This window comes from Limanda limanda, chromosome 7 (assembly GCF_963576545.1).
Source record: "Limanda limanda chromosome 7, fLimLim1.1, whole genome shotgun sequence".
Taxonomy (NCBI): Eukaryota; Metazoa; Chordata; class Actinopteri; order Pleuronectiformes; family Pleuronectidae; genus Limanda; species Limanda limanda.
The window spans coordinates 14,575,782-14,718,516 of NC_083642.1; the positions used below are offsets into that span (position 1 = coordinate 14,575,782).

At 42.5% G+C, this 142,735-nt stretch overlaps 9 protein-coding genes across 12 annotated transcripts; 5 read left to right on the top strand and 4 right to left on the bottom strand.

The window, feature by feature from the left end:
• Nucleotides 1–5,937: 5,937 nt before the first annotated feature.
• birc5b (baculoviral IAP repeat containing 5b) lies at nt 5,938–8,305 on the top strand. The gene is made up of 4 exons (XM_061074610.1): nt 5,938–6,063; nt 6,803–6,912; nt 8,000–8,117; nt 8,213–8,305. The coding sequence occupies exons 1-4, from the start codon at nt 5,938–5,940 to the stop codon at nt 8,303–8,305; spliced, it is 447 nt and encodes a 148-aa protein (XP_060930593.1).
• A 7,262-nt stretch (nt 8,306–15,567) lies between these two features.
• neurod4 (neuronal differentiation 4) lies at nt 15,568–16,647 on the bottom strand. The gene has a single exon (XM_061074866.1). The coding sequence runs from the start codon at nt 16,645–16,647 to the stop codon at nt 15,568–15,570; it is 1,080 nt and encodes a 359-aa protein (XP_060930849.1).
• Nucleotides 16,648–29,077: 12,430 nt separating this feature from the next.
• Nucleotides 29,078–38,992, top strand: zgc:153867 (uncharacterized protein LOC337226 homolog). Of its 4 annotated transcripts, XM_061074872.1 has the most exons (7): nt 33,139–33,245; nt 33,649–33,676; nt 35,863–36,006; nt 36,121–36,294; nt 36,625–36,702; nt 37,641–37,675; nt 38,739–38,992. In XM_061074872.1, the coding sequence occupies exons 1-6, from the start codon at nt 33,243–33,245 to the stop codon at nt 37,667–37,669; spliced, it is 456 nt and encodes a 151-aa protein (XP_060930855.1). In that variant the 5' UTR covers nt 33,139–33,242; the 3' UTR covers nt 37,670–37,675; nt 38,739–38,992. The 4 variants fall into 4 exon arrangements, with proteins under 4 accessions (XP_060930852.1, XP_060930853.1, XP_060930855.1 ...); XM_061074869.1 differs by lacking the exons at nt 33,139–33,245; nt 37,641–37,675 and adding an exon at nt 29,078–29,254; XM_061074870.1 differs by lacking the exons at nt 33,139–33,245; nt 33,649–33,676; nt 37,641–37,675 and adding exons at nt 29,078–29,254; nt 33,922–33,949.
• A 3,034-nt stretch (nt 38,993–42,026) lies between these two features.
• c1ql4a (complement component 1, q subcomponent-like 4) lies at nt 42,027–50,482 on the bottom strand. The gene is made up of 2 exons (XM_061074876.1): nt 49,931–50,482; nt 42,027–42,206 (listed from the first exon to the last, which is right to left on the bottom strand). Exons 1-2 carry the CDS (start codon nt 50,474–50,476, stop codon nt 42,027–42,029), a joined length of 726 nt encoding a protein of 241 aa, XP_060930859.1. The 5' UTR covers nt 50,477–50,482.
• A 23,125-nt stretch (nt 50,483–73,607) lies between these two features.
• tmem9 (transmembrane protein 9) lies at nt 73,608–76,680 on the top strand. The gene is made up of 6 exons (XM_061074874.1): nt 73,608–73,688; nt 73,806–73,935; nt 74,822–74,913; nt 75,186–75,294; nt 75,653–75,784; nt 76,016–76,680. The coding sequence occupies exons 2-6, from the start codon at nt 73,843–73,845 to the stop codon at nt 76,154–76,156; spliced, it is 567 nt and encodes a 188-aa protein (XP_060930857.1). The 5' UTR covers nt 73,608–73,688; nt 73,806–73,842; the 3' UTR covers nt 76,157–76,680.
• Nucleotides 76,681–78,190: 1,510 nt separating this feature from the next.
• On the top strand, nt 78,191–96,917 carry LOC133005238 (dihydropyridine-sensitive L-type skeletal muscle calcium channel subunit alpha-1-like). Its single transcript, XM_061074858.1, has 45 exons — nt 78,191–78,375; nt 79,950–80,055; nt 83,072–83,211; nt 83,357–83,490; nt 83,575–83,727; nt 83,806–84,011; nt 84,413–84,516; nt 84,628–84,773; nt 84,859–84,940; nt 85,034–85,194; nt 85,279–85,504; nt 85,591–85,798; nt 85,902–86,022; nt 86,131–86,245; nt 86,338–86,437; nt 86,573–86,642; nt 87,022–87,154; nt 87,243–87,372; nt 87,465–87,524; nt 87,994–88,100; nt 88,223–88,310; nt 88,773–88,880; nt 89,004–89,056; nt 89,143–89,289; nt 89,518–89,719; nt 89,856–90,014; nt 90,496–90,606; nt 90,696–90,779; nt 91,416–91,463; nt 92,013–92,039; nt 92,127–92,252; nt 92,423–92,488; nt 92,598–92,689; nt 92,783–92,942; nt 93,065–93,192; nt 93,314–93,410; nt 93,760–93,862; nt 94,005–94,106; nt 94,192–94,325; nt 94,666–94,791; nt 95,135–95,328; nt 95,421–95,485; nt 95,975–96,021; nt 96,114–96,188; nt 96,606–96,917. The coding sequence occupies exons 1-45, from the start codon at nt 78,191–78,193 to the stop codon at nt 96,915–96,917; spliced, it is 5,541 nt and encodes a 1,846-aa protein (XP_060930841.1).
• A 1,620-nt stretch (nt 96,918–98,537) lies between these two features.
• On the bottom strand, nt 98,538–108,423 carry smc1a (structural maintenance of chromosomes 1A). The gene is made up of 27 exons (XM_061074859.1): nt 108,323–108,423; nt 108,043–108,170; nt 107,336–107,524; nt 106,842–106,954; nt 106,252–106,455; nt 105,702–105,940; nt 105,344–105,602; nt 104,898–105,038; nt 104,730–104,812; nt 104,535–104,634; nt 104,080–104,187; nt 103,791–103,976; nt 103,384–103,563; nt 103,104–103,250; nt 102,742–102,879; nt 102,541–102,657; nt 102,341–102,447; nt 102,087–102,228; nt 101,675–101,820; nt 101,407–101,560; nt 101,212–101,319; nt 100,840–100,996; nt 100,584–100,738; nt 100,334–100,485; nt 100,145–100,214; nt 99,912–100,022; nt 98,538–99,366 (listed from the first exon to the last, which is right to left on the bottom strand). The coding sequence occupies exons 2-27, from the start codon at nt 108,149–108,151 to the stop codon at nt 99,286–99,288; spliced, it is 3,696 nt and encodes a 1,231-aa protein (XP_060930842.1). The 5' UTR covers nt 108,152–108,170; nt 108,323–108,423; the 3' UTR covers nt 98,538–99,285.
• Nucleotides 108,424–109,872: 1,449 nt separating this feature from the next.
• ribc1 (RIB43A domain with coiled-coils 1) lies at nt 109,873–113,214 on the top strand. Its single transcript, XM_061074867.1, has 7 exons — nt 109,873–110,071; nt 110,179–110,396; nt 110,497–110,611; nt 110,914–111,032; nt 111,656–111,892; nt 112,562–112,728; nt 113,133–113,214. Exons 1-7 carry the CDS (start codon nt 109,873–109,875, stop codon nt 113,212–113,214), a joined length of 1,137 nt encoding a protein of 378 aa, XP_060930850.1.
• Nucleotides 113,215–116,029: 2,815 nt separating this feature from the next.
• On the bottom strand, nt 116,030–134,638 carry l1cama (L1 cell adhesion molecule, paralog a). Its single transcript, XM_061074860.1, has 28 exons — nt 134,512–134,638; nt 132,586–132,600; nt 130,881–130,983; nt 130,169–130,371; nt 129,077–129,199; nt 128,569–128,739; nt 126,732–126,846; nt 125,793–125,977; nt 124,976–125,107; nt 124,727–124,870; nt 124,521–124,632; nt 124,101–124,258; nt 123,713–123,872; nt 123,262–123,386; nt 123,021–123,122; nt 122,151–122,348; nt 121,995–122,065; nt 121,683–121,908; nt 121,435–121,550; nt 120,796–121,012; nt 120,318–120,437; nt 119,665–119,841; nt 119,455–119,568; nt 119,201–119,350; nt 118,670–118,801; nt 116,917–116,989; nt 116,736–116,747; nt 116,030–116,291 (listed from the first exon to the last, which is right to left on the bottom strand). The coding sequence occupies exons 1-28, from the start codon at nt 134,636–134,638 to the stop codon at nt 116,030–116,032; spliced, it is 3,843 nt and encodes a 1,280-aa protein (XP_060930843.1).
• Between the last annotated feature and the right edge of the window lie 8,097 nt (nt 134,639–142,735).

Genomic DNA, 142,735 nt, shown 5'->3' on the forward strand with positions numbered 1-142,735 from the left:
GGCAGCTGGTGTGGTATTAATGGCCTGTCAGACTTAATCAGAAACGCCTTACTCAAGCAGGAAGCTGTGTAGTCCACACAACAAAGTTTAAAAAAGCTGCCGTTGCCAATATTGTTACTGGAAATGTTATTTATCTGCAGAATTGCGAATTAGGCAAAGTGCACACAGCCCGAGTGCAGCAGGTCAAATGTGAAGGGACTTGTAAAGACGATATGCGGTAATACTGTGTCAGGGTTTATCACACCTGAGGGAGCGACTACATCAGATTCCACCAATCATATAATGCTATAATCTGTCTTTTTCATTCAATCCTGCAGGGAGGGAAACACACAATAAATCTTCACACAGTGACAAATGCCAGACAGACTCTAACTCACGTCGCTTCAGCAGCTCAAAGGCAAGTGTCAGAATGCAGCTTTGGTTGATCATAAATTCTGCTCATATTTCATTTCGGGGTCCATGGCCTGCAGGACGTTCTAGAAATTTTGTTCACTCTTTTTGGATTCTTCTAGAGTCTGCATGCACGATGTAATGAAAAGGATTTGTGTTGATTCAGAGTCCGCACCGAGGTCACGTATCATGCTTTGGGTGTGTGCTGACACTGTGCTGGTGAATTTAGAGACTGCCTTCGAAGGTCAAAGGTGAGGGGGCCAGGCAACTGTCAGGCAGCATACTCGTTCCTCCTCTCACAACGTGGCAAAGCATTTGCTGAAGCTTCTTAGACTGTCAAATATGATTCAAATATACTGTGTTACTTGAAGGAGAGCTTAAAATAGTCCCCTTGTGAAACCACATTTAAACTCACTAAATACAGACTTTTATTTGAAACCAATTTGCTCATAAATACCAGTCCCTTAAACATGCCCAATTTTGCAATGTTAAAAAAAATAGGGAAAAGAAAATGTCCTACTACCTTCAGTTGTTTTTGCGTTAACCTTGCTCACTGAATAAATAAACCAACAAGCAAACAGACAGGGGTGAAAGTATATATAATCCTTGGTGAAGCTAATAATCAATTATATATGATAATGACACACATCCCATTTACTGGCTTCATTAAGAACATTCAGGTAGCGCAGAAGTCAACCAAGTACGAACAGAAAGACCTTTGCATTCCCCTTGAACCTGCCTGAGCCTGCAAGTCTCATGGTTCAGCATATCAGTTTGCAAATGTGAGGGATAATCATCTCACTAAATTTAGATTATTGATCAGGTGAGGATATGTGCAGGAAATGTAACCAAGCTGAACAGTACATATCCTGTGCATTGGTTGTTCCCGAGGAAAGACTTAACAATATGAGGATACCCACAGGCCTTTAGTGTTATAAACTGCTTTGTTGCTTAGTAGAGGCTATGGACAATCAGAAACAGAGAGAGAGAGAGAGGAGAACAGAAGTCGATTTTCCTATAAAAGACCTAAGATAAAATATAAAAAGATAAATATATTTTTTATGAGATTTACCTTCCACTTTCTTTACCTGTTTTTCTTTCTATTCAGAAGAGCTTACTCAAATTGTTAATCAGACAGAGCTTTAACATGTAATTGCTTGATGTAAATAATGACAAGAAATCAAGGAGGACTTTTTTCTTTATGGTAATAAACTGTAAAACAAATAGTTTTTTTTCAATTTTCTTTTCCAGATACTGAGTGTTTTTCTCCTAAATTGTCAGCAGCCAGTAGTTCGATTACCTCCACCAGAGACGTAATGTTTGTTGGTTTGTAAGAAAGATTATGCAAAAAATAATTTTACTGTGTTGCAGACCAGATCACAGAACGGATCAGCATTTAGTTTTTTCCACTTTCTTTATTTTGCGAGACAAGGGCATTCCTTAAAAGCTTCCTTGATGTCTTATATAGTATAAATAACGGACATAGATAAAAACAAATCAGACACATTAAGGGGACTGATATTTATCAGTCCCCTGAGTGTGTGAAATTTGGTGTAGATCAAAATAAAAATCAAGATCTAGTGATTTCAAAAGTGGTTTTGTAAGGGAGACTGTAATAGAGCCTTAGCAAAGGTTCTACTGAGTGCCATTCTAGTTTCATATGTTTACGTTCATGCTTGGGCAACACAATTTTCGAGCTACACAGTTTTTGAGCCAAACTGAATTCGAGGAGAGCTACAGACGAAAATTCGGATGTGTGTCTTTGAGGAGTGTGTACTCAGGTGGGTGTGCCTGTCCTGTGAATCCACGCCTCCTACAGAGACGGAGAATGTGGATGTTGACTGTCACATTCTCACACATCCCTGACATTTTTACACCAGCGCTGAAGGAGAGGACATCTTCTTTCCAACGGCACTAAAATCACACACCGAGCTCTAAAATTGAAGCATCGCTTCAGTAATTTCCGTTGTGCTGCGACTACTAGACTATATACTTTAGGCTGACACGTTGCAAGTTGTCATTACATTATGATGTGTGCATGTTATAGCAATTTGAGCTGATTATATTCTCCATAGATTATAGTGTATTTCTTAAACTCAGCTTACATTTATGTGGCGGATGGATGAAATGAAAAAGGATCTATCACAAACAGCGTCTAATTTTCTATCTTATTTTGAACAAACAACTAAAAAGGGCACACACACCAACATGACCAGCTCTCAGTCAAACAGCTACACATGGACACATACACTTAGAGGCTCTGCTTAAAAGTGTGTATGTTCAGTCTAGATGAGATGGCAGTAGAGGACAGGTGGAGCTGTCAGGACCGTCCTCAGCTCCACAGACTCATGTCGTGTACATATTCAAGCAGAGAGTTGAGATCAGTCACTTGCATACATGCACCTACATGCATTTATCTAATCATTCATTGAAATAAAGTTGTTTGTGCTGCGCCGAGGCATATTTATAACATCAAGAAATCAAGCAATCACCTCAAAAATTGAAGTAGAGGTATTTCTTTCTCCCCAGACAGGACAATGCCAGATCATTTTGAAATAGAAGCCGACAGACACAGTAGCATTAGATAGGTTTGATTTCTTACCTGTGTTCCACATTGACTGCTCTTCTAGTCCTGTTACTTGAACTGAGTGAGTCTAAACTCTGAACCTCTGCGGGCAAACTGAGTCAAGACAGTTTCTTGTGTCAACTCCTTCCTGCAGCATGAAAGTGGCAAGAACTCTTCACATGCAATAAAACCAAAAATGACCCCAACAATCCTCGGTTGTTCTCATGAGTCCGAAAAGATTCCAGTGGCTGCGTAGGCAAACAACATACCCTTACAGCCATAAGCCAATGCGAAGGACATGGCGGAAATAGAGACCACAAACACATTGCTTCTATCACCTACCCTCCTCTACATCCTCCTATCTCCTCCCGCCCTCTCTCCCTCACACTCTCAGCCCTGTGTGAAAACAAAGCTGGAGCAGGAGATTCCAGCAGCTGATCGTGGCAGACCTTAATAAGTGAGGGCAGGGGAAGGAGAGAGCAGGGAGTGAAGGAAAGGGAGTCATATGTCAATGAAGGAATAAGGAATGAAAGTGAGGTGCAGTGAAAGAGAGAAGAGAAAAACGCTGACCTGTGAAGAGGTGATTTGTGGGTGTAGGACCACCCATTAGGAGATGGAAACCAACAAAGCAAACACTCTAGAATGTGTCAATAACTGTTATGGGCCTTTATTTTTTACGAAAGGCTCAACGCCACAAAAGGTCTCCGCTGGTGCAACAGGCTCGACGGCCACGGTCTGCACCAGCAAATGAAGCAGGGCCAACAGATAAACCTCACACCTATGGTGCAGCAATGTTGAGAGAAACATCAGAAGCTGAGAAAAACAGAGCAATGTATGGAAAAATGTCAAGAGACAACAGTGACAGGCACATGCAGAAATTCAGAAGTAGATGTTAGACTGCGTGTGTCTGCACAGAGCAGCCACCCACCACACAGGCCACCTGGAGCCTATGTAAAATTATGTCAACACATGTCCAGTCAATTCAGGCACAGGGCTGCAGACTATTTGGTTTCATACACATCGAATAAAAAAAATCCTCCACGCAGACGCACTGTGTCTCAGCGCTCCCAAAGGCACAAGGTTAGATGGGGAAAAGGACACCGGTTTACAGTTGTTAGCACATTTCAGCACCGAGGGGCCTGAGGGGTAGAGTTACACGGGCACACTGAGGACCAAGGCTGTCTCTCCCACTCATAAACACACTGGTGAAGTTCACACCACAAGCCATTAAAGTGAACAACTGGATTTCTGGATTTCTTCATTACTTTTATATTCTCTCAGCTAGAAAATGTGATTCATTTAAACGAGAGCACTAATCTTACTTTTTTATCCATCCGTTAATATCTTCACTGTGAGTTTTTGTCCAGTTTGACTTTTATTTATTCTATATATTGTACTTTTGAAATTTGTTATAATATAATTTATCATAGCTTTCGAAATGTGTATGTTATTTGTCAGCATTTTATTCGTTTTGTCTATTCTTGGCTCACCAGTCAATTGTGAAGCACTTTGAACTGCATCTGCCTGTATGGAAGGTGCAATACAAATAAAGTTTTATTGATTTATTGATTATCTGTCACTGTGGGAACAATATGTACTTTTTTGTGTTGTATTTTTTGGTTTCAGGTGCAGTTTAAAAGAGATTTCAGGATCACAGGATCACAGGATTAAACTCAAATGTGCATCGATAGAAAGGATCAGAGCATCGTCATTAAATTTCTCTCCATTGCCAGCAGAGGGAGATAAAGTTCACATAACATTTAATGTGACTTTAATTTTTAATAGATAGATGTTATATAATCCTAAAGTGTTAACTAAAATAATTAATTAAAACGTCTAAGGATCAGATGTTTGATTAATATGATAGTGAGTGTTTAAGTATGTTCCTGCATGAGGTAATTAAGAAAATCCAGGTTTGGATTGTATATAATTCACTACAAAAATAGTTTTGTTAAACAGAACACATTTCCAAAACGAAATAATTATTTTTAATGAAACTACCTTTGAGATCAGTTACTTGTGAACTTTTCTCATATTTATTCTCTTTTTCCATTAGAAATGAATGCTGGAAGAAGAAACCTTAACGGGAACTTTATGTTCTTATGTGGAGTTTTTCATGTTGTGTTGTTAATAGTTTAAAGATCATTTAAATCTCGGCAAGTGTTGCCAAATTAAACTCAGACTTTCAAAGTTGTCCCTGTTACTCCTCAAAGTAGCAGTAAAAAAAATAAGAATTAGAATTGACTGTGCAATGCTGCTGAATTGAAAAAGGAGTTGAAAAATCTTGACTGGAGTTAAAATTCAAGTAGAAATCTCCTAAACATCTGAGAGCATTTAGAAATAAATCCTGATGTGTGCAGTGTAATGAAATTCATTTTGTAACCTCTGCCAAGGAGGTTATGTTTTCACCCCTCAAGCAAGGTTAAGCAAAAACTACAAAACTAGGTTGAAGGACGTGATATGTGTGAGGGAAGATCCATTAAACTGGAGGAGATGCAGGAATTCTTTCTCACTGTGTTTAACATTTTGATATTTTTGTAAATTTCTTGAGAAATAATGTAACGATCTTGATAAATAGAAATCAGACAAATGCGTAGAGTTCTACTGATGTGAAATCTGGTGTGGATCTGGAGGATGATTTGGATTTTGTGAATCAAAATAATAATTATTAGGAGGGTGATGTAAGGTTATAAATATTCCATTCTGTTTTATGTTTTAAATCTATCATCTAAATGATGATAATCAAATAAAAATAAAATATTTTAAACGGTCAAATAGTGAAAACCATGGCTACTTCCTGATCAGACCTCTTCTAGATGAGTCTGGTGACCTCCCTTCCCCCTTCCCAGCCCGGCCCACCTCCAACCTGAGCAGGCCTCCATCAGTGGAAAACTGAAATCACCTGTGTTGGTGTGCAGGGCCAGGGTGGAGCCATTGTGACTTTAGACACACGTTGGGTTGAGCCCGTTCCCGCTGAAGATATGGCCAGCATAGACGTCCTGAGCACCAGGTTTCGCTTTTATGACAACATGTACAGTCAGGATTTACGAGAACAAAGCTTTGCTGACTGGCCGTTTAGGGAGGAATGTAACTGCACTCCAGAGAAGGTGAGGAGGACACTTGCTTTGCTGTGGAAGAGATCATGACACTTCTTGACACCTCTGAACATTTGTTGATTTATTTTTGAAAATCTATTTGTGATTGATGGTTAGTTTTGACAGTGCAGTAGGACAACGTGTGTTTTATCCAGAGGAAAACATGTCTGCAGGGAAGACGTTAAAGTTCAGGTCTGTGTGAAGTCAGACTCGTATCTCAGATGTTTCCTTTCATTTCAGACAGGATGTGTCAGACAGCTCTTCAGAATACAGCCCCATTATACATAAACCTGCACATTACATTACTGTGGGTTTTATGAGAATAATTATTAAAAGCTATTAAACCTCAACCTTGTGTTCACAGCCATCTTACACCGCAGCCTTTTTATCCAAGGCTGTGACAGGCTGTGATTTACTGTTAAGCAGGTGCCAGATTCAGTTTCACGGACCCTCCCTCTGTCACCCCCCCACCCACCCTCCCCCCTTGCTCTTGCCATGACGGACGAGCTGCTGACACCTCACTTGATGAGCAACACTATACCCCATGTTACCAGATCATAACTTCCCCACCAGTTAAAAGGAGATCAACCGCACTGACACGTCTCCTCCTTTAGCTCTGACCTTTTTGTTTCGTATCACACTTGTTATCTTTGTCATTGAGTTATCAGCACGTATCATTCCTTCAGTTAGTGCTTGGCTTTTTATCTGATAAGACATTAAGGCCTTTGTTTCTGTTTGTTTGCTTCATCAGATGGCCAGGGCCGGGTTCATCCACTGCCCCAGTGAGAATGAGCCTGATGTCGCCTCTTGTTTCTTCTGTCTGATTGAGCTCGAAGGTTGGGAGCCAGATGATGATCCCTGGTAAGAAAAGCATGTCAAGCTGTTCAGGCCCCATCCTTTACCTTATCTACCTTCATATAGGCACTGAAGAATATTATGCCAAAGCTGTAGATTCAGAACTGAGTCCTCTTTGCTGCAGGTCGTGTTCCGACCCAGACCTTTGCTCCGTGTGTTGACCACTAGCTCTCAACATGTCATGCTAAGAATCTGTCCTGTCAATAAAAGCCACACTTCCCTAAATTATATTTAAAATGTTTGTTACAGGGTAAATGTCAGATGAATGAATTATTATGGAATTCATTTTTGTAACTAGGATAGCATTCAGAAGAGGGCAGAGCTCTGCCAAGACCAAAACAGTCCCATTAAAGTCAAGCTGAATTTCCCAATTTCACACACATCGATTATTCCTTGAGGAAAATGATGAAAATGTATAAAAAAAATAAATGAAAAAAAGATTCCCCATCTCACAAAGTTAAAGAAAGTTTTAAAAAGTCTGGCTCCACCCCTTGATCTGGATCAGCACCAACATCTAATGGGTTCTTCCCTGATAAATACCACATCCTCCCACCAGGGTCGTGGTTGGAGGATGTTCAGTATTTTTTGTGTGATGCGGCTATCTAGGACATTAATAAATGAACAGTGTCTTCGCAGGCAACAGCTTACACACACTCTGCATCATCTGAACTCTTGCAGTTTTTAATAAAAAAAGTATTGCACTTTTTTGGCATTTATAATATTGCACTTAAATGTATATTACTGCATTTGTCTTCTACCATATGACTGGTCTTTTACTATGGTAGTTTTTATTGTGTCATTTAAAGTGTCTGCATCGTGTCTTTGAGGATGACATTATATTTATATGCATTATTGTTCAATTGTTTATGTATTAATGACAATAATGTAACCTTGAACCATAATTCCAACTTGATGCAGCTGTTTCTCAGTCTTGATCAGCTTACCACATTACGCATATTTTAGTTTTGTGGTTTTTGCTTTTACAGAGGATTATATGTTGAGTGAAACTGCATTATATTAAAAGACCATGACCTCTTTATGTGCCACTCTCAGTTAAATATAATCGTCTTTGTATATTTTTTCTCCTGCCCAGGACTGAACATGTAAAACGCTCTCCTAACTGTGGATTCTTAACCCTGAAGAAAGACTTCACTGAGCTCACTGCGGCGGAATACTATGTCATCGAGAAAAAGAGGCTAAAGGTCTTCCTTGTAAGTGTCTGTGTAGATTATATGACATCAAGTGAGGGTTGAATACTTGTGCTGCACTTTCTCATCACATTCTGCTGCTTTTTATGTTTTTCCAGAGGAAAGTCTGTCATAAGAAGATGGCATATTTACGGGACGAAATCGACAAAACTCTTGAGAGGCTTAAATCTGAGTTTGACTCTGAGATTTAAGGAAACTGCCCATTCTCTGCTTCGCTCATCTTGAGGGTGTTACAGGAGCCTGTGGTCTTCACTCAGTAGTTTGATGCAATACCAGTTTATATCAATAAAGTTTTGAGGAATATGATGCTTTGGTTGTAGTAGTTTGTTGAACCACAAGATGGTGCTTTTGCACTAAAAGCTCCACAGTTTCCCCCTGTCCCAGACAATTTGTGGAGTTCCCTAATCTTACACTCACAACCCTCACAAAGGCAGCGTGAAATGAAAGCGCACATTGAGCTGTATTACAATGCTTGCTATATTCCCCCTTTTACAACCAAATACTTACCATTTTCCTGAACGTGCCACCATCTCGACCAGGCCTTTTCAAACCTTGACCCTGGACAGATGGCCTGAAGCCCCTCCCTCTCAATACCAACTGTTGCCCCAGTAACATCTGTTACATCTAGAGGGACAGTGAGCACTGGGGGCTCACCAGGGCACTCGCCTTGCCCAGTGAGGAGGCCTGAGATTCAGGAAACACTGAAGGATGCTGCGGCTGACAATGGAAAGTGCAGAGAAAAGGTGCTCATGCAGTAAACACTCCTAGAAAGCCCTTCCACTCTGTAATGCTCCACTGGTCTTGTTGAGCCTCTAAAGACCAAAGGGTTACCATTCAATTATTTGCAAGAGTTGGTGTAAAGTTTTGAGATTTACACGCTTATTTGTATGAAGCAGGAGCAGGATGTCGGGCTCAGCGTGAGTGAGTCGCTCCTGTGTGCGATGAAAGGGTTGGCTTGGATGGAACGTGGGATTAAAAGATGCTATTCCCTTCTCCAACCTTCCACTGTTCTGGATTAATGTCTTATCCGCTCGCTGTGGAGCAAATTGAAGAGAGAATATTTTTAGCCCCACAAAAGTCAAATACCCATAGGTGATGTAAGGTTTCTAATAACTGTTGCAGGACTTTATTTTCTTCTTTAATGAAAACTATTAAATACTAATATTTCTGCAAAAGTATACCTCTGACATGCATGGGGCTTTTGCGTGCTAAGAGGAGCATCAGCTTAATGAACCACTTACCAAAATTGAGTTACTGATGAGATGGTGAGTTTTGACATTTAGGTAAGTGGTGTGATATTTACACAGATCATGAGGGGCATTTTTACATCAATTGCTAATATAACTGTAATCAGGGCTCATACCCACATACCATGTCATCCACTTACTTCTGTGTGCTCCAGAAAATGAACAAAGAGAATGGCATGGCGTGACTCCTGTCCCAGAGTAGCACAGATGTGATAAATACGCTTATCTGTGGGAATGGTGCAACACTGTGGATTTGATTGGATCCCAAAATGAGTAGGGGGGGAAGTTTTTGCTTCATGTGTTTCCTCCCAACCCAGATTTTTTTGCAATTATAATTATAAACCCATTAAATTGCATTTAAAATGATTCATTAGGCTAATAGGAATTTGCATTTCACCAGTGCACGTATTCGGTTCTTTTCCGTATCTAATTAATAAACTGTGACAAAAGGTTTGCACCAGTGGCCTCTCGTGCATTTTTCTAATTAATGAGTTTCTGCTAAACAAACTGTAAACAGAGAGTGTAGCAGATGGACAAATGGACAGATGTTACCAACAGAAAGTTTACAACCTGAGCTTTAGGCCCCATCTGTTGCTCCTGCGACTGGTACCTCCCTCTACCCTCCTCCAATGCTTCTCCTCACTCCTCATCAGCATCTATCATGGAACCGTCGCCCTTCATGCTCCACACACTGCATTACCCTAAGTGAATGACTTCAGTATTCAGCCCCAACAGCCTGACCTGGTGTAACCTTTGATATACAAAGGCTAAATGAACAGAATTTCCTCACATCGCAAATATTTAGCACCCTTCCCACTGTAAATCTTTTCTCTGCTTCACTCTGAAAAGTTCTACCTGAGGCAGGGTAAATGATTATACAGGCCAGATGACCAAACGGCCACGACCCCACAGTGGTCCTGATCTGGAGCCACGTGAATTTGTCTTTATCGTGCTGCATTCACAGATAACAAAAGGACACGCCAAGTTACTTTCTTCCTTGCATCACAATTGGCAAGAAATTAAAATCCCTTTTCAGCTCTTCCGCCTCTTTAATGTTCTCCCACGTCTCTAGCAGCGAGGCGTGCTGGCTGCTCGCTCTCAGACACCATCGGCCCTCCTACCTCGGCTGTGTTTTTTTGTGCCCTCTTCCAAAGGGACCTCCATCTGTCCCTGCACTCAGCCCATTGTGGTGTCCCAAAGCCCAGCAACTTCTACAATACAGTGGGCGTGCATAGAGGGGGGGGCCAGAGTAAACACGACAGCATCCAGATCCCATTAGAAGCTCTTTAACTCCAACACCCTAATACTCTCAGAGAACTCTGCAAGGAGAGGGTGCACCCCGTACCCTCGTGCACACAATATCACCTTTTTACACCCCTCTCCCTTAGGTAATGAGTCTGAAAGTAGCCTTCATCCCTCCCCATCCATCTCCTTTTTCCTTTTTCTCTTGTAACAAGCTGTCAATCAATTTTGTTATCGTTCTCTGACAAAACTGACATAGTTATTTGAATTTTACTCAAAGTTTTAAAGGGGGCAGGGTAGTGGTGTTCTTGTTCAAGATGTTGATGTAGAGAACTCTCCTCGGTTTTGGTATTACCTCTGAAAAGGAAGTTTTAAAGGAGGTTGCATTTTTATTAATTTTTTTTTTCTTTTAACCAAGATTACACAAAAGCTACAGGATGGATTTCCGTTAAACTTGGTGGAGGGATGTGGTTTCGGTCAAGGAAGAAGACGTTAAATTGCGATGTGGAAACAGATCAAGGGGCGGATCAGGAGATTCTGTTTTCCTGTTTGCGAGATAGGGTGTTTTTTTTTTACATTATCACTGTCCTTGCCCTAAAAATAATTCAAACAGATTTAGAGAACTGATTTCTATGAGCATGTGCAACTTGGTGCAACTTGATTCAATTTAAAGTGGACTAGTGGGCGGAGTGCCACTCAAGTTTAAAGCTGCAATTCATTTTGTTCATGTCTCAAGAGAGTTTAGTTTATAAATGATTAAGCTGATGAAGTTGGATTTGATGTGGTAATAAAAGGCAATATTTTATATATATTTATGTACATCTAATTGCTTGTCAGTGTTGACAAACCCAAGCCTCGTCATTTGAATTCTCTACATCTTCTCATGATGCCAACCTCACCATCTCTCATTGTTTTCATTGGTCTTTGCCCACAACTCTGTTTCCATCTATTTGGTCTTTCTTCTACCAGCTGCTTGTCTAAGTCTTGGGCGTCTCTGTTTCAGAGTGCATGCTCCACCTCTCAATTCGGGCGCTCATATGTTCCCCACAGAGTTCTGCTTGTGTGTGTGTGCGTACTGTGGCACAGGAGGAGGAGGAGGAGGGGGTGGGAGTCACTGTGTTCGCCCCAGCTTAAAGGCAGAGGGATTACCGGCACACAGACACTGATTAAAGCCTTCCAGCCTCCTATGGCCCCATTAATACTATCTTAATCACAATGCTTTATCCCTCCATCTCGCTCCTATGGATCAGGACCTTTTCATTTTAGTGGGAGCAACTCTTGTTTGGCCAGTGGATTAAGTGTGCTGCACGTAGAGACTAGAATATGAGCACGAGACAGAAAGAGAGTCTAAGCCTCATACAACACTTCAAAAACTCTGTTGGGTCAAAGTCTGTTTTAACTATATCCTCTTTATTTTCTGCGTCTTCAACTTCCCCTGTCAAAGTGAATTATCATCAAATCCTAATATTTGAAATTGTAAAAAGGGATCATGTTTATAATGTGCAGTATGTAAAACTAAAATCCACAAAGATCACACAAATGTTATGATCAGTAGTTTGAGTGCAGCTGCATTGATTATCTATGGGCTGATATCTGACATGACCTCACGCTCCCAGGGGGACGGAGCCACAGGTCGTGCTCTGCACCTCGGCCAAGATGGCATTACAGAGCATGTGTTCTCTTACATCCCTCATGGCCCGTGTCATAGATATGATGCACTTCAGTCTGTGTGCACTGTCTGTAATACAAAGTACAGCCAGGTCACACACACCTCAATCAATAAACTTTAATGGGACCGAATTTTCTTGCTTGCACCGATAAAATATCAAATTGAATACCAAATCCTAAGATTGTATCTTTTTCTATATCTTTTTTAAATTGTTCAAACTATTTTTTTTCTCCAATCTCAAGTGACAGTCGTGCATCTCTGGTTTCTGTAATCTTGTATCCAAAGTTAATTTACGTGGATTATTTCCATATCCACCCACTCATGTATTTGGATTCTGGAGGATAATCCACGCACCCTGCCCCCCGCCGCTTGCGCAGAAACAAAACAGCCACGGCACAAAGAGGGTGCACGCCAGCAGCTAACTCTGCCAGTACTTTCTCACAGGCCAAGTGTCTGCCTGTGTGTAAAGCTATGTGTCATTCTTATGCCAAGACTGACACACAAGAGCAGAGAGCACAAACTCGTGAATGAGGAGCAAGGACCTCGTTCACCTCCCCTGCCCTTTCCTCCTCTTTCCTCTTCCCCTTTTACCCCTTCAACACACTGAGTCTCCTCTTCCTCTCTCATCCCGCTCTCTCTCTCTCTCATGCTCTCACTCGCTCTCTCTATCCCTGCAAATTGGCCCAGCTGTCCATCAGCCCCCCCGCGGTTCCCCCAGCTGTCTGCCCTCCCCGAACGAGAAACCCCACAACAATACAGGTCACAGGTCAAGAGAAAGAACAGGCTGCATTCACAATGGACCAGTGGCGCCCAGTAAAACAATCGCTCCATTTTTCTCCTGCAGCCTCTCTGAACTGTTGCCTGGACTGGAAAAGACAAACCTTTGGAGAGGTAGCTGAAGAGGGGGAAAGTCCTCTTGGACAACAGCCTCCCGGGCACACTGCCGTCCTCACAATTGCCTGAAGGAGCACAATGATAAACACACTCGCTCACATTGGCGCTTGCACTCACCACTCCATCTTTGCACCACGTTGTTTGTTAATGTCAAGAGCCATCACGTCCTTCAGCGCGGTCATTAAAGTCAAAACGAAGACTTTTGTCATTCGTTTTGACTTTAATGTGATATAAATGTGTTAGGAACCTTGCCACTTGGAGTTAATCTGAGATATAGGTATTGGAATACAGTGCATTTTACTGCCTTGGTGCTAAAGTTTGAATTAAAGTGCTTCGATCTGAATTGTATATTGAGATCAGATTAATTCTCAAAGTAAATTTAAAAAAGTGTCTGATTGCTTATAGCCCCAGCTCCTCATATCCATATGTCGTGTCTCTGAACAGGAATCTGATGCTTTTCTCTCTTTTGACTTAATGTGAATGAGTTCTTTGAGAATGAGTTCTTGCCCTACAGTGTTTTGGCATGAACTGGATGGGAAAGTGGGACATGTGCTAGAGAAAGCCAACGATAGGGACTCAGAAAGGCCTCTGTGACACGTTCACCTGTTCCCTAGAGCTGTTTTCCCATGGCCCACAACAGCCTCCTGCCTGACCTGGTAGAAGCCCTGGAGCAAGCCTCTGAATGACATCACACACACACACACTTGCATACACACGCACCCACACACCCCCCACACACACATCCTGCAATAGATCTCTTCTGCCTGGCAACAAAGTGTGTCTTTATTCCATCAACTGAAACTTGAGTTTCATTGGATTTTATATTAGTGTGTCCATTTGAGCAATTGTGAAGTAAAGAGCCTCAGGGATTAAAATTCTCTTTAATCTGAGATTCTCCAGCTTTATATTGAAACACTACTGTGCATTGAATTGAAGGACTGCAAAGCTGCATAATCACTATACTGTTGCCTGTGAGTTCAGCAAGACAGATGAAAGTGACTGACACAACTCTCAGGGTCAGAATGATGGATGAGGAGCCGTTGATTCACTTAAAAGACTCAAATACTGATAATAATTATTATTATTATAATAATTGATGATGATGATGATACTTATTATTATTAATAATAATAATAATTTGAGCTTGATTGTGTTAAATGATCCAGATTCCTATATTGCCTTGTATCCTTTTATGCACGTATAGGTACAGCAGCAAAACTTACATCTGCAAAATCTGTGTGAAAATGCAAAATTAAGTCTATTTCAGTTATTTGTAAGTGCTATATGAAGGAACTGGACCTCTTTAATGTTCTTTAGGAAATATAAGGTCTCATCTGAAAGGTTTCCTCAGTTCAGGCTGAACAATGAAGAGTCTCAGTTTTGAAGAAGTCTTTGAAACGAGAGGTCAAATTTCTTGAAGAACCTCAAACAAGCCCAAATGCTTTCGTATCACATTTAGAAATACCAGAACCTGCAGAATGTTCACCGACATCTATCTAAATTACCATTTTGTTGTACGAAATGTCACTATATTACAGAATTAATATTCAAGTGTCCCTCTTCATTGATGCATCCACTCGTATACACTGGGAGGTGTAGACTTTCTATTAAGTCCAGCATAACACAAGAAAACACATGGAAAGCATTGTTACTATGGAAATAGCATATAATATAAGAATATTTATTCAATTAAGTGCGAAACAGCAAAATATTTACAACAGTACATTATGACAAACGTTGTGACACCAAGTTCCTGAAAAAGCTCAAATAAATAATTTAAATACAGTACAGCTGCCTGTGACTGACAATAAACCATGAAGACAGTGAAACAAAAAAAACTGTGCTGAGAATATAAAAAGGACAAGACCATGTCAAAATAAATATTAAATACAGATATAAATAAATGCATTGCTTTTCTTATGACAAGAGGGACATTGGCAGTAGGCCTCAGTGCACAATTTAGGATGGATGGCTATTCAATCTTTTTTTTTTTTTTATATGTAGACATACAGAAGTTTTCATGTTTTTGTTCAAACCCTGCACACGAATCACATGTGTGCTGCTCAGGGTGATTTGGTAAAACTAATCTTTAGCTCAACTCCGCAACAACTGAGGGGGAAACTTAAATAGAAATATTGAAATCCAAATAACAACATATAAAAAAAAGAATAAATAAAATATTAAAAAGTTATGGGTGCATGTTTGTATCAGGTAGATTGAGTTGAGGTGACGAGTCTCTCTCTCTCTCTGAGCATTCAGTGCTCTCCCAGAGTCCTAACGTAAATGGAAACCGTTATTTTCTGTACAGTTACGTTGGCCATTGTTCTTTCAGCAGTTTTGTTCAGGGGCAGTGCGTCTCCCCTGGCAAGATTTCAGTCACACGCCCTTCACTTGTCTCATTTCAGATGTTACCCATGTGAGTGGGGATCAGGTGAGAGGGAGCGAAGGAGTCAAAGCCCACATCCAGGGGCAGCTCATAGCGGGAAGCCTGAAACAGCGGGTGACCCTGAGGCCCACCTGGTAGGACACCTGTCGTGGAGGTGGGGTAGTGGTGCGACATGAGGTAGTGGGCATGGTGGCCGGGGTGGGGCGCGTAGTTCCTCTCTGACTCGTGGGGAGAGGGCTCATGCTTCAGGGCGAAGTTGCCACTGATGCTGAGGGGAGGGGTGAGGGGCCCGTCGTATGGCGGAGTGCCACTGCTGCACTCGTTTGAGGAGGGGTTGTCGTACACAGGCCCTTTGAATCCCTTCATGTGGAGGAGGTGGGATGCCTCCAGGGAGCCATAGGGGGGGCTGGGAAGGCCTGGGGACGGGTAGCTGAGGGGATGGCCAGCCTGACCCCCCACACCGCCCTGCCCGGGGCCGCCACACTTGTCCTCCAGCTTGGTGAGCATCATCGGAGTGGGTGCCAGCTGCAGGCAGCCGGCCACGAGGTTACTGGTGGGCTGAGACAAACCTTTGCACAGCATCTCCATGAAGCCGTTGCTCTCTGTGGATTGGCCACTCTCCAGCACCTCGGACAGGGCCCAGATGTAGTTGCGTGCCAGGCGTAGAGTTTCAATTTTGGACAGCTTCTGTGTCTTGGAGTAGCAGGGCATGACTCTGCGGAGACAATCCAGGGCATCGTTCAGCCCGTGCATGCGGGAGCGTTCTCTGGCATTGGCCTTGACCCGCCGGACACGAAACCTCTCCTGTCGTGCTTTGGTCATCTTCTTCTTCTTGGGGCCTCTCCTTTTGGGACCCTGCTCTCCATTTTGTCCATTCTCGCCATTCTCATCCTCTTCCTCCTCCTCCATATCTTCACTGCCCAGCTCTGTGCAGGAGCGGACATTCAGACCAAGGCGGGTCCTCATGTCTGGGTACTCGTCTCCGTCCTGTGAGCTGCCGTCGTCATCCTCCTCCTCCTCCTCATCCTCGAGCCAGCTGAGGGAGCTCACCAGCTCACTCACGTCCCCGCTCTTCACAAATGGTTTGGTCATCATTTTTGATCTGAGGAAAAAACAACATGAAAACGTTAAATCATTTGATACAACATATCCAGTTTTTAATATCTGTTGTTCCTTTTTAGTAACTGGCAACTTGTGTTCCATAAGCTACGGAATGAGTGCTTCATATCTCAGCATCCACTCACAGAGCTGCTCCCTCTGTCCAACTAATATTTGGCAGAAACCATGAAATTATTCAAAGCATATCATGGTGTGGTATTCTGACATTAATGAATAGATGGCTGTTTTTAGAATGAAGTGACCCCTGCTGTTTACGCTGTAGTCTTCTCCGAGACCCTGTTAATCTGGGACATGACGGGATTTACTCAGCATACAAAATTAAAAGATTAAATAGGCAACCTCAAGACCAACGTGGATATGTCGCTCCCACACAGTTTATAACTTTAAAAAGAATTCAGTTCATTTCAATAAAACTTTTAACATTTTACAAAATAAACTCACAACTAGAGCCTACACATTAAAGGCTGTATTGTTAGTCAAGAGAAATTAGGACCTGGGACATGAGCATGTGCTATTGTTTTGAAAAACACTGTCCCAATTAATTATTGTGCACTAAAGCGTATAAGTGGGACAGATTAGGCAACTGCAATTATAAATTCAGAAGTTAAGACGGAATTATGTCTGGACTGTGTGCTAGTGGATATAATTAAACATAATTAGAACAGTACAAATATAAGCTTTGTAATCTATATTTTATAACTCAGCATTCTTAAATGAACCATTTCAGGGTTAAAATATAAGTACGTCCATATAGTGCCTGTGCTGAAATTTAATATGATTTAATATGATTTTAATAAATAACAATTTCTCACCTGTTTGGATTTGCTCTCTGTGAAAAAAAAACCGGTCTGATTCAAAAAGACTTGCAGCAACTGAGTGATGAATCCAGAGAGTCTGACGTGTTTCTCTCTTCGTGCGTGTGCGTGTGTCCTGAGCTGCTCTTCTCTCTCACACATCCATGGGCGTGCATGGAACTTTCATATCCAAGTGGTCCAGACCCGGCTCGTTCTTCTTCGCTTTAAACCGGGTGAAGCCCCTCCCCTCGTGGCGGCCCCGCCCACCATCAACTCATCCTAACGCGCGTGGCGGGCTCGTGGCCAGAAGTTTTCAACCGCATGCAAATGAGTGAGGGACAAGAGGAGGAGGAGGAGGAGGAGGAAGAGAAGCGCGACCGGGTGCACTTACGGGAGGTCCAGTAAATGTAAATGTCCGCATATTGGGAAACACCATTAAATATGTAAATCAGGGATGTTGAGACAACCTCTTCGCAGTATAAGGCCCATGATGTCACAATAGGGTGAAGATGCTCATAAACACCCATTGGACATATACACTTCCATTGGTCACAGTCTATTTGCTTATTGCTGCAGTGCTTGTAATGTGCAAAAAACGAATATATTCTCTGAAGCCAAGTTCCCTGTATCCCACAATAGATAGATAGAATCCTTTATTAGTCCCACAGTGGGGAAATTTGAGGGTTTTACATCAGCAGCGCAGGCACAGTGCAACAAGAACAAACAAAAGAGCAAAACAACAAAGTTAGAAACAAAAAACAACAATGAGCAAAAAGAAAAAGTAAACAGTCAAATAAGCAAATAAATAGTAAGTAGTAGAACAACTGACCAATACAATTAAATAATTAGATAATTAAATTAAATAATTAAATAAATTAAATTGCAAATATTGTGTTGTGTGTTAATGGGGTCACAGCTGGTTATACAGTCTGACAGCAGCGGGAAGGAAGGACCTGCGATACCTCTCCCTCACACACCGGGGGTGAATCAGCCGGTGGCTGAAGGAGCTGTTTAGGGCTGCCAGGGTGTCCCGCATGGGGTGGGAGGAGTTGGCCATCAGGGAGGATAGCTTAGCAACTATCCTCCTGTCTCCTACCACCTCCACCGTATCCAGTGGACACCCCAGCACACTGCTGGCCTTTCTGATGAGTTTATTAAGTCTCTTCCCGTCTGCTGTCGAGATGCTGCTGCCCCAGCAGACCACTCCAAAGAAGATGGCTGATGCCACCACAGAGTCGAAGAAGGTCTTCAGGAGTGCTCCCTGCACCCCAAAAGACCTCAGACTCCTCAGCAGATAGAGTCTGCTCTGTCCCTTCTTGTAGATAGCCTGTGTGTGATCAGTCCAGTCCAGTTTATTGTTTAGGTGAAGACCCAGGTATTTATATGATCTCACTATGTCAATGTCCATTCCCTGAATGTTCACTGGTGTCGGAGGAGAGTGTTTACTCCGGCGGAAGTCCACCACCAGCTCCTTGGTTTTTCCAGAGTTGATCTGGAGGAAGTTCCGCTGGCACCATGTAATGAAGTCCTGGTTCAGTTCTCTGTATTCCCTGTCATCACCGGCGGAAATGAGGCCGATGATTGCAGAGTCATCAGAGAATTTTTGCAGGTAGCAGTTTGTAGAGTTGTATGAGAAGTCCGATGTGTAGATGGTGAAGAGGACTGGAGCTAGTACGGTTCCTTGTGGGGCCCCTGTGCTGCAGGACACCAGGTCAGACTCACACCCCCGTATACGCACATACTGTGGACGGTTGGTGAGGTAGTCCAGGATCCATGCTGTGAGGTGGTGGTCCACTCCGGTCTGCTCCAGCAATAGTTTTACACTTTACCAACATGAAAGAGGTTATGCATGCATCACAAAATTCAAATATCAGATGTTAATGTATCCCATCATGTCAAAATTCCAGTGACTATAACATATAATATAATGTTGTTTTTTCTTCTCACTTAGTTGATTTAGTTTCACAGGATCTGATCTGGATTCACCCTCTGAAATGAAGTTTTGCATCCACAGGCTTCCCCTGATTTATTCTTCACACTTGTAAATGTAGGACACGGGAAATAAGAAAACCAAAACACCATTCTGTTTTTGATGTCCTGTGTTAACTATCTTAATCGATTGTCTATCTCTTCATTAGTCGGTTGGATTAGAAATTTTCCACTTAATTAAACACAGCGTAGGCCCGGTCATCGCTGCGTAAAGAGACGCTCCTCCGTGTGCGCGCATGTAAGTGATGTTGACAGCTTGGTGCTTGGAGAGCAGGTGTGCCTGGTTCATCCGCTCATTCAATTGTTTTCTTGCATTTTTAGCGTCATATTCCGCCCCCGAGGACTGGTCCGTTTATTGAAATGATCGGTGCAGTTATGAAGAGACTGCAGGTACTTGCACACAGTAAACAACAACTCAACTTTTATTTATAACTAATGCACATTCCCCATGTGGCCTACAGTGCTCACACTGCAACACGAAACAATAAAGTAGGAACCAAATTAAAGGGATTATAATAATATTAAGGGATGAGAATAAATGAGCCAATAAAACAAACCTAAGTCGTTAAAATTCAAAGACTTATCACACAGTATTACTCCGAATTGAAACGTTATCAGTTTTTCATTAGGAAGTCATAGTAAAATGTCAACAATGCGACATGGTCATTTTATTTTATTGTTTACTAATAAAGGTTAATAAACTCATTAACACTGACAGGCCCCAGAAGACTTGACTCTTCCTCTCATCAGACCCCGTGGATACCCTTTAAACGACGCTATGGCCGTTTATTGTTTATAATCGTATCTCAATATTGAGCATTTTCCCACTTTGGACCATAAATACCACCATGGTGCATAATGAGCGCCCCGCCAGTCCGCGTGCTCGGCGGGCCGCGGCGCAGTGGGGGGGCTGGGGGGGGCTATTGTTCTCACCGGCCATTGACTACCGGGGTCTCGCGAGTCGCACGTGCCCCCGCATTGATCCCATTGTGCACGCGACTGCGCACAGCTGTGCTCGAGACCAAAACTTTGCCAACATGCACCGTGCGTGGACCGAACCCCCCCATCCCCATCCAGGGTCCAGGGTCCGGGGGGGGGCATGGGTGGTCACGTGTCCCAATCGGCAACATCGCCTAAAAAAACCAACGATTTATTGAACAGAGCCGAACAGATGGTGCTGATAGGAAGCGTGAGGAGGGGTGTGTGAGTGTGTGTGTGTGAGTGTGTGTGTGTGTGTGGGGAGGGGTGTGGGGGGAGGAGGGGGGGGGGGGGTGCATCTGTTGCTTGGATGCTCACGCGTCACTCGCTCGCACAAGAGGATGTCTCGTGCTGAAACAGCGTTTACGCACCTCCCTAACGGACTAATCACTGCTGGGCACCGGCCATGAAGGCATCTGTAGAGAGAGAAGCCAAGTGTTTTGTGTGTGTGTGTGTGTGTGTGTGTGTGTGTGTGTGTGTGTGTGTGTGTGTGTGTGTGTGTGTGTGTGTGTGTGTGTGTGTGTGTGTGTGTGTGTGTGTGTGTGTGTGTGTGTGGGTGGGTGTGGGTGGGTGTGTGTGTGTGTGTGTGTGTGGGTGGTGAAGCCTACTTGTACTTCTATCTTTGTGTAAGTTATAAACTTCACAGAGGATGGTTAACTCTAGGGTATGGGGGTATAAAGACTCTTGTCTCAGTGAGTGCCCTAACAAAGATATAACTGTGTGGCCATGGTTAACTTTAGAGTACAAGGGGCTATAGGGTCGCAAAGCCCCTTTTCTACTGGGGAAAAAACTTGCCTCCAATAATTTTGTCTGAAAAGGGAATGGATATAATCGGCATTCCCTCCCAGGTCAGATGACTCTGAAGTACACACAGAGATTTTTAATGGCAAATTTCTTCTTCTTCTTTATTTTGGGCAGTCTAGACGCTGACGCTGCACTTTTTCAGTGCGATGCTTTGAAGCACAATTAAATTCTCATCTTTGGCGCCTAAATAGCCATGAAGGTAAGTATACTTACTGTTTATTTCACATCTTGAAAACGACATCTTCTTGTCTTTGTATGATGCAAAATGCATCACCGGCAAGCAGTGATGCAGGGAATGCGCTACTTAGTAACGCGTTACTCTAATCTGACCACTTTTTTCAGTAACGAGTAATCTAACGCGTTACTATTTCCAAACCAGTCATCAGATTAAAGTTACTCGTCCAAGTCACTGTGCGTTACTATTTTGTCTACTAATCGCCCTCGTTTCGTGCCATAATAAACAAGATCCCTACTACTGTCAATGCCGCACTGCCTCACAGAACAGCTTTTTGTAAAACCACTCCTTGCTTCTCTAATGCTGTGAACAACAGGTACAATGTTCATAAAACATGTTGAAAATAATTTAATAGTTACATTTATAAACAATGTAGATCATAAGTAGTAAGTTTTTCCATTACAGTGTTAACAGTTAAATATGTCAGGTCAAGAAAGACTGTCTTTATTTTATTTTAGAAAAACAAGTATTTATGTTAAGTGAAGTCAAGAAAGACTGTCTTTATTTTATTTTTATTTTTTTTATAAAAAGAAACAAGTATTTATGTTAAGTGAATTCAAGAAAGACTGTCATTCTTTTATTTTTTTATAAAAACAAGTATGTATGTTAAGTGAATTGAAGGAAGACTGTCATTCTTTTATTTTTTATAAAAACAAGTATTTATGTTAAGTGAAGTCAAGAAAGACTGTCTTTATTTTATTTTTATAAAAACATTTTTTTTTTCAGGAAATAGTTTTTAAGTTCAACTCAAAATGTCAGGAGATACATTATACGTTGTTGTTGTGTACATTACTGTTAAAAATGCACTTCTAATAAAGTGAGTGTTGGCAAAACCGGTTGTCATTTTTATGTTGAGGCGGCGGGGGTGTTGTCGGCAGCTGCTGAATGTAACTAATAAAGTAACTTGTAATATAACTTAGTTACTTTTAAAATCAAATAATCTGTAAAGTAACTAAGTTACTTTTAAAATCAAGTAATCTGTAAAGTATCTAGGTTACTTTTTCAAAGTTACTGTGGCAACACTGCCAGCAAGGCAGCGTGGTAAGAGAGCTTCTCAGTTTCTGGCACATTCATGATGTCAATCATCGTCGACAAGAATAATATACAGAGAGGCAAACTCCTCTAATGGCAATTGGAAGGGAGTCAATTGCGTTGTAGTGAGTTTACCAGCATTTAAAAAATACCAGTTAATTTTGATGTAAAAGAGTTAGAAGTCTTGTTGTGCATCACAAAGATGGACGAATTGGTCCTGGTTAAGGTTTGGGATAAGGAATATGGTTTTGGGGTTAGACTGTGTGTGTGTGTGTGTGTGTGTGTGTGTGTGTGTGTGTGTGTGTGTGTGTGTGTGTGTGTGTGTGTGTGTGTGTTGCTGCTTGTGAACCAGACATGTGTACGGCCACAACTCTAGACTAATGTGACGTGCTCAATGCTCCCCAGGTACACCCCCCTCCTACCTCCAAACACACTACTGCCCTTCTGTCCCATGAGTGAGTGTGTGGCCTCCACCACACCTGCAGCCTGCATGGGGAATTGGAGTCTCGCTGTCTCCCACAATCCCCATCGGTTTCCCAAATGACTGACTGACTAGCAGATAGGGAATTGCCCTGCTCCCATTTCAGCAATAACATAACCCAATCTTCTGGAAGAGGTCATGATGGGCACATCTGATCTGATCCAACTTTTGAGGAGTTTGCATTATTGTGACCTGGGTACTTCGAAATAAATTAATTATAATACAAAATTATGCATTTCGTTGCCGTCTTAACCTGTTTCTATAAGATATTTGAAATGTAGATGAAGAAATACTCAGATGGGGATTTTGGGGGGATTTATCTTTAGGGCTTGTGTTGAAGAATGGTTAATAAATGCATAGTCATGAACTGTCCACAAGAAGTTTCTCTGTACAGATTTGTCCAAAGGAGTACCAGCTCAGGTCTTGCAGGAGCTTTTTAAGTGCTGTTGTTTCTAGTAATGGGGTAACCCCCTTCCTTACAAAAAACACTGCCACAAGTGAGTTGTCTCTCGCTCTTCTCCCCTGGGACTCGGAGTGGAATGGGAGGGATTGGTGCACTGCAGTGTTGACAGATGGGTCCTTGTTCCTGTCTTTTTTCTTCATCTCTATCTCCCTCTCCCTCTTTTGCAAAAAAACACAGACACACTCACACACACACACACACACACACACACCAAAGACTGCTGGAACACAATAGGAATTAAAGCTCTACACACATGCGCCCGGCTCTGCTCCTGAAAGCTGAGCCCCTTGCACTGATCATAAAAGATATTGAGAGCCAGGATTTGTGAGGGGTTGGGGTGATGTGGCACAGGGTGGTGAGACTAGAGAGATTAAATTGTATTGTTGTAAAACATGAATAAAAAAAAGTTTGATATCATCTAGTTCTACTTAATTATATACATGTTCAAGTTTTATCTTGATCATGCTAAAGAGATATCCAAAAGTTTCAGCAAATATTTCCTGTTTGCATGCAGCTTATCTGTCTGTGTATGTTTAATGCTTTACAGTTATATTGAGTGTGTGTGCGTGTGCGTGTCAGAGCTCCTTTGCTGCTCATAGAGGCTGAATATAGTTACACAGCAGACTTAGACTCTGCACACTGAGAAACATCACACACACACAGACAGACACACGTTTCTATCTTTACACTCACAATAAATTGCATAAACCCTAAACCTGCACCTTAATATCAAGTCTTAACCCTCAAACAGCTTTTTGAAGTTGTGAGGACCAACAGACACAGAACTGTGATTCGTAGACTTTAAACCTCAGTTAAATCTCTCAATGAAAATTGACTCTACACCATTGGTTAATTTTTCAGTCTGAAAAACATATTTTTATTTGGATGGCACTAACACTTTAGAGTCAAGGCTCAATCGTCCTCTTAGCTCAAGCTGCACAAAAAAATTCAGATTTAGTCAAGATTCATTTCAAAAGTCATGGATTATTTCCTATATGGAAAACAGTGGAAATGATGAAAAGATCTGCCCCTTGTTGCAGATCCACACCAAAAATGTAATTATCCCTTCCCTGACCCATTCCACATCTGCAGACCAGGGTTCAAGGTAAATCCATCTGGTAGTGTTTGTGTAATTTTGCTCTAAAAAGCAACCTACCAACACACTCGTACACAGGCTGAAAACACAACTTCCTTGGTGGAGGAAAGAAGACATTTAAAATAAAATCAGCTTAAGTGCTTTTTTCTATTTCTCAGACTAGTGCCTTCATAGATGATGCATGTTCTCACACTGTGCCAGCTGCAGCCTACTCATTGTATCAGTGCAATTAAGACACATGAGCTGTAGACTTAAAAAAAAAAGAAGGTGTGTTTGAACTTTTAACCCAGTTATCTTCATCTGTTTATGGGAATATAATCCCATGTTTGTCTTTGAATTGCACGTGCCTTTCTGGAGCAAGGGTTGTCATATCCATACAATTATACTGGCAACAACTTAAGAGTGTCCTTGATCACAAAGTTAAATTTGATAAGATCTATCGCCGCATTTCATCCAGGCAACATGAGCAGATTGGTTGCAGCTTATTCGTCTTCCTTTGGGCTAATGTATTTGGAACACATTCCAATCGGCCAGAAATATAGCTACAGAATGGGAATCAGGCCTGGGGGCAATTCTCACTAAGTGGGGAGAGAGCCATTAAACAAAGGTGCCTGTGGTTTCATATTCAGGATACTTTACAACCGCCGTCCCAGGACATCAACAGTGTTTTTGGGTGAGCTGTTAGAGGGGGCAGGAGAGGGGGAGGAGGATCCATCTGCCACGCTGCCGGTCCTCAGGGAGACGGGCATATCCCAGGGGTGTTTTGGAGAGAGAGGGGCTGAAAGGATTACACCCAACCACTAATCAACGACGGTAATCTGTGGGCCCCCATACAAAATCCCCTTCGATCCAAACAACAATTTGGAACACAGGATAAAACCTCAGAGTACAGGGACATTTACCTGATCTTGAACAAACCGATAAAATAAAAATGATAAATGCAGGTGATTTTTTTAATTGGAAGTATCGAGTGCAGAGGTGTGATTGGCAAAAAGCCATAGTGTGTCTGTGATCAGGTGCAAGTGTCCCACAAGTGGCCTAGCCTGATTCCCAGTGTGACCATTATGCTAATAGAGCAACTAGACAAGCCTCCAACGTAAATGAGACTAACGGATAAAAGCACTTTTCTAATCAATTCAGAATGCAAAAGGTTTTTTTTTTCTTCTTAAATTGCATTTTCTGGAATACGACCCCAAATAACAAAATGTTTCTTTAACTGCATGGACACTTTTTTATCCCAAACAACGTTTTTATATTTCTTGAACATGAATTTCATTAGCCAACGTTCTGCTGTCACCACATGAACTTTCCAGTGCAGTTGTCCCTGCGTCTTATCCGAGGACTGTGTGTCACAGCGGGAACCTACACAAGGTGCAGCTGCTGAGGTGTCGTCCTGGCAGGTTTTCCCATCCGGCCAAAGAATGGAAGCGAATCAAGTTGCCACTACTTTCACGGTCCCTTGTCACTAGGGTTTTGATGTCTGGGGCCTGGGTGGGGTTTGGATCTGGTATTTGTGGGTTTAAAGCTCCACAGGACTGTAGGAGAAGCCGCCTAATGATGGCACCAGTCCTCCGGGGCATAGGGAACTGGAGCATCCTGGCCTGCATCTCCTCTACCTCCTGCAGTATGCCCATTGGCGAGGCAGCCTCTAAGCTCCCTATCCCAGTAGCCTCATTGTTTAGTAGGCCCGGCACTGTCAATATTAAGCCCAGCTAATGTGATCTAGAGGCAGCTGGAGCACCCCGATTATTACCATGACACAGCCGACTGAGGGGTGTAATATCATTAAAAATAAATCAGGTGGTTTGGAGATTTGCTGTGGTGGGTGGGGGGGTGTGGGACTCTGAATGGCATTACGTGGGAGAACTGCCATAATTTCATTAGTCAATTGGGGCACCTCAGAGGATCTGTTGAAACATTTCCTTTAAGTTGCCGTAATTTAATTTGCTTTCACAACACCAAACACAAAATGAAAGATGGGGAAAAATGATGTGGGTAATTTTTTTCCAATTAAGTGTCTAATAATTTTGAAAATCAATTTCAGACCTGCAAAGAACAATGTAGACACCAGAGTAGGATAGTGTTTCAATTTAAAAATGAAAATTTGAAAGCAGACATGTAGGATATTGCTGTTTTTTATTATTAGCTTCTTGCGGAGGATTATCGTCTCAAACGATGAGGAAAACGTGAGGCGCTGCTAATCTTCTTAACGTGTTTGACACCGAGCTGTCTGCTCGGCAGACTCATCAGCAATCAGCTGCTCGGTGAATAGGCTGGAGGCTGGGCTGAATCTATTAGCACAACAAATCAGCCCAATCAAAATCTATTCTATATTGTCCCATGTTGTTGGATCATATTTATTGTCGTTTCAACAATAGGTTTGTTCTTGCTGACTTTGATGGGAGGTGTGTTTGTCCTCCACTTATTTGACATGTTCGATCGGCCGATGACGCTCACAGCGTCATCAGGGCCGTTGGTCTCACAGCGAGGGTCTCGTGTCCCTATTGTTTTGAGGCTCGAGCCGCATAAACGGTGATTTCAAGGCCCATTTAGCGCGCGATGGATGTGCCCGATATCCACGGACCAATGGAGAGCATCGATTATTGGAGGAGCGGGTGGAGTGACGCCAGGAGTTGTAAAGCGGATGGATAGATGGATGGATGGATGGATAGATGGATGAATGGATAAATGGATAAATGGATAAATGGATAAATGGATAGGTAGATAAATAGACAGACAGACAGACAGACAGACAGACAGACAGACAGACAGACAGACAGACAGACAGACAGACAGACAGACAGACAGATAAATACCACTTTTATTCGAGACAGATCTGCGAGTCAATTCTTTTTACAGAAATGAGTCCTCAGGCTCTCTGGGGCTTCCTGTTATGCAACAGTGACATCTAGTGGCACCCTTCAGAATTACGATCTCTCTGTGGTTTTGATTTGATTTTACCAATGCATGTAAACACTACCACAACATAAAATCAATATCATATTAGCACAAGTATGATAAATGGTTATTGTTTTTAACACTGTTATTTGTGAACAGTTATGGTGGAGCTTTATATACAGTTGGCTTGTGTTTAATATATATTAAGTTACGTCAATTGTATTTATACAGCCCAAAATAACAAATCACTTTTTTTTAAGTAACAACTTTACAATCTGGGCATACAGCAGCATCTTAGACCCGGGGATAAGGGCATTGCATAGGCTTATTTAGCAATATATGTAAAATATGGCTAGGCATTATGGCAACATTTTTAGATAGACACAAAATGTCATATCAGTTGAGGTTTGTGGTTTCAAACTCTTCGAAATGAGCAGAGAAGGGAAAATTCTTCATAAACAAATCTGAGGTTCAACATTAAAACCAATTGTGTGTTATCCTCCTCACTGTGCTTGTACAATGCATTGAATCAATGATATTGATTTAAACATTTGTTATATTGCTATTGATGATGCAGGATTGTTATAATTTTATCGTCAAGCCCTACTGTAAAGTTTCTGAAAAGAATACTGCTGACTATCTATAGTTGATAAATAAATACATTGGAGTGAAACATTTTTTTTCCCCAGGGACCACAATATACAAAAAAAATCTATAAAATATAAAAATATACAAAAACACCGTTATTTTGGAAACATTATCTTCAAATTCAAATTGTTGTGTCCCTGCCAACCTCAAAGCAAAAATGAATGGTAACCAATATCATATGGCAAAACAAACAAAATAATATACAAGCAACATAATATCCAGTTATGCACAACAGACGTCACAGGCTCCTTGTGCATTGTGCGGTCCAAAATCGTGTGGAAGGATCACAGAGCCCTCACAGAGCAAAACACGTTGTGGAGTCTAAATCTCACGGTGATCTGTTTGGCACCTTAGCGTTCCCTCCTCTGTTTCTGGGCAAGTAGCACCGGTGCCGCCCACTCTGCAGGAAACAAGAGCAAGTGAGTATCTCGGGAGCAAGATAAATAAAACATCTATTTCATCATCCAAACCAGAAGAACCTATTAGCTGCACGTCAGGTTGTTAATGCATTTGTACGTCAGATCACAACACATCTTTTCACAAACATAAGAGACTGGTATGATTTGGTCTATCATCTGTGCGTGAAGCTTGACACAGAAACCCAGCTTGGTGCCGCTTTACTGCTGCTTGAGTTTCTGACCCAAATAAAAGCATGTGCTTAGCGTCATTCAGCTGAGCCTGGTTCTTTCTATATATATCCCCCTGTTTATCCTACTCCCAAGCTTTCACCGCCACCCCTACGCTCTCCTTTATAAATTTGCTCCCACGCTATTCCATGCATCCACCTCTGCCTCTTCCACCTGCCAGTCCCAGAGCATCATCGGCATCATCAAGCTGCCTCCCCTCAACCCCCTCCTGTGCAGAGGACACACACAGCTGACACACTTTACTTCACAGCTCGAACACTCCTCTCGGCAGACCTACCGGCAGCGGGTGCAGAGATTTCAGACAACATTTACGTTTAGGGCTTTTTCCAGGGTGTAAGGGAATGGCTCCGAAAAGAGAATCCTCAATTAAGAAATCACCTTCACCAGTGACCCAACCGAGACTGGGTCCCCCTTACCCCTGCCTGCCTGCGACTGCTGCGGAACCGAAAGCGTCTCTAGAGCAGAAACCAAGGATGCTGCGTCCCTCAGATTCACCGTTTGACCCCAGTACTTTGGAGGTGAGTGGGGTTGCTGCAGTATCATTTTGTGACAAAGCTAATGTGGGGCATAAAATATGTCTATTGGAATCATTTGTTCATGTCATTCGCAAAATATTGTTTCACAACCTTAGCCAACAGAGTAAATCTCAGCCAGAAACACAAAATAGTGCTGCTGTCAGTAGTGTGGAAGTGTAAAAACATCTTATGCGGATTATTTGCTGTAGCTTTCTGTGACTCGGAAGCTATGATGGACCAAATGGTCTTCATCAATTTACAATGAGAGACTGCAAAGAAGTGGGGCAGTGAGGGTGAGACTGTCAGTCGGTGGCCTCCTTAGAGAGAAAGAGGCTGCTTCCTGCCTCAGTATGTTCTACTTCTTCCATCAGGCAGGTGATTGGAATAAAATCAGGAGCTTTCCCGTGATGAGCTGCAAACTCACAACTGTTGCAAAAAAAACAAAATGTCTAACGCCTCTATTTCATGACTCAAAATATTAACTGAGAGTGTGGACTTCCCTTTATCCCTCTACCATTTCAGACCTCACACATTGACTTTTCACAGCAGTAAATGTTACTGATGATATAAAAAAGGACTACATTGAGTTATTTTGAAGGTTCTGGTTTTATGCATGCTGGCCCATTGACCTGGTTTACAAGGACACTTAGTGGAACTGAGCCTTTCACTTCATCTGTTCTTGTCCCTGCTAAGTCAGAATGGCCGCTGTGAAAACGCTTCTGTCCAGGGGCTCAGACAGAAGCCTCTGACCTCTGGATAAACCGTGTCACAGACCTCTTTCGCACCAGACACATTTACTTGTCATGGCAGGAAAAGCAAAGACGCTACGAATAACATTAGCCATCCAGTCTATTCAACAGTCCCATTGAACATGACAGCGTGACAGTGATGCAGCAGGCACAATACCAGGACCATGAAGCCAAAACAGCAGAGAGAATTGAGCGTTATGTTGGATTATCACTAATATACTGGTAGTAGCATCTCCTGGCTGCCCCCATGCAATGCAGTAAATTAGTTATCAAGTAATCAAGAAAGATTATTAATCAACTGAGTATTTTTATATTTATCCAGCAGGAAATTATGGATTATACTCTATGTGATACATCACAACTGAATAGATGCAGATTCTGTTAAGAAGTTTACTTTAATTTACTTGTTTTTCACCTCTAAAATAGTCTGTCTATGCATAGTCTATATGCATACATATTATATACAGTCTATGATATATAATAATATATTCAAACAAATGCATAAACATACTGGGGCTGGACAGTTAACATAAAATGGATCAAAACCGACATTTATAATCTCTAACTGACGTAATTTTGCTCATGTCAGTTAATTTGGTTAATATTTGGGTTTCCGCTACGTGTCCTATGTCCTCCGTCGCTGACCTGTGCTCACGTTACACTTTAACAATAAACTCTAACAAGATGTTATTAGAACAGATACAGCACTTGACGTTTACGACTGATGTAAATATAAAACATTTGATTATAAAGGGCCCATTCAGGAGTAAAGAAAACAACAATTTGTACAATTAAGATAATTAAAAACTTGTGAAAAGCTCTCAATGATTTTTTTATATTCAATGTCTGCCACCTACATCTTACACACTGGACCTTTAAAGAAATGTGATCGTAAGTTGGTCTGTACCGCGACGCACAAAATCGAGCTACAAGTTTGAAATAATCACAAAATTGATTTAAAGTCATATCGCCCAGCCCTAATACTATTATGAAATCTATATTTTACTCCAATTTCATCAGCTGTTTAACTGTAAACAAAGTAGGCTCTTGGACCACACTGTTAAATGAAAATATTTTAACATTACACATACAGTGTACTTAGGTCAAAGCAGGCATAGTTCAACCAGACAATTTTTTTAACAGTATGTAAAAGAGAAACTGAATATCTCATGATATATCTGATGCCCACATTAGACTTTGCATGAACATGCTTTAGCTCTGCTGGTGCTTTAGCTTTGCTGCCACCCTCATGCTTTCAGTGTGCACGGCATGATTTGTCCCATTTCGCCTGTGAGGATATGTGGGACATGTTAGATACCAGCGCTTCGGCTCCCAGTGGGATCACAGACATGACAAGAGGCCAGTGCTCCTGCTGGGCAAAGACAGCACTTTAGCCGGGCTGTCGAGAGATGTGGCTGCAGTCCATGATCTTACTGGCCTAAAGTAATCCATCATTCCTGCATGGCCAGACACTCACATCCTTAATGCAAAGCCGAGCAAAATCATTCACTGCAGTCATGCATTAATTTACTCAAGTGGGGTCAAAACCAACAAAGTCAAAAAAACACCACAAAGTGACGCACAATGTCACCATCAGGTCTAATAATTCTCCGATTACTTTACAAGGTCTAGGGCGTGATGATTATCCTTGGGTTTTATACATTTTAGGACATGCTACACCCCTTAATTACCATGTCAAATATTCTTAATATCAACTCTAGGTCAACTTTATCAAACGATTCTAAATCCTAAAGTAGGCAAATATTGTTAATTTCAAACGTTTAATGAATTGACACATGTCCCCTACTTCACTGAAAGCTCTGCAGATTGGCCAAGGTTGAATCTAAATTGGTTTTCATGTTTGTTGTCATTTTTATTTCAAATAAAATGAGAGCACAGAGAAATGTTCCACCTACAGCAGATAAATATGAAAACAGACAGTTGCAATAGTTTTGCAAGTGTCTATGTGTGTGCACTCAGATTTATGAATCTGCAAATGTGTATTCAGATCTGAATGTGTATAGACACTAATCCATAAATTGTACCGAGATTGGCAAATGTTAACACATTGTCTGGACTCAAGGCAAAGCAAGGTAAGAGAGCCCCCCTCAAGCTGATGACAGATTGCCACACACTCTAGGATGTCAGGCATGGCAGATAGTGGTAAAATCCCATCTAGAAAAAAAAAGAGAGGCATACCTGAGGTGGGAAGACAGCATGAAGCCGAATACTCCTTTGAGGGTCGAGGTAAGGCTGTGTCCAGCAGCTGAGAACAAGAGGCGGGGTAGATCCTGGACAGGTCAACGGCATATCGCATGAGGCTGACAAACTGTAAAAATACAAACAACCATTCAACCAGTTCCCAAGTGCACATTATTGTGTTACAAGTGCACTTTTTCAAATCTATATATATGTGTTAATATTTTCAGATCCCAGTAAACATTTACACAATCCCGAGCACATTTAAATCTGAGCACGGTTGCAGATTAATTTACACATTCACAAATAAGACAGTAACATTCACATATCTAGGTACACAGATACTTTCACAACTCTCCACAAAGATTGCAAATAAGATACTGTCGCTATTATAATATCGTCATATTCAGATGTCAAATCCATTATGAACATGTCGGATGGTCAGACAGCTCAGAAAAAATAAATAAGCAACACAACAATATGAATGAAAGGCAACTTCAAGTGTTTAAATCCCTTCATCTTTTCATGTGAGAGCAAACTGAGCAACACAGTTTTTAATGTTGAGGCCTTCTTGACCTCTTGCTTGGGTTAAATTAAACTCTGTAAATTCAGATTGAACCCATAGATTATACAACAGTCATCTCACTTATGGAGTGGAACGTTAAGAGAGTAATAATATACACATGTAAGGTAACAGTGAACAACACACTACACCTTGATGTTTGTTTCTATATATGGAGCGTGGATGCCCGGTCTTCCCTCCTTCGCTATTTCCCCCACCCGAGGTGAGCAAAAAGCCATAGCACGTCTCTGATTGGCTTACCTTGTTATTACCCACCACGTCTAACCAATCGTTACGCTCACAACCTACAACTAAACCAATCACAGGCAGGAAATGGGCGGGTCTTCGCTCAGCTCGGGTAGGATAGCTTCTATGACGCAGACGGTGCTGCTGGGGTTTTGTCACCCTGCTCTGCCCCGACTCTCCGTCACATTCTTCCTTCTTGCCTACGCCCGGGACACACCTCAGCCTCCACAGGAAAATGGTGGGTTTGTTTCCAGACCACTCACTCTTTCCACTTCGTTTACCTCTTGTGTGTATTCGGGTCGTGTGGTTCGTTGTTTTCGGGAGAGAACGGTTCTATCTTTGCAGAGTCGTTCGTTTGTTCCTCAGTCGTCTCGCTCTTCGCTAGCGGAAGTGCAACTTTTCGAGAAGCTAACGTGTTAGCTTGCACGGTGGAACAAACTTAGCGATCACACGGCGAGCTTCGTTATGTCACTGAAAAACCGCCATGTACTTTAATCGGGACTGAATGTGGGATGGTTGGATAATGTTTGTTTTGGGGGGGGTAAATGTAAATGTAAGTAAAATGTGCTCAAAGGGCCTGTGAGGTTCCCCTGAGCTAGCTTTGCCACAGCCTTCATGTAGCCTGATTTCTCTTTGAACAGTCTGACTTCTCGGAAGATCAAATCCTCGGTGAGTTGTGAATTTGTGTTTTGACTTCTCCCCCCTCCCCCTTGAATCCAGCTTGTTTTGCATGCCTTCATTCTCGCTTGGTATCCAAAGACACTTTGCCCTGTATATCTCCACTATCACCCTGCTCTCTCTCTCTGTACCTGCCTGTCACAGTAGTAGTCGTGGTTAGGCTGTAGGTTTGTTTCCTCCTTTATTTCCGTGCTGTTTTCAATCACTTTCCACTTGCAACTGCTTGTCCTTTCCAGATTGAGTTTAACCTGGATCAGATTCATGGTAAGTCAGTGAAGCGGTGGGGGGGGTCGCCTTGACAGAGAAAGTCTGGTGCCCACCTCGGCTGTGTCCAGGGTGTGATCTGCATGTTGGTTTTGGTTCAAGCAAATCGTCCTACGTGTGAATGAGAGTCGCTTTGCACTGTCGTGTGGTTCGTCAAAGTCATACTGTGCACATAACGTTATAACCCTGACCAGCTTCGACCATGTGTTGCAGTGTTTTTGTATTGTTGGGGTCCCCCAAGTGTAAGACCACTGGAAAGTGGACCCCACCGTATGTGGCCGGTCATGCATTCGGATCTGTCCCCATAAGTCTTGTCCTGTTTGGATCCTAGTCATTCCAGGCTGTGTCAGTTTCCCCAGGAGCTGTGTCTGTTATCTCTCAAGCTGCTCATCTTCACACGCCTGCCCTTTTTTGGTGCGGTATACAGTGGTGGATGGTTTTTGCACCAGGGGTTGGGTTGTTTAATCACTGTTGACATAATAGGCCAAACTCTCACTCTCCTCCTACTTTCCTCCACTCCTCTAATACCAAATATGGTGCTGGGAAAAGTGCTCACACGCCAGAAGGGAAGAGGCACATTCCTCAGAACAGGAAGAACTCCACAACAGTGCCTGAGCTTTTTTTTGAGGAGGAATTGCCTGGCCCATAAAATTGGGAACAGCTTGCCAACCCGGATATTGTGCAACACAACTTTGTGTCTCCCTGATCGCTAGATGATAGCAGAGCTTTGTGTTTTGTTATCAGGCTTAACTAGACTGCCTGGTGTGGATCAAAGCTAAGTTAAGCAACCCTTTGATCAACAACACGATTGCTTCATTGCTGACTGTCGATCAAGCCTCTGTAACTCCACTTAAACAACAACACAGATTCTCATTACGTGTTGTTGTGACTGCCCACAGTCGTATTGACTAGACAGCAGTGCTGTAAAATACTCTAATAATAGGTCCGATGAGGTCAGATGAAACTTAAATGGTTTGAGAAGAAACTGCCCCAAGCCATCGCAAAGATCAGTCTGCCAGATCTATTCTTGTTGAAACAGGTCAAACATTGAAGCAAAGTAGTGACGTCTCTGTTGATGTTTACAACACATGCGCATTGAAATACCTTGTTAGGAGGGATATGAATCAAACTGTAGCTTAAAAATCGATGTCTGAACAACCACATTTTGTACTATTATTGTAAATTAATAAGTATTATATCCACATCTGTTTGTTCCATTGCTAGTTATTTTAGTCACAGTTTATTTATTTACTGCTGCATTGTTGGCACATTTCATTGTAGTTCAGACATTTTATGTTTAGAAAAGTAACCGATTAGTGTTTGCGTGTTCATTCTGCAGAAAAACGTACAAGGAGCATGTAGTGTTGCATTGAAATAGTTTAACCTTGTTGGTGTGAAGTGAAAAAGTCAGACTGACAAGTTGACTAACACACTTTTACTTGCTATTTTGAGGAAGTAAGAGTGTTTTTTGCAGTGAGAACCAGCAGAGTTTTTAACATTTGAACCACACTCTTCCAGAGTGAAGTAGTGATGAAATAATGTATTGCGTGCATCATTATTTTTAGTTTTCTTCTATGATGTAGCATTTATCTATACATTATTATCCTGAATAAATTGCCTAGAGTTATCCTATCAAGAGTGGGAGAGGAAACCTGAGCAGGCTTGTCCATGTGGTGCTTTGATCCCTGTCTTTTCATTTATCTTTTAGATTTAAGCCTCCCCTGAGAAATCGTGATCATTTTAACTAATTTTTCATAACCTGTGCTCTCTGTCTGCTTGTTCTCATTTTGTTCACGCTCTGATTTCTGTTTTCTGATTTCACCTTTTTTGCAAATTTCTCCCTATCCCTATTAATCCTCCATACCTGTCTGCTTATCTCCACAGTATTTTTCACATGTCTTTGTAACCCGCAGAGTTCAAGGAGGCATTCCTGCTCTTCGACAAGACCGGAGATGGGAAGATCAACTTCAGCCAGTGTGGGGACGTCATGCGGGCCCTGGGACAGAACCCTGTCAACGCTGAGGTGCTCAAGGTCCTGGGCAACCCCAAGGCTGAGGGTGAGGGTAAAGAGATATTTTGCTTGGAGTGGTCTATGATGAATGAAAATAATGAAATAGTCTCTAGAGGCTCATACTGAAAATAGCCTTAATTATTCTTGTCTTTTTTTGCAGAGATGAACAGCAAGATGCTCGACTTTGAGCAGTTCCTGCCCATGTTCCAGGCCATCGCTAAGAATAAAGACCAGGGCTCCATGGAGGATTTCGTGGAGGGACTGCGTGTCTTTGACAAGGAGGGCAACGGCACAGTAATGGGAGCAGAGCTACGTCACGTCCTCACCACGCTAGGCAAGTCCCTTTTTTTTTTCATCCTTAAATAGATGGCTGCTACTTTTTATTACAGGGGAAATACTGCAATCCTCAGAATGAAAAGCTCACTGCACATCTGTCGTAATGAAATCTGAATGTTCATAGCATCAAAAGTAAACGGGTTACATTTCTGAGAATTCATTTTGCATTAAAAAAAATCTGATGTTTAAATTCGATAGTGACACTCTTGGTATTTGATACATTTTCTATTGCATGTATTTAATTTGTCTAGTGTATTTTGTAATTTTTAAAAATAATTGTTTAGTCACTTATATAATATGAATAAACATATTCATGTTTCGTTTTCAGGCGAGAAAATGTCAGAGGAGGAAGTGGAGACGCTGTTGGCAGGACACGAAGATGCAAATGGGTGCATCAATTATGAAGGTGAGATTAGCAAAATGTGATGTCGGCTTTTATTAGGATGATGGTGTGTGACAGTGACCTTACAATGAATCGTCAAACTAACCATTGAACCCATTATCAGAGATGTCACTGATAGCTGACAGTCTTCATGACATGAAAGGTATGATATCGTGTGTTACTTAAATGTTGATTGAATAGCCTGTGTATCTGACACCTTCAAATAAATCCGATGTAGACTGGTTAACCTCAAAGACCTTGTTCAATTATGAGCTTATTGATCCAAGTAATGAAGGTCTTAAGTCTGTAAACTAAATGTTTTGATATATAAATTAAAACTTTATTTAGGAAAATCCCAAATTGGTCGAAATTGCAGAGGTTGTACAGTCCTGTTGCAGAATGGTGTTTTTTTTCCTCAAGCAAACTAACTTTGACAACATAGCAGACTGCAGATAAACTGACAACAGCCATGTTTCTTTTAGTCCTGAGATCCAGGTCATTAGTAAGAGCTGATATGAAACACCACCAGCACATGTGTTACTTTAACTGGTGACAGTGGCCCTCAGCACCAGCTCAAAGCGAGAAGCTGCAGCTGAATGTTTCTTATCCTGCAGTGGGCTAATGATGATTAGCGCTGGAGCTTATTAAACCTGTGTATGTCATCTGGAAATGTGAGATTGAAACTTGGGTTATATGTTACTCTGAATGTTTGACTGAATGTGACTTAAACAATTGTGTAACTTTTATTTTGAGTTTGTGTAAATTCACATATTTAGTTTTCAATCATTAGAAGTACTTATAATACTAAACAGGGATGTATGATCGATCTAATTATGGAATGTTGTTCGTGTTGAACGCTACTGTCTAATATGTGTTTCTTTACACTCATTGTATATTGACCTCTCTAAGACCCCGTATACATGTCATCTGCTGACAGTTTGTTAACTCTTCTTCCTCCACAGCGTTTGTTCGCCACATCATGTCAGGCTGAGGGCCGGTACGGGCATTGGGTATACATGAGATGGCACCCCCAGGCTTTCCTGCATTTTATGTCTTTAATAATACCCATCAGGCCATTCCAACACTAATCAGCTGTAGTTATCACTTTCTATATTGCAAAAAACGAGCTTTCACAAAAGTAGATTTGACCTGTAGGTGCCCCGTGGGAAACCCTGGTGGGTCCTACTCATCTTTTAGTCCTGAGGCTTTGACCAATGCGCAGCCTCCTGCTGCTCTGTCTCTGTCTCTCCTGCAGCCCTCTGTCTTGGCCCCTGGCTGCAGCATGCCCCACTGCATGAGTCTGAGACCCCCCCCCCCCCATCCATTTGTATGGGGATATGGTGGACACAGGGAAGAGACTGGTCTCAATCAGGCAAAACCTGGTGGCCACCGTTGAGTCGTTTGAGCTGATTGGTGTTGTGGCCCTGAAGCAGCTCTTCTAATCTCATTTGCATGTTATCGGTGCTATTAAAATAGGCCCTTTCTTCTGTTGGTGTCAGAGGTGCTGCTCCTTTTCATAGACACTGAATTAGATGTTTCAGTTCATTACATTGTTTTACATTCAAGCATAGCCACCAGCTGCAGGAGAGCGAAGCAATCCCCTTTTCTACTAACCAGAGAATTGCGATGAGTTGCTAATGTGCTGATTGTTTTCTCCTCTGTACTGACGGAAGCTGAATTTGTAGCTGCCCCCTCTGACTGGACTGTAGCTGCCTTGATCTTCTCCCCTTTTCTGTGCTTCTCAACTAGAGGAAAGCATACAGCGATGATGGCTTCTTTAACCAGCTCTTCTTGGATCATAGACATGGCCTTAATACTTTGGCTGAATTGGAGATAGAGATGATTTCCTCACCTCTTTCTCTTAGTGCCCAGTTCAAACCCTCTTTCCACTGGGTGAGCGGAAATGGGGATCTGCCCCCACATGCAGCATGTCCCACCCAGGTTCACTACTAACCTGGTTGAGGAGGGCAGCCATAGCTCCAGTTGCTGCAGTTGGAGTAGATCTCTGTAAATATCTAGACCATGACACTCACATTTTCTTTGTCTCATGTCTTTTACAGAACTGGTCAGGATGGTGATGAACGGGTGAAGAAACAAAGATCATCCTCCAGTTTTTTTTATTTTTACCCTGTCACATAAACCCTCTTTTTGCAGTTGGCCTCTACATTCCTGCCCCCTCCTCATTCCATGGATTAGTTTTCCACATTTAATTTAAGAAGTGCCTTTACATTCCCATCAAAAGACCACAAATAATCTGGCTGTTGCTCCCAATTATGTTGTTTGCATTTAAATAAATGTTTTCCCTGAAAACTTATCTTGGTTCCTTTGAGTGAATTTGTTTGATTCAGTAGAATAATGCACATGAGGCTTTTATTGGACTTTTGCACAGTGCATGTATGTGTACTTTATTTCACTGACACAAGAGGGCAGTGTTGCAGCTGTAACCTGTTAAATTGGCCAATTTTTCAAAAAAAACTACACTGAGATATAAGAGGACTAATACTTTTTGTGTTTCAATGAGCCAATTGAAGATTTTAAAACAAACCACGTGTCTAGAATAGAATGTGGTCCTCCTGTAATTGCAGACAAAATGTGTTTCTCTCTTGTTGCAAATCTTAAGGAACATAATAAAATTCTACTCTTATATAAACAAATGATTGATTTTATTGCTTCTGTCGCAATGTCATAGATTTTCCAAGACATCATCGGTGGCAAACACTAGAGCTGCAGAAGGATGTTTGCTTTCTGACCTTTTCTTCATTTTCCTCACTAGCAGCCACAACTATTTCCCCTCATTAGGCACCACAGTTATCGGAGTGTGGAGCTTATGTGTGTGGGGTGAGGTTCAGGGGGGTGGCGTAGTCCACCGCTGAATAGATTGTCCACTAATTACGCTGTGTGTGTGGTCGATGGAAGTCAAGGCTATTGATTATTTTAATCCTCCCTATTTGTGAGTCTGTGATCCTCATGGCTCTGCATTCGACAGGGGAATCGCTAATGGGCCTCAGTGCAGCCTGTCTCAGACCTCTCCCCGTCCAATTAACTTTCAGCTGGAATCTGGCAGGAACGAGAGCCGGGGGCTGGGCCCAGGCTTGGCACAGCTGCATCCCACTTTCTCAGCTCAGGAGCAACAGATTCACCAAATCCTTTAAGTCCAGAACGCCATCGACTCTCCGCTCTAATTACATGTTTTCCCAATAATATAAGAGGTAGTTGAGATTCATTCTCCTAATGCTAGGATGATGTCTCTCTTTCTTACCTGGTTTAAGATTGGCCCTTGAATAAAACGGTGAAATTCACTATTGAAAACACAATAGTATAAATAATTATCAACGTACTGTTTTTTATCAATTTTTGACAGCAATTTTAAATGTTATAGTTCAGAACATATATCCCATAGTATATAACTTGCAAAAAACATCCACAGTTTCAATACACATAGGTTTTTATGTCAGTTAGCAACTAGATTATTGATAAATCATAAACATGTTCTTTTCAGACAAATAATTGTTCTAAACTGTCAGTTGTCTACTTACTAATTCAACACTTAAATTCCAATTAGTTTCAATATCTTTTTTTACAACTAAAAGGAAACTTAATAATACCTAAATACCTTTAATTTTGTATTTGATAACAGACTTAATCATGAGTGATAAACTGTGGTGGGAAATGTTTTTTATACATCACTGTATAAATATCAATAAATGCAGAGACGTGTATTGATATAATTTCAGAAATAATTCCCTGGATCTATTTCTTGTAACTGGTGCTTTTCAACAAATGGGCCTGGATTCAAACCCCTGATCAGCGAGAGCAACCGTTGATCCAACACTGATCCACTTTGGTGTGTTTGTACAATTGATCACTATATTGCTCCATTTAAAATGTACATCAGCTGAATTTTGTAGATCCTGGGTGTATTATAAGCTGGGATCAATATAGCAGGTATTAATGTCTGTGTCTTAGACAGTGTCTTAAGACATATTGGAAATCCATGTTGTAGCAGGCGGTGGCTGTGGTCAGCTGCTGTGGCTTCGATCTCAGCTGTGAGTCCACGCGGCCATGTTGTATATCTAACTCTCCACGGTGGTCCCTGCAAATTAAACTGAACAATTGTTTTCCTGTGCGTGTGACTGTTGAACGTGCACGCTTTTTTTCAGCCTCGATTTTCCACGACTTCAGAATACACGTAAGAACCGAGACAGGGTAGGTATAGATACTTTTAATAGCAATATTGTCTGCTCCACCTGCTCGACATACCAGACAGCCAGTCCCAGGATTACTGTGTTTATACATATGATGGTACATTTACAGGGTCTCTCAAAAATAAAGTACTGAATAAGTATGGCAGTGTAATTACAGCAACAATCTGTAAAGTATTGTACAACAATTAATGTCAGGAAAACACTGCAGCTGTCCCATTTTTGGCGCCATTGTATCTCACAGTATCTGTAATATATTTCCACTCTCACATGCACACACACACACACACATACTATTGTCAATAATGCACTTGTCAATTCAAACTTCATCACACTCATGTGCCATACTTAAAATATGATTTGCTTTTTTTTTAACTTGGAATATTAATATTTCTTGTTTTTTCTTTAAATCCTGTGAATCGTCTTAGGAACAGGAATTGTAGATCCAACATCTGTATTTTATTCAGCTTGCCTCATTTTGAACAGCACTCTCCCAAATAATCACAACACGGGCTCGGTTAATTTCAACTGGTGTAATTCCCTCTGAAGCACAGGGGGCAGAAAAAATATTTATAAAGACGATTTGCAAAATATAGACAGGCCATTCGACTAGAGGTCATTAAAATGGAGAGCGGAGATGTGTGAGTGAAGTCTGGAATAAAGTGTGCATTTGTCCGCTTTGTCATCTCAGTGAATGACACCCTTGATACCCTTATTGCATTGTAAAAACAATCACACTGATGGTGTTTGTTACATTCTAGTTATCACAATGTCAGTTAATATGGAACACATTATAATATTTTGGATATTTCCGAGCCACAACGTGCAATTTCCATGTGCACTCATACTGTACATATTCTGAAAGTCGTGTTTGCACACAATGGGCGCCAACAAATTCAGTTGCTTGTCATGATGACTGACATTTTGGATTTTCACTTAATTTACCTTTCTGTCTGTTGGAATCTCAGCGTGTCTGTATGTAGAAATGGTGTTGACGTGTGTGTTTGTCTGTGTGCGTGTGTGTGTGTGTGTGCATGTCTGAGCAGCTGCATGAATTTGCATACATACGTGTCTGTGTATGTGTGAGTTTGTGTGTGTTGATGTTCCTCTAACCACTCCTCTCCCCTGCATGGGTAACAACTAGATTCAGTCTGGGTAGACGAGGAAGCCGGAGAAGGTGCTGTACTTGTTTGTGTTCCCTCCGTGGACCTTGCCTCCGTCCAGCTGCACGCACACCTCGTCGCCCACGTCCAGATGCAGGATCACACTGTTGGAGGCGTAGTCGTAATTCTGATCAGCGTCCTGAGCGATGGCGCTGGCTTTCACCTGTCACCCACGGGGGACATGCGGATTGACAATTAGAACACGGAGCAAACTGAGCAAACAATTCGCAAATGTCACCATCACTTCCTCGGCCGCTCTTTCAAACCCACAACTACCACATCTCACTCTCTTCTTTCATTACATCTCGCTGTTTTTGTTTACCTTCTCCAGGCTTGGGTTGTAATTAATTATTTACAACCTTCAAATGAGACAATCACGAGTATGACATCACGGATGGATGGGAGTGCGACCTGTGACCCCAGATGTGGACTGGAACACGAGCAGCTCTGCGTCTTATCGATCGACTGTAGCCCGGCTCGGTGTAAAGGAGCAAAGGATGGTGATCTGATTGGGTTGTGGAGATAAGCGGACTCAGTGGGGACAACAGGTTGTCTATGGGGAAACCGGCTCAGCCAAGAAAGAGCAGCTATTGACCTGTTGCTTACAGTGCTGGCCCAGCTCAATATGCATGATATCGAGTGGCTATGCCGGAGCCAGACAGTTTTACATTTGCATGCTGTGTGTAAGTTCGGTCCTATTGACCCAAACGCAGTGGATCTTTACTTGTTTGTTAACACATTTAATTAGGTTTACTCTTTGTGGACATTTAAATACACATGCTCACATCTAGTTACAGTTGCAGAGGAAACAGGATTTGTTCATTTATTCTTTGTCCATTCTAATTTGAATAGGGTGCATAACAAGAATTATGTTTGTTTAACTGTTTGGGGCTTAAAGGGACTCTTACCTTTGTTGCATTTGAGAATTACAGCACATTCAAATCATCCCGCCTTCCTCCAATGCCCCACCCCCTCGTTCCCATCCGCGGTGTTTTTTTGAAGAAACTTTATTTACAAGCAGACTTACAATCTACTGCCTCCGCGCACGCACGTGAGTTTTTGTTTACCAAAGCAATGGATTCGGATTTAGAAGCACCGGTAAGTTATATACATTCGGGCCGGCGCCTTGATGACGCGGGCCCGAATGCGCCACAAGAAGCAGACGGAAAACCTGCATGTCCATGCAGCAAACAGACAGGTCTGTCAGCCAATAAGGTCCTTCGGTCCGAAGAATTTTATTGGTTGAAGTTTTCACTAAATATTATGAGAGTGAAATAATTGTTTGTTTTTACTCCTGGTGGGTCTGTCTTGCATTTTAGAGTGTCATTACCTTATTAATACCAATTTAACCTTATCCAAAAAAAGTGTAAAAATGCAACAAAGGTAAGAGTCCCTTTACTGTAAGGACTATGTTCCCAAGCAAAATATTAAATATTATCAAGCCCCTTTATTTAATCTGATTAATCAATAATTAAAAGTCTCAAATGAGGCTTTATTGCAGTAAAACCCTTTAAGGTTCTATTTAAAGTGTTGCTCAAACAATTAAAGTGTTTCTGACAAATGCACTCAGAAACCTCCTTAGAGGGATGCATCAATAATTCTGGTGTAGCAGCTCCCATCATCAGACATATGTCAGCCATCAGTGGCCCTGTGTCTGACTCAGTGTCCATCTATGGCGGGAGCACTCAATCTATGTCAGCAGCGAGACGAGCCACGCACACCTCCGTGACAGCCACAGAATATGATCTGCAACTCAACTACCATCATGTCATCCCCATCACCCGTTCTCCCCAATGAGCACGCATCAATTTGAAAACAGTCAATCACTCAGCGACAGAGCCAGCCTGAATTACTGTAACTTAAAAAAACAAAAACAGAAGCTATTTTCCCCAGCACTCAAACATTAGGCTCTCGTCTGAGCCCACTGTTCATCATCTATCAACCCCTCCGGAGTTGTGCTCTATTACCTGGAAACTATCTGCGGGTCTCCTCAAATGAGATTCAGGTCATGGATGCTACAATCCAACCTAGAGCATGTTGGCCACCAGTGGTTAAGCATGTCCCTGTCCTTTCTAAACCAGATTGATTAAGGGGGCAGAGGAGTCGCTCTCCCGGGGCTCCACAGCTCAACAACTGCACAATAAAACCATCCACAGTTATTGTTCCACTGTAACAATGGTCTTGTTCTATTAGATTTCATATTGTGTTAGTCCACAGGGGTGTCCTTATATCTAAATAAGCAAGGGCAACCAGATCTAGCTTTTCTGACCGGGTGTTGTGAGTTTTGGAAAAGGTGGGACTGTCAGGAAGTGTAAGTTTGATACCCTCTTCCTCAGTATGTCTCAAACATGCCTGCACTCGCCTGACAACCAGAAAATTATTATTAGAATTCTATAATTTTTTCTACAGCATTACAAGGTATTGTAGTGTAAATAGTGCATTGATCATTTCCATGCCATACCTTCAATTTCTATAATTAATTTTTTTATTATTTAAAATCAATTTCATTTCTTTTTTTTCCTCCTGGTCTTTCTCTGCTGTTGTAACATGGGATTTTCTCTCCATAGATCTCTAAAGTCTTATCCTAAAAGGAGCTGAAGAGCCAGGCTACTGTGTTTCATGTAAACATCTCGTTCTGAATATTATTTTAGATATAACACTACCAGCCTGGTATATAAAGCAAACATGTTTGTTTGTTTTTCATGAAGTTTAGCACTAAATCATCTTAAATATATATTTGACCTAAGGAGCCCTTATCTAAATAAGAGCCAAAAAGTGACCAAAGACAGTCATGCCTGTTGACACCATGCAGCACTTTACATAGCTCTGTCACTCTTTAAAAAAAACCGAAAAAAAACAAACTTGTCCGTAGATCCGGTTTTGACCCTATTTTCTATAAAATTTAAATTGTAATGCTATGAAAAGAACGCCTCAACAATGACTTTCTCTTAAGACGAGCTAAATGTTTCCGAAATTACACTCTGCGCTGTGTGTGTGGGGGTTGGAGAGTTCGTCAGCTTGAATTGGCGAACTCTCCAACTCCCTAAATTGACTAATAAACAAGCAAACAAAATGATTTACTCCCCTCATTAAAACAGCATATCAAAACGTATACATTTAAAGGGATTTTAGAGTAACCTGACATATGTTTTCATCTGCGTTTTTTGTGTGTTATTTAACAGGATTACTCAAAATCTACCTCACACTTATTGGAAGACTGCAGAATATATGATCAGGGGGCGGAACCAGGAATCTTTTCACTTTCTTTAACCTTGTGAGATTATGTTTTTGATTTTTTTACATTTTCGTAAATTTGTCAGAGAATAATTCAGGGATCTTGATTTAAAAAAAAAATTGGCATGTTAAGGAGACTGATATTTATGTGTGTGCGCAATGTGATGTAGATCCAAATAAAAATCCTGATCTAGTGAATTTAAATGTGGTTTCATGACGACAGTGTTGGGCCTTGGCAGCAGTACGCACATTACTGAGTGTTATTCTAGTTTTATCTGTCTTGAAATTATCCACAGCATTAATTTAGGACCCTTGACCTTTTGAACCTTTCCATGGGTGTGATGAAACATTGAGCATTATTCATAAGCCATGTCCCCCCCCCATAAGACCACCTCTTAAAATAATGACACCAATCTATTGTCAAGTGTAAAGGTTATATTGTTGTTCTACTTGACATATGTAGTGACAGTCAATATCACATTTGCATCTTCGGCCTCTTCTGACAGTGATGCTGCTGCTGTGACTTCCTATTGACACCAGGCATATGTCATCCTGCTCATTATTTTTGGTCAAACAGTGTAATGGAGGGAGAAGTGGGGAGACCCATGATCCCACGCCGGCCTTCTCAGATTCTCATGACTTAATCCCTGACATGTTATGTCTGTAAAACAGAATGATTTACATAGCTCAGTGTAGAGATCCTTTTGTCAATATAAGATATATGAATTGCTGCTTCAGCTGCAGGAACAACACAGGGCATCCATTAATGTAGACACCAGACAGAGAGCCGTGGTGGGATTAGGAAGGGAAGCCGACGGAGGAGATGGATACGGCCAGAGGACACAAACTGATCCATGTGAACCAAGGCTGCACGCTGTGCTGATTCTGGAGCTGGAAGGATTGTGAGCCGCGAGCCAGGGACCCCCAGGGCTTGCCTGTGGCTGTCTCTGTCTCCGCCTAGCCCCTTTCATTATAGGGCCTCCAGTAAACACGCCTGGGAGGAGAGGGGACCACAATAGGGGTGGGGGTGTTGGTGAGGGGGAGCAGCTGCGGTGTCATTCTCTGTACAAGTGGAGCTGCGGTGCAGACGACAGACAAGGATGGACAAAAAGAAGGGACAGGCGGAAAAAAAGAAAAGGAAAACAGGGCCAGAGGGTTGAGGAAAGGCGAGGGTGGGGGGGGGCTGGTGTACAGACTGATCAAGCGAAGCTATTTTGTGAGACCAGGGAGATGTGGGGGTATATGAAGTCTTGTTTTTTATCTGTGCTGCTGTGCTCCACTGGTAATAAAACTGACAGGATTCATTCACTGTGATATACTGACCTCTTAGAGTGGAGACAATAGAAAAGTAGCTGTTAAACTTACCTAAGGGACTCCCGTACATGGCAAGAGGGTGGTGGACCGTTGGGGTGGGGGGGGGATGTTGTGGAAATAGAATATTTATTGAGTTGGTTTAGCCTCTCCTCTGGGAGTGCGGGGATTACATGGCGACAAGCTGTGGCAGAGCCGTACCTCAGATTGCTATTACCTGCCATTCAGAGTTACAGCCTGTGTTCCGCGGCACGGAGTCGGTGAGGAAACCTGTGCACAGTATGAGTGGAGGGGACTCATCTTAATTAGTGGCTTTCATCAGGTAACAAGACAACACTTGACTTGTCTTCATGTGACAAATTCCATGTATCTAACTCTTTCTCGCCCTCGGCAGTAAGGCTAATTAGATTTTACCTGTAGCATATCTCTATACCGGGGGAGGTTAATGCAGGTACTGGTCATTACAGTGAGTGATGACATTTTAAGACTATACTCTGAAATAACTTGACCTTTACTGAGCTATTAAAAGAGACTATGATAGGTAAAGGGAAGAAAGGAGGGAGATATTAAATAGGAGCCGCACCAGTATCTGTTTGTCTTCACTTTACATTGTCTAAGGAATATTTGATATAGATATACAGTACAGCGGTGCATTATGGGAACGTAAAGGAGAAGGTGTGCGGCTCACATAGCCTGCCGTTAATGAGGGGAAGGGGAGAGGTTCTGCTGAGGATGTGCACATGACGTGTTACCGCCCCTCACAGCGTTAAGCATGGCAACATTAGAAATAGACCGTCCTAATAATGTTTGCTACCGAGCCGGAATGTTAAGTGGCATAAAACCCATCGATCCCTAACAGTGAATTAAGAATAGAGTGATTAAGCACATTTATAATACGGTGGCAGCAGCAGGAAGGGCAAGCAGGACGATTTATTTTCCAGCAAGGCTATGATAATATTAAATAATTAAGTATCATATGGATCCATCATGATCCCAAACGAGGTTGGCAAGTGTGCCTTGCGTTTCTTAACCGTGCAAATGACACAGCCGAGCAAGAACAGGAAGCTAACACTCACATCACACGTCGGAATTATACCACGAGTCAATTAGCGACACGTTACACACACGGAAGCAGCTGAAGTGTGACCCGCTCCTGCCCTAACTCTGAAGCCCCCTGTCATGTTGGGATGACTTGTGAAAGTTAGATTGAGGTGTGAGCAGGTAAAGGCTTTACAGAGAGGGGATTTAGTGAAGGTAATAGGTATCGGATCTATAGGAATCCAGTCCTGCACGGCCCAACACATCCTCCTTCAGCTGCATTACACCACACTCAGGTCACATGACACACGTCGCAGTCCATCCGACAATGCGCTGTGATATTTAAACGTCATTAGCAATAGCACAGGGAGGGTAACATCTAATATTTACCGGAAAAATCTATTGGTTTTACCAGAATTAATCATTTTTCCTGCTTTTAAACTGGCTCCTATAAGAGCATGTGTCAGCTGCTGGATTGGTGCATGAACACGGCTTACTCTCTTTCTCCGGCCGGCCTTGATCACTTGTCAAACCCGAGACATGTCGAGTGGGCGTCCATTGGTCATCTCGCCTGATCTCATCCCGGCCTTCACCACCGGCCTCCCAGAAGCCTCATCTACCAGCCCACTGTCTCCACAACTCCATTAAGTCATCTGTCTTCCTCTGCTCCACCCCTGATCTCTCCAACATTTCACTTGTTTTGTTTTGCTCTCCCTTTTTCATGTCGGTGCCATGTTGAATCTCTCGTGTTTCTTTCCCTCAACGTCAATCTGCCGAACCAGCTGCCTAACAAATGCAAGGTTGCAAATGACCTTATCTGTTAATTAAGGTGTGACAGTTAAAACAAAATCGCAAAAGGTAGGTGGCGGATTTGTAGCTGTGGACAGACCTTTTTTTTTTTGATGAGAGAAAACCCCATGGGTAGACAAAATATCCAATAATGTTTCAGCACCTAGGGCAGTGATAAAAACAGACTATTTGATTCTACAGCCTGGATTGCAACCTGTCAAACATTGTGCACATTTAGTGAACCCCAGCCTCTGATTGGCCTCGGGCAGTATACCCCCATGCCGCTGAACTTATCTCCAAACATGATCAGGCATTCTGCAGCAATCCAATCCCACACTCTGTTTTCACGGCTCTCGTTTTGGTAGATCCCTTGTTAGTGGAGTGCTCTATTAAACGTAACTGTTTGAGGAGGCCACCTGACGGGTATCAGATGGACCTCGCCGAGGTTAAATAATTGAGTTGAGTGAAAAGATAATTAATGGAGAATCAATGAACAAGCTGGGGGAGGGGTCAGCTGAGGAAAGTATAGCGGGTGTTAAAGGGGATCTAATCTAAGGCGTATAAATGATTTAGCAGCCTTCGATGACTTGAATGACAATTCAGGACAGAAGGCAGGCCGTCATAAACATAATCGTCTTTGTGGTGTCATGCGAGAAATAAAGGGATGTTTGATGGATGATGAATGATTTTAAACATTCAGTTTCACATCTCGCCAAATCAAGGCTGAACGAAATAGTCCGTGGTGATGAATCATATATGCAGGAGTCTTGGTACACAACATGTTGAGCGAGGGAGAGGTCTGAGTGGAGAGTATTTGCATTTAGCGTCCTTGATGAATGAATGAATGTATAAAGCGACTTGAAGAATGTTTCCTGAATTTGGAGTCCTCTGATAAAAACCCTGTGATTTATCCCACCTCTCCTCGTCCCCCCCTTCAGCCCCTCTGTCTTTAATTAGTGTCTGGGGAATGAGGGAGTGGATGAGTGGACTGTCAATTTTACATTCATTATTTATTTGGCTGAGGTGTAAGCTGACTGGTCCACATACTGACAGACATTTCTGTCGTGCTCTTTTGCACTTCTGTTTATGCGATAATCAAGCTCTGTGCATGATATTCACTAATTAGACCATTCCTTTTTGGCGGCAGCGTTTGCATTCTGCCACTTGTCATTTAGCCACAGTCAATGTGGGAATGCAAATATCCGCAGCTGAAATTTGGGTCTGTATATCATGGATTCCCCCGTAATGAGGAGAAAGATTGTTGTTTCATTCCTTGGCTGTCATGTTTCCACCTGAGCAGCGGAATGTGCTCTGAATCTGAAGAGCTCAATGTAACAGAGGTGAATGTGTCAATGACAACACAGGATGGTCAACAGTGATCTGTTGCATGATCGTGTGTGTGCATACAAACACATAGGTGCGTATACACATACATATACACACACACACACAGACATACACACACACACACACACACACACACACACACACACACACACACACAGTTTTACTAACCTGTCCGTTCTTCTTCAGGTCAGCCCACATGCTGGTTCCGTCACCACCTCTCATTAGAACATGGTAGGTGAAGAAGTAGATGCCCGGCAGAGGGCAGGTGAACTTGCCGGTACTGGGCTCATAGTAGTTGCCTACATTGGTCACCACATCATCAAACTTCAGTATTTCACTCCCCTCATGCTGCTTGCGTAGCCCTGCATAAAAGGCAATTTTGGGAGTGTACAGTGAGGGTGAATAGCCCCCAGGACCTGGACCCTGGGGCCCCTGAGGACCTGGTTTGCCTGGCTCCCCAGGGGGTCCTCGTACTCCTGGAGGACCAGAGATCCCTGGCGGCCCACGAAGCCCTGACTTTATCTTCCTCCCAGAGTAATCCTGGGGCGCTGGAGACACAGCTGTCAGCTCCTGGCCTGGTTGAGACGTGGCGTAAGGGTCACATACCATCCGGCAGCTTCCAAGCCTTTCATAACGGCTCCCTGAATTCCCCGTGTTCCCCCCTTTGGTTGTGTGGACCAGCAGGGGAATGGCCACCAACAGTATTAGAACCATTGCCACACCTACAGCAGCGCCAATGACACGTTTCCTGCGGCTGAGCCGCGAAGCGGCCAGCGTCAGGAAGTCCTCTTCCCCCTTGGCTGGAATGGTGCCGGCCAGGATGAAGCCTCTCAGTGAACCAGTTCGGTGCGTATAGGCGAAGACGAATGTGGAAAGGAGTTGGAGTGAACAGTGTATCACTGGGCCACGTATGAGCGAGAAGGCAAAATGGCAGATGTTCAGGAGGGAAACAGCCAGAAAGGATCTATCAACAAGATATTGTAAAGCCTTACAATTACTTCACATGACAGAGCCTTTAGACAAATAGAGGAAAAAGTGTGTATTCTCAGGTTTGTGGTGAGGCCCTACAGACAACATAATTTATATGATGTAGTCTGTCTCACTTGTTTTTACCTCTCCTGTTGTTCTCCAGTTCAATTCAATTTTTAACATCAATTAGAAACCATGGCCGGCACTGAGAGGGGTTATTATGGAGGAAGAGCTTTTCAAAAGTGTGCTAAAATGAAACCTGGTGCCAAACTGGACTCATTGAGGAGGGAGAAGTACAACTGTTTGTTTTGTTTGATGAATAGAGAATTTCCAATTTTGTTTAATTTCAAAGAAAATCCTTGTTTCCAGCCCCCACTACAAAGCACAGGATTTCACTTCATGTGGATGTCTCACTGAAAGCCATAAGTGGCAGAAGTTCATCAGAGGTCTTTTCTGCAGAGCACAGTCATTTTATGAGCCCACTCTTATCGTATTTCCACTGTCCACATTAAACAGGTGAGGTTTCACTGTCACGTTTGTCAGCCTGGGTGTGATTCTTCTTCTGGTTATATGTGGATCTGGAAATAATAGTAAAAAAAAAAGAAACCCAATTATTGATCCGTCCCAAATTACCACTGTAACATATTTAATCTATATAAAGAATCAAGGAATGGTGAAAAAGAAATGATCGAGATAAAAACAAAATCAAAAAAACATGATCAAATGTATTTGTAAAATTCGCTATAAATATTTTCAAAAAATAAGCAAAATGATTATTTATTCTTTTCAACATTTAATGATAAAGTGCGTAATTATCCACTGTGCGTGATTATGTTTACGGTTAAATTAAAAAAACTGCTAAAGAAAAAGCCAAGACAAAGACAAAGAAAAACTCACCATCTGTACTTCATGATCCCGAAACATTTTGTTAAAGGAAACAAGTAATTATCTGTGTCTGTATCGGTCCCGTCCGCGTCCCAACAGGAAGGACTTTTGGAGCGCTGGAGTTTCCAGATGGAGAGATGGAGAGCCGGAAAGCCGCCGGGCGCGCAGGAGCTGCAGGGAAAGTGACAAGAGTTTCTCAATCGGTGCTTAATCCCCGCTTTTCTTTCCCAGTCGGAGTTTAAATGCCTCTAACTTCAGAGTACGTGAAGCCCAAATTTAAGATATCACCAGCTGGAGCACTTTCTGACGCAATTCCAGGATGAGAGGCGCACTGTGTTTCCGCCGCTGGTATCCAGTGTCTGTCCGCTGTGCAGCGTAGTGCAGTGTTTGGTCCGAGCCGACACCTGTTAGATCGATCCCCTCTCTCTCTCTCTCTCTCTCTCTCTCTCTCTCTCTCTCTCTCTCTCTCTCTCTCTCTCTCTCTCTCTCTCTCTCTCTCCTTCACCATCATCTGTGTATTTGACTCTTCTGCCAAATGTAGGAACACTGAATCTGTTATGTGAGGGCTTATGTCCACATAATATTATTATTATATCGTTTTCTCAAATATTAAATTAATCTCATTTCACATTCACAAAAAAAGGACCATATGCAGACTGCACTGATGCTTCCTCTCCGTCTCCTGTTGCAGGCATCTAGCTAGTCACCTGTTGTTAGAGGCAACATGGTTTGAAGATGAAGCGTTGCCAGATGAAGACAGATGTTTTCATCTCCTGTACGCGATGGAAGGGAGGACAGTAGGGTGACTGAGTAAAAGCAGCCTCGGTGTGATAATGTGAGGGATGGAGCGGAGACACTGAACGTTCTCCTGTGTGTGTGTGTGTGTGTGTGTGTGGCTCGCATCCCACAGTTTTAAAGCCTCATTAGTGAGACACCCTGCCCCACAGGTTGTGCTTCTCCTTCTCCTTTACCTTGCACACATACGCCTTCACTCGACCACACGTGCACCGTCATAGACACATGTGCAAAAACTGAATATGGAGCAGTTGCACCACTTGTTGTTGGATTTGTATTTGTATTGATGCGTCATTATCTCTCTGTTAAAATGACTGTATGTGTAACCGGCTGTGTGAGCTGAAATATTTACCACCAAGTCACATTCACTGGTGATTACCTTTTTATATGGGGGGGACATTTTGGCCAGATTTCTGAGCTCATATCATAATTTCCTTGGAGTCCTCCTGTGTCACCTGTCTGACAGGGACCACCACACATCTGTGAGTTTAAACTTTAATGGCTGAAGCAGTGGGAGCCGGGCGAATAGGTCCACATACAGTATTGATGACTGCCTTTTCATCAACCAGCACCTCCGCGACCCCTCTCTCCTCGGATATGATGACCACGGTCTGGCGACAGGGGGGGGGGGAGAAATGGAGCATTCTGCGTGATCCCACCAGTAATGGAGAGGTGGATGATTGCTGAGTTTGAAGGTGGGTCTTTTTCCCAGGGATGGTTTGGATTTTGAAATGAAGGTGGAGGCAGCGGAGGGTGTGGGGAGCGAAGGCCTGTGATATTTCCATTGGGGATTGTTGCTGTAGCTGAGCTGCGTATTGGGATCAAGTTAAATGCTGTGTCAGTGCCGGTGTGCGGGTCAGTCAGTCTGGCCCACTAGAACAGTGCGCAGAGGTCCTGAGCGGCGTCGGGCACATTATCATTGCCAACAGTCAGAGGCAATATGCTCAGGATTGGATTTTTAAAGCCTGTTAAAATATTACTGAGGTGATTAATATTGAAATATGCGCATGTCTCTCAGCTATCTGTCTCCCTCTCCCCCTATTCTCTTCTTCATTTGTTCCCCTTAGTATTCACGCTCGCCCAAAGTTTCAACATTATGCATTATGTTGATGAAATATGTCCTTTTTATGCAGCACGATTGTTTTATCATTTCACTTGGCCTGACGTCACCGTCTCCAGTGTCACCAACAGAGAAAGAAAGAGCCATAGGAGGATCGGCACTGGGCTGTGTGAGTTATTAGTTTGTTTAATAATTAATTTCCTATATTATGATGGACCAAGAATACATCTCTGTCTTTTGTGCACACGCCCGCATAATTCCAGCTCTAACTTTTCTCTCTTCTATCCTGTGTAAACAAGTGGGAGAAGAGCAGGAAATTATTTACGGCCACATTACTCATGCTATATTTCTCTTCTGTTACGGCTGTTAGTTTCTTAAAGACATTCTAATTCTTCAACTCAGCCATCCACAGCAAATAACTCTCACCCTTTCCTGTAATTTATGAAACGTTTGGCAAAAAATAAACCAGACCTTTTCTTGTTAGCAGAGTAGTAATAGGTCTTAGGTAGCACAGTGAGTGATATGTGTCACGTGTCATATTAGGGTTTTGTATGTGTGTGACATTTTGTTTTATTTTGAGGTAGTAGCACCATCACACAATGCGCCCCTGCACAGGGAGTGTGACCAACACATACTGTGCATCAGCTCTGAGGGATGATGACAGATCGTCCTCAAGAGGCACGTAGCTGCCGGAGGGCCGTCTCTCCCAGGGGAACCACTGCTCACGTCTGCCACAGTTAACACTGACAGGGATCCAGCTATTAAGATCCCATTCTCTGCTATGTAGATCACTGCCTTGTAAATCAATTTTGAGGTCATTAGGGGTGTAAAGAGGTGATTGGGCGGGTTGAGGAGAAAACCATGGAAGAGCTGTAATAGATGAGAAAAAAGATGTTACAATTTAATGATGTAATGAGTAAAATATAAATCCACACATGCTGAATGTTGACACGCTGTCAGGTCATGAAGAGTAAAGGCCGATTTATGCTACTCCGTTTTTTACGGACACGGACAGATAGGACCGCCCTATCCGAGCGCCTCAGAGAGCTTTTCGTGCACCTCTGATTTTTCTAACTATCCGTGGATATTTCGGATAGCCTACGGACAGCCCTTGGATGTGATTGGTCCGCTAACGACATAATTTCCGTACGACTTCATTTCCGGATTTCACATTTCCGGACCTCAAACTTCCGGTTTTCTTCCGTATATCATAAGACGGCCACGTTAAAATCCAAACACAACTACGATACGAATATGGATAGCAACATTGAAGAGCGTCTAGTGGAGGAGGTCCGGAGGTACGAGCACCGACAGAGGTAAATAAACACTCGTGGACTTCTTCTTCCCAGAAATGGGGTAGGCTTCTCTGAGCTCGTCTTCCGTTGCGCCACCTACTGTTTGGCGGTGAATTGTTTTCAGACGGACGGTCGTCGGAAAAGCATAAATCAAAAAGAGTCCGTGGTATCCGTGCGTCCCTCTCCGCGACACGGATACGTAGAAGCATAATGGAGCCTTAACATGTGAACAACTGACGTGGCTGACCTCTTCTAATACAGCTGCTGTGGGATAAACACCATGGAGTAGAAATGAAAAGTAATGGACGTCTCCAACTTAAGTAAGTCACATTTTTAGCAGGATAAATCAAAGACAAATACGTGGGTTTGTTTCTTGTAACCCACTCATCCACACATCACGTTGTTCTTGCACTCCGATGTGACTCGCTGTATTTACCCTGTGACTTACCTGAGCCGTGTGTTTACTGTACAGTCATTTGTAACCAGCGTGCACCGGTGTGGATGTGTCTACATCCTGGTGCTGCGCTGTTTCATTAGGTTCTGATTATGGGGCCTGATGCAGAGTGACAGTGTGCAGATTGAGTTGCACAGCCACTCTAATTCTCTCTATTAATAACAACCCTGCACACTGCCGTCCTGAACCACATTTATTAATCACAATTTGTCATCTGTCCGACGCTCCACCCTCTCCTTCTCCGTCTGCTCCCGCCCTCCCCTCTCCTCGAGCTGCGTACACACCTCCCAGCAGGGCCAGTTACCGCCTGCACCTCCCCACCCCCCCCGACCTCCCTCCCCTCACGCCCCGGCTCCCGTTCGCCTACAGCTCAGAGACATGGTCCGGCATACAGAGGGACGTACTCGCTCTCCTCTGCTGCTCGCTCACTTTAACTGCACTCTCGAAGGAGTCTGATTAATCAAAGGCTCTCTAGCTTTAATTGGCTAAATAACAGTGAACAACTTGGGTGGTGCGGACTGTTTCAATGACGATCTATCGAAGATTATAGGAAATTGTGACTAAACGAACCGTCGTGCAAGGATTCTTGTATCTCTTTGCTGGCTTTGCAACAGATACAAACCTTGCACAGTGTGATGCATCATTACAGGCATGTCCAACCTTTCTCTGAGATAGCATGCAATGGCCTTTAGGAACACATTGCCTCTTTTTTTGCATTGATCCAAGCACTCCTGTGTTTCTTTGTACACAAAATGCTGGCGTTTAATCAATATGCATGCTGGGATGTGCAGATGGTATTATTGCATTATCGGTGAGAAAATATTCCCACAACTATAATCACATTTCTGCTCATGTCTCAGTCAAATGGCCCTTGACCCCACTCAGAAAGATGATTTATGAGTCAGCTAGTCCCCTAGGTCCTGCTCTGCCACTCCAATTTTCAAGCTGCTTTCATGCTCATTATATTGACACGTTTAGGATATTCATTTACCCAGAACTGCAGTTTCATCACACGGAAGAACTTTTTTTCTCCCGTAGTTTGTTTCTCTAGAAGTTACAGCCAAGTCTGATTGTTAACCGCTCAGAAGTAAAGCCCCCACTGCTGTGTGTTTGGGTTTTGAGGCAGCGGTGTTCTTCTAATTAAACCCCCCTCTGTCAACCCTCCCTCTCCTCAGCGCTACCGCTCACCACCCACAGCCCTCTCACACACAAACCAGGGTCCCTCCACTGTTTCCTTTCTGCAAAATGGGTGTTTGGGGGAAACAGAGGCGATTTTCATGTGCAAATGTCAGTCAGTCCGCTCCCAGCAATCACAGGCCCGTCTTCTCCAGAGATCAGGGCTTGAGACACAGCCTGAATAATTTAGCAGCTCTGTGCCTGCGTGCTTTGGGGTCGCAACCTTCTAAAGTGATGACAGAAAGACGTTGGCTGACTTCCCCTCCGATTCACTCCCATTACCACTTATTTACCGTTCCTGATTCCAGGCAGACAAAGCAGAAGGCCACGCTTGGGGGGAAGAGAAATCATCGGCGTTGTATAAACTGTGTCGTAAAGCAGAGCACAACCAAACAGTGACATTTTCACAGCATCCCCGAGTCGCTGGCGATTCCCCTCCTGTGCCGCGCCGCGAAACAAACATGCGTCGCACACACGATCATCCAAGCCAACAGTCGCAGACAAAAGAGATGATGGACACACATACAGAGAAAAGGTCGAGAAGTGACACACAGCAGGGACAGACGTCACAGTGAGAATCTTGCCGATGTATGAAAGGTGTGGATTAACATTCAGATAGTGGAAGGGGGGAAAACATAAAAATTCTCTGTTTAAAAGGGAGGTCAGAATACAGTGAATTCCAAGGTATGACAAGGAAAAGTGCAGAGACGTAGAGGACAGAGTGAAAGAAATTGATCCCCCCCCCCCCTCCTTCCGCACGGGCTCATTCTACACTTCTATCATTCAGACGGAGACAGACAGCGTTTGGTCTGACAAGAGTGGTCATCACTCGTCTGCCGCTGGGCTCTGACAGCAACATGACGAGGATGAATGGACCGACCAGCTTTCCCAACCAAGACACATGCTGTCAGAGAAATGATACATTTATCTGGCCCATAATTCCTTTCGGTCATGATCAGGTCGCTCACATTTTTCGTTCAATTACCTTTCACTGCTTTAACACGTTTATCACGCAGTCAATAAATTGTAGATAAATAATAATTGCATCCTTATCCGCGGTTATGCTGCACAATTACTGTCAACAACATTTGGCATTGATCTGTGGTCTTTATAAAAAACTGCAGGTGTTGGAATCCGAGATGCAGAAACAAGCATAGCTGACTGAATGTATCCACAGTACAGAGGGGGGGTATTATTGGAATGTACGCAAACAGCAGCGAATTGTGTATTAGTGATGCAGTGGGACGTTCCCATGGAGATGTCAATCGTGATAGCCCATTAGTCCAGCCGGTGAGATGCAGGATCGCCAAGACACACCGGGAGGCGTGAACGTCACATCTTGCTTTCTCTCTCTCCTCCCCCACGCGCTGTACCTGTTGTCATGCACCGCAGCAATACAATCAGTCAAGTCAAACCTGGTGTGGTTACACTGCATTTATGAAGAGCTTAGAGTGTCAACAGGCATGCGGTCTGACCGCGTGTCATGGGAATGCATTACAAGGGCAGACAGAGGGGAAGGGAGGACACGAGAGATCCCTGCAAATTATGGAGAGTGATAGTTTGATGACTTATGGTCGGTGGCTGTCAGGGATGGCATGATAAATTGGGCAGAGTGAGAATTACACGTTCTCATTCCTCCACTGTCTGTTTATCTGCTTATTTTCTGCCCGACCACGGCTTCTCGCACTCATCCTCCTCTGTCCTTGTACCAGTAAGTTCTCAGTCGGACTTTTGGGGCTGCATATCCCACAATGTCTTGTAATGAAGCAGAAGAATGCTGTAATCACTTTATGTTTTGTTATTCTTTTTAGCCAGTACCAGCAACATGGCTCACTGGAAGTGTCTATCTGATGGTTCTTTTGTTGGTCAGTCCATCATATTGGTTCAGACAGGAATACTGTATCTAAACAACTATCCCTTTTAAATAGTTTTCAACTTTTACTTTATTTTATTGTCCTTTTCTATGTGACATAGTATTATATTATATTATTATATGCATTTATTTAATTTGAGCACTATCAACGTTGGTGTCTGGCTTTTTTGTCACATTGCATCTTGCTGTTTTTCTTGTATTTGCTTATTGCTTGAAGGTCAAACCACATTGTAAACTCTGTTTTTAAAGGTGCTATATACATTAAGTTTATCATTATTTTTGTTATTACTATTCAGTACCATAGGAATTGCCATGAAAATTATATGGCAATATGAATCCTTCTGATTTTGGTAATCAACAGTTCAACAATCAACCAGTAGAACCTCGACAAAAATGCTGTAAAAACTTCAATAGGAAGTTATAGTGCAATTAAGACCTATACATGTTTACCTAATGTGACTAAGGTCAAAATACTCCACATGTCTCAATTCGACTATTGCTTATTCAGATTATGATCTTATTTGGGTTGAATCAGTAAATGCTGATGTAAGTAACTTATTCAGACTATTGTCTTAATCACTTTGATATCGAAACATTCTGTATGTGCAATGTATCCTGCTCACTTTAACTTTCTCTCTACCTCCAATATGAGATTGACGATTACAGTTTTAGGTGAATTGTCACAACATTAACTGATTAATTGTATTAAGTTTAATACAGCTCCTTATGCAACTTGTCCAATATTTAAGTTTACGACAAGATAAATGACAAATGAATGACATTCCAATCAGCATAACCCTGTACTTTACTTTACTTTACTTTAAGTTGTAATTAGCGAATGTTAGCATGCTATCTAAATTGAGATGTACATGGTAAACATTATGCAGTAGATACTCAACCTCAGCACGTTGGCAAGGCTATAAATACTTGTTCCGTCTCAAAAGCATAGTTTAACTTATTTTTTAGGAAATTTGAAACAAATGTATCAATGTGGATATGAATAGATTTTGAAAGACGGGAGAGGAGAGCTAATTGCTGTGGCCGGTGCATATAGTCCTGGCCTTGAGGTACAAGAGTGTCTGCTCATACACCGGCACCAGGGTTTTATTCTGACTACAAACAGCCTGCGGCAGCCAGAGACAGACCTGCAGAAGGAAGGGACAGGGGTGATTTGATGAGGATGAAAATGAGGCAGTAGCATCACTCTGAAGAGGAGGAGGAGGAGGTTGCAAGAGAAATGATTAAAGCTTGATAATGGAGCGGGGTTGAATGTCCGGTTTGATGCAGCGCACATTGTTGATGGAGTTCACTTATAACGAATAGATAAACTGATGGATGATGAGAGGAGGCCCACCGCAGGAGCAATCTTGACTTTGCTTGAGCCCATTAAAGCTGAGAACTAATTTGTCAATGAATAATAATCCTCCCAAACACCATGAAGTTTGGGGTTCTTCGGGAGTTTTCCCGTTATCCTCTTGCTTCTCCCTGAGTGGCTTTGTTTTGCTTTTATTTTGTGCTCATACCAGGAGACCTATTTCCCCATTTATAATTGACATTCCCTGTTGCATAATGTTTCTAACTGACTGATCAGGTATCAGAGATGGAGTTCGTTGTGTAAATGCAGTCTGAATAATTCATACAGGGCTGTCAGAGGGAGGGGGGGGGAGAGAGAGATAGAGAGAGAGAGAGAGAGAGAGAGAGAGAGAGAGAGAGAGAGAGAGAGAGAGAGAGAGAGAGAGAGAGAGAGAGAGAGAGAGAGAGAGAGAGAGAGAGAGAGAGAGAAGGGGCATTTTAGAAATCAGCTCGCCAGGCCCCTGCCCATGAATAATTGATCTGAACTGATTAAAGTTTGCAGTGATTACCCCTCAACCCCCCCCCCCCAACAGATAAAACACCACACCTGTATCTGCTGTCTCTTTACTCATTCATTTTTTTCCTCTCACTCAAACATGTTTCAATTAACCACGTGGTCACGCTGTGTGTGGTGGAATTTAAGACCCATTGTTACTGTCTCATAGTTGAAGAGGAATTTTCTCTCCTTCATGTGCGTTCATGGGCGTTCTGACACAATTTAGTATATTAAACACTCTTTGTATTCAGGAAACAATGCTGTCCTTCTGTTCTACCCGAGGGAAAAAATGAAAATATTCTGTGTTTCAACCATTTCTAAATATTAGGCCTTCATTAGCAGCTGTTGAAGTATTGGAAAACCCATTTTTGCGTTTTACCCCTCAGGCAGTGGGATCTTCCGATATCCACAGGCTCGCTCAAACACAACTTTAATTGCAACAGGCATACTGTCGCCGTGACGCTCAAAGACACCGGGCTCCCAGCAGAGACACCTTGATCAGCTTGTCTCCGCCCGCCGCAGATCTGGACATCAGATAACACGCATGCACAAAGACCCATCGCATGCTCGTTCTGCAGCGGGATTGCATCTCACTTTTTCTTAACCTTCAAAGTCCGACTGAGGATGCCACTTTGATCTGTCTTCCAGAGCCAAAGAGGAAAAAAATGCGTGACAGAAAGCGACTTGAAGGAGGGGAGAGGCAGGGAGTAGGAGGGAGTGTGGAAGAGTGACAGCTAATGACAGTAGCTACAAGCTGTGACCTTTCGAGTGATCACACAGGCATGACGAACCGGGCTCAAGGTGAGAGAGAAACCGGCTACTTTGGAAGAGGATGCTACGGACAACAAAGCTTTGTGCGTCTGTGGATTTGCAGCCATGACGCAGCAGTGGTAATGGGGATTATAGGGAAACGGGGGATCAGTAACACCACGTTTTGTCAGAGAACAGTGGAGGACTGTGTGTTAATGCAGGAAAAGATAAAGATCATTATCACTTTAACAAGGCAACTATAGTAGTGGAGAACAGTCACTTTACATTTTTAAGCTTTATTTATCAGAGGGAAGGTCAACTGTGCATACATGATACTGGCCTCTACACACAGACACACACACATAGACAGTACAGCAGAAGTGGTTTTGTCATTCATATAAACCCACAACATGAACATTTCAAGTTGCATAGTTTACAATACTGCTGACGATTTCTTAACATTTTGAAACAAATTACATACATTTCCAGGCAGTCGTTATTTACTCTAAATATCATTATTATAAGGACTGATGTGGTGAAGCTTGAGATTCGCAAGAGATGTTGACAATTTATCACCTTTCTATTTTGTCCATATCGTAAAAAAGAATAGCATGCATGTAGCAGAAGCTGAGAAACATTTAGTTGTTATATTTGATCATAAATGAAAGTATTATATTCATATTTGACCTGATGATGCAGTTAGAAGATAAGTGTTATTATCACCAAATATATACAAATGTATCCTGAATGGTCAACCAAAAGTCATGGCAATTAATTTAATAGTGTCCAAAACTTTTATTTATAAAACAAATGTGCCTCATAGTGGCACAACAGAATACAAATCAGTGGATCATCAAAGTCATAAGGATTCATATCCCTGGAGATCATGTTTGTCTGTAACTGTCTGAACAAAATGTCATGACAATCAATCTGAATGTTGAGACATTTCATCTGGTCCAAAGTGGTAAAGTGACCACTACTAAATGGCATGGCTACTAGCATGGCTGAAGACCTACATTTATTTCTTGAGAGTCGGCTGCTGAGAACAAAACTTTTGATGCAAGCAATAAACAAATCTTTAACCAGTTCCAGCCATATTTATAGATGAATAATTTCTTAGTTCCTATAGGTCAGAAAACTCTTCTCCAGTACGCCATGCTTTATTCACCTGTTGTTGTCTTCATCGATATAACTACATGTGATTCAGTGCTCTTTGTGACAGAAGACCTTTCAAGAGTGAAGTATAACAAGTGGATTTTTCTTACAGGTTTTAAACGAATGTAGCTAAAGGGCAACGTGTAAAGTAGGAAGTCAAATCAAACATTTTATGGTCTACATTATAGAAAAGGGTCAGCATGCATGTCACCTTGGAATAGACTACACACGCACACACACACACACACACACACACACACACACACACACACACACACACACACACACACACACACACACACACACACACACACAGGTGGTCATTCAGTTGATCCACAGTCATGGATAGCAGCAGGCATAGGTCTTATTTACAGTAGATCAACATGTGACTGAAGTGAACACAGTGAATTGATAGCGAACCATCCATCAAGCGGACATTGTACTTGCACTGGTTGTTTAATCACATCAGTACTAGCAGGTCCAGGTCTGAGATCAGGTGGTCCACTCCACAGAGTAGACCACCTGATCTACAGGTTTACAAACAGAGGGCAGGTGATGGGTGAACATGGAGGAAGTGTCTCCGGTGGAAGTGACTGGGCGCTCTGTCCGTCCTGTCAACCCTGAACAAACACCCCACCCTAAGAGGAGGAGATGGGAGGAAAAATAAAAACCTCCCAGGTAGCATCACACATGGCTGGCCTGGGCCTCGCTGGCCGTCCACTTGTCTGCTTTCCCTTCGCAGAGCCTTCACAAGAGATGGGAGGAATACTAAGAGCAGGCATGGATTTTCTGCTGGGGGGGGATGGAGGAAGAGAGGGAAGGCTGTTGGAGGGTGGAGGGGTTGACTGCCCACATCAAACTCCCCTCCTCTCCTCTCTCGCCCCTCTCCCTTTTTCTCTTCCACTCCTTCTCATCTGCCTGGCTCTGGAGGGACCCTCTGTTTGTCAGCCAGGCAGTGGAGCGTCTCCCTCTAACCCCACCCTATCATGGCTCTCTGGCTTTTCCGTTCTCTCTCTATCTCTCTCTCTCTCTCTTTCTCTCTCTCTCTTCTCTCTCTCTCTCTCTCTCTCTCTCTCTCTCTCTCTCTCTCTCTCTCTCTCTCTCTCTCTCTCTCTCTCTCTCTCTCTCTCTCTCTCTCTCTCTAAACCACTACCTCTCTCTCGCTCTGATTCTTTTGTCTTCTCACAATCTGGGCTTCTTGTTTTCCTCAGGACTGTTAAACAGCCTCTCCACTCCTCCTGCAAGTGAGAGCCCACACTGATAAAGTCAATAAAGACCCGAGACAGAGTGAGATTTGATGCCTATGAGTGCAAAGCCGTGTCAGAGATGATTCAAATTTAATTGATGCAAAGAAATTGGTTTTGTAAAAAATAAAACACGCAAAAGAGGAGTGTTGACAATTGCAAATAAGGTAACTCAAGGTCTCTGCATCATTTAAAAGAATTTGAATTGCACCGATATATTGCACTGCCCCATATTTGTCCAGGTGTAAGGGCCGTGCAGCAAGTTGACTGTCACATAAAGGAGAGGTCCACACGTTTATTCGAATTCACATGTTTAATAAAAGTTGTATAAAGCGCCTCAAAAGAACGTCTCCTCCGCAGCTTGAGGCCAGCTTTTTTTTTAAGGGGAGGGACGAATGCATCGGATAAAATATCTTTGGTTTTGCTGCATTTCATTTCTGTACAATTTCAATACTTTTTTAAAATTCTAAACTGTCCATCATGGGTTTGAGAATGTTATAGGAGTTGTAGTGGAACATTCTACTGTTCCTGTAGTGCCTGTAAACACAACACAGGTTCAAATGTAAATACGTGTCTAGACACTGTCTAGTCAAAGTTCCTGTTTCAAATGCTGTATCTTAACTTTCTTTATGATGTTATTGATGCTGTGATCAGATGATCGGCCTGTCCACGTGTGCTGTTCATGTTTTTGTGTAAAGTCCCTCTGAGTGTTTTGCGGAACTTGGGGGGCTTCATAACTGCCATTTCCTGAGAGACTCATTGCACTCTCAAGCAGACAGCCTTGCTCTCAGTTTGATTGTGTCCGGAGCTTCGTTAATAAAAAACAGACTAGCTGTTTGTTTGATTCACTCTTTATTCCTGATGACGACGTAAAATTGCCATAACAGAGTGCATTGCCAAATCAAGTGGAGTACACCCAGTGATAAGATCACACACGTTACAAAAATAGATCCATCTACACCCTTTTGAGGGTCGCAGGCGGAGCTGGAGCCAATCCCAGCTGACAGTGGGCGAGGGGCGGGGCATACTCTGGACAGATCGCCAGTGTAGACAGGGCCAACATATAGAAACTAAAAAATGTTCACACACACATTTACACCTCCGTCGATTGAGAGTGTCCAACAAACCTATTCCCCATCTGCTTATATGGACTACAGGAAGAAGAACCTGGAGAAAACCCATGCAGACAAGGGGAGAACATTCAAACTCGACACAAAAAGACCCTGGCCAAACCGGGATTTGAACCTTGACCCTTCTTGCTCTGAGGCAACAGTGCTGCCCACAAAAATAAAAGATTGGCACTATATTCATTTAATTTGTATGTCTAGTGGGCTCTTGCTATAATGAAAGTGAACGTCTCATTATCTTTTGAGATACCTGCCTCTCCCACAAGACAATGCAAATGGATGGATGGTTGTTTATTGTGCTCTCAACATTGAAAAGATCAGCAGCTAAGATCTGTCCAGAGACAATGCTGCTGTTGCTCTGCATTAGCCAAAGACTTCACAGTAACCAAGTTGCGCCGAGACTGTTTCTCCTGTTTGCTCAGAGTAATTGGAAGGCTATTTTTGGCAAGACACGTAATCGCTGAATTTTCTTATTATAAATGTTTAATTCTGTAAACACTGTTCTCACTTCCCGTCTACAAGGAGAAACGTCTTCTTTTCATAACAATCCCATTAACTTCAAACCTGTCATTTCACAATATGAATTGATTAACCCTCATTTTCTCCTCTGATATTTTGTTTTCTTTACCTCTCATCCTTTCTTTCCTGTCTTTCTGCCTCCTTGACACCTCTTTCTGTTTCCCTGCCTCCTTCTTGGGCCCAGTCGGCTGAAGCTGGCTACACACGTGTGTCCAGAATAGAGGGGGAAAGTGGAGCATATTGATTTTTGAATCTGTGAGACGACGAGTTTGGTCTCAGACCCCCCTGTTTACATCAGATTCACTGCAAGCCACTTGTTTTCACAGAGAGGTAGAATATATCAGAGAGAGAGAACAGCAATGTCTGACTTAGAATAAGATGGTTGCCTGCATTTATACTCCATTTTATCTACATCTTAGGTGCTATAGCTTCCTTTGTGTTTGTAAAAAGCGCCGGGGGCAGTGTCCATTGTGGCTCACCATTGAGCTGCCAGGTCACATTGCAGCAAATGCCGAAAAAGAGGAGGGTAAGTCACAGTGGCATTTGGAGGCAGACGCCCCAGTGGATTAAATATATCATGCCTGCAGATGTGGCCTGCAGCTGGGGCAGGTGGATCACAAACGGCAACAGCAAGGGAATAAGTGGCGATAGAGTAAGGGGGGGGGGGGGGGGCAGCATTGACTATATTATCACTATCCTATTAACCGTCCATCTACTACGATAACACTCCCACCCCCACCTTAGACAGGAGGATCCATGGGTGAGGTCTCGCTCCGAAGGATTAAATTTGACAACATTTTATGATCTGTGCGTGTTTTGTCAGACGAACCCCCTCGACTCTGTGTGACCTTTGACCCTTTAGCTTGTTTCCCCTTATTCTTTGCGGCAGCTGACACAGAAAGGAGTGTCGTATCGGATTTCTCTATACCTCCATTTGGTTGAGCCACGCGTGACAAAGCCTGCATCTCTTTTGTTTTCCTCATTGTCAGCCCGGTGTGCAGCATTTTATTATTAAGGATTCTATGCACCACTGGATATATTAATCAGTTTTAAACTGGGTGTTGGTGTCACTGGAATGTGGGCATTAATAGCTGACAGTCTATTGACTGGCCTGCCAAGTCTCGTTAGACCAACTGGCAGCTCTTCCAAGACCAAAGCCTACATCACATCCTTTTATACCAGCCACATACTTCTTTCCTCCCCTGCAGCTATTTATCTACCTCTCAATTCATGTCACCTTTCATTTCTCGCTATTGTTTTCAGCTGTCTTCTTGCCTGACCCCTGGTCTCTCTTGAAAGATGCATGTGGATTTCTGGCAGCTTGCTGTTTTCTTTTTTCCTACCAACACGCCATGACTCTTTGATTGGCCCGTGAAGCTCTCTTTGAAGCTTTCCCGGCATCCTCTAAACATCTCGGGCATCATCAAAGACAACACATTACAGGGGGGCAGAGTTCAACCGGTGGCCACTGTGATTCAAGTATCATCTCTTCCCCCCTTTTTACAGAGGTCTTGTTTCTGAAGGAGAATAGCGAGCAGGGGGGAAAGGGGGATAAGGAGGAGGAGGAGGCAGCTTCTCTTCCTGCGTTTGTGTCCATCATGTGTCATGGCCGCTCTTGGCTTTCATGTTCTGTCTGGCTGAGTCTCTCCTGCTCCAGCAGTCTCTGTTTCCTCGCTGAAAATCGGTGTCCCTCAGAGGCAGGAGACGCTCTCTCCTCTGCATCTCCATTTCAGCTCGGCTCAGCGTAGCCGGGCTCGGCTCTCACCTTGCTGACACCAGCTCCTCAGCAGACACCTCTCCCCTACATGGGCTCAGCTGGCTGACAGGCAGCTGTCCATACAGATAAAGTAAGGGGAGGACACACACTGTACTCTGAGTCACCACCGCTGCCTGCTTTTTCTAACACCTTTCCCATTGCACCTCTTGGATTTAGACATTTCTCCTGGAAGCATCTCCTGCTATCTCCAAAAAAAGAAACATTAAGAAAATGCCGTGATTAGTGACCGAGGTTGTATTTTTTATGCATTTTATAGCTGTTTACTTGTTTGTTTTAGCAGTTGATGGCGTTCAAAGTAAACACGAAAAAAACCCTCTTCAACAGTTCATGATGCTGCTTTTTGCTTATGCAGTATAATTATGTTGCTGTATATGAAGTGTGGCTAATCGCTGGGTTGACTGTAATGTAGCGGACTTGGAAGCAAAAGCACTTGAGAACTAGTCCATGTTTGTTACCACGGGAGAGAAAATTCAGTTGCAGGGGCCCAAAACAAGCCAGTGGCTGATGAAGACAAATGTGCAAACACATGTTGGCAGAATTGCTTTTTGGTTGAGCGTGATCGGCTACGCTCAGGAGGGCGGAACCAGGAGTCATGATTTATAGTTTCGTGCTGTCCCTGGACCACCACTGTCTGCTGCCTCCCACTACTGTAATTACCACGTGTCTATTAGAGTAGTCCAGCTGCCCACAATGCATTGCCTCAGCCGAGAGGTTAGCGGAGGAGAGGAGAGGAGTGGGGGGTTTCCAGAGATAGCCTTGTTATTCAAACAGTGTTCTGTACAAAAGCATAATACAGAGAAAGGGTTGAGTGCAAAAAGACTCTGCAGATGATGAGATAAAGGTCAAAAAGAGCCAAGCTGAAAGGTTGAGGTGTGTATTGAAAAAGGAAGAATAAGGACAGAAACAGCTATCTTCCTCCTGCAGGTCATGTATGACTTTATATGGAGGCTTTAAACCACACAAAACATTTAGTTACAGTATCTAAACATTCTTTACCCACTAAAGTATTCTGTAACGCCTGCTTTTTATCAAATTCCCTTCATATTGAAAAATAATCAGGGTTGTTTAACACGCTTAGCTTCAGATGCAGATTTAAAAAACATATTCAATCTTTATTTTACGCTATACGTCCACCTACATTGTATCTCCACCCCAAGTGCCTTTAAGTCTGCAGGTCTGAATCATATTTGTCTTGCCTTGGGCCTTATAGCATCTCCTAGTGGGCAAACTGCCCACTTCTCAGTCTCATGAAAATGAATGCTTTGAATAATGCGATTCAATCAATACCATCAGGTACCTTGATAAATTAAAGAGCTTGACATCTTCTGAGCTTGTTTATGAGGTGGATTACTCTGCAGTGTTTCCATTATGTATTATTTTCCCTTGCTGTTTTAAAATCATGACATGTGGACAGTCCAAGGTCATTTTCACAGCATCTGTCAAAGCATCTATCTGCGTGAATTATTGTTTTGTGTGGACCTAATAAAACATTTCACAATAGATAACTAGATTTCTTTATTTCCTGTCTCTCTTTTTTTTTTTTTTGCTATTCATCTGAATCACCTTTTTTCTTCTTCATGAGAGCTCTGAACTGATAATGAGAATGGGCATTGACCTCTGGTCCATGTCATTTATGCTGTAATTGGCCTAGGGGTGTAAAGAGCAGTCATGCATCGGAGAAGATGAAGAGCTATGAGTGGCCTACACTGACAGGAGTGAGAGAACGTCAGTGGGCCCGCACATGTCACAAACTGAGGAGAGTTATCTACCTGAATATGTATAAAATTATGGTGATTATTACAAGGAAATATACATGCATTGAAGTTGTGAATTTAAGATTAAAGAAGAATTTGAGATGTAACAATTAGACTTAACCTCACTTTGATTATTTTGTAGTACCTTTCAGAAAATATCAGAATAATAAGTAGATGTAAAACAATTTTAACCCTTTGATACACAACATGGGTCAAAAGTGACCCGATGGAGTTTTAATTGTAAATATCTTTGCAATACATTTATTTCATCATTCAGAATTCCAGGAATTCCTCAATTAACTCAATCCTCAATCCTCAATTCCTCAATCAAATTCTTATTTTCATTTGTCCTTTTTTACTTTTTTAATAAAACTCATTTTTGTATCACTACCCTTCATGACGTGTATTCATTCCACGTGTTATTTCATGCATGGCTGTGCTTCTTTGCTATATCTTTTAAAATCTATTTATTAAATAATTTAATATAACAAAGTATTCATTAAAATATCTTGTTTTTGATTACCACAAATCATTATTTTCCTTTTCTCTGTCTTAATTTTTGAACTAAAATAGTTTTTGTATTACTACATCAAGTTTACACACATGGGTCAAAAATGATCCATGTATGCAAGTGTGAATTTGATAGGAACCTTTGATTTATAAATGTTTATAGTAAGGAACATGTTTACTGTGGACAACTTGACACATGCCACACTTGTCAGAACTACTTGTCAGAATGGGCTGCTTTTGCACATCTGAATCATGTAAGTCTTATTTTACAATTGTTTTACCTAAAAAAATATTTGATATCTTGTGAAAAGATAACTGCACACAACATTACTTCCCTCTACTGGTGGGAAAGAGAAATATGTCCAATATTATTAGATGTTAACATATACTCTTTTAGCTAGCTAATGTTAGCTTATGTAAGCTAGGTCAATTCTAGCTAACGATAGCTAGGTCAACATGACATTCTATTCTAGCTAGCTAATGTTAGCTAATGTCAGCTAGGTACATTCTAGCTAACGATAGCTAGGTCAACATGACATTCTATTCTAGCTAGCTAATGTTAGCTTATGTCAGCTAGGTCAACAAAATACAACTTGAAATAGAACAGTATACTGTATACTTTATCAACTGATAGTTGAAAATATTATTTGGATTTTCTTTATCCACAGTGTTAGTATGGCTCGTCAGTCGTCACAGTCATTCCAGATTTACAGCTGAACAGGTCATAGAGAGGCTAAATGAAGAACAGGATGAAGATGAAGCAATTCTTAATCCTGATTCTGACATATCTGATGCTGATGACCTAGACCGGTTCTCAACCTTTTTTCAGTGATGTACCTTTGAAAAAAAAATTCAGCCGAGTACCCCCAGTAACCAGCGCAAAGCATTTTTGGTTGAAAGAAAGATGTAATACACAGTGCTCTGCCATTAGTGTCTGATTCATTAATCCTTGTAACTAGACACTTTCAAATTTAAAACTTCATCAATGTCCATAACATGGCTCATTTATAGTGGTCTCTCTTGAACTATTTGGAAATAAAAAGATATAAAAATAATAAAGACAGAAAAGTTGTCCGTTTTCATGCGGCTTTTTAACGGCAGAAAAGTTGTCCGTTTTCATGCGGCTTTTTAACGGCAGAAAAGTTGTCCGTTTTCATGCCGCTTTTTAACGGAAGAAAAAGTGGTCCGTTTTCATGCCGCTTTTTAACGGCAGAAAAGTTGTCCGTTTTCATGCCGCTTTTTAACGGAAGAAAAAGTGGTCCGTTTTCATGCCGCTTTTTAACGGCAGAAAAGTTGTCCGTTTTCATGCCGCTTTTTAACAGCAGAAAAGTTGTCTGTTTTCATGCCGCTTTTAACGGCAGAAAAGTTGTCCGTTTTCATGCCGCTTTTTAACGGCAGAGTCATAGGTTTTTATGCCGCTTTTTAACTGCAGAGTCATAGGTTTGTATGCATAATTCAGAAGCAATGGGAATGTGGGTTAAGAAAAATAAACTCTGCCACCACCCAGCCACAGGAGAACATCAGACAGGAGGGCCAAGTGAAGAGGAAGAGGTGCAAGATCTTCCCAGCTGCCAAAGACCGAACAGCCAGCAGCTGGGGTTCCAAGTGCACCAGCCCTGTGTGCAAGGAGCACAATCATGTGATAGTCATTTGTGAGCAGTGGCGGTTCGTCATACAGGGCGCTGGGGCGCCGCCCACCCTACAATTTTGAGGTGAAAAAAAAAAAAAAAAAATGAATATATAATAATATATGTCAAAAAACATTATATATCAAATAATTTAATAAGAAATGTACTGTTTTAAGGCGTTAAATGTGTGCCGGAGACCGTAAGCCCCTGTCAAAAACCACTTAATATATTATATTTGGTAATATATTTGCCATTCGTTATCACTGAGAGAGAAGCCACTCCTCCCTGTGGGCGCCGGGCAAGTGGAAGTCTATGGAAGCCAACAAAAGGGGCAGGAACATTTGAGCAAGGACAGCTTCTCAATGGCGGATGAAAGTTCGAGCCATGGGCGCACTTCAATTGCGCCTACAGCCAATGAAAGGGTTTCTTATACATCATGCTGACAGGACTGTCCAATCAGAGACCTTATCACTGATCTACAGGAGCTGCATAGTTAGCAGATACTTTTAATCTGCACGGAGGTGCAGCTCCGGTCCCGGAGCACTGAGTGAGACAGGTAGAGGACAGACAGTGGACAGATAGAAGCATTGTTGTTTACTGTGTCGTGTGTGTAGTTTTATCGATCAGTAATAATCAGCTGAAATTTTTAACCACATGTTAACGTGCATGGGGACGTGCTCCTCCGGGACCGTCCCCGGGGACGTCCCGGAGACGGTCCCGGAGGAGCACGTCCCCGGGGACGTCCCGGTCCGGGGACCGGACCGGAGGTCCCCGGAGCACCCCGGAGTTTTTTTTTTCTCATTGCGGTGGGCTATTTAAACCGCGCCGCCCAAGTGCGCCCCCCCCAAAAAAAATGTCACCAGCCGCCACTGTTTGTGAGCCATGTATGCACTGAGATGGCAAATTGCACTTTACCAGTATGAGTTTATTTAATCAGTTGTCTTTTCTTTTATTCATTCATGTTATTCATTCACCACAGTTCACTGCAGTTCAACATCAGTTTTATCGGTTGTATGGTTTTTGTTATGTGTAAGTTAGACAAATAAACATTTAAAATATTAAATGTGAAATTCTTTGGTCCAAATCATTGCTAAAATAATATTTTTTAACAAAATCCATATTACAGTATGTCTGAAATGAATGATTTGTGGTAATCAAAAACAAGATATTTAATGAATACTTTGAATATTAAATGATCAAATAAATTGATTTCCAAAAATATATCAAGGAAACACTCAGCCGTGCATGAAATAACATTGTAGGTCAATACGGGTCATTTTTGACCCATGTTGTGCCTTAGAAGGGGTTTGCATAGCTTGTGAATCAAAGGGTTAAGGAAACTATTTTATTATGGCTGTCAATTTTCAGTCTTGGGCACTCACATAGGACTACATATCTGTCCTGTTCATTAATACAAACATGTTGCTTCCAGATATAATTGAAATCTCCTCCTTTATCTCCTTTACCTGAGATCCAAACAAATACACAATTTAAAAAAAAACTTTAAACCAAATCTCTCATCATTCCAATACTGTGTTATATAAAACAATATTTGCATGCCCTCTTTTCTGTTTAAAATTGTTATTATTATCCAATTTAACAATACCTGCATGTTCCACCTGAGTACATTCTTATAGTCTCGTATTAATATTCATTAACGTATTGCACTGTAACAAACATCCCAACATACTTCTACTCCTTTTCATGTGTGGTTAAAGCAAATGTACCTATACCAGAAAATATATTAGAAACATAAATTGAAATCTTTATCCCAAATCTTCATATTATATATAGAACATAAAACAAGCTGTTGTCAGTGTTGTTGTTTTTTCAAATGGTTGAATAAAGGGTCACATGGATGACTGGGGTTACACAGAGGATGGGGTTGTGCTGTTCGCACTGATATCACAGCTCATTAGAGAAATAACCACGGTCTCAATTGATCTCCGCGGCCACCAGCACAAGAGGTTCAGATGGAATTTGTGAGCCATCGATTTCTTTGGCTTATTAAAGGTATGAGTATCTTACAATACAGAGAGATGTGAAAACAGGATTACCAGGAAATAGAGGTATTGATTGGGTCAAGAAGTTTGGGCTTACATTTCAAATCCCTGCAGGGGGACAGAAATTGACAGTGTTAACCGACGGAGACAATGTTCTGGTGAGTCACACATTTCTCTCTCATGTGTTGAAATATATATTGCATGTTATGTAACAATAAATCTTAAATGATAGATAGATAGATAGATAGATAGATAGATAGATAGAGAGAGAGAGAGAGAGAGAGAGGGATGGATGGATAGATAGATAGATAGATAGATAGATAGATAGATAGATAGATAGATAGATAGATAGATAGATAGATAGATAGATAGATAGATAGATAGATAGATAGATAGATAGATAGATAGATCGAGAGAGAGAGAGAGAGAGATAGATAGATAGATAGATAGATAGATAGATAGATAGATAGATAGATAGATAGATAGATAGATAGATAGATAGATAGATAGATAGATAGATAGATAGATAGATAGATAGATAGATAGATAGATAGATAGATCGAGAGAGAGAGAGAGAGAGAGAGAGAGATAGATAGATAGATAGATAGATAGATAGATAGATAGATAGATAGATAGATAGATAGATAGATAGATAGATAGATAGATAGATAGATAGATAGATAGATAGATAGATAGATAGATAGATAGATAGATAGATAGATAGATAGATAGATAGATAGATAGATAGATAGATAGATAGATAGATTCATGTCCTGAAGCAGAGGAATACTAGACCAATGCAATGCTGTTGATGATGTATATAATAGTGTCCAGTAGGTGTCGCTGCAGAAATATATTTTTTCCAGATTGGGAGAAGACCACCCTTACCCTACCTCTGATTGGCTCGCCGTGAAACAGTTCTCTAATCTTACCCAATGATTACTCTTCTTGCTCAAACCTGAACCAATCAGGGGCAGAGTAGGGGATGCGCATTGCCATCGAACGTAACGAAACCCGGAAGGATGGTTGAACATTAATTTGCATTCTAAAACAACAGTGCAGCGAAAAATAAAAAAAAATAAAGCTGCAGCTTCAAATACAACGTAAGTTAATTATTTTTCTAGTTGATCAGTCTTTATCGTGTGTTGTCGCAGTAAAGATCAGTGATGGTCGGTTGATCTGTGAAGGTGTGAACCAGGCTGTGTGTTGTGTTTTGGCAGAGGGGTGGTGGGTGCAGATCGTCTCGTCTCCGGGAGGATGTTGTGTGGTGCAGCAGGATCCGGGACCTTTACCACAGTCGCGGTAGTGACCGTTATTCTGCTGAATCTTGTTGGTTTCACACAAGCGAAGGTAAACCCTGCATCATCCACTTCCCTCTGTGTGCTCCTCTGCTCTGCTACTGCAAAGCTTTGAAAAATCTCCAAATCTATACAATAAAAATGTTTGATATTCAGTATGTAGGTAGTCACAGAGGTCCTGAACACAGGCATATCAGTCTCTCTCTGAACTTATTGATCAAAGTGTTTTTATAGAAATTTGAAATATCCAGAAATGAACTGATTTGATTGTACACATTTAGGACTTTACCTTGGAAAATCTCCAAATTTATTCAGTAAAAATGTTTGATATTCAGTATGTAGGTAGTCAGAGAGGTCCTGAACACAGGCATATCAGTCTCTCTCTGAACTTATTGAGCAAAGTGTTTTTATAGAAATTTGAAATATCCAGAAATGAACTGATTTGATTGTACACATGTAGAACTTTGAAATATCCAGAAATTAGCTACTTAAAGCTTAAAATGTGTGACTTTTATTTTGTAAAATCTCTAAATTAATACAGTCAAAATGCTATTCATAAAAATGACGCGTGAGACGATGTATACTTCTTGTGAATATAATCCAATCCATTTCCTTTTCAATTATGCATTTTGTATATGCTCCATGTCAACAGTTTATTTTGAAAAAACGCTTTGGATGCGTTAACCATAAATGTCAGTTTATGCGCGCAGTACAATTTCTGTGTCGGCTGATTTGACCACTGAGACGCGAGGGTCAGCTGGCTTGACTGCATTGCTCTGCTTATATTTAAATAATATGTTGGAGCTGGACTGAGGGGGACTTTGTGTACATGTTTATTGTATTATAAGTGAAAGAAATGGCTTTACTTTAAGCAGATAGTTGAAGTAATCATTGACCTGAGCACTTTTTAAATATTTCAATTTCATCTTTAATTGCAGAACTTTGAAGATGTTCGCTGCAAATGCATCTGCCCTCCGTACAGGAACATCACTGGCCACATCTATAACAGAAATGTGTCCCAGAAGGATTGGTAAGAGAAACCCTCACCTCAGCAAATAGTGTAAAGTGTTAGTTCACTCCAAAAATGTATATTCAGTCATTATCCACTCACCACAATGCTGATGTGGGGGGTGGGTGAAGTGTTTGAGTCCACAAAACACTTTTTGAGTTTCAGGGGTAAACAGTGTTGCAGCCAAATCCAATACTATTGAAGTAATTGATGATCACTTCCTCAAATGTAAGAAAACAAGAGTAAACACATAAAATCCACTCCTCACTGCACTGTTTTCATGCGTTTTACAGTAACTGCCTCCATGTAGTGGAGCCGATGCCGGTGCCTGGGCACGATGTGGAGGCGTACTGCCTGCTGTGTGAGTGCAAGTACGAGGAACGAAGCAGCAACACCATCAAGGTACCGAGGACCTTTTCTATTTGTATTTCATCCTCACTGTAATGTCATGTCACAAAACATGTCATGTCAAACTTTATAAAGTCTGTTTAATCAACTTTCTTGATAAAATATGATCAATATAATAAATCCATGCAGGACAGTACCGTCTGCTTCTATTATCCTCGTTTTCAAAATCCCTTGCTTCCCTCTTGTGGTAGTGGCCTGATTGGACATAATACAGCCAATCAGAGTTGCTTCCTCCCAGTCTGGGATTGGCTGCCAGTGCGCTGAGCAGAGATTGAGCGAGCGCGTAGGCACAGTGTCGGGCTTCACTTCATGTCTGTGTTTCAAATTTTTTTTTTGATCCTGTCAATCTCAGGTAACAATCATCATTTACCTGTCTGTTGTGGGAGCACTGCTGCTCTACATGCTGTTTCTGCTACTGGTCGATCCTCTTATCCGCAAACACGAGCCCTACACCCAGCCACTGCACAATGAGGAGGACTCTGAGGTAACCACTCAAACAACACATGTTTGCTCAAAGGGCCACTGTGTAGGATTTAGGGGGAATCAGTTGTCGTCACTTTAGAGAGGACCTTCAACGTGGTTGTTATAAAGTGAAGGCCACTCAAGAGAGGATGCAGAAACTTGATGCCACTAAATCTTACACATTAGTCTTTTATACACCTACACTACATGCGTGTATTTAATTTAGTGGTTTTCTGCGTGTGTGTGTGTTCAGGAGATGCGTCCGCCGGTGGACAGCAGCCAGGCCAAAGGGAACACAGTGCTGGAGCGCGTCGAAGGAGCACAGCAGCGCTGGAAGAAACAGGTCCAGGAGCAACGCAAGACTGTGTTTGACCGCCACAAGTTGCTCAGCTAAACCCCTTTGACGAACCTCTACACGTGTTTAGAATAGGTAACTTCATCTGGCCCGGGGCACTGGCCCCAGCTGTACTGTTACTCACTCCACTGTCACTTTCCTCACCAAGAAACGCTTCAACACACTGATCGAACAAGCAGATATTTTCTATTTATTAAATGCAGCACTAAAGGCTAAGTTACATTTTGCACACTCTTAACGACTACTATATGGAATGTCTTGATGGTAAGAACTTTTCTCGTCTGTGGAGCCAGACTCTGAAAATATTTTAAGCCTCTTCATGGTACTTTTTATCAGCTCTTTGCTAATATGATATTATATTAAGCATTTTTTTCTTGTAGCATAAATTATGACGTTACCTCTGAATGGGTAAAGCTTTGTGTTTGTGAATGATCCGTTTTTTGCTAATGAGGTAGAAAGCATACTGTTTTATTTCCAAGCATTGTACATTTTATAATTTGGTAAAAATGATAAGTTATTTATATTGTAGCTCTTATTTTGTATCATTTGCACTTTTAATTTAGGTAAAGGCTTGTACATTTTGGGCTTTGTAATTTTAAAGCTTTGACGTTGGTGCTTAAATCTTGGTTTTTGTCATCTTTCAAAATGTAAGAGACAAACTACTGCAGATATATCGTTGTAAAAGTTATGTTTCTTTAACTTTAACTTAAAACTTAACTGGAGAATATCCTAAATCAGTAGAGATGCTGATAATGCGGTGAAGTACAGCCGAACCTTGAAGAGCCGTCGTGTGCATCACTATGTTGTATGTTCCCGTTCACATTTTACAAAGCAAAGCTTAAATAAGAAAGGTATGCTGAATTCCATTACCTCATGCTTATTACAAACTACTGAACTTTATTTGTTTATCTGTGAGGCTTTATTTCATCACTGTGTTTACACAAGTGTTTTTGATTGAATTGTGTTTAATTTCACATCGGTGGTATCGGTGTTTTGTATTTATATTTATTAATTTCTAGCATAAATGGATATTCCAGTTCTTGAATCATTACATTCTGCTTGATGTGAAATAATAATAAAAAAACGTTAAGTGTAAACATTTTCTTCATGCCTCTTTAGGTTTAGAATTATTATTTTGGTTGCTGCAGATTTTCCACTACTTCTGTCATTGCTACTGTTTATTGGCACTAGGGGGCAACAGAGCACACAGTATCGGGGCCACCCGTTTCCCTTTTCCCTTTTTTTCCCTTTTGGGGCTTTTTTGGGGGCGAAAATGAGGACAGTTGTGTATCATAACCAGATGAACAAAAAAGTCTCTCAGTAAATTATGAAAAAGACAACAGGAAGTGGACAATTTTGGACTTAGTGGTCAATTTGGCCATTTCCCACATTTTTACTTTGACAAACTTGTCTCAGGGATTTCATCAGATCAACTACAAATTGAAGTGTCATCACAACAAGATATATATTTTTTTAAATAATAAAAAATTATAATTAAATTAAATTAAATTAAAAAAATTATGGATCAAGTAAAATAGAATAAAATTTAAAATAATAATATATATATTTTTTTTAAACTCACTTTAATTTCACAGTTTAAGGTTTAACCACAGAACAGTATGTTGAGGGCTCAATATGTTTTGAAATGGAGGCTGGTGGGGGTATTCTGCGTCTGTGAGACTCCCAAACTGTCTGTCCTCCCCTTTGTGCTCTCGCCTGCCAGTGCTGCTCTGCCCCAACCCCCTTTGATCCCATCTACTCTCTTCTTCCACCTTTTACCCACCCCGCCCTCATGACCATCCCCAAGCATGGCCTGTCAGTGGTTCACAGTCTAAATTTAACCTGCCGCAGGAGCAACTGCTCCTCCAGCCACCCTGAGCCCCTGTTATTTCCCCCTTGTCTGGAGGAGTAGAGGGGGAGAGAGGTCGGTGGAGGACTGCACACAGGATTCGCAGGCCAGGAGCCCACGGGCCTTCACATCAGGGAGTTATAGCGGGCCTCACTTTTGGGATTATACTGTGAGAGGACTCATTTCTCGAGGAGTGGGAGATTATCTCAGGTGGAATCACCAGGATGGCGTCTAACGGAGAGGCCGCCAAGCCGGTCATCATGAACGAAGAGGAGCTGAAGCGGAAGCAGAGGGAGAAGCTGAAGAAGCTGCAGGCCACGGGGGGCAACCCTCGACCGGCGAGAACCCTCTTCATCTTCGGCCTCAAGAATCCCTTCCGCAAGGCCTGCATTAACATCGTAGAGTGGAAGTATCCTTTTATCTTCCACACACAAACACACTCAGACATTTGCTGGGGTGAAATTCTAACCTTATCAATAACCACTACTTGCCTAACCATAACCCTTACCACAACATTAACCCTACTGTACTGTATTTCGTGATTTACATAATGAGTCTTTCTTTTTGGCCCCATTATATGACTGTCAACACATTTAGGTCACTGCAACCTAAATTATACCTGGACCACACAAACAATCACAACAGTCTGACTGCTTTAGTCGATGTTTATTTAAAATATACCAATTAAACTCAATATCATTATTCAGTCTTGTACAATAAATACTATTTAAATGTTACTATTGTGATTATACAGTATTCAAGGTTTTGTACAGTTATCACACAATGTTGTGTTGTGGTCAGGAACACTGACAACCAGGATTGACAGAAATAATGTGTCTACATGGCAGTGAACTATCAGCTGTGTGGTTTACGTGCCATGAGCGTGATGAAGCCAAGTCACTTTTGCCATGTATTTGGCCGGACCTGCGTCAAAGTCAAGCTTGTATTTTCTCCTGTGGAGTTTCCTGAGCTAATCTATTTACGTCGAGCGTGCAAAAACTATTAATCAAGCTGCCTCTCAAGGGTCCTGACCAGATGACATGGTTTTAATGTGGAGATAGTTGCTCTGCATTGCTGTGAGGCCTAACACATGAAGACAAGGCAGGCTACAGAGTGATGTTAGGGGGTTTCCTGTTTTAGCATGAAGTCCATTCCTGGATTATACACATTTCTTTTCCAAAATAGATTCAGTTGATCGTATTTTTTCAATGACAAACGCCATATGTTCACACTTTAAATAGATCAACGACAGATTGAAAGCTCATCAGTGAAAATATCATTGTTGTTTAAATAGTTCCTGAACAGTTACAGTGGAATGTCCATACGCTCAACCAGGTCATGAGTTTTTTACTGCCACAGTTGAATCACTTTGGTATGGGATCCTGTAATGCAAGACTAGTGCTGTAATTACAGTAAAATTATCTACAAAAACCTCCTGAAGTTCTACTCATAGTATTTAAAAAATACTGCTCGCAGACATAAGAATCAATAACTAGCTCACAGAATAACCAAAGAGTTTTGTTCCTGATGAGCAGTGAGTGTTAAAATGGTTCGGTCATATTCTTGGGCTCTGCAGCTGTCCCGCGGCATCACACCCAGACATGATGCTGACCTGGCAGGGGAATTCACTCAGAGAGCCCCCTATGGACGGGAATGAAGCAGCACGATGGACAGGATTACATTTACTGTGACAGCTTTGCTGGCCCAGTTAGGGATGAGGTTTCAGGCAGCATTTAGAGCCACTGATCAGTGTCAGCAGGATATGTGTTGTTACTTTACATCAAGAAAAAATTACAGAGCAAATCACACAGATAACGTTTCTAAGAATAATTCTCGTCCTTCCATTTTCACTCCAATATTAGCATTATGGGTCATTTCCAGGTAAACTGTATCCTCTTTTGTAATATTTCTTATTGGAGTTAAGTGGGATTTTACCAGTCCCCTTCATTTGTTATTGTTATGATCCTGAACCTCCACATCCAGAACCTTTGAGTACATCATCTTATTGACCATCTTTGCAAACTGTATTGCTCTGGCTGTGTTCCTGCCCATGCCTGAAGAAGATAGTAATAACACCAACGAAAACTTGGTGAGTATAAATATGATCCTTTCACCCCTTCTTACAGATATGTATCATGCCCATGACGAGAAAAGTGATATTTATTTGTGATTATATATAAATATGAACTCATAATAACAATAACAATAAGATGAACAATAATGAAATGATAAGCAGAAGCTTAAAAATACTACATCTTATGTTTAAATAACGTTTAAAAAGACAAGCCAATTTATTTGTAAAGCCAGACTTAAAACCACAGACGTTGACCATAGTGCTGCACAGCAATTGGGGGAGATACAAAAAATACATAAATATAAAATGCGATGTGAGGCAAGTTTAAAAAAAAAGTTATTTAACCACAAAGGTTTAAAACTATGGGAATTGAAACTCAATATTTCACTCATAGTCTCTGATTTCTAAAGAATCCAGTGTTTTTTCCAATGATTTCATGTGTTCAAATCAAGCAAGGTCAGATTGCTCTGTGTCTGAAATGGACACTACAGGTCTCAGTGCCAGAATCAATTCAAATGCCTTCAAACACAAGTCAGTTGTTTATTTGGAGTCTCATTTGTGTGCAGTGGAACTTTTGCACAACGAAGCGTGTGATTGGTTAAACTGATCAGAACTTGCTTTAATTTGTAACGTAATATATGATGTTTTCAGCTACATGGATAACAATGACAGAATACTAAGCTGGGCTGTCATGTCTCAAACGGTTAATTGTGACAGAGATACACAGTCCTTTAAAACTTATTATATCTGAGTTGACCGTTCACATGGCATTTTTACACTGATAATCACAGAAACATGTATTTGAAGTAACGTATAATCCAGCATCTTATTACAGACTTAAATGTCTTGTTCCTCATAATTACATACTCTCAAGGTTTGTCATGAAAATTGACCTTTAAATGGCTTCAACAAAATGACATTACATCCAGTTTGGTTTCCTGAGCTAAATTAAAAGGTACCAGAGGAGGACTTCAAGTTTCGTCTGTAAAATTTCCATGACTCCTCTTATTTTAAATTTGTCCCCTGAAAGCTTTTGTTTTCTCAGGCGTTGTTATATTTGAATCTCATATGTGTTCACATTGCTGGGAGCCTGTGTATTATGTATTACAGGTCTCAGACTGAATTATACAATCGATGGAGCTGCATTTGGGGAGAATGAAAGTGCCTTTGAGAGCAAAAGATGAACCTTTGCTCCACACTGGACATATCTTGCCATTCTCTGGATATTTGACATAGTATTGATACAGTTGTTATGGATTTGAGGAGGCTCGTTGCGAGAGTATTGATTTGTGGATCTGTGTCTCTGAGAGGCCGTGACATCTGGTTTTAAGTGTCAATATACAGCCGCCTCACAAAATCCTCCACACGTTCAATCAACTCCATCAAATCACCCGGTCAAAGCTCATATAAACCTTGTTTGACCAATTGACCGACACTGCGGCCAAATTCATTGAGTTATCAGGCACCTGAACCTGAAGCTCACCCCATCTCTTCGATATCTTTACTTTGGCCCTCTTGCCAAATACTTCTCACGGCAGAGTGCCATTCTTCAGAGGTGAGCAATGTAAGAGGAGCTAGTCAAACTATATACCCCCCTACACCCCGACAACTACACCACACCACCACTGGTGCTGTTGGAAGTAGGTCGGCCCCACAGCGTCATCACAGCCAATGCATGATAATCAGCAAATGGAGTCTCATATAACTGCACTCATGGTTTGTAACAGTGTACACTGCAGTATATAGAAGCACAGCCTTACTTGTTGCTCTACATTTATTTTGTTTATAAATGCACGCACTATTGTCAATGCATGTGCAGCTGTGGCCTTGTAGGTTGTTATTGACCAGGGGCTTGGGGGCTGCTGCCGGCTGTTTCAACCCGATATTATTGACCTGAAAGGATCAAAGGGAAATAAACAGCATTTCATTTATAATTTATAACTTTTTCTCAAAAGAACTCTGCTGGGGCTAAAATCCCTCTGAGCTCCATCGTACTCATCTCACATCATCCCTTCTTCTCCGACAATATTTGTATTGCACATCAACACCTGGATTTTCACTCAGTAGAGCGCATACCTCCATCAAGGCCCGACAGTCCCCTGATGACACCACATTCATTTGGATCTGGAGGAAATTTCACACACTCATAAATATCAGTCCCGTAAACATGCAAGAATTTTTTTTAAATCAAAATCCATGAATTATTCTCTTAGAAATCAACAAAAATGCAGAAAAACGCCTTATCTCATATCCATCTGCACCCGCCCCCTGATCCGGATCCGCACCAAAAGTTGATGGTTCCTTCCTTGGATTTCTACAATATTTAATGGAAAATCGTTTTGAGGAATTTCAAATCCTGATAGCTAACCAAAAAAACAAATGACTGCAGAAAAAAAAATATCCCCCTTAGCAGAAGTAATGAAGCAGATAAGTTTTTAGAAAAATGGCCAAATAATTCGACTCTGACATATCAAGGAACTGTGTCAGTCTGCTGATGGCCCCGAAAACAATCGACATTTACGATAAAGACACAGATTCAGGCCAGATTAACTAATATATGCTTTTATTAAACCCTCCTAAAATGCATCTGGTAAAGCATAATATATGTCTGTTACTTTAGGTCAGGATTTCTCTATGTCGAAGCTTCTTCTTGATAAATTCTGGCTAAAATAGGTTAATTCATCAGTCATGAGCCACAGATTTGTTTAAACTGTGTGAGGTCATGACCGGCTTTCAGAGCATTTCAACTTTATTTACACTAGAGAGGCTCTCTGGGATTGCCCTCATTGACAACGACTTCAAGCAGTCAAATACTGTCTGAAATAATCACACGCACAAAAACTAACTATACAAATTATTTTAGATTCACAGTTATAGGCAAATAATGGAAAATCAAATGATAAGCAGATGAGTGGTGTGTAAGTGAGGATTTTTAACAAGAACGTTAACTACAGTCATTCCAGAGAATGTAACCTGAGGGTTGTGAGCTTTACGAAATGTCATTCCCTGGTTTCTAAATGTCTTTCTGCAGGAGAGTTTGGAGTATATCTTCATGATCGTCTTCACATTAGAGTGCTTTCTGAAGATAGTGGCGTACGGGCTCTTTTTCCACGAAGGCGCCTATTTACGGAACTGTTGGAACATATTGGACTTTGTCATCGTCTTCATGGGGTAAGATGGATGCTGTGCTGCAGGCCGACATCTCTGCTGCCAAAGAATCTTGCAAAACTTTGAATTGTGTTGATATGCAGACATGCTAAATTTTGTATCCAGTCTTCAGTAGTATTTGCTGAATGTCACCTTTTTTCCCACACAGACTCTTCACCTTTGCTTTGGATACGATCCATATGATAATCGACATTCCAGTGGAGAAGGGTGGGGGGTTTGACATGAAGGCACTGAGAGCCTTCAGAGTGCTGCGACCCCTGCGCCTCGTCTCTGGAGTCCCCAGTAAGGTGTTCGGCCCATTTTGAGTCTCTACCACCAAATCTTAAAACAGTATTGTAATGTTTTGGTTGTACTGTTCCCTCTCAGGCCTGCAGGTGGTGATGAACTCCATCCTCAAGGCTATGCTGCCTCTGCTGCACATCGCCCTGCTCGTCTTTTTACTGGTCACCATCTATGCCATCATGGGCCTGGAGCTCTTCAAGTGCAAAATGCATAAGACCTGTTACTACACTGGCACAAGTATGTCTTAAAGGTCATAATCAGACACAGTTGAAGTCGTACATTATGTTGTACTGATCTCTTTTCGTTGGCCTGCAGGTATCTTAGCTACAGCAGAGGCTGAGCTGCCTGCTCCGTGCGCTCAGGCCGGTAACGGACGCCGTTGCCTCATCAACGGCACGGAGTGTCGGCCAGGCTGGGAAGGTCCCAACAATGGCATCACCCACTTCGACAACATTGGTTTTGCCATGTTGACTGTCTACCAGTGTATCACGATGGAGGGATGGACCAAAGTGCTCTACTGGGTTAGTGACTGCTCTAACATGAACTGCCGGTCTTAAGAGGTAGAGCGGAACTTCAACTAACGATTAGGTCAATAGTTTGAGCCCCTTTTGCCCTAATTCCTCATGCCGAAGTGTCCTTGGGCAAGACATGTCCTTGAGCTCCAATTCTCCGTGTTTTCTCTGTGCCAGCAGTGATGTATGATAGAGAAAGTGCTGCACACACATCCACTGTATGAATGTGTGTGTTAGCGGATAAGGGACCAAACTGTAATATTAAGAGCTTTTAGTGTTCATTGAGACTAGGGAAGTACTGTAAGAATACAGATCAATAACTATTTATTTATTAAATATTCTTAAAAAAAGTCTATTAAGTAAACCCAACAGATGACAGCGTGTGTGGCTGACGCAGAGTTTTCCCTCAGGTCAATGATGCCATAGGATACGAATGGCCCTGGGTCTACTTTGTTCCCCTCATCCTGATTGGTTCCTTCTTCATGCTCAATCTGGTTCTGGGTGTGCTCAGCGGGTGAGAAGACTTTTATCTTTTGTCATTCTTACCTTCAGCATTTTTGCTTCTTTCCTCAAACAAACAACGAGTATTTTCTCCTGTTTAACTCTTCCTCGTCTCACATCTCAGAGAGTTTACCAAAGAGAGAGAGAAGGCGAGGTCGCGTGGAGAGTTTCAGGAAATGCGAGAGCGTCAGCAGCTGGATGAAGACCTGCATGGCTACATGGAGTGGATCACTCACGCTGAGATCCTGGATGCCGATCGCGAGGGCAAAGGTGAGCAACTGCGAACCTGCTCAGCTCCCATCCCACGCAGCAATTCGATTGAATTCCAACAGTTCTTCTCTCTCGTCCTTGTCAGGTCTGCTGCCTTTGACCAACGGGGACTCTGACGCAGACAGCCTGTATGGCCTGGAAGGCAAGAGTCGAGTCATCTACTATTAGTGAGTCGGCTGCTTTGTAAATGTGTAAATGTTGACATGTAATATCACCAGCAGTTTGTCACAGTGAGCCCTGGGGGTTATTTTTGTGTTTAGCCGCTTGGCCCGTCGCTGGAATCGCTTCTTCAGGATGAAGTGCCTGGTGTATGTGAAAACCAGAGGCTTTTACTGGTTGGTGATGTTCCTTGTTTTACTCAACACCCTGACCATAGCGACCGAGTTCCACCACCAGTCGGAAAATCTCACTGCCCTACAAGGTTAATTATTAACATGCCTATTTGTTTTTACATCAATTATTTTCCTCTTGGCTTCATCCATTCTCTCTCCTCTCGTCTCGACAGATGTTGCCAGTCGTGTGCTGCTGGTGCTGTTTGTCATCGAGATGTTTTTGAAGATGTATGCGCTGGGTCCTAGAGCCTACTTCATGTCTCTGTTTAACCGCTTTGACTTCTTCGTCGTGCTCTGCGGCATCCTGGAGATGATAATGATGTCTGTAGGATCCGTGGCCCCTCTGGGTTTCTCGGTACTCAGGTGTATTCGGCTGCTGAGGATCCTTAAAGTCACAAAGTAAAGTCCAAAGCATCATGTTGCATTCAATTCAATAAGTCACAGTGTTTTCTATCGTCATTTAACGTCTCTAAACTGCTTTGCAGGTACTGGACCCCTCTGAGTAATCTTGTGGCCTCCCTCCTCAACTCCGTCCGCTCCATTGCCTCCCTGCTCCTCCTCCTCTTCCTCTTCATCGTCATCTTCTCGCTCCTCGGCATGCAGGTGTTTGGGGGGAAATTCAACTTTACCTACAGCAGACCCAGTCGCAGTAACTTTGACAATTTCCCTCAAGCCCTCATCAGTGTGTTCCAGGTGAGGCTATAGACGTTGATTCCTATCTGCTAATTTTTAAACTCTCAGCAAGGTTTCCTTTGATTTTGTGATGGGATAGAAAGTTATTGTCTAAATGTCTCAGATCCTCACAGGAGAGGAATGGACCACCATCATGTATAACGGCATCATGGCCTATGGAGGGCCTGCCATCCCCGGCATCCTGGTCTCCATCTACTTCATCTTCCTCTTTGTCTGTGGAAACTGTATCCTTCACGCGCACTCACAATGTGACGTGATACACATTTTATACGTAGCGATCATGTCAACAAAAACCCCAAAGATTTAGTTTTCCTGAGCTTTGCGGAAATTAGATATCCTCCTCAATGTCTTCTTGGCCATCGCCGTCGACAACCTGGCAGAGGCTGAGAGTCTGACGTCGGCTCAGAAAGAAAAGGCAGAGGAGAAGTTGAAGAGGAAGTTACAAAGGTGAATAAAGGGAGGTTAACCCGGCTGAGATTATCTGCTCTGTCGACTCATTGCTCAGCTGTATTCTATTTCTTTCCCCGCTTGGCCTCCAGGTCCAAAATGCCTGACAAGAATGATGAGGAGAGGGAGCGGATTGCTAAGAAACTGGCAGAGCAGAGAGCCAAGACAGAGTGCATGCCCACCACAGCCAAGGTTAGTGTTTGTTTTACTGGTGTTATATCACATATCTATTCTTAGATACTGACATTAATTTAGTGCATACGAAGACATACAAACAGTAGGTATATATATACAATGGGCATATGATTGTTTTTGTTGTTTTTTCAGCTCAAAATTGATGAATTTGAGTCCAACGTCAATGAAGTGAAAGACCCATTCCCACCTGCCGACTTCCCAGGTAACCTCCACTTCTCCTGCATCTCCCGCCTCCGTCTTTCAGCAGGGCAGTCACAGCAGCGGGGGTTTACTGATGACAGGGAATTGTATTCATTACACTGGCTGTTTACCAGTGCTGCTGTCTTGGCGATGTTACAGTACAAGTATAGTAACCCTTCATTATAATTAGACTCAGGCAATTCCCTGAGCTGAGTATAAAGCAAAGGCTAAAGTCAGGCTATTTTCACACTGCTCTGGTGACGACCATATAAAGCCCACTATGTCATTCAGTACAGGTAGAATCGACAGTAGTTTTTTTCACCCTCAATTCTCTTTGATTCTGTAACATGAAAACCACAAATAAGTAGAGAATTTTGAACCTGCTTTCTTTCACTTGGTAGGTGATGACGAGGAGGAAGAGCCCGCGATCCCCCTCAGCCCTCGGCCCCGACCGATGGCCGACCTGCAGCTGAAAGAAGAAGCGGTTCCATTGCCTGAAGCCAGCTCCTTTTTCATCTTTGGCCCTCAGAACAAGTGAGAACCCGACTGTCCTTATAAATATATTGAACATTATAATAAACGATATGTGTGTGCTGACGTCGGGCTCCTCGCTGGTATCCAGGTTCCGGAAGTTGTGCTACAAGATCATCAACGCCTCGTCCTTCACCAACTTGATCCTCCTGTTCATCCTGCTGTCCTCCATCTCCCTGGCAGCTGAGGACCCCATCGATCCCAAGTCCTACAGAAACAAGGTGAAGTCAGATCCAGCATGACACAACAGACAGTAACTTTTGAGGGAAGGCCGCGTTCGATAACAATCCGGCTGTCTGTGTTTTTCTTCCAGATCTTGGCCTATGCTGACATCGTCTTCACAACCGTGTTCACCATTGAGATTGTGCTCAAGGTAAATACAGCTGACAGTCATGTGCTGTATCTTTCATCTTACTGAATGTCTTATTTCAGTCCTCGAGATACCAAATAACAGATAATCATATATTTGCTGAAGCAGGTGATGTTTTTTTATATATTCTTTATTCGACAATGTTGAAACAACATGAGTAATTTCCAATTTACCTACCCTTCTGCAGTGCATGAATGATTACTAGGCATTTAGGGCTTTAGGCATTTTCTCATGTAAATCACTTTGTCACATTGTAACAGTGCTATATAAGTAAAGGTTATTATTATAACTATATTACTTCATAGATATGCTGAATGGTAAATACTTAATTCAGTGATTTAATGTCAGTACCTGTGGAAAGTTTATGACATTTATTACAACACATATTTTTCTCTTTTTGAAATGAAAGTTTAAACACAGATCATTTTGCCTCAGTGTTCATTTGTGTAACTGTGATGTATGTGACTGACAGATGACAGTGTACGGAGCCTTCATGCACACAGGCTCTTTCTGCCGTAACTCCTTCAACATCCTGGATCTGCTTGTGGTGTCAGTCTCCCTGCTGTCTATGGGAATGGAGTGAGTGACCACATTAGATATGGATCATTACCATTGATACCTTCTTTCCAAACATTTATCTTTTTTTGTTTTTTTTTTAAACATGCATATCAAAACTATGTTTTGTCATGTGTTACCTGCAGATCCAGTGCCATCTCTGTGGTGAAGATTCTCAGGGTGTTGAGGGTGCTCAGGCCTCTCAGGGCCATCAACCGAGCTAAAGGCTTAAAGGTACATGCAAGAAGGATTCATATAAGAAGGTGTCTATATATCCTGGGTGCAAGATGTTTTCAAATCCTTTACTTAAACACAAATACCAAAATAGCAATGAGGACATAGTTAAAGTTTAAATGTATTGAGATTATAAAAGGTCTTAAATGTGTGTTCTGCAGAAATATAATAATGCAATTGATAAAGTTCTTTTATTTCATTAATACCATTGGACCAACTGGTGCCAAACTGATTTGCACCAGTGGTTTAATTGTTAATAATCACTGGTATTTTATAGATTATCAAAAAAAATCTTGAACAGAAAAGTAACTATATATTGATAGACCTGAGATGAATGAATTGTAGTAAAAAGGGCAATATTCTCTCTTTAAATGTAATGGAGTAGAAGTATAGAGTAGCAGGAAATTTAAGTACCTTTGTATAGTACTAATCATTGTAGTGTTTGTTGGTCTGTGTCGACAGCATGTTGTCCAGTGCGTGTTTGTCGCCATCAAAACCATCGGAAACATCGTCCTGGTCACCATGCTGTTGAATTTCATGTTTGCCTGTATCGGGGTACAACTCTTTAAGGTTGGTTTGACACCAGATATGGAATGTAATTGTAAAATATCACATTTCCAGATAGATGTACTATAAGTAAAGAGGCCTGACTGCGTGTGTATTAAACAAGCCACTAATCCTTCCCCCCCTCAGGGTAAGTTCTACAGCTGCACAGACCCGTCCAAAATGACCGGGGAGGAATGCCAGTAAGTCGCACATCTCCTCGGATATTAATAATCCATCAAAAGCACAACGCTATTTTGGAGTGACCCTTCGCTATGTGTGCCCTCAGGGGATCCTTCTTGAAGCCCATGGAGAATTCCCTGCAGGACACAGTGCTGGCTGAGAGACAGTGGCTCAACAGTGACTTCAACTTTGACAATGTGCTCAACGGCATGCTGGCTCTCTTCACTGTCTCCACATTTGAGGGCTGGCCAAAGTAAGCCAAAGTTACATTTTGATTTAACTAATTGTCTGTTCAATGGGACTATTTTGATAAAGTTAGAATATGTTGTCCTGTGGATATTGAGATGTCGGGATTGAAAAGGAGCCAATAGATCCTTTTTGATGATTTATATATTTCATCTGCAGAGATTATCCTGATGCATGTCTGATCTTTGAGCTTTCACAACTTCCTCACCCTCAACATTACCCCATGTGTCCCCAGACTGTTGTACAGAGCCATCGATTCAGACGCAGAGGACATGGGTCCCGTCTTCAACAACCGCGTGGACGTGTCCATCTTCTTCATCGTCTACATCATCCTCATCGCCTTCTTCATGATGAACATCTTCGTGGGCTTCGTCATCGTCACCTTCCAGGAGCAGGGCGAGCAGGAGTATAAGAACTGTGAGCTGGACAAGAACCAGGTACAATGAGACAGTCGGAGGTGAAGCCATGGACAGTGACAGAGTCCAGTAAAAATCTAAACATGCTCCTCAAAGATAGATTGGTTAATTGTTTTATTTTTAACTCACCTTTTGTCTGTGCTGTGTCCCTCTTCAGCGTCAGTGTGTGCAGTACGCCCTGAAGGCTCGTCCTCTGAGGTGCTACATCCCCAAAAACCCCTACCAGTACAGGGTCTGGTACATCGTCACCTCCTGCTACTTTGAGTATCTCATGTTCTTCCTAATCATGCTCAACACCTTGTGTCTGGGGATGCAGGTATTTCAATCTTTTTTACGTCACAGTTTAAAATCACTCATTGTATTGAGGTTGTTGACAAACAATGTTCAGTGTGGGCAGAATTGTTTATTTGACTTAATGAAAATGTTACTGTGTTTGTTGCATAATTTGATTGATTCAAATGTGTAAGTTTGAAGACAAATGTGAAAAATGGGACAGTACAACTTTCCAGTAAATCCGAAACTACTTAATATTTAAATGAGATGAGATTAAATTTTTCTAACATTCAACATGGCTCTGATTTATTTATTTTTAAAGGATACTCCAAGTTTATCATCATAACTCTGATTTGTGTCAGATGGCCATGATTTATATGAATTACCCTAACATGCTACACACCAAGTTAATTGGGACTTAAGAGTCTGACGACGGCCAAAGCTGTGTCCTTGAATGTGTCTCCTGTGGCTAAAAACAAAGCTCTTACAAATATTGAAATGAATATTCTCTCCCTCCTGACCAGCACTGTAACCAGTCCGACCATGTGACCAAGCTGTCAGACATGCTGAACTTGATCTTCACCGTGCTCTTCACTGTGGAGATGATTCTCAAGCTCATGGCCTTCAAAGCGAGAGTAAACACTCACTCTGCTGTGTGTTGTTTCAAATCCTCCCCTCAGTCTAGTGTCCCACTGTCTCACCAGCTGTCTGCCCCTCTGCACAGGGCTACTTCGGAGACCCCTGGAACGTCTTTGATTTCGTTATTGTTATCGGTAGCGTCGTTGATGTCATCCTGAGCGAAGTCGATGTGAGTACGATTGACAACGCACATAGTGTTTAATCTATTCTCACGACATGAGCTTCTCATTACAGACGCTGTATATGAAAGTCCCTTGTGTTGTCCTTACGAGACATTCCCCGGCAATAGTGTGAATTGATTTGAAATGACTGAATGTATTTATTCAATGTTCTGACCCAGAAGCATGTAATGGTGGCCCAACAGCTGATTGGTGCCAGCAGAACTAGCTCACAGCACCTGGTCAGTACTGTCGTTGGCCATTTCTACCTCACCCCCCCACGCTCACCCTCCTCCGTGCCGGCTTCCTCCACAAAGCCCACAGTTATTCATGTTCACCAAATTAATATTCTATATGTGTTGTTTGAGCACTTGGAGAGAGCACAGTATCAGCTTAGAGGTTTACAGTTATTTTAAGTGATAATACACACACTCTGTGTCTTCTCTGGCCAGTCGCAGTTTTCTCTTGTCACTGTTGCACTGCATCATCTCCATCGTTTTCATCCACAAACACGAGCTCACGGCCAATTCCGATGTCTTATGTTCCATCTTCTCGCTCCTGTATTTCTCCTCCTCCTGTTTTTCTTGTCCCCCATCAATCCCTCTGTCCACTGCGCATCTCACTCCTCATCTGTCTATCCTCCACAGACTGCCCTGGCCTCCAGTGGAGGACTGTACTGTCTCCATGGCTGTGCTGTAAATATCTGATCTGCACTGCACTACACTGCTGCATGAGCCTTGCTGTGTGAGCACACCACTGCGTTCTCCACTAAACCCTGGTGATACTGTACTGAACCGTTTGTGGTTTAAACTGCTGGTGAAACATGTCCCATGTGAGATGAGGCCTCCAGCTATGTTGTGTTCCAGTATGGCTCATACTGTTTATACAAACAGGGCTACATCTCAATACTGTATACTATACATGCAGTATTAATATTGACTGAATTACTGAAAACTGTTAATATGTCTGATATCAAAGTGTGTGTATTTTTTCTTCATTTTATTTCGCATGACATTACAAACTGCAGCTGTTTTTCTCATTTTACAGCAACTAAGACCTGGAAGCTTTGTAATATTGTAATATCTGATATTAACCCTACTTTAGAACTGTAAATATCTTAACAGTGTTTAACAGATTAATGCTATGTCTGCCATGTGCCTCTTATTAATGCTATTATAACAACAATTATAATCAAATTTGACTTGTGTAACAGTACAATATGTCTCCACCTCTTCTTTGTGCAGGAGACGAATCCTATGCAAGTAATTGCGGTAAGAGTGAACTCTCCCAATATTTAAACCTAGTTTTCCTTTCTGCGTAGTCATATTCTTCAGTGTTTTTGTTTTGTTTGTCTTCAGGCTTCAGAAAACGCTTCAGTTTCCATCACCTTCTTCCGACTCTTCCGTGTCATGCGTCTGGTCAAACTGCTGAACCGCTCGGAGGGCATCCGTAACCTGCTCTGGACTTTCATCAAGTCCTTCCAGGTTGGTCACACTTTTTTAATTTTTAATCTTTTTGTTTTATTTGTATTTATTTTATTCTTATTCTTATTTATTTTGAAATTTTAATTTAAATGGTTGTCTTTATTTTCATGTTTATTTTTACTCTCCACTTTTAACTCTCTTTAACTGACCCGTCTGGTGTGTGTCCACAGGCTCTTCCTCATGTAGCGCTGCTCATCATCATGCTTTTCTTTATCTACGCTGTCATCGGGATGCAGGTACTCTCCTCAGTATTTATTTCCTGAATGAAAACATTGTAAATATCTGCAGATTGTTCATAGGCTTCTGAATGACTGCCACTGAGATGCAATTGTAACGTCCCTACAGATCTTCGGAAAGGTCGCCTTAGTGGACGGCACCCAGGTCAACCGCAACAACAACTTCCAGACATTCCCTCAGGCTGTTCTGATGTTATTCCGGTGAGTCCACCTGAGCAGAGTGCAAAGCTTATTGTTTGCACGTCAAAAAACTGCTAAATTCTCACTGTAGTTTTTGTGCATTTATGAATCCAGATGTGCAACTGGAGAGGCTTGGCAGGAAGTCATGATGGCTTCGATGTACGGGAAGAAGTGTGACCCTAAGTCTGACTTCCTGCCAGGAGAGGAGTTCACCTGCGGGTCCAACTTCGCTGTCTTCTACTTCCTTAGCTTCTATTGTCTCTGTGCATTCTTGGTGAGGAGCAACAATTAACACAACAGTTACCTTTAAGCTGAATTAGTATTTAGTGTCACAGTTGAGCCATGATCATGATGCATGAAGAGCTCAGAAAGGTGTTTTATTTTTACCTGCTTCAGATCCTCAACCTGTTTGTCGCTGTCATCATGGATAACTTTGACTACCTGACCCGTGATTGGTCCCTGCTCGGTCCTCATCATCTGGATGAGTTTAAGAAGATCTGGGCTGAATACGACCCTGAAGCCACGTGAGCCTGAACTCAAATTGAGATCAATGAATAAATTCATGTTCAGTTAACCCCCATGGTTAGGTCAGATTAAAACGTCTGCCACCTGAGATGATTGTAAAATGTTTCTTGGATCCAACAGTGGGAGAATTAAACATCTGGATGTGGTGACGCTGCTGCGACGCATCCAGCCTCCACTGGGCTTTGGCAAGTTCTGTCCTCATCGAGCTGCGTGCAAGGTACAGACGATCAAAACTAAAGTGTGCTTTATTATAACTGTACTACAGTGAATTTACCCACTATGGGAGAGTTTGGAAGTTCATGAATGTTGAATAATAATATTTAAAAGTCAGTCAAATCACTGCAAATAGACCAAATTAACAATTAAAAACAATATACACAAGAAGAGAGACATAAGATTGAATATCCCAAATCAATTACAGGTTTTAGGTGTTATACATGTAACGTATATGAATAGTACATAGTACCTCCAGTAGGGGTCCTCCCAGGTTCACCTCCTCTCCTGATAAATACTCTGAACTAGGTCAGCTGTTCTGTACTGTCTTCTCCTTCTTTGTCTGTCTGCAGCGTCTGGTTGGTATGAACATGCCTCTCAACAGTGACGGCACGGTCACCTTCAATGCCACCCTGTTTGCTCTGGTCAGAACGGCTCTCAAGATCAAAACTGAAGGTGCAATGCAGCGGAACCTGTCCTATACAGTTCATATCCATCCATTGGGAATGCATGGAATGAATGGATGGTTTGTTTCCTCCGACATGATGCACAGACTGTAGTTCTGTCATTCAAACTTTTGTTGGATTGTTTTGAACAGGCAATTTCGAGCAGGCCAATGAGGAGCTGAGGGCCATCATAAAGAAAATCTGGAAACGCACCAGTATGAAACTCTTAGACCAAGTCATCCCCCCGATAGGAGGTGAGTCTGAATAAATAGAATCAGTGCATTATAAAAAAAAAAAAAAAAATCAAACCTGATTGCACTGTAATGTGTCTGGTTATAGATGATGAGGTGACTGTGGGGAAATTCTACGCCACCTTCCTGCTCCAGGACTGCTTACGCAAATTCTTGAAGCGGCAAGAGGAGTATTACGGCTACAGGCCCACGAAGAAGAACGCCTCAGGCCCAGAGATCCAGGTGAGCAGACATCGTGAGGTCAGATGGGTCAGACAGTAAATCACTGCACATTAACTGATAATCCCTCATTTAGGAGAGATGTTAAACATTTTGCAGTATGTGCACTATTGGCAAAAATGTTGAGGCATATTGCTTTTCTCTTTCTAAACTTTAGATGGAAACAAATCAATAAAATATTGTATTAGTAAGCTTGTATGAAACTCGCTATTATCACTCCACTGAGCTCCCAGTGTAGCCCAGCTTATGTCTCACCTACTTCTTCTTTCTTCTTTTTATCCTTGGGGACACGGTGCTGTTTGCTGCTTCTCTTAATTTCTCCAAATCCTCTGTGTTTTTCAAGGCGGGGCTGAGGAGTATCGATGAAGAGGCCGCTCCAGAGATGCACAGGACCATTTCAGGAGACCTGCAGAATGAGGACGAGATGGACAGAGCCATGGAGGAGTCTGGAGAAGAGGGAATTTACCAGGTGAAAACCACTTTATGAAACTAAAGCAGCACACAGAAGAGTGCATACTTTCACCGAAGTTCAATCAAATTGTACACACATAAATAGTAGTACCCTATACATGCCTGATCTTCCTGATCGATTAATGATTCCTTAGGAAATTGGTGAAAACATAAACAAATAAATCACATATTTAAATATTCTCAATGTCATTCAGAAATGTTCTCTTTTTTTTTTCCTGCTCGACACATCGAACCCACATAATGTTGTCCTGATTCTGCCTGATAGTCAAATAAAGGGGAGATTTACCATGTGAACTAATATGGGATTGTACCTAATTGTGTGCTTGTCTCGGTGTTTCCAGCGCACACACGGCCTGTTCGGTAACCGGGTGGACTCATTCTCCTCGGAACCCACCAACGCTCAGTCCCCACAGATGACCAGTCAGCGGCCTCTCAAGTTCTCCGACAGCCAACCTGAGTCTCCACCAGACTTCCCCACTACCGAAGGTTACCCCTCAGCCATGAGGAACAACACTAACAACAACGCCTTCGCAGAGTAAGAATCAAACACACTCCCATCTGCAGCGAGGACACCTGCTCACTGTGAGTGTCTGTGTCTGATGGGTGCTCACTCTTTTTGTCTTTCAGTTTTTCATATGAAAGAGAGGGCAGTCCCGTGGAGTTTTCCCATCCCAGTGAGGACGCAGAGCCAGGTATGTGCAGAGGTCTGACACAGAAACAGGGTTCCTATGATTCCTGTGAAATTTATAATGATGTAGACCAAGTGAATGTTCGCTCACTTTCAAGAGAGAAGAATTGTATTTAGCTTTTTTTGTAGTTTTGTAAATTTAGTAGATTTTGCTGTTTTGTTGGGTTTAGTTTACAGTGAAACCTGGCAAAACAAGTGATAAGATTAAACATTTTCAGGATTTAAGCCCCCCAAATATATTTTGTATTAATATTTCTTATGTTCTTAAATAACTGAGCAACATTTTGGTCTATAAACTAACAGAAAACAATGAAAAACATCCCATTTTCCATGAGTGACATCTTGAAAGATAATCGGTTTCATGCCATGGGACAAAGGAAAGCAGCAAATCCTCTTAACTGAGAAGCGACAACCTGGTTAATTTTTCAGTCAACAGCTCTTGATAGATTCTCTAGACAGCTTTTCATTGTCCTCGTTTTTCCCTATTGTTCAGGTAACAGGCGCTCCTGGAGCTTCCCTGTGAGAACAGACAGAACACAGGTAATATTTTATTTAAGTGGAACTCGTCCAGTGTACATGATGAAGAACAGCTCAGGCAGACGATGTATGAATGCATGTTCTTTTCTTTGCAGTTCCCGTATGACCCGAACTATGGTGACAATCAGAGTCAGAGCTCCCACACTGCAGCTGACCAGCTCGTCCACGAGGTAAGAGAGGAAAGAGCTCTGACTGTTAAATCATAATTATTCATCAGGATATGATGTATTGATAATGTATTGTCCCATCTGTCAAACATAGGAGATAATAAACACTATTCTCTGCTATGTCCTCGACAAAGATTAAGTTTAGACTTGGATTGAATGACATTTATTCCTTCAAGGTTTTGATTAGATTTGTTGAAACCAGAACAGTTGTTCAAGAGCAGTTAGAGATTTACAATAGAGTAATAATAATAATATAATAATAATAATTAGACATGAATAAAACTTATCTTAACAAGTTTACAAAGTGCTTTACAAAATACATGGGAATAAAAAACTGAACAAGACAAAACTAAATTAAGAAAGATAATATAAAAGATTGCATTCATTAAAACCAATACTGTATATTGTTCTGTCTTCCAGGCTCTAGTGAAGGGCGGTCTCGCCTCCCTGGCTAGAGACGGTGACTTTGTGTCTGCCTCTAAACAGGAGATGGCTGATGCCTTGCGTATCCCCATGGCTGAGATGGAAGGGATGGCTCGGGGCATCCTGAACGAACGCTCCGGCAGCATGACCTCCGTCAAAAAGAGACGCGCCGTCCCTGAACCTCCTTCTGGCCCATCTGTGGCCAAACAGGCAACAAGGCAGCCAGACCCAGCTGTGAGGAGGAAGAGACGTCCCATCCCCGTGGTTCCCTCTGTACATGAGCAGGCAGAGGCCGACTCTAAAGTTTAGAGGCTGTCACTCGAGTTCTACGTGGTCATCATGTGGTTTTTACTCTTGCAGGTGGCTCCACCTTACCTCACTTTACCAAGCTTGACGTCCATGTGACAATCTGTATCTACCAACCTGACTCAAGGCCTAAAAAAAGGCCCAGGTTTGATATACTGTCAAGTGGGGCTTTAACTTAACTAAGTTAAGGAGAAACAATATCTGATTATGAAGCATCTTCTTAAACCTCAGATTTATTGAAACCAATAAAAACACTAACTTATCTCAGAGCAAACAGATTGACGCTCTCCTTTCTTTGTAGCTGTTTGTTGAGGTTATCCATTCCACAGACTTATAAGACGGCCATGTGAGTGAGCTGAGTGTCTGAAGCCTCGGAGAGAGAGAGGTAGGACACTGAAGGGACTCGGTGAATGTGTGGAGCAGACATCGTGTTTATTGTGCTGAAGTCCAGTGTGGGCGCTGGGAAAAGACTCCACTGAGTTTCTGTGCATCCAGGTCCGGAAAGCTCAACTGAGTTTTCAGTTCACACTCTTTATTTAAGGGCTCTGGTGCTAAATATTTAAAGGTTTGTGAAGCAGTGTCCTCTGATTCATAGGACCTGCTGACTTTTAGTCTTTTAATCACAAAGTTTTCTCCTGCTCACAACTGGTTTTGTACACAGTTGATTTTAGCAGATTTTAATGAGGAACCTTTGACACATTTTTATTTTATTTGACATAGAAGTAAATGTCATCTTTATTGATAATAACCTTATGTTCTAGCTGTGTTTAGGTTTTTTCAATTGTTTTTCATTTACTTAAATGTCGTACCTGTGGGTTGGGGGCAGTTAGTTTGACCTGTTCAGAGAATGTATCGTCAGCATACCTGGAGTATGGTGGAATAAGCTTGAAAGCTCATGGACGCTTGTTAATTCATTTCAAAATTGCATTGGGCATAATTTGTTGCACTTGTTACATGTTTTGTGCCTTAATGCAAACAGGAGCGGCCTCTCAGAGCCTTTTTCTTGTTTACATTATCGTCTGAACAGCCTGTATCGCTGTCGTACACAACATGTTTCGTTGTATCAGAGATACTCACAGTTTGAGTCGACGTTACAGCTCCAATGTCTGACCTCAACTGTCCTTCACTTCTGGATCTGTGCCTCTATGGTTGATGTCACACTAGTGTTTCCAACATGGAAAAAAAAAAAGAAGAAATAAATCATCTAAAAATGTATTTGTGTTAATTATTTATTTTCTGCAAACAAACCAAAAGTCTGACAACGCCTGCTGGGATTTAAAGAATGAAAATATCCAACATAACAGGTGAGTTTGCTCCTGTAAACAATCAGACCGACTCCGAGATGAGATGGTGAGCGCAGGCGGAGGTTTGATGAGAAGATGGTGCCTCAGACGCTGCCCCCTGCAGAAGTTAAGGGGTGAAAATTGAGAGGCTCTATAAATAGCCTTGCAGAGCAAAGCAAAGAGTGCTGCTCCCTGCTTAGGGAATGGAAACTAATGCAGCAAGATGCATGCTGTATTGTGGGTTCAAATAGGTTCATGTAAAGAGAAGACATGTCCCTAAGGCCGTGGCACTAAACGTTCAGCAGCAGCATCTGAGATCAGAAAACAAAATACAAGGAGCTTAAATAATTCAGATATTTTATTTATTGAAAGCAAAGCGATCAAAAGAAGAAAAAAAACAACAACAAAACAGCCCGGACAGAATATTCTCACTTACATACATTTTTCCATTTGCTTAAAGCTGACTCTGAATCACTCTGGGAACATACAGAGACCGCTGCACATTTTCTTTGAGTTTCATGATAATGGTTTTGACAAAGCCCAGAGATGTCATTATAGCCTTGCCAGTTGCAGCTAACACATGGGAATGTATCTGTACTGTATTCAATCTGTAGCATCAGTCTCCTGATTAAGCTTTTAAAAAGGTCACATACGAAAAATGAAAATACATCTTTTAGTTCACACGACAGAAGACAGGCTTTAAACCACACCATTGAAAAGAGGGCAGTATAAAAGTTATGAGAACTAAAACTTGTTTCAGGTCATTTCAACACAGTTTTGCTCAGGATAAAAACTTGTTTGTTAAAAAGCTTTGATATCATGAATCGTTATCATAACGACTCATGTTTGGCCAAATTGAGAAAGGGCTGATTTGTAGAAATGTACATACATCCTGGTTGTTGCAGCTTATAGAACAACCTCCCCACAACTAAAAAACAAGAATACACTAATCTAACAAATCCAGAAAATACATACACATTAAAAAAAACAATAGGAATAGCATGTGGGACCTAATGGATACGTGATCTGTGTCTATAGAGTACATGAGCGTCCATCTCACTAAATACCAGTGTTGGAAGTGCCTCGGCCTATTCATTGGGATTCGGGTTGGCGTCAGGATACTGAGAGAGGTCAAAGGTGAGGACTTTGCTGATGACGCAATCTCCTTGCTGCGGGTAGAGAAGGAAAATATGTTAATACTTTGAAATTCAAGCTAAAATTCAGAATGTTTTTCTAATTTGCATTTATTAAAAAACACAATTCTTTATTATTACGATCGGCCTGATTCTGATTGGATCAGGCATATGCCTTAATGACGCAAAATATGAAACCAGATGTACCAAATATAGGTCATGATCAGGGCCGCACCAAATGATCTCTATTAATTTCATTATTATCTGGTCAATGAAATGGCAAAAAAAGTGGAAAAAGAAATGAAACGGTGCTTTTTAGGGAATTTGACATTCAATTTGCTTTACTTCATCATGGACTGCAATTTCATACTGGCACATAGGTAGAAGAATTACTGTAAAAAATAAGATTTAAATTGTTTTTAAGGGCCTTAATTTTCACTTTTTTATCAACCTTTATAGCTTTCAAAAAAGTAAGATTCAAGAGCTTTCTAAATTAACTTTAAGACTTTTTATCAGACTGTTAAAGTTGTATGGCTCCATCTTCAGTATTTTGTATATAGAGAGAATATTGAGAAACACACCTCTGGATAAACACCGATGAGCGAGTCGGCCTTGGTGTAGAATTCCTCCTTGAGCGAAATGACGATGGCCTGAAAGTTCAGCACGGACTGGTCCTTGATGTAATTGGCCACCTTCAATTCACAGGAGGTCATGAGTTTTAGTTCATGTGATAATCATTGTCAATAACAACAACCCTCCGAGTTAACATCATACACAACATTGATAAAGTAAAAACTGAACTCCTGAAACAGACCTTGCCGATGTTAGTGTTGTCCAGAGCAGCGTCGATCTCATCCAGGACAAAGAAGGGAGCGGGTTTGTAGCTACAGGCGAGCAGGAGAGATGATGTTAACAATATTCTAGCCAGGCAGAAATCTTTGTCAACTTCCAAGCAACACAATCATGTATTCAGACGGCATCTCCCTCTCCTCCACTGTCTCACCTGTGAATGGCAAAGAGCAGAGCGAGGGCAGCTACTGTCTTCTCTCCTCCAGACAGGTTGTCCATAGGTCTGAACCTCTTCCCTGGAGCCACGCAGTTATAGTTGATGCCATCCAGGTACGGCTCCTCTGGGTTCTCTGGGCCCAGGAAAGCCTATGGAGGAGAAACACACTCACGGTTAAATGTTTGCTATTAAATGAATGCAGATAGGAGGTTATACAGTGGCAGATTTATGTTATCCTGGGACTTACCTGGGCACTGCTGTTGCGTGAGAGGGATTTGTAGATCTCATCGATGTTGGTGGCCACGGACTCAAAGCATTGATTGAATCTGTCGTACCTTTCCTTTTTAATCTGCTCAAAGGCTTGCTTGGCTTTCTTGGCTCTCTTACGAGCAGCTTCAAACTCTGAGACGGACGGAAACACACATGGATGATAACATTAAGAACTTCTCTCTGAATCGTCACCACTTCCTTTCTCTAAACTCGTTTAACCACGGCCATCTCACCATCACTGGTCTCCTGGAACTTGTCCCTGACGCTCTCGAGCTTCTCCATGGCCTTCATGTTGGGTGCACTGATCCTCTGTAAGATGCTCTGCTGCTCGTTCAGACGCTGCTGCAGTGCGTTTGTCTCTCCCTTGATCTCATCTCCTTCAAGCGTATCCTGTAGGTCAAACATGATTTAATAAGTTTTAAGAGTGTAGCATAAAATTGGGACTGGCTGGAAATATCACTTTTCTGTATGCAGAATCCTTTTGAATTATCAATACTGCTACCTACAGCACCAAATAACACAAATCCAGATATCTAAAAAAAAGAATGAGCAGAGACCAAGCTGGCCTTCTTAATGTAAAGCAGAGGTGTTGTTAAACTAGTAACCTTGAGGTCTTCAGTCAGGACGCTGTAGTCAATTTCGATGAGAGCCTCTTTAGCCAGAACAGTACTGGACGTCCTCTGGCTGCTGGTCTCCTCTGTTTGCGAGCTCCCCTGGATCAGCAAAAAAATTATAATTAAGTCATTTTTCAATCCCAATGGCATCAAAGGAAGCGCCTGCATGAATGTATCTGCATCTACCTCTCCCTGGCTGATATCGTCCATAGTTCCAGAGCGAAGCGGCAACCTGATGTCCTGCATTTTGCAGGCTTGCAGCAGGTTGTGGCGGTCACTGCGCTTCTGTTCCAGTTTAGTCTCAATGGCCGTCACCTCCTTCTGCAGCTGAGTCAACTCCCTGGAATATACAAGAACACATTTAGAACACACTGACTCCAAAGTAACATATTATATATGTATGTATATTCACAATATTAGAAATATTAAGGTTGATATATGTGTAGCCACTGACTTGTTGGCGCCACCCAGTTTTTTGCGGATCTCCTCCATCTCGTGGTTTTTATCGTTGACTTCAGATTTCTTGGTGAGGTGCTGGTTCTTCAGGTCCTGTAGCTGGGCCATTGTCTCATCAATGATCTTCATGTGTCTGTGCTCCTCCTACAGGAAGATAAGACACGTGTAAGATTCCACTTGATGTCCAAATTGAGAGGAGAAGTAAGCAGTGATTTAGAAAAATAGACACAAATTAAAGGGTTCTGATTTCCTGTGGATCTTTGAAGGTGAGTTCAGTTCACATTTAGGAAAAAGAACCATGTTTAACTTCCATCTCGTGAAACAACGCTATGTTCAATCACTAAATAAAATGGTATGAATCCTACTGGGTCAAATCCTTGAAGTTTTCACCCTTGATTTTGTGTGTTTACCTTTTTAAGCCGCTCTATTTCAGCCTCATCCTTCTTGACGGTTTGCTCCCACATCGTCACTTTCTCCTGGTCCTCCTTCAGCTGGTTCTTCTCGTAGTCGACCTGGATCCCCAGACGAGTTTTCTGGGTCTCAAACTCAAGACTGAGGGAAAAAAAATAATCGGGTTAAACCAAACAGAAATTAGACTACTTAATCTGAGAAGAGCGATGAATTATCTAAACGGGAACTGGAAAAATTAAATGACTAAACTCACCGCTTCTTTGCAATCTCATTCTGCCTCTTCACTTTCTCCTCCTCAAACTCTCGGATGTTCCTCACTCCGATCTCTTCGCAGAAATCCACAAACACCTCATCCTCCACCTGGAGACCAAAAACACCCATGTTGCTATGACTGCAGTGTTAAATACACACAAACCAAATTCTTAAAAGGACCCTGCTTCCTGTCAGTCTCACCAGGTTCATGCGGTCCCGTAACTCATTGATCTCCTTCTCTCTGGAGTGAACGATTCTCTTGATGTCGTTGATACGGGGGCCAAAGTTTGCCAACTCACTCTCTAGCTTAGACTTCTCCTGCAGGATGCAAATGAAACAAGCTTTAATACAACAGTCCCTTTAGTAATAACATTCAGGAAGAATGAAATGACGAGGCTGTACCTGCATGTTGAGGGAGAGGTGGCGGGTTTTTGTCTGTTCCAGGTCACTCTGGGAGTACTTGAGTCTCATCTGCAGACCGTGGGCCTGAGACTGAACCTGACGCAGCTCAGCCTCCTTCCTCTTGGCCTTCATTTGCTCCTACAAAAGAAACACATTTAGTGGAAATTGCTGATATCTAAAATCAAGTGAAAATCCATCAAACTGCAGTGAGTGACTATGGATCAACAACTATCCAGATCTTGTGATCACACAGGAGATGTCGCCTGTATTCCAGCATTATAACATTTCACGCTAAATAACTAACAAGCAAATACGACCAAAATCACAACCACCCTGATCACGCTGTTCATATTCCACATTACCTTGAGCTCTTCTGTGAGTTTTTCTTTCTTTTCCTTGAGCTTGTCCACCGCTTTCTCATCCCAGCGCCTGGCCTTGGCCTTCAGGTCGCTGGCTCCTCCAGAGATGACTCCAGACTTTTGGAACAGAGTACCGTCCAGGGCGACTGTCTGGACACGGGAAGACAAGGAGAGATTGGTTAGAAAGAAAGATACGGGTGACATCTAATTCTACATTAGGCAGGAAACGACAGCTTTGCAGTCCTCTCGTGGTCATGACACCTGAGCTAGTGACCTAAATTACCTTGTGTCTGTACGGCCCTCCAAACGCAATCCTTCTTGCATCTTCCACGTTGTCACAGACCAGAGCGTTTCCACATGCATACTGCAGGGCTTTCTTGATGTGGGGGGGTTCGTAGCGAATCACATCAATCACCAGCTTGGCTCCTCTCAACTCTCGCAGTTTCTCATCTGTTGGTTTCACCTTTGTAAAGAAAAAAGTTTATCAATGAATCATTCTTTAATTCAAATTGCCTTGTTTTACCACGAAAAGATAAAATGCCTTATTCAACAGAAAAAAATTGTCCCAGACATTAAATAATAAACGAAAATGTAATATTTCCATGATTCACGCTGATAAAATATGTAAAATTGTGCTGAAATCCTAAAAAGCCTTGAGCCGAGCTGTTAACAATTCTTTCCGGTATTCACCTCAAGGTAGTCGAGAGGCAGGAAGGTCTCCGGCTCTCCTCTCTGCTCTTTGATGTATTGAATACAGTCTCTGCCGGTCTTCTCAGAGTCAACAATGATGGCGTCCATGTTCTTGCCCAACACTTTAGTCACAGCAATCTGATACTTCTTCTGAGTGGGCTGACACAGGTCGATTAGACGACCATACTGAGGATTGAAAGAGGAGAGTTGGATCAATGATTTGACTGGATCCAGAAGGAAGCATAAGAAAATGAAACACTCTGGTAAAGGAAGCGGCCAGTTGCCTCACCACAGAGCCGGGATACAGGCGTTTGATACTCTCCATGATCTCAGCCTTGCGCTGCTGGCGACTGTTCTCCTGCCGGTCGATTCTGGCATCTCCCAGCTGCTCCATTACCTACAGCAAACAATGCAAAATATTTAGAGTTAGTTCGATAATTTTTTTAATGTAACAATAGGAGCACTGGTACCGGTACTATGCATGCTGACCCACTGGTATGGGTTACTGGCATATCCAGCAATCATTTATTGTATATGTCAACCTCATGTTTTTAAATAATTATGAAAATGTTCAGAGTAAGAAACGCTATTGATTCTAGAGGTGGTATCTTTCAAACGTTTTCAACACCAGTACCAATATGGTAATTGTGGTATTGGTTCCTGAACAATTCTTTCCCCTATACCATTTAATGTGAACACAGTATCCTTTATAAGCATTTGAAGTCCGGGGTGTGTATTATGTACCTGATTTAGCTCCGTGTTGATCTCATCAATCCTCCTCTTGGCGCCCTCCACCTCCTCAGTCAGCTCCTCCTCCATGCGCTTCTGCTCATCTAATGACTGCCTGAGGGGAGGGGTAACAGGAAAGGAGTGTGTGAGTGCAAGACCATTTTGGAGAAACTTATAAAATAAATAAACTGAACCATGAGAGCAGCGTACTTGCTAGTGGTGATATAGTCATCTAATTTCTCAATACGTTTCTGGTTTTCCTCAATTTCCCGGATCTTCTGTTTGATTTTGGCCTGGAGGGAAAGGACACATAGTCTGGTTAGATGCATTCAAGTTTTTTCTGGCAAAGGAAAAAACGGTCATCATTATTGTATTTACCTCTGTCTCAACTTTCTTCCTCTCCTCCAAGTCAAGGCGGTCCTGGTCGGCCTTCTGGTCACGGTTGAACTTCTCCAGCTCCTGTGCCAGCGTGGCAGCACGTTTACTGGCCTCCTCCTTCAGACGGTGGTACTGCTTGACCTGGAGGAGAGAGGAACAGTGGGATGTGTTAATTAGATTCAATATAAAACATTGAGTGTTGACACCGTAACAAAAATTACACACTTCACGCTCACTAAATCCTGAAAATTGCAATTGCTCCAATTTTCAAATGTGTCTTAATGCCAAACTGCTGAATTTATTTCAAAGACTACACAGTCATATAGGAAATAAGCATAATAGTAGATTTTTTTCAGTTGAATCCAATTCATTTCAGTTTCAATCAAATAAAATCCTGGAGCAGATCAATTATTCAAACTCAAATTCGACATTAGAACATATCAGACCTGATTTTCCTCCAAGGTGAGGTCCTGGCCCTGGCTCTGCGCCTCCTCCTCCATTCTCTCCTCAAACTCTTGCTTGGTCAACTCCACCGCTTTCATCTCTTTATCCAGCTCGTCCATGTCTCCTTTGCGTTTCTTGTACATCTTCTGGGCATTTTGCAATGACTTACGAGCGGCCTCAAGCTTCTTGATCTTGTGGGAGGTGTTCTCTTTAGCCTTAATGTACTGCGGCCTCTTCTGGTTCAGCTCAGAGTCTTTCTCTCTGTGGAGCGAGGCACGTGATCAGGAAAGTTGTGACTGGAACTAGATCTATATCTGAGCATTAAGCATAAATGACAGGGCTGTCCTGTCAGTAACTTACTTGATTTCTTTCTCAATGGTCTGCTGTTCCCTCATCAGCCGGCCCAGCTCCTTCTTCTTGTCCTTCAGCTCCTCCTCCACATGGTCCATCTTTTTACGGTCCTTATCGATCTCCTTGTTCCGCTGGGCCAGCTCTTTGTTCAGCTTCTCGATCCCAGTCTCATTGTGGTACAGCTTGAAGAGTTGCAGCTGAACACTGGCCCTGGCTACTTCGTCCTTCAGACGCTGGTAACGCTCAGCCTGGAAGTTTGATGGTGGGAGACACACAGATGATAGGATAAAGTTAAGCTAATGTGTTTCATATGCTTAAAAAAAATGTCATTGTGAGTGTCCTTGCCAAAGTAGGTTTCAATTTACTTTGTGTGGTGGTACATTATCTAAAAACTAGGCCTTTCTACAATTTAAATTTTGGATACATGTCAATAAAGTTGAAAGTTACCATGATGCAAAAGTTGCATGAAGTACTTCATATACAATCCAAGCAGAACAAAAATGTATGGGAGTAACTTTGGAACCAGACACTGTACTTGTAATCACCAAAAAGAACAAACCTCCTCTTTCTCTTGCTTGGCTTCTTTGCGCTCTGCAGCAATGTTTTTCTTGCGATGATAATTGAACTGGGTGTCCTCTTCTGCCTTCACCATCTCCTTCTTCCTGCGGTCATACTCCTGCGCCAGGTCTCCGGAACGGGAGATCTCCTCAAACAGAGCTGTGCGCTCCTTGGGATTCTTCATTGCAATGGACTCCACGGCTCCCTGGATGGAGGACGAGGAAGGAAACAAATTGTGATTACAATTGGAAAACTGCCAACACCAAGCTGCCAGATATGAATTTTAAACCTGACAAATAATACTATGGACCTCTGCTGCAAATCTAAAGCATTGATATCCATTGAAGACACATGCCTGGCTATATTAGTTGTCTTCACCATAAAGATTACAGGCAATATAGAAATCTAGAACCAGGTCTTCGCTAGATGTCATAGAATCTATACTGTCAATACAAATAAAGCATTTATTACATATAACCACAAAAGCACTGAACTGTCTTGACAGTAAACTTCTCCAAATAGCTTCATGAAATAACAGCGATTCATTTTTTTTTTCTCATTTAGAAAGCAGTTTTAGGGTTTCAGTCTCACCTGAAAGACCAGGAAGTTCCTAGCTTTGATCAGGATGCCGAGTTTTTCCAGCTCCTCGCTGTATTCAGGCAGGCCCACCACCTTGCTGTTGATGCGGTATTCGGAGGAGGAACCTGAGGCACACGAAAGGATGGAGATCAAACAGGAGAAACATAAGCTCATTAAAAAATAACATGCTAGAAGGCTATAAGGATGTTTCATTTAAAAAAAGACACTTTAAATGATAATAAAACACATCATATAGTAAGGAGATGTCCAACTTGAAGATAGAACTGGACGATTTAGGTTTCCATTGTGGATTCGTGTTTAAAATGTGACCTTAAAATATAAAAAATATTTGAGACTCATGCTTGTGCAAGTTCACAGCCAAGGACATAGCACATATACCTTCCTTGAAAGTCAAGGTATCAGTGACATAAGGAGGTTTTGAGTCTGATTTCTAAGCGATACACATGAATGAAGCCACCAATATGACCGTCAATACGCCTTCATACCAATAATGGCCCTTGTGAAGTGGCGCTCCTCCCCGTTATCCTCCTGGTAGACCATGCTGACGAAGGCTCTGTTGGCCGCCGGCTTCCCCACTGGCGCTCCGTGGATGAGATCCTTCAGAGTCTTCACACGCAGGTTACTGGTCTTCTCCGCCAGCACGAAGCTGATGGCATCCATGAGGTTGGACTTTCCTGAGACAGACAAATGGAGTTCAGAGTGTTTAGAGAAACAAGCTAAACACAAGTAAAACAGAAACTGAGGGAACTGTTTATCTGTATATATACCAGCAGTTAAGTTTATCCTCATGGCTTTTACACTATGCAGTAATTCATATTTTGTCAGAGTTCAACCAATACTTCTTGATTCAATCAGTTTATAAGGCCCAGTGTGCTGTGATGTTTCAGTGGATTCAATTATCACACAGGATCTTTGCCAGAATGTAGGATCTGATCATATTTAAGTAACCAAAGACATAAGTTAACTTTGATCCTCTGTATGATACATTGTAATAAATACAAAAGACTCGAATTATAAGTTAACACAATAAGTACTGGGTTAACATTTGGGTGCAAACTGGTAACATTAGATATGTTTGAATAAACAGTGGTAGTAGAGGGAGCCTCTCTAAAGCCAGAGGGTTATCCCTGGGTTGTGTTTACCGTTAGCCAATGCTAACAGGTTGTCTGCGTTAGCCGCGATCATAACATACCAGATCCATTGGGTCCGATGATCGCGGTGAACTTGTGAAAAGGTCCAATGATCTGCCTTCCTTTGTACGACTTGAAGTTCTCGATCTCTATCAGTTTTAAATAGCCCATGATCGATGGATCTGTGCCGCTGTTTTATATTTAAAAAAAATAAAATGAACAGTGGATGTTAGCAATAAAATGTTGCTAATGCTAACAGCTAACGTCTGCAGAGCACGCAACGTTACCGACGAAGCACGCGTGCAAATGAATGAATCGCGGTTCAATCTCTGTCCAACCTACGCGTCAGTCACATCATGAAGCGCATGTCTGGTTTAATACACGAATCAGCCTCATAGTCGGAGTCAAAGAGCCGCGGTGCAGATGTGACAACAAGGCGCCATTTTACAACCGGACAGGAAAAGCCTGGAGCGCGCCAGACCCGAGATCTCGCGGCTTCTCGCGAGAGTAGACGGAGTGGCTGGGAATCCCGCTGTGTTGTGTTCACGGACCCAGATATAACGTGGGAGCTTTTCAGGGACACGAATTCATTAGACATCCTCTTAACTCCAGAGAGAATGCACTTGTGTTGATGTGCTGTCTGCGTCTCAGTGACACTACTTCATTATCATAATAATAACTTTATTTATAGAGCACTGTAAATAAACATCATCTTAACTCCAGAGATAATGCACATGTGTTTAGCTCCATCAGTCTGTCTGCGTCTCAGTGATACTAATTCATTATAATAATATTGATAATACTAACTTTATTTATATAAATATGTAGAGAGAGCAGTATAATTATATAATTAGCTCCTCTTAATTTATTTAATAATCTGTTTTATTCCCAACACTGCACATAGTGTTGAGGAGTTACCATGGTTACCAAGGGCAGTCAAACACAACAGGACATGAAGCAGCCCTGAGCTCAGAGATCTGCTCCTCAGATACATTATCTGCACACAACTCTTACGTCAGAGGTGAGTTTCTACTTTAAATCAATATTCAGTCATCGATAGAGAAAGTATTGCTGGACTGTAGAACCTGCTTCCAGCTCAGATACACTCAATCAAGCCTGTCCAAGGTTGGTGGATAACATATTGGAGGGTAATTAAGTACATCACCATACTTACCCCTTTAAGATACTCAAGTAGTTCCACTGTATGCTGTAATTCAATAAAAAACAAATTTATGATGTCTCTTTTCAGGCTAAATTCAGCGATCACGATGTGATTGTACTTGTACTGTTTGTAGTGTGTAAGATTCAGGTGTAAGGAATCTGCAGGCAGATATTGAATATAAAATAATGCTAGTGATGTTTTCACTAGAGTATTTCATCTAAATTGTACTAATTGTTGTTTTCTTTACCCTAGAATGGGCGCTCTATATTTAAATACTTTATATTAACATCAGGAGCGTGTCCTCTCTATGGAGGCTGCCATGTTGTTTTTTACAGTGATGCAGGCTGGATAAACTTAACACCTTTTGAGTTTTAATGACAACAGAAGGCTGCCACAGGTTATCTTTTATGTTTGGAAGAGGGGAGGTGAGAGGTATTCAGGTGCAATATGCAACTTCACCAATAGATGTCACAATTCTACACAATGAACCTTTAAGATTTCCTGACCAGCTTTTCATACTTTAAATATATTTTTCTGACAATGATTTTGTTAATTTTATTGTTTAATTCAGGACTGATACTTTTAATGCAACATTTTTCACAATTTAGTGTTGCTTCTGGTATATGGTGTTACTTCAGTTAAGGATAAGGGTATTTATCCAAAAACTGTAGCAATAAACGTTGATGTGATGATGTATCTCCTCCCTTCAAGCTCACTAGAAACCTTCAAGATGTACAACGTGGATTTGCCTGTAGACCAGTCCACTGAGAAAGCAGTGGAAAGGCGAAGGTCTGCAGAGTCAGCACGAAAGGCCCGGATTTTCAACACACACCTGCGTGTGATGGGTCTCGACACCGATGTTCTGAACCAACAAGTCCAGGAGAAAAAACAACAGCAAAATATAGAGAGACAAAGAGACAAAGCTTTTGGTAAACTATGGTTAGACTTAAATCAGCTGAAGCATACACACGTTATTCAACTTTCTCCACCAATGAGAGGTGATGTCACAGTTGTTTTTATTATCAATATATTGCAGATAAGCTGAGAGAGTATCACGATGTCGCACTGCTGCAGCTGGACACTGACGACAGAGAGAAGCGAGCAGCTCTGCACACCGACCTGGTCCAGTACTGGGCCACTCAGCAGCGGGTGGAGGACTCAAGTGATGCAGATCTCAAGTGTGGCCTGCAGGGGGCATTCAGGGTCCCCATTCCAGAGCGTGAGCTGGGGCCTGCCAGTATGCAAATGTTTCAGGTATAGGCTTTCTGTGACTGGTGGGGCCCACTGTGTGCATCAGAGGGTTGAATACATGATCAGATAACTCCTGGAGCCGTGTGTTCCTTGTTTCGTGCAGGGAGAGGTTATCGGAGAGGAGCAAGTGAGGAGAGAACAAATGAAAGAGACAGAAAGAGATCTACAAGCCCAGAGGGAGGACAATGCGAGAAGGCACATGGGAAACAAGCACAGAGGTAAAAAGAGAAAAGCAAACACTCAGGAAGTCACACAAACACATTGTAATCACTGATGAGCGTACATGCTTTACACTATAGCCTCTGTAGATCACACACATGCTTCATGCTTTCCTGCACAAACAATCACACACTCCTACGCACAGCCCTTGTTGCCAGGTGGCATTGATGGATGCTCATCCCATAGAGCCGGTAGGTGTGTGAGTGTGCCGTTGAAGAGCTTTGTGCAATGAGTAATGGCTAATGCATGTGTGAAAAATGAGACACATTATTCGATTCCCAAAATCATGTGTGTGTCCCAGAGATGCTGGTGAGCAGAGAACTTGTGCATCAGGACCTGAGGGGGGTTCAACAGGCAGCACTAGAGGAGGAGTGCAAGAATGCCATCCGCATCGCATACAACGACTACAACCGAGCTCTGGTACATTACATGCATGTGCACACACTGATGGACATTTACACTGACACACACTCACACACACCCACCACCTGCTGCTGAAAACGCTCAAAGCTAAATCCAGTGGGATTCTGAGCGGTGGCATTGTTCTCAAGTGGGATTTTGAAATTAAACTTGCTAATTGAGAATGTTAAGTGATGCACACTCTTGCTGCAGGAAGACAATTCATATTCGTTGGAACAAAGCAACACGGATGGTTAAACTGCTTTGATGCATGTGTGGGTCTTCTCTGTTTTTAAAAGCCCCCATTCAGCTTTCCCCTCATCCCTCATTTGCCTGAATGCACTTGATTGAACCCCCCATTGGGAGGCATCATTACGAGTCCTCCGATGTTGTTGTAGTTTTTCTGACAGTTATGTGGTTTCTCTAATAAATACTCACATGCATGAAGCAAATGCAACTGACTGATTGGGTCTCTCAGGAGGACATTCACCATTTGGCTGATTCTCGACTCTGTGCCAGATGTAACCACATATTAGTGGTTAGGTTTTAGTGAAGCTGATGCTTGTATCCCAGTCGTCAAGGGAACAACCAATCAACTGGCCCTGGTTCCCCGGTGAGGCCTCACCATGACCTGTTCTCCTCAGGCTGCGGAGCAGGCAGAGAAACTGATGGAGCAACACAGGAGAGAAGAAAGGGAGAATCTTGCAGAGATGAGGCACACACTGACGTCCGACATGATGACAGAGTGTGCCGAGGCAGCAGAGAGAAAGGTGGGAGGAGGGAAGCCACACCAGGTTCTGACTGACAGGTGGAGGGGGATGAGCCCCGAGCAGCTCCGTGCCATCCAGGAGGAGAGAGAGACACAGTGCCGTGAGAGACAGGTACTGGGGCCACGCGGAATAACAATGCACTTCCCATACACAAACGACTTGTTCATGTTCATGTCATGTCTTCTACTCTCCTTCAAACTCGTTTTAGTTCTAACTTTCTGAAAAAGTCCTTCCAAACTGATATTCTCATTATGAACAGCATCCACACAAATGATATTATTCCCTTTTTTAGTCTTTTAATTAACGAGTGCTTTCTAACACACTGACTCAAAATGTCCCATTGGGTCTGCATTTGGTTCTGGTGATTACAAAAAACGTAGGGTTAACATTGTGTTCACATTTATCAATGTGTTCTGTATTTATTATATATCTGCACTACTGTTCATGTTTTTCACTTTATTTCGTTATCCGCCTTAATTTTCTTCTTTTAGATATTTCTTTACTGGTTGCTTATGTCCAAAGGCTTAGATCCAAAGGGGTATTAATTATTCTCAGATTTAAAAAAGTGCCATAATGGTCAAATAATTTCCTCTGCCCTAGGAAAATCTGAGGAAAACATTTCAGAAGAAAATGTGTTTTATCCTCAGAAACATTTTGAACCCCTAATTTGGAAACACTCATTCATACAAATTGTGGTAACATGGTTTTTGAACCTGATATCCTTCACAGCATTTCCTCCCAGGCTCAACACTCAGACCTTTCTTTTGTTGCCATGTTAAGAGAAAGCGTGACGCTGAGAAGATTCATGACGCAGCGTGGGACCTTCTGCTCCTGAAGCAGTCCAGAGAGGCAGAGGAGGAGGAGGCGAGAGCGGCAGAGCTGAAGAGACAGACACGGATTCAGATGGATCAGTACAACATGCAGCTGGCCAGGGAGCAGCAGGCACAGTGAGCACTGCACACACATACTGCATTCTACACTCACTATTCAAGCATTAGTCAGCCAATACATTCTGGGTGTAGCTAGGGCTGGGCAATGAAACAATATCAATAATTATTGCAATATAATTTTCATCAATATGAATACAACAAAAGATTGAATTTATATGGAATACATATATAATTCATGTATAGATTTGAAAGATGTTTTCATTTTCTGCTCATATGGAAGAGTTTGAAACCATAACCTTTACTCAGGAGCAAATATCTGACTTTAATCCTGAGAGAAATAATTTGACATTTATCGTGATATGACATTTTGGCCGTTTTGTAGGTGTAGTTGAAAATGTGAAATTCAGATTTTCAGAGGCAGTTACTCACTGCGTGTTTCTGTGTGTCTCTCTCACTTCCAGTCAGGAGTACCTGGACAAGAAGCTGTACACCAACAAACCCACCAGGGACTACTTTTATCAATTCAACACCAGCTCCCGCTGAGCGCCTCACACCTTCAGCAGGCCCGTCCTCCTGTCACAATGTGCTAATAAAACGTATCGATTGTTGTGCTCCCACTCAGAGTGAATTGGATCCATCCTACTTATTCAATATTTACTGCTTAATTTTTAGTGACACATTTTCATTGATTTCATTGCACTGGTGACAAAAGAGGGAATCTTTGTTTTTGGTACAGATTGTTCCATGTACTTTATTTTCACTCATATATCCAGTTACAGTGGTAGATTCATAATGCAGTTACAATTATCGTGGCCCCACATGTGGTACAATCCACCCAACTTCAAACGCCGACCCATGGTACATATAGATCCCACCAGTTCCCATTATGCCAACAGTGCACCCCACACTTCACAAAGAGGCACATTTACACCCCAACAGGGACACACACTCTCCCTCCCTCTCTCTTGCCCCCACCCTTCCCACAGGGGCATTGTTGTTTAAAGCCTGTCGGTTTTTCTGAGTTCTCAAGAAGCTTCTCTAAACGAACCAATTCACTTTTTCAAAGGTTTTTCCTCTTTTTAATTATAAAATATGAAGTGGGGGAAAACAATGGTGGAAAGCAAATGCCAGCGTCCCCACATTTCACCTTGAAACACGAAAAGCAAAGAGTGAGTGGCAGTCGAGTGAGTATCTGTGTGTGTACACTCGTTCCTCATTCAAAGCTAACATTTGCCCTCGAACACTGACAAACACAGATGTTTAGCAGCAGATAGTCAAGTTTGAATATTGGCATATTTTGTGTCATTCCTCGCTCCTGGTATGAAAATAGATCTTTTTAAACCTTTATTTGTCCTGAGTGTGTCTGTATAACCAACAACAGGGAGCTCACACACACCTCCATCTGTGCCACTGGCCGTTCTAAGACATCCCATGTTCTCCACCTCACGGACTGTCAGGTAATATCTGGCCAGTGTCAAGCTTTTATTTGAGTAGGGAGAACTGAGACTGCAACGTTGCATTCAGGTGCTCCCTGTGGTGTGCACCAACTGCATCGCCGCCTCTCATGACTGCATCGGACAAAAACTCCACAGATATTCACTGCACTGCAATGCATCGCTGGATGGTTATGGGCAGGAACGGAATCTTAGCTTTCATCGTAATGCAACTACTACTATCACTAAATGACACTAATGTACACTTTTTTTAAATTTTGAAATGCTTGAAAACATCGACAGAACTCTTTTTTTTCTTTTCCCCCTCTCTCTCCTCAGCTATGAGCCATCATTTGCTAAAACAGACAAATCTCACTGCAGTCAAAAGGGGAAAGGTTGGATTCATAGCAATAGTACAAAGAAGAAAAATTACAGCTTGCAACAAATTGAAAATTAGATGTTAAACCTGCACGTTTTTTCACATTTTCTATCAAACATGTTTTGGTTCATAAGAACAATCTTTTAGGGTTGTATTTACATTCAATGGGGAAAAACCTGTCCCTCCAGATCTTGTCATTGCCATTCTTCTCTCTCCAGTAACTTGTATCTCAGATTTGTTTTATCAGTAGCATGTAGATACAATGACTACCCAGCCCTAAAAATAATACATTCTCTGCATTTGATATAACTACCAACTGTTTGCCTTAACCAACTGGCAATCACCAAGCCTGTCTGAAATATCAACTTGGATTCTGAAAATAAAACTTGAGCGTGTTCGCCCACAAGACTCCACTCTCCGATCTGTAATATACATAAATACTGCTCCTCAAACAATTAGCGTATTATGGGATGGACAGGTATGAAAGGATTGTTAATTAGAGACAACAATGTTTTTAATACAGTGTAGAAAGAGACAAAGACAAGATACAGAAAGCTACACGTAGGTGTTGACAAGAAAAAGTACAATATCATTTCCAATAATGGCATTACACTTCTGGTGGGAAGGCGAGAGAGTAATGACATCAATCTGGTGCTCTATGCAGACCCAGCAGGCACAGGAACATATAAGGAGCATGTACATATCTATAATACTGTATTATGGCTAAGTAGATAGATGCAGATGCAGCTATATACACCAGATGCTACTCAGCATCTTCACAGCAAGTTATTTATAGTAAGAAACTTGGCTTCGCTTAGTTTCGATGAAAGCATCTTGATCTATGAACTATATCAATAAAGAGAAGTCATGAGATCTATATAAATAATGAAAAACACAATAACACAACATGATGATGTAAATAAAAATGAAAATAAAATGATTTTTTTTGTTTGTCAAAAACATATAAAATTAAATACATGAAAAATGTCACTGGTAAATACAATCTGAGACATTAAACGGCTTAAGACGTAAAAAAAAATAAAATAATGTGTCAAGACATGATAAATATCTAGGTGTCAAGACTGGTGGAAACTTTGCTTTCCTCACACACCACCCTCCTCTCTCGATGTACGACTGCATCTCTACACAACCACAGCCACAGTCCCTCTCATAGTTCTATCTGTACAGCACTCTGTCTTTATCTTTCTATAGAGTTGGTTGCTGAGAGAAAGAAAGAGAAGAAAGGGAGAGAAATGAATGTTAGTCATTTGGATTAGTTGTAAACTACACAGATAAAAGAGGGTGAGGGACGGACATCTTCAGGTCAGTCAGACTTGTATCACATAGTCCACTCATTTGGACACTCCTTTGGTCGAAACAGTCCAGTCCGTCAGATGGCTGTCAGGGACATCTGAATAGTCAATATATTGATTGTGTATCAGTCGTCAAAGTACAGATCAGCACGTCAGTATAAGGAACAAGAGCATATGGGCACATATGTGTTGACATGTTTTGGTCTGGTGGTCCCCCGGTGGACATGTGGGGGTTAATCTAGAATGGTAACTGAGTTGGGCGTGCCGTTGGGGGCTGGGGAGACGGCGTTGGGGTTGAGCGGGGAGTTGTCTGGCATGCCGTGGAGCGCGTCCGGGCCCTCGCTGGGCCGACTGAGCTGGCTCACCAGGGACTCGTCCATGTTGAGCTCCAGGGTCCTGGCACTGCTGCCGTTGAAGTCCAGGTTGTCCTCGCTGCACAGCTTGCTCTCCTCGCACAGGGACGCCTGGCTGGCTGTGTGCTTCTCCTCCAGATCACTATGGAGTACAGAATAGGTCGGAGGTAAGGAGAATTATCACGAGGCATTTGAAATTCATAACATGATTACATTGCTTTTTTTTTCAGCAAGATTTTTGTTTAAAAAAGCAGCCAACATGCAAGCCAGAAATTCACAATAATACAACTGCAACTATTTAGATAACCACGTTTCAAGCAAACAATGATTTGCTCATTTTCTTGCTCTTACATTGTATTAATCTGAATATTATTGAGTTTAGGATATTTTGATAAGCATATATTAAATACCATAAATATTATAAACCAACTGATTTATGGATTAAAGAAGAAAATGAGCAGAACATTCAAAATAGTTCTAGTTGCAGTGCTACATAATTCATTATTTTACTGAAAATGGAAAACAGTATGTTAGTAATGCAGGAGATAATAAAAAATGGGTCCGGGCATATTGCACGAGAGCATACCTTTCTAGAGATCTGCTTAGCACAGGCAGGCATTGGGGAGAAGAGGGATAATAAAAGCAACACAAAGGGTTAGGAAAACCAAACAGTGTTGAGGGAATCAGGGATGTCAGGAGTTAGAATTTAAAGCATCTACAGAAAAACAACGTCAAAAACCAAACTGCTGTGCACTCAGCTGACAAACCTGTACTCTCCGAAAGTCTCATCTTTCATAGGCCGCGCCTCTGAATCCATCGGGCCCTCCTCTTTATCTTTCACTGACAAGGAGAGAGATTATTGGATTTCATTATCAGGAAGATCTGAATCATGTTTCTCTCACAGCCACTGTCTCACACATTAATTATGACATTCTGTCGGATGAACAGATAAAACCAAATGCATGTGCGTGGGACAAAAATATTCTCGGTATCTGTAGACAGATCAGTTTATTTATGAGGTCTAGAGTTCGTCCTTTGACTTAATGTCTTGTTTGACTTTTAGCGGAACGACTACCGTGATGAGTTTCAAAATTAAATTTGTGTTTAAGTCATTAGTTGCTCAGAAGTACGATTTCTTTGGGTACGGTCAGAGTTATTATTAGCTCCATTAAGGTCATCTCCCTTTGTTTGTCCGTTATTAATGGGATTACTGAAATACTACTCAACGGATCACCACAAAACTTGGTGGACGGATGTAGAATGGGTCAGGGAAGAATCCATTAAATTTTGATGGGAATCAGGAGGCAGATCCAGGATTTCCCCACCCACTTTATTCAACATGTGTTTTTTTAACCGTTCACCAATTTCCCATGGCACATAAGTGGATCTTGATTTTTTTTTAAATCGGGTATGATGAGTGGACTGACATTTATGAGTGATTAAGTTAATAGAATTGGTTGAAAGTTGAGATCCAAATAAAAATCCAGATCAAATTAATTGAAATGTGGTTTCATGCTGCTAGCCACTCCAAAATCTAGGCTGAAAACCAAAGGAGAAAGAACCCTTGCCGTGAGGGCCCCTACACTTTGGAACAATCTGCCAGAAGAGATTAGACGAGCAGAATCGGTTATCTGCTTTATCTCTCTCCTTGAGGCACTTCTTCATAAAAAAGACTTATCACATGATGTCTATGACTTTAATTATTTGTATCCTTGTGTCATTTTTTTGCCTCTGTGGATATTTGTGAATATTGTTGTTACTTGCATTGAAAACTGCTGTACAAATAAATGTAATATTATTATTATTGTTATTATTATTGTTTTTATTATAAGAGACCATATATGCGTTGTAGTGGCTGCCATTCTATTTCAGTTAGTTCTTGTTTTTTGCAACAGACATAGCCACTTGTTGTGTCTTCATGTGGAAAGGGATGAAAGCCTGTTTTATTTTTATTTCTGACCAGTAAGACAGTGATCTGCAGGTTTCAGTTACTCTTGTGGTTTGACATTATTATTTTAAGCTTCCTTCTCCTTTACTCTCAAAGTAAGGACATTCAGGCTTTGAGGTCTGTTTCCCCTCATGTTTAATGCAAAGGATGCAGAAGGGGGAAGGTTGAAAATAAATAAATCGTCAATCTATTTGGAGTTGTAGCCGCTGTAAAAAAATAAGGAAGTGAAGAGAGCTGATTTGGGAGACTGGGACATCTTTTTTCACCGTCTCGTTTCCAGTCAGAATAATCTAGTTCACCGTGGTGCTTTCCTGGAAGTGCTTGGCTTCCTTTTCTACCACAGTCACTTTCATTATCAGACAGTTTTATGGCTCCAGACTGTTACACCCAGTGTGTGTCATCACGTCAGAGCAGTTGTCTGACATTGCATTGCTCTTTCAAACAGGCTTTGAAGGACAGACAAATATTGTAAATTCATGCCGGTGCTCAAGGCCTCAATTAATTATACTCGTCAACAGTTCACTGCTCTATTGATAAATGCTTCACAGTCATCGTGGTGGGGCTGCACTTACCTGAGTACTTCCCCCCTTTACTCCTCTTGATGAAGCAGAGGATGAGCAGTATCAGCAGCAGCAGCACGATGGCGCTCACCACGCCGATAAACCAGCCTTGCGTGGCAAAGCTCTGCTGCACCTCCGTCACGGCTGTACAGGGAAAAGGGAGAAGGGAGGTGGAAAGAAAAGAGAGTGAGGGGTTGTTTTTTTTTATATTAAGGTGAAACGGGGTAAAAGAACAAAAGCAGTGAGAAGGATGAAAAAGGAGAGACATGAAGGAGGAGGAAGCAGAATCTAGAGCAAAAGAGACAGAGCGTAATGAATTCTGACAGGGTTCACTGAAACAAACACAAGTAATGGATCATTTCATATGGCTAACCAAGCTCTCCTTTCACAGAAGTCTTTGAAAGCACTTCACAGGCTGAGCCGGGAACTGCAATACACTCTCTGTAGGAATGGAGCTTTATATTTAGCTGTGTGGAAGCCCAGAGGAGAGAGCAGAGAGGATGAAAGAGGAGAGGATGAATGAAGGGAGAGCGCCTGTCGTACCTGTTCCGTCTGTCTTGATGTGAGCTTCCCAGAAGGTGGTGTTGCTGTGGGTGATGCGTAGATGATAGTCAGAGCCGGGTGTCAGGCCTTGGAGCTGGTAGGTGGACTGAGAAGAGTTCACCTTCTCCGTCTTCTTCCATGTGCTGCCATCTGCGGGAGCACAACATTAACCAGGGTGGTAAAACTATTCCCACGACAAAAACGAATTGGGGTACAATGTGCGTTTCCTTATTTACATAGTGTAGATATCATACCATTCTTTCTGAGGTAGTGTATCTGGAAGTCAACATTCCTATGTCTCTTTTTGGCGACCCAGCTGAGGTTAACAGATTTTTCCCCCGCAGACAGGCTGATGTTGGAAGGAGGCGCTGAAACACATTCAGGCAAGGCAATCAAATTCGTGATCTAATACAAGCTGGTCCTGCATGAGTCACGGTTGTTACTGTAGAGCATGTGGTTAGTACCTCCATCCAGGGTGGTGGCGCCATCCTGCTTTATGGGCTCTCCGTCTCCAGTGGCGGTGCGCCCACGCAGGTAGAAGCGATAGTGGCTGTGCCGGTCCAGGCTCTTCAGCGTGAGGTGGGTGAGGTTGGGATCGTCTATTGTCTCTACCTGCATGGGGCTGTCATCACTCTCCACAACTGACCACAGGACAGACAAAACAACGTTCAATCACCAGTTGATCTTGAGCACATTGTTATAGGCCACACGCTGGTCCATGTGACACGTCAGTGATTGATGAGCGTCATTAGGTGGCTACGGTTTTGTCATTTTTTCAGGTGATATTGATTTAGTTGCAACAAAAGCATGTATGGTATGTTCACTACATAGGAAAGGATTATATTATTATTATTATTATTATTATTAAAGATGACATTACAAATAAGCAAATAAAAGCATAAAAAAAAAAAAGATAAAAAGACAACATGACATGAAGGCATAGTGGCAGGAGTCTAAGATCTAAGACTCATATGGCGTCAACAATTCAGCCATGTAGTTTGGGCTGGACCAGTAAAATCTTAAAATCAATCCACCAATAATAGAGAGATGTCAGGATTGGGTTGATGTGATGTTGTCCATTAAAACTGGACTTGAGATGTGAAATAATGCTCACTACGTTGGTATTGCAGGAGATATCCAATGAGGACTCCGTTGGGTTGTTCAGGAGGCGTCCAGTGGAGGGTCATCTCTGTCTCTGATGGGCTGTCCAAACTCAGGGACATGGGAGGACCGGGAACTAGCAGCAACACAAACAGGTCTGATTAAAATGCACTTGACCAAAAGGTGTTATTGTACTATTTTGATCTACTGACAATGTGTTCCATAAATCCTTTCCTGCTCAATACTATCTTTCCCCTACATCAATTCCAACCCTTCTCTTTACTTCCCTCCACCCATTGTCTGGATATCTGTGTCAGTTCCCCTGGTGTTATCCCTCCCTCCCGGTTTCCTCCCTCTGATCTTGCTCTATCATTTTTTTTCTCCCCCTTTCGGTGAATAGAACCTCTTCACCCACTTTATCTATCAACCCCCATGTCAGTATTGTCACCCTTCTCTCCTCCACCACTCATTTTTGTTCTCTTTCTCATCCTCACCTCCCTCATGGGTCTTGAAGGACAGCGACTCAGAGGCAGGTCCCTCTCCCTTGCTGTTGAATACCATGACAGCCAGTGAATAGTGGGAGAACGGCCTGAGATCACTGATCGTCTTCTTTTCTTCGTTGGCCCCAGTCTCCACCACAATTGTGCTTTCTGACTCCTTGGCCCTTCTGCCACGGTGGTGGCCCCTAGAGCCCGTCCTGGTCAAGTAGATCTGGAGCAAGTAAAAGAGGGTATCACTGCTTAGTTTCTGTGTTATATTTGACATCTTTTACATTTCATAAACTTAATTAAATTCATACTTAGCCCATGTTTAGTTATGCAGTCACACCATAAGAGACAAGAGACTTTCTTCTCGAAAAAATAAAGCCTACAAGGTATGACTAAATTGTTGAATGGAACGTACTCCAAAGACCCAGGAGAAAGAAACTTTTAACGGTCTGATTCATTTTGTAGGTGAGATCATCTAAAATAAGAAACGGCTTCATTCTTCACAACCTTGAAACTAAAGAGAACTCTGAAGCCTCTGCCAAGCCGAGCTGTCGCTCCCCTCACTGTAAACCCAAAACATATATTATTCATGAGAACAGAGGCTGAGTACGTTCGGCCAAACAAGAGGAGATACAGCATCAGTACCTTGTATCCCAGCAAGTGCCCTCTGACTGTCTCTCTGTCTACCGCTGCCCAGGTCACTTTGATGGTAGTGCTGTTTATTAGTATAACGCCCACATCCATCGGAGCCTCCAAGGGAACTAAGAGATGATGGCAGCACACAAGAAGGAGACAGGAAGTGAGTACAATTACTACGAAAGTCCCCAGTGAAAGAAAAGCGTACTGCTGTAAAACCTGATATGCAGTTGTTGTAGTTTCAAAATATATTTTACCATCTTCTCCTGAGTAGCCAATGACCGGGTCTGCTTCAGGTCCATCTCCCTCCTCATTCACAGCCTGTACTTTTATCTCAAAGGCGGAGAAGTTGCCAACGTCATTGACGATGAATGGCGGTGCCGCCGTGTGATTGAAGTGCCAGCTGGGCCCGCTGCCCAGCACTCGCCTCCACAGCACCTTGTACTTAAAGTCAGGGCCATTGAAGTTGCGTTTGTCCATTTCCTGTAATGACAGGAACAGCAGCCAATAAGACACAAAATAAATTTGGCATTTCTTCAAGATATTGTACATTAAGGTAACGGGCGTACCTCCCAGGTGATGACCAGAGTGTCTGGGTCTGTGGACTCACTTCTCACATCTTCAGGGTTATTGTCTGGAGCTGTGATTGTAAGAAAAAATGTCAGTATCGTACTATTTCGGGCGGTTACTGTAACCATGAAAAGTTATAGTTAGTAGTCGCTTACCTTCAGCGAGTGTCTTGTGCATTACAGACGGCTGGCTGGCGTCGCTCTTACCCAACTCATTGACGGCAGTGACCCGGAAACGGTAGGACATGTTGGGCCACAGAGGGACGCTGACACGCTCTGTGGGCCCAGTCACTCTTTTCAGGACTTCCCAGATCCTCTCCTTCGAATCTTGGTCCTCAAACTCAACCACGTACTCTGTTGAGACAAACAGTCGAGGATTGACGGGAAAAAAGGGGGTAAACGTTCAAGAAGTATTAAATTATTGAAATATTTTTAAAAAACGATTCTCTAGATTTAGGTTATCGTTGGATTTGTTAGATTTAGATAACTGGTTCATCTGACGTTGCAGATGAACCAATAATCATGTTCCGGGAAACTGAAAGCAGAGCATTCTTTCATTATGCAAGAGGAGGATACATGATATGGATTTGTTGCTTTGAGTGTAGAGTGTGTTGGCAAGAACGAGAGATAGAGAGTGAGTGGAGTCAGACAACTCATCTAAGGATGAGATCAGATCAGATAACTCATCTAAGGATGAGTTATCTGATCTAAGGACGCACTGAGGACGCATTTCGGTGCTTTCAGACCTGAACTTAACGCTGACCACTTGTGATCATAACAACATGGATGAGCGTTTATACCAGGTCTGAACAGAGTCTAGGAGTGGGAGAAAATCAAGTTTTGTGCACTGGGGTGGGTGTGGCAAATGTTAAAAAGTTAGAGTCGCAACAGGAGAAATTATACAACACAAAAATTGATTTACAAACAATTATAGGCCTGAGCAGAAGAAAGAGTAAGGCGGGAGAGAGGGGGTGCCAATGTGTATTTCTGCAAGTGTGTGTTTGTGTGGGCGTGTCAGTACCACACCTATCACAGGGCTGTTATTGTCGTCTCCAGGAGTCCAGCTGAGAGTGACTGAGCGACCCTTAGGATCAGTGACCTGAACGAGGACAGGAGGGTCTGGACGGTCTGAGGGGGACAAAATAATCTAATTAACACAGCGACTGGAACGTTGTTTTTCTGCACCCCATAAACAGGTCTCTGATATTAAAATTCAAATGTTTTTAAGAAGACACTTGTTGGTGCAGGATATGATCAGTGATCTTACCATATAAAGTGAGGGTGCCACTGGCCTCCGCCATGTCCAGCTTAGTGATGACCTGACAGGTGTACACACCCTCATCATCTTCTTCCACATTATTTATCATCAGGTCTGGACCCTCTATTGTGTATCTGTGGAAATATGATTGTTAGTTATCTTCCTTCTTCTTTTAATCAAGATAACCTCCTTCCAGTTCTTATTACTATCGTTTATATTATCATCACTTCGTCCAAGTCCTACTCAAATTTTCTGTTGTATCAATTTCTTTATGTAACTGGAATATTACAGACAACATGTATGTGTCCCAATGTGCATTTAAATTCGATGAACAACAACTACACTAAACAAAAAGATAAAGCATAACATATGGATACAATAATACAGTGTCAACAGTTTCTAAGATTATCCTTTATTATTAATATTGTCAGTTCTCCAGGGTAAAAAAATGTCCTCTCACTTTTGGTCACTTTGCGACTCGTACAGCTTCTGGTTGTTCTTTCTCCACTGGATGAGCGGAGAACCGAGTTTGGGGTCAACTAGGGCCAGACAGGTGAAGATGGCTGTGTTTCCAGGCTGCACCTTCAGAGCCTGTGGTGGCGACAAGATCACGGTCCTGTCTGGAAGGGAGAAAACAGGTGGAATATGATACTGGGACTGTGTGTTCCTGTTCCTTTTTGAGGACCATTTTAAGCAGTGACCCCTACAGAGTGAAGACATTTCTGGAAAGTGAGGAGTTTTTGGCCGTCCTCACTTTTTCAAAGGGCTGTTAGAGGGTTAAGACTTGATTTTAGGGTTAGGGTTAGGGTTAGGGTTAGGGTTAGGGTCTGCGTGCATGCGACACTCACTGAGGACTTCCAGCACGGCATTGATTGACATGTTGGTGTTCTTTACAGAGCAGGTGTAGAAGCCTTCATCTTCATGGGTGACATTAGCGATCTCGAGGCCCCCATTCGTCAGTGGGTTCACTCTGAGATCTGCCAGAAGGGAGCTGCTGCCACTCTCCCTGACACACACACACACACACACACACACACACAGTAAGAAATAAACCTTTCTCTGCAGTGGCCGATTAACTCTCCAGTTTAATCGCCGCTGTTACCATAAAGAACAAAGCCTAGTTGGACACCAGCCACACTGATGGAAATTCACAATCACAGCTCAGATGTACAGCACTTGTCAATTTATGCATGTGAATAGCCACCTACGCAATTGTGCCTCTGTGAATTTATTTAATATATACAGTAAATCTGACTGTTGCGCCTCACCATGTAACTTTAGGTTGAGGAGAACCAAAGGTGTCACACTCCAGCAAAGCCTTGTGGCCCTCTGTAAATGTGTATGTGGTCCCATCCTCAGTAAGGATCTGTGGTGGCAGCTCTGAAACAACACGCACACAAAAAAGAAATGAGTCACATACTGAGACGCACACACACAACTGTTCAACCAGTTGCACGCACACACAGACACTCACCAATCACATAAACGTTGGTGTTGGTGAGGACGGTTCCGTGCTTGTTGGAGCCCTGACACTGGTAGATGGCGGTGTCTTCAAAGTTGACGTCCTCTAGGATAAGAGAGGTTGGGTTCACAGCACGTCTGGAGTCCTCATCGATATCTGTTGAAAGATAAACACTGTCAGTGCATGTGCAGCGCTCAAGATTGCCTGTTGAGGTCTGTGTGTGTTTGTGTGTGTGTTTGCAGGTCGGCTATGTGTGCTGACCTGTGAGGGGGACCCCATTGATGGTCCAGGTGATGGCAGGAGGGGGGATGCCGTCTGCCTGACAGTCCAGTTTGACAGTCTCACCCGGGGCATATAACTGACTGACAGGCTCCTTCACCCAGTGGGGAGCAGCTGCAAGGAGCAGAATATATTAATTACTGTACTGTACATACAATGCAAACAAAGCATCACATTCTGATTATCAATGAAGCACTGTAGGTAAAACAAAAAAAAGGGGGAAGAAGTTACTATCTACGTAACTGGTGACAGATAATGATCAATTTGTTTATTAATATAGAACCTTTCAAGCAAATCAAATGCAATTTAAAGTTCTGGCAAAACATAGGATGTTAAAAAAAATAAAAAAATTAGTTAAAAACATTCTAATGGAACTAATGCAACAATATAAGAAAGTTAAGATAATAATCCACACTATAATTATAGAATAAGATAAATAAGAGATACAAAAATAAATGTAAATACTAAAACCTCAAGTATAAAACACTACTTTATAGCTTTATAACTTCTCTCAGTTCCTGTTACAGCAACAAGGAGCCCAATGGCTGAAAGCAGCTTCCCCAAATGTGTTCTGCTTTGTGGCACAACTAAAAGATCAGAGGGGTCCTTCTGGCTCACAAACCACAAAACCTCTAAACTCAACGATTCAAATAAACAGTGTTGTGATTAACTGTGAATCAGGGTCACGGCAGTTTCCATTGGAATGTAAACCATGGACTCATCCCTATTCACACAGCAACATTTCTACAACAGCCAGCTCTGAAATAACAATATGACACAGTATTTGTGTATGACGTACCTTCCACAATCACAGTGTAAGTGTGCGTGACCTTTCCCTGGGAGTTGGTGGCTTTACACTGGTACTCGCCCGCGTCGCTCTCTGAGATGTTGCTGAAGCGCAGGCGGCGGTCGAACATGTCCTGCGTGGTTCGAGACTCGGACAGCTCCCCGTCCTTCCTCAGCCACATCACGTCAGGAGTCGGACTGGAGAGGAATAATAGATGTAATGATCAACTTTATATACATAGCACAGTTAAAAAATGGTAAACATAAATGAAAAAAGGGAAAATAATAAACAAAGACAAGCAGATCATAAAAAAAAGAGGGGAGTAAAACAGTTACATGAGAAAATAAAACACAACAGGTAGCAACCATTCATAAAGTTTTCCAATAAATAAATTGTAAAAGCAAGATTATTGTTGTTGGTCCGATTTCCAGGATAAGATGATGATTTGGACCAAATAAAAAATTCTCTGTGCTCTCATTTTTAGGTAAGTGGTTGATGGGACTTAGAGAACAGAATTGCTGATCCTGCGTCTTTTTAGTTCTTTCTGCAAGTGTGTCTTCTAGATTTTGGTTCCAATTAACTGCATTGCAGTTTGATCTAGTATGATCAGTTACCCGGGGCAGGATGTTTCTAATTTTCAGTGGAGCAAGAAGAGGTTTAGCAAGAATGGGAAGATAGAGGAGGGAAAGATACAAAAGAGGATAAAAGGGAGTAAAATGAAGAAAGAGTCATGTAGGGAGAAGAGAAGAAATACATAAAATGAGAAGGCAAACACCAAGCAGAGTTGGCACGAGACAGCACAAGACAGATAACAGAATGAAGAGAGGGTGGGGAGGGCGGAGGGGAGTGAGCAGGATAAGAGGCAGGTAAGATTGATAAGAAGAAGCAACTCAAGTTTTCTGATTGATGGAAGCAGAGCTCACACACGTGCACACGCACAGAGACACTCACAGGCCTTGGACGATGCACTCCAGCTCCACGGTCTGGCCCCTGAGGGCGTGGTAAGTGCTGTGGCTTCCAGTAGGTCTCATCATCTGAGGCCTCTTGTTCCGCACTACCGAGTTGGCTGGAGAAAGAGAGGTGGAAACACAAAGACGGAGAGAGAAGGAGTCATGCATATGTATAGGTAATTTACAGATTGCCGTCCTGCTGATGCAACTACTACTTTAGGGGCTCCAAACATATACACACGCACGTACACACGTACACACACACACAAACTCACAAACACACACACACACAGATGCAGGGCGCGGAGTCATGCTGAGAACCTTTCGACCGAATTCACCTTTCAACGCATCATCAGACACATGCTCTACACACACACACAGAGGTCTCATGTTAACATGTGCTCATCTTTCTGACCCCGGCTTGGGCCACAGATGCTGGCAGCCACATCTCAGTGTGAGCTGCATCTCATTACCACTGAGCTGAGGTGGCGATGGGCCCCCTGTTGGCTCTGAGACCATCTACTGGATACACTCACTGCTTTGGTCAGCACAACATGCCACCACACGGAGGTGACTTTGGTTCAACGATTCTTGACCCACGTCGATGCAGACCATTATACTTATGATTTGATATACCAACCTATACACAGTATTCTAATACAGCTGCTGTACACACTGGCAGAACGGCTGTAGGGATGGCAATGTTGGTGTCTCAGGTGGTTGGTGGATCAACATATTCGATTAAGACTTAAAATGTCAATATTTGCCACCTGCCATGGAATTCAGTGCAGATATGTCGGATTCCTGAGCAGTTAATACTGATGGTTCCTCCGTCGCCACCATGAATGAGGTTGATATTTGCAGTTTGGCGAGAGACGTTTTAGCTCTGTGTTTGATTGCTGTGAACTCTCATCTCCCCCTTTTATTCATCCTGCACCATCATCAGGTCAAAGTTTAAATGGTAAATACTGCTAAATGGACTTTTATGGAACCAGTCTCCAGTCGTATTGACAAGTCAAATCCACCATTCATTCACTGTGAGAACAGCAGGGGCAATTCGTGGCTCAGTGTCTGGCCCAAGAACACCTCAGGATGGGGAGTGGAGGAGTCAGTGATCGAACCACTGAATGTTGGTAAGTGGACAACCCCCTCTACCACCTGACTCACAGCTGCCATAGTAATCCGTTGGACGGTAACCAAGGCAAGCATCATCCATGCTGTCACTGTGAGCATTGCTCACTATGTGATTTTGCTATATGATATTTTCTGAGTACAGCCTCACTGAGCTTCTTAGAGACGCTCAGTCATGTTTAATACACTACTTGAAGAGGAGAGAAATGTCCTTTAAAAACTGTTGACAGTGTGTTCTGTTAAAAGTTTATGGAAATTTTGCTGCTGCTGAATTATTTAAAATGTAATTTGTCCATGCTACGGGCACCGCAGATGAAAGTGCCCCTTAATTCACCTTTAATTATACTGAGGAGGCAGCAAAAATCTCAGAGGCAAACCAAATATCTGCATAACAGACAGTGTGTGTGTGTGTGTGTGTGTGTGTGTGTGTGTGTGTGTGTGTGTGTGTGTGTGTCTGTGAAAGTGGGGTTAAAAAAAATCTTTCCTTTGACATTGCATGAGAATAAATAAAAAATGGTAATCTCTTCTGTTATATTTTACATATAATTCCATGTTTTCCCATGAGTCTGACATCTAACTTCCAGTTTGGACTAGAATTATTTTTCCTATAACCTCGTCCATTGCACTTAATCTAAAGGTTATTTTCAGGGTCACAGTTCAGTTCAGTCATGTCAGTTGGAGCTTGGTCGATCAAGAGCAAAACTCACAGGCGGTGACCGTCAGTGTGATGGCCTCCTTTGGCAGAATGGTGCGAGTCGCCAGGTACTGGACGTTGCAGGTGTAGTCGCTCCTGCTGTCCTCTGCCGTCAAATGGGCAAAGTACAGGTTGCCGTCTTTCCCCACCACCACTCGCTGACTAAGCTGGATATGATGGAGAGCTGAAGACCGAGGGAGGGAGGTAGTGGTAAAGAGAAAGGTGACAGGTTGAAACAACCATAGAATAGGGCAACGCTCAGATACAAGTCATGGTATAGAGATGTTGGTGAGTGGGGATAAGAACAGATGCTGCTATGCCTTCAAAAGGATTGTTTTTAATAACGGGATTAAAAATAAAATTTGAGAAAGAGAACATTTTACATAATGTTTCAGAAATAAATAATCAGCTATCTCTGTATTATGTGATAAAAGTGGGCAATAAAAGAATGGACATAAAGTCTGAGACTCTGAGACAGGAAGGATGTAATTGAAGCGGAGATGGAAAGGTAATCTACTCACTCCAGTCCATCCAGTGAATGATCGGCTCCATAGAGCTCTGTGGGGGGTTACACTTCAGAACAATACTGCTTCCCTGTTCAGACTTCACGGTAACCTTTTTCTCTTTCTGCAGGGTCGGAGGCACTAAAGGGAGACAGGCATGGAAAAAAAATGACACACCCTGAGGTCATGTGACTCCTGTACAGACATTTAATGAGTTATGCAGAGACGTCATGAAGCAAATTCACATCTAAAAGCACAATCACACGGCTGAGGGAATTTATTTATTGATTTCCATGTAAGGAACCTGAAGGATTTTAAGAGAAAGCGTCTTCAGAGGAAGCGCCAGGTCGTCTTTTGTCCTGCAGAGGCACAGTGACGTGATTTGTGAGTCATGTGTCTCCTCCCACCCCCCCACCCCCCTCCCCACCTCTGCCCATTGTTGATAACCCCACAGGAGCCACAGTGGAGCGCTTCACATGACATCAACCGGAGAGCGTTTCTGGGGAAACCGTTGTCAGGGAAACTGTAAAGGAAGGAGGTCGCCCAGGAGAGATCCAGTCACACAGGTGGATGGATATGCAAAAGGTGCTTTTCACTTTTGCTCAGGGGACCGTGTGTGTGTGAGTGTACCTGGGTGTATGCTGATTATCATGTTATTGCATGTAATTAGGTTCAGGGTGGCAGAACGATGAGGTCTCAGCGTGAGCCTCCATCTGCTAACAAATGAGCTCTCTATAAAGCAGGGCGAGGTTTATACACTGGCTCTGCTCACAGCTCCGTAAATCGCTGTATTATAAAGCTGACAACACACAGCTCACCTTTAATCCGGATCTTTTACAGTAGCACTAACACTGTGACCAGCATCTATAAAAGACATGTAACTCCTCTGAGGTGATGCCATTTGTGTGACAACATGTTTGATATTCTATAAAAAGATGTGTAATTGCTCAGGTAAGGCGATCTGAGCCAAACGATTACATACGAAATATTCATAGAGCATGACTGAATTTACATGTTTAAATTATCAAACGTCAAAATGTCATGATGACTCTGTCTCTGTTACTGGTCAGGGCTTTCTTTAGGATTAATCAGCGCTCAGCAGGCCGTTACCATCAGTGATGAGATGGGCCTCATTAGACACGGCAGTCCCCAGCTCGTTGGACGCGTAGCAGATGTATTTGCCTTGGTACTGCTTCACGGAGTCCATTGTGTTACTGAGTGTGTAGAATGCGAACGAGCCAGTGTTCTCGGAAACCTTCAGCTCTGGGTCGCCGCCAGGGACAAACTCCTGTCCGTCCTTTGTCCATCGGAAACTTGAAAAAGAAGAAAAAAACAGTAATGCTGATGATAGAGTGTTCTGTCAAATAGTAAAGTAAAAAAAAATGATTATTCCCATGAGGTTAAAAGCGGCTTTTAACACACACGAGATGTCCTTACATGTCACGGTGAATTAAGGGAAACAAAAGAATGGCTGCAAAATTTGCACAAGATGCCCCTGTGGGACTCGTAAGCTTGTGATGTGTAATTGAGACATTTTTCTTTTCTTCTGCAAACAGAGCAGTTTTCCACTTCAGAGCAGCTAAGATGGAAAAGATTGCTCAAGGGGTAGATGACATTTTTACCATGTTGAAATTAAAACTTTAACTGGCAAAAGCTGTGCTCTTGTGTAATACTAATATATGTTGATGTCATCCGAACCAGGAGAGGGAAGGTCACCGCTCTCAGTTGGATAACAAGATAACTGAGGGCTCCGGCTCCTCTGTGACTAATACAGCATCTTCAAACTTCAGCAAAATGTGTGGATGTGTTGGTGCTGACTAACATGGGCGTAGGGTTTCCGGAGGCTTCGCAGCTCATGACGAGGTCCTCAACGCTGAAGACGGTGACAGACTCCGGCTGTGTGGTGATCGCTGGAGGCCTCTTCACTGCAAGTACCGAAACAAGTCGTGTTTTCACATAATCATCATGCATGATACACACTAGCACACCTATATATGGTTTATGTTGACGTGCACACGCTCAATCGACACACACATTGTGGGTCCACATGATCTGCTTTCATGCTGCACGGTACTGCAAAAGCTCCACACATGCATCACCCCATAGTATCACACACATCCCAATACGGCTGCTGGTGAAGGCTTAACACACAGCACAGAATAACTCATTTTCATAGTTCAGCAGCTGCTGGTGAATATATTCAGTCAATATCACTTAAAAAAAGACTCCCCAGAGGAGAGGATGAAAATGTAGGCTGAGGGAAAGAGTGAGAGTAAGGGAGCAGGCAGAGAAAATGGGATGAGATGAGAGGAAATTGATACAGCATCATGTAAGAGGGAGAGCGCATGTAAAAAGAGATATATGGCACAGGGCTCCTTGTGTGAGGCCGAGAGATAGGCGACAGGAGGAAAATGGCCTGTGTGAAAATGAAGTAGGGATTTGAAGTGTGGGGGGGGGGTGGAAGTAAAGACCACGAGAGGATGTTTCTCTTTCTCTGTCATCACTGGCTGTAATAACCATAAAGCAATGCCCCAATAACAGTCATAAAAACCAGCACACTGGATTGTGTGTGTGAACACTGTATTGAATCAGGATGTTTGATTCGTACACATGCTTTATGGGCCGTGTCGGGTTTTTATGTCCTGTTTTTCAACACTTACAGACAGAAATTTAAATCTCTTTCTCCACAAAGCCTCGGAAACTACACACAAAGGCAGAGGAATGGAGGTCACAGCTGAGATACTAGTTGGTACAGTTATTAATTTGACTTTAAGGGAAGGAGACAGAGCCCAAGAAAGAGATGAATATACATTATGTAGGTAAATGGGTAAAGGAGGGGGGCAGTGGTAGATGAAGAAAAAAGCAAAGGAGATGGTGAGGCAAGCGGACAGGGAGCTGCAAAACGGAACGAAGGGAGAAGGAGATGCAGGGGAAAAAACAAACAGGATTCAGAAAAAGACAGATAGAGAGAGTGAGGGAATTTAATGAAGGAATTCCCACTGATGGTGGAAATAAGCCCATTTCCTCAGCTGATCAAATTGAAGTTTGTGCTCTGGGCACTGCTGCATTATTGGCAAAGGAGGAGAGAAGTCGGTGCTTAGCGCTTTAACTCCTCTTTATTTTCCCGTGGCTTTCATCTCACAGCCCTGCTGCCTCTCAACAGACAGACAGCCGCTCCTCACACTTCCTCTTCCCAGCATCCCTGCAGGGATCTCACCTATTGGGAACCAATGAGGCCAAACACACACCCACATACAGAAAGAGATAGACACATGCACACATTCACAATTTAAAATAAAACACACATTCTCACATGCAATCACACATGCACCGTAAAACACAAGGTGCGTAAACAGGGACAAACACACACACACACACCCACACACACAGCAAATGCAGTGCAGAATGAGTTTTACTGTGTGCTGGATGGGAAATAACCTCTCTGGTATAATGAAAGTTGTTCACAATAAGCTTTGCCAGCTCCTGCATTAACACTGATAGACATCAATAAAGTGAAAAGCACTTACGATCACTTATGTGGTCTGTTAGTCCACAGTGGTGGCCAGAGGAAAGGCAATGAGGGAAAAACAGTTTAGTTACAGTAAACAACAGGGAGAAAGAGATATTAAAATCTAAAGTTACGGGATGGAGGGATGGAGAGATGGATGGATGGATGGATGGATAAACAGACAGACAGACAGATAGATAGACGGATGGGTAAACAGATGGATGGTTAGATAGATAGATAGATAGATAGATAGATAGATAGATAGATAGATAGATAGATAGATAGATAGATAGATAGATAGATAGATAGATAGATAGATAGATAGATAGATAGATAGATAGATAGATAGATAGATAGAGAGATAGAGAGAGAGAGAGAGAGAGAGAGAGAGAGAGAGATAGATAGATAGATAGATAGATAGATAGATAGATAGATAGATAGATAGATAGATAGATAGATAGATAGATAGATAGATAGATAGATAGATAGATAGATAGATAGATAGATAGATAGATAGATAGATAGATAGATAGATAGATAGATAGATAGATAGATAGATAGATAGATAGATAGATAGATAGATGCATGGATGGATGGATGGATAGACAGAGAGAGAAAGAGAGAGAGAGAGAGAGAGAGAGAGAGAGAGAGATAGATAGATAGATAGATAGATAGATAGATAGATAGATAGATAGATAGATAGATAGATAGATAGATAGATAGATAGATAGATAGATAGATAGATAGATAGATAGATAGATAGATAGATAGATAGATAGATAGATAGATAGATAGATAGATAGATAGATAGATAGATAGATAGATAGATAGATGCATTGATGGATGGATGGATAGACAGATATGGACGATAAGCAGTATAATGTTTCCTGTATGTGAGTGTAGCTTTTTAATCCAGTCGTCTTTGACACAGATTCCAACCCATCTCCATTATTGATCCGGATCCAGACCTGACGACTCTCATTGACATGGCAGGAGCTTGCTAATTGAAAGGCAGGGGACACCTTGACCTTTTCATCTTTGACCTGCTCCTCCTTCCACCTCCTCATCACCCTGCCCTCATCCTCCATGGCCCTCTCACCTCGTCTGTCCCCTCGCCTCCCAGGGAATTACATTGGAAGATTTACTGCATTTCATCAACATTTACTGGATACACAGTAAAATCCTTAATCACGTGTCTTTGCCGGGGTGTGAGCTCATCGAGTGTCTATACAAGTGAGATTTCTTGTTTGTGTACACATCCTTTTACAATCCTGTGTGGGTGGTGAAGGACTGTGATTCATTGTAAGCGGCCTCAGATAAAGAGAGAACAACAAAGGCAACAGTGGAGACGATATTCTCTTTCTCTCTCTCTCTCTCTCCCTCTATTCGAGCTCGGTGGGCAGGCCGGCAGCAGCAGATGAGATGAAGATCAATTTCCCTGCAGGGCCACAAGCTCAGCTGTATTCCTAATGCCCACATATTGCATTGAGAGCAGAGAAAGAAATTAGAGCAGGCGGGGGGGAAAAAAAGCTTGCTGGATTTTTTTCGTTGTATAACTCAATTGTTGATTAAATTACTCAACAATCAAATTCTGGTTTGCACCAAGGAAACCGGATCAATAGTGGGAGTAATCAATGCAGTATGAGGGGATCAATTACAGAGTAATTAGACACACCACAGGCACACGAGTGCTAAACAAAGAAGCCTCAAACAGGCTAGTGTTTTCAGCACGGAAGCAACATTTCAACCATGAAAACTGAGGTTAGTGAAAGAGAAACACGCTCATTCTGCTCATTTGCACTGATTCATCCCGATTAGGATCATTATTAGCCTGCTTTGATGAATCAACAATGCAATTAACACAACAAATCCATCTTTGAACCTTCATGGAAGCGTTCAGCCACCATTGTTGTGAATGGTACAATATGGATGTGTATATACTCACAGTTGGAGGGTATGTGTATGGCTGCATGGCTGTGGGCAGCGAGGGATAGGAGGAGAAGGAGGAGGGGGAGGAGGCGGGAGGAGCACTGCCCCCTACTGCCAACCGGCTGTCGCTGCGTGTGAGGCATTGCTCACTGTCCCATCAAAGTACCACCTGCTCGCACACGCGTACAGTAAAAGGGCAACCTCGCACAGACGCACTCCCGTGCTGAGCAAGTGTGAGGCTATGTGTCTCTTCCAGGAGGCCGCAGGATTGCCTCGTCCGTCTTTGGTCAGTCTTGTCTTCCTTTTTTTCCCCTCCTGTCTCCTTCTTTAACTATAGATCCACGCCCTCCTGCTGGTCTCCTCTCTGAAAGATGAAAAGAGAAGAGGGGGGGAGGCGAGGGGAGGACATGAGGAGCAGAGGAAGGGAGGGGCAGAGAGGGGCCATGTGTCAGTACGGGAGAAAAATGACCCTGCACCATGTGGTCGGCCCTATAGACAGATCGAAACATGGAGTTAACACACCAATCAAGAAACAACAATACACATCCTAACAAAAAAAAACCCACCAGCAATGCATATAGCTAAACCTGTTTCTCCTTTTGGTTAATTAAATGAGCGGTGGCCCATATGGAAAGGCCACAGCGAGAAGCTGAGCAGACCCAGATGGGCCGGGGACAGACAAATGCAGACCGATGAAGTGTCAAATCAGATAACACACAGGACAGACATATAAATAGATGATAATTAGGTTGAGTGGTCAGGCCGACATTTCACAGACTGAACAGTACGTCGTGTGCTTGGGTGACTGTGCTGTCATGAGCGTGCGATAAAGATGCTATCAGTCCCAGCGAGGGAGGCGAACCACCCACCCCTGCTCAGAGTCTATCCATTCTCCATCTGTACTCTTGGAGACGGTCCTGGCCACAACATGCAGGCTGTCCTCCCCCGCGGCACCACGTGGCGCAACCCACTGATTGTTTACACTACTCAGTATCACACACAAAGAACTGTTACAGCCCACCGTGATTGAGACGTACATGTGAGACAAAAGGAAACGGCGATAATAGAGAGAGAGAGAGAGAGAGCGCATCCTTATTTGGCAGCTCTGCGGTATGTGATTGAAAGATTTTGGCTCTGCACACTGAACCGAGCGATGGGTGACCTTGAGGAGTGGAAAGGCAAGGAGACGAGGTAAAGAGGAGAAGAGGGGATGGTGAGGAGAGGACTGAGAGTGGTGATTATGGTTCATTTTCTTCTATCTAGTGGGTAATGGCTGGCCAGTTAATTACTGTGGATGTTTCATATGTCAATCAATGAAGAATGGATTGAACAATATTTCCGAAAGAAAAGCAGGAGTGTGGGATTTGTCTGAATCAAAAGGCGCAAATTAGATAAAATTAAAAACCAAACAAGAGCTAAGCTCTTAATAAGGCAGTTTAAACTAACAGCATTAGGATTAAATGAGCCATAACACCCACTTGCTTGCCTTGTCAGAAGAATTGAACAACAAGCACACTGAGAGGGGGAGGGAGGGAGGGGTGAAGGGGGTGGAGCACTTCTGGGGGAAATGAAAAGTGGAAAAGTGGGTTTGAAGAGGAGAAAAGAGGAGAGGGAGAGGTGGAGGTGAGCAGGGAGCGAGACAAAGTGAATCTGGGAGGTGATGGGAGGTGATGGGAGGAGTGGAGAGATGTGGAAAGAGGGGAGGAGGAGAGGGGGTGACAAAGGGTGACAGCTGTGACGCTAATCCCATCCAGCCCCTTGCACTCATACATTCACACACGTGCAAAGCCCTTCCAATCAATGTGAATTATTTGTTCGCTTTCGTCTTGCTCCTCGACTTCTGCATCTTCTTTCCCAGTCCCAGTAATAGACCAGAGCTGCTTGATATTGTTCTCCCGAGACAGGGCCAATTACAGTGATCCCATCTCAAAACAAGACTCTCCACGATGCCATTAGAGGCAGACACACGGAGCAGGGCCAGTCGGAGTATTACAGATGGTGTTAATGCGATCTAAGGTGGGTGCTTGTCTTTCAGTGCCCCTTCCAAAAGAGACGGTGAAGGAGAGCTGATTGGAGCGAAGCAGGATGCTGATTAACGACGTGGCGAGCCGCGGCTTGTCACGCTGCCAGGTGCAATTTACCAAGGGACTTTGCTGCATGTGCAGAAGTCGGCACATGCACACAGAGAGAGAGAGAGAGAGAGAGAGAGAGAGAGAGAGAGAGAGAGAGAGAGAGAGAGAGAGAGAGATTTTTTTTTTTGATTTTTAAATACCTACTTTATTCAGTTTTACAGAACAAGAGTAGGGCAAATCAATCAATCAATAAAATATGGCTAAAATGCAATTCATTTTCTCTCACAGTGCAGATGGCTTCTTTGACACACCATACATCCTTAAATGTTTCGAGATTTTGCATCAGCTCATAAAACCTGAAATCAACCACAACTCTGGCTTTTACCAGGGCAGGAAACAGAGCAATGACATTAGTCCCTGGTTGTTGCTCGACCTTATTTCTCCTAGTAATGTAAATAGCCATCTTGGCTTGACCTAGGACGAAGTTCAACATTTAACATACATTTTGTCTTTTCTTAACATACTTAAAACCAAAGACAAACGTCTCAGTGGAGAAATCTTCACTAAATGCACCAAACACATCCTTCAGCATGCAAAACAAAGGTTCTAACCTTAAACAAAGTGTAAAAGCATGAAAAACGGTTTCCCTTTGGTAACAGAAAGGACATTCCTGACTTACATTTCTGTTTATCACTGAAACTGAGAGAGAGAGAGAGAGAGAGAGAGAGAGAGAGAGAGAGAGAGAGAGAGAGAGAGAGAGAGAGAGAGAGAGAGAGAGAGATAAAGAGAGATAAAGAGAGAGAGAGAGAAGCTTGTGATGCACGGAGGGACAGACAGTCAGGAAGGCGGACAGACACACACCCGGAGAGGTCTGACAGAAGAAATCAGACAGATAAAGGGCCCATGGTCCAGTGGGCTCCAGACTGGAGGAGGACTGTGCCACAGAATATTCCAGTCATGTTGAGTCGGAGCAGTAAAGGGGAACACTATAATGGGTGAGCAGGGGTGTGAGGGAGGGAGGGAGTGAGTGAGGGAGAGGCTGAGACAACCAGACAGGGAGAGAGTGGCATGGACGGCTGCCATGGAACTGGGCCAACCCAGCCACCCAGACATGCTGATCGCACAGACTGATGTGGCCTGAGACACACTGACACACTTCCTCCCAGTGAGCGTGGCACGGAGCCGCCCGGCCGCTCCATTATCACGGGGGCGAGAGGCACTGACATTGAAGCAGATGCCTGATTTCACTTCTTCAGGCCGTCCGCTGTGCAGCTGTCAGCGATCCAATCCCAGCCCTGTTACCTGCCTCATTGGACAGGGTCATGGGGTCACGTCAGGGGTGGCTGTTTGCAGCTGGGCCGGGATGACCCGCCACGGTGTCCCAGAGTGCTTTTTAAAAAACTGTTATCACCACTGGGGTGTCAACGGGCACCATCAAAAGTCATTCAATCACCGGGAGACTGCAGAGCGTGAGGGGATGTGTTGAGATTTTTAGGGCGTGGTCCTTTTTCCTTTTTTTTTCTTTACACAAGAAAGCCCCTGTATGACACGGGCCAAATCATAATCTTAAAATCATTCATGGATTCATGCTTTGGGGCGTTTTGCTCTGAAAAACACAAATAACCCAGACACGGTTTTAATGCTGTTAGTGTTTCTATCATTAGGAGAGTCAAATAGCTGCACTACCATTATGATGTTTACCCCCCATGCCATCCATTAGATAGGAAATTGCACCCTTCCGTCCTCTGCAAAATGTATAATTAGCATTAAGTAGACATGTTGGGCGTTGCCAAGGACTTTGAATGCTGAATAGGCTCTCGTAAATGTGTGTGTGTGTGTGTGTGGGTGGGTGGGTGGGTGTGTGTGTGCGCACGTGTGAGATCAAGATCAAACCCCCAAGAGTCAAATCATGTTCTGAGCTTCACACATCGAACTAACCAAACTACACACAACACACGTCTACTGTTTGCTTCATATCCTCGTGCAGCTGTGCTCTATATCGATGAATGTAGCTTGTTTTCTCTCAGCACAGCCTCGACTTTGATCAGACGTGGTGCACTATTGGATTCTACTGTGTGAGTGTGTGTGTGTTTGTGTGTGTGTGTGTGTGGTTGTGTGTGCATGTTCAAACATGTGTGCAGGTCTTACGCCCTTGTCATGCCTTGCTTTTAAATATTAACTACCTCCAGCTGCGAAGATGTGTAGGGGGCGAGGATGCGGGATGGAAGGAGGGGGGGGAGAAAATAAACGAACACATGCCCCCCCCCCTCCCTTTACCTCCTCCTCTTCCCCCCAGGGTTCGTCTGTCTGGAGGAACATCGGGCTCCGAAGAGACAGACGAAGGGACAGGGGAGAAGATAGTGATTTGGACGTAAACAAAGAGAGCACTCACTCGGACAAATGGACTGATGGAGCTTTAGTAATAGAGGAGGAGGGCAGTGAGCGATTATAAGGGTCACTGGATTGGAAAAAATGAGGAAGGGGGGGTCCTGAAGAACAAGGTGGTGCCGGTGGGGGGTCCTGAAGAACAAGGTGGTGGTGGTGGTGGGGGGGTAGATGATCAGGCCCCCTACTGAGTGAATTATTCATAGAAATACCCTTCCTGTCGGCACAATTTGCCCTAAATTCACCCAGATTCATAATTCATTTCCCCTCCCTTACCATACATTTGGTTTGGCCTCAGACCGATGCTGTCCATCTATGTACCTGATGTCTTTGGTGTGGCAGTCTGATTCTCTCCCTCTCGCCCCCCCCCCCCCCCCCCCCCCCCTCAGTCCTCTCTCTGGCAGGGTCATACTTAATGCATGAGCCTGTTGCAGTGAGACAAGACTCAGACCCACTTTGTCACGACGGCAGAAAAATACCACAAATCATGTGAAATAAGAACACCAGCTACCTGTTTCCTCTCTGCTCCACGATTCATTTCGTAACACAGGCGTGTCTTTCATCATTCACTGCAGTGAAGGTTGCATTTCTTACGAGTGTTTAAAAGCTCAGTCTTACAATAGGAACCGTCCAAGAACAACGAGCGCCCATTTTCTCGTCACCTTTTTATCAGTCTTCTCCATCTCCTCTCTCAAGTAGCTGACACTAAAAGCTTTCTGCAGCGATCACTTTTCACAAAACGTTTCATTGTCTCTCTTCCCTCTCCTGGCTTTCTCCTCTTCTCCATATTCAACGTCTTTTCCCCAATTTAATAAACTGCTGTGGTAGCACTCTAGCTTGGTCAATAGGCATCGCGGGCAATTAATTTAATAATAAGAACTTTAATGGAAAAGGGGCTTTACAGCGCAGCGAAAAAACCAATATCTCTCTAATGCCGGTACTCTTTCTTTTAAAGGCCAAAAGGAACATGTGTTTCAAGACTGATGATCCATGGTCAACGCCAAGTGGAAATTTACCAATGGAAAAAAAAGCCGCAGAGCCACAGCGTATCTGGAATCAGGGGACCCGGACAGCACATTCATCAATACCACTATTAGCATAAGCTCGGCCGTTACGATACTATGGCTACTCCCACTGGTGTCATATGCGGAGAGAGAGAGAGAATGCACGCCATGTTTCCCTCGGTCTCCAACGCCCTCACCTCTCTGGAGGACTCCGCCTCACCCAACCCCCTCATATTTTTTACACAGGTTAAAGGTTGTTATTGGAGTGACACAAAACTGGAGGAAATAAAGGTTGTCAGAGGAGCCATGAGGGCAACCGCCTACTCTCTCTCTCTCTCACTCTCTCTCGCTCGACATCCTGGTTGCCGTGACAACAGGGTCTCCACGCAGCATCCCCCCCTTGTAGATACAAATTCAGTTATTCACACACATGGACACTAACAGGTTTGCAGTATCACTTACATATGCACGCGCACGCACCCATTCAGACCACACACGCTCACACATGTGCACATTTACAAGATATAGCGAAAACACAAGCATAGTCACACACATTAATATATAAGTGCATATATACTGGATATCTTTGAATCGACATGTGGGCACACAAGATTCAAGAAACACCCAGACTTGGCGAGAAGCGTTTAAGTTTTAATCAAAGATTTATGAGGTTAAATCTGGATTTATCCAACTGAAAGTTAATATACAAAAAACAAGTACAAGATTTCCAGAGTCCTCCTCAAATCCCCACTCCCTCTCCTTTGTAGACCAATAAACACAACTGTCAACCCTCCCACTGCCAAGACTGCAAAAGAAGCCACCTATGGCGTGATTTATTTATTGATGTTTTTCCCCTTAAGACACAATGGGAATGGTGGAATAAAAGAAGTGGTGAATAATTCAGGGCAAAGGGAGTGGACTCATTAAGACATCCGTGAGGGTTGAAAAAAAGAAGAGGAGAGGTGAGTCGAGGGAAGTCGGGACGGAGGAAGGAAAGACCGACAAAGAGAAAGAAGGGCAAGACCGGCGGGAGATCAAAGGGGAGGGTTGACAACAAAAAAGTCTGAAAATTTAATAGAAAGTGGAAAAACAAAGAGAGAAAGAGATGATAAGGAAAGAACAAAGAGAGGGGGAAAAAAAGATGGTTTGAAAAAAAGTGTGTGTAAATGATTGAGGAGATGAGAGAGAGGGCTCACTGACGAGTAAGAGCTCTGTAACGATCAAGAACAGTTGTGTTACACTAATGTAATAGTGTATCAGGTTCCCTGTGTGTGAGTGTGTTTGTGTCCGTGAGTCCATATGTGTATCAGTAGAGATCAGGCCGTGTGTCAGCAGGTCAGCTAATCTCTCCTGTCAGCTAATGGAGCCAGATCCTGCAGATGGAGCGCTGCCTCTTTAGCTCTCCGTGCTTCTAGCATGTTAGCCGCTGCTCACTTTGATACACAGCTGATAAGGCAATTGGCTTATGGCTTGGCTGTCAGTCAGTTCTTAACAGCAGATGTATGGCATCGATAAGCAAAGAGACACAAATGGAAAGGAGTGGTAGACTTGTGTGTTGGAAAAGATAAAGTCATGACAGTGGATTTTATTATTAGACGGTTTAATGGGTCCAAATTATGAGCAGTGCTGTAATATTGATTTTTTTTCCCCATTTCCTTTCAAGAATACTCTCAATGCAATAATTAAGGGGGGAAGAAAACGACTGCCAAGATGGAAACATAAATACACCCAACAAGGAAACAAATCACATCTTTTTAGTCGACTAAATGAGACACAAATGTGGGCTCTATGTACACACTAAACACATGCACACATAAACATGAACATAAACCCCCCCCCCTCACTGCTGCACTCATGCTTGTGGGTATCATTTGCTTCATTAGCAGCAGCATCAGTCACATTCTGTGCCCGCAGCACAAAGCTCGCTAATTACAGACACACCCTAGGTGTGAGCAGAAGATGCACCGCACACAAACACGTCCTCACGAACACATTGTTATGCACTCTGCGTGCAGGAGGAACACGCCATGATGAACACACGCAGCCTCTATAGTGAGTTCTCTTGGCGGCTGAATGCTGTACTTCCTGTACAGTAGATGGTTAATGGTGTTGGCTTGTGTAACGAGGGCCAATCATGACATTATGAAATTATGTGGAAGAGCTATTAGGAGTGACCTTCTCCCTTTCCCCCTCCCCGCTTCCATTTAAGCCTCCGACTCGGTCCTACAGTCCCCTCTCCCTCTCTCTTTATCTCTCTCCCTCAGCCTCTCCCCTTTTCTCCTGGATGCTCACAGCCTGGCTCTTATTTTGATCTACATTTTGACCTTCAGTGCCACTTGTCTTTTCTTCTCTACCTTTGTGAAGACTGAGGCTGCTTAGAGAAAAAAATGAAGCTCAACAATACTCCCACAGCAGAATGCATCTATTCATCTCTCAGAGAGAAAAAAAATTAGAGGAGGATGAGATGGGTGAAGAGGAGATTTGATGTGTATGTGTGTTTGCTAGTAATGCCTTCAGGGATCAAACTGGAGCCAGACAGGCCAGCAAAAAAAGCTGACATCAGTATCTGTCAGAGTGAGCCCTGAAACCAGATGCAGAGGCTTAACACATTTGGAGACGACAAACCAGCTCCAACAACACAAACAGTATGTAACAGCACCAGCAGCAAATCAGCCAGTGAAGCAGATGCTGGCACATCCATACAGTGGCACATGTGTAAGAGCATGAGTCGTAATAACTTTACACGTTATTTTCCCAGACAGGTCACATTGTAATGCAG

Bases quoted from the DNA above. Each gene is read 5' to 3' on its own strand.
- birc5b (XM_061074610.1), top strand. From the start codon at position 5,938: ATGGCCAGCATAGACGTCCTGAGCACCAGGTTTCGCTTTTATGACAAC. The intron at 6,064-6,802 runs GTGAGGAGGACA...TTGCTTCATCAG, and splicing joins GTAACTGCACTCCAGAGAAG to ATGGCCAGGGCCGGGTTCAT. The intron at 6,913-7,999 runs GTAAGAAAAGCA...TCTCCTGCCCAG, and splicing joins GAGCCAGATGATGATCCCTG to GACTGAACATGTAAAACGCT.
- zgc:153867 (XM_061074869.1), top strand. From the start codon at position 29,078: ATGGCTCCGAAAAGAGAATCCTCAATTAAGAAATCACCTTCACCAGTG. The intron at 36,295-36,624 runs GCAAGTCCCTTT...TTTCGTTTTCAG, and splicing joins TCACGTCCTCACCACGCTAG to GCGAGAAAATGTCAGAGGAG. The intron at 36,703-38,738 runs GTGAGATTAGCA...TGTCTTTTACAG, and splicing joins TGGGTGCATCAATTATGAAG to AACTGGTCAGGATGGTGATG.
- neurod4 (XM_061074866.1), bottom strand. From the start codon at position 16,647: ATGATGACCAAACCATTTGTGAAGAGCGGGGACGTGAGTGAGCTGGTG.
- smc1a (XM_061074859.1), bottom strand. From the start codon at position 108,151: ATGGGCTATTTAAAACTGATAGAGATCGAGAACTTCAAGTCGTACAAA. The intron at 101,320-101,406 runs GTAGATGCAGAT...TTGCTGATCCAG, and splicing joins ACGATATCAGCCAGGGAGAG to GGGAGCTCGCAAACAGAGGA. The intron at 99,367-99,911 runs GTGTGTTTCTCA...CTCTACCCGCAG, and splicing joins TCATCGGTGTTTATCCAGAG to CAAGGAGATTGCGTCATCAG.
- LOC133005238 (XM_061074858.1), top strand. From the start codon at position 78,191: ATGGCGTCTAACGGAGAGGCCGCCAAGCCGGTCATCATGAACGAAGAG. The intron at 80,056-83,071 runs GTGAGTATAAAT...GTCTTTCTGCAG, and splicing joins ATAACACCAACGAAAACTTG to GAGAGTTTGGAGTATATCTT. The intron at 92,253-92,422 runs GTTGGTCACACT...GTGTGTCCACAG, and splicing joins CTTTCATCAAGTCCTTCCAG to GCTCTTCCTCATGTAGCGCT.
- ribc1 (XM_061074867.1), top strand. From the start codon at position 109,873: ATGTACAACGTGGATTTGCCTGTAGACCAGTCCACTGAGAAAGCAGTG. The intron at 110,072-110,178 runs GTAAACTATGGT...AATATATTGCAG, and splicing joins ACAAAGAGACAAAGCTTTTG to ATAAGCTGAGAGAGTATCAC. The intron at 111,893-112,561 runs GTACTGGGGCCA...TGCCATGTTAAG, and splicing joins CACAGTGCCGTGAGAGACAG to AGAAAGCGTGACGCTGAGAA.
- c1ql4a (XM_061074876.1), bottom strand. From the start codon at position 50,476: ATGGTTCTAATACTGTTGGTGGCCATTCCCCTGCTGGTCCACACAACC. The intron at 42,207-49,930 runs GTTAGTAAAACT...CGTGGGTGACAG, and splicing joins ACCTGAAGAAGAACGGACAG to GTGAAAGCCAGCGCCATCGC.
- tmem9 (XM_061074874.1), top strand. From the start codon at position 73,843: ATGTTGTGTGGTGCAGCAGGATCCGGGACCTTTACCACAGTCGCGGTA. The intron at 74,914-75,185 runs GTAAGAGAAACC...TGCGTTTTACAG, and splicing joins AATGTGTCCCAGAAGGATTG to TAACTGCCTCCATGTAGTGG. The intron at 75,295-75,652 runs GTACCGAGGACC...TGTCAATCTCAG, and splicing joins GAAGCAGCAACACCATCAAG to GTAACAATCATCATTTACCT.
- l1cama (XM_061074860.1), bottom strand. From the start codon at position 134,638: ATGCCTCACACGCAGCGACAGCCGGTTGGCAGTAGGGGGCAGTGCTCC. The intron at 128,740-129,076 runs GTGAGTAGATTA...CTCGGTCTTCAG, and splicing joins CATTCACTGGATGGACTGGA to CTCTCCATCATATCCAGCTT. The intron at 116,990-118,669 runs GTAAGTGCAGCC...TCTCCTTGTCAG, and splicing joins TAAAGGGGGGAAGTACTCAG to TGAAAGATAAAGAGGAGGGC.